The sequence below is a fragment of the Monomorium pharaonis genome, chromosome 1, assembly GCF_013373865.1.
Source record: "Monomorium pharaonis isolate MP-MQ-018 chromosome 1, ASM1337386v2, whole genome shotgun sequence".
Classification (NCBI taxonomy): domain Eukaryota; kingdom Metazoa; phylum Arthropoda; class Insecta; order Hymenoptera; family Formicidae; genus Monomorium; species Monomorium pharaonis.
In genome coordinates this window covers 34,266,264-34,389,083 of record NC_050467.1, presented here as the reverse complement: position 1 = coordinate 34,389,083, position 122,820 = coordinate 34,266,264, and the positions used below count along the sequence as shown (strand labels likewise).

At 33.3% G+C, this 122,820-nt stretch overlaps 3 protein-coding genes, 1 long non-coding RNA gene and 1 pseudogene across 9 annotated transcripts; 2 read left to right on the top strand and 3 right to left on the bottom strand.

Annotated features, from left to right (window-relative positions):
- The first annotated feature begins 3,250 nt into the window (after positions 1-3,250).
- LOC105837845 lies at positions 3,251-6,142 on the top strand. 3 transcript variants are annotated; one of them, XR_001139182.3, is made up of 3 exons: positions 3,251-3,473; positions 3,556-3,753; positions 3,854-3,997. It is a non-coding gene; the product is annotated as an uncharacterized LOC105837845 (long non-coding RNA). The 3 variants fall into 3 exon arrangements; XR_001139183.3 differs by lacking the exon at positions 3,854-3,997 and adding an exon at positions 5,695-6,142 and having other exon boundaries at positions 3,258-3,473; XR_001139184.3 differs by lacking the exon at positions 3,854-3,997 and adding an exon at positions 5,698-6,142 and having other exon boundaries at positions 3,260-3,473.
- An 8,549-nt stretch (positions 6,143-14,691) lies between these two features.
- LOC105834554 (sodium channel protein Nach) lies at positions 14,692-102,773 on the top strand. Of its 4 annotated transcripts, none has more exons than XM_036283933.1 (9): positions 14,692-15,416; positions 15,523-15,689; positions 20,714-20,920; positions 32,127-32,292; positions 54,610-54,758; positions 58,053-58,158; positions 58,414-58,720; positions 74,073-74,123; positions 101,836-102,773. In XM_036283933.1, the coding sequence occupies exons 1-9, from the start codon at positions 15,288-15,290 to the stop codon at positions 102,030-102,032; spliced, it is 1,479 nt and encodes a 492-aa protein (XP_036139826.1). In that variant the 5' UTR covers positions 14,692-15,287; the 3' UTR covers positions 102,033-102,773. The 4 variants fall into 4 exon arrangements, with proteins under 4 accessions (XP_036139826.1, XP_036139828.1, XP_036139833.1 ...); XM_036283935.1 differs by having other exon boundaries at positions 14,693-15,416; positions 74,073-74,133; positions 101,836-102,039; XM_036283940.1 differs by lacking the exon at positions 101,836-102,773 and adding an exon at positions 74,227-78,314 and having other exon boundaries at positions 14,694-15,416.
- LOC114254628 lies at positions 93,551-97,976 on the bottom strand. The gene is made up of 4 exons (XM_036283944.1): positions 97,797-97,976; positions 96,873-97,131; positions 96,524-96,715; positions 93,551-96,328 (listed from the first exon to the last, which is right to left on the bottom strand). The coding sequence occupies exons 2-4, from the start codon at positions 97,129-97,131 to the stop codon at positions 96,213-96,215; spliced, it is 567 nt and encodes a 188-aa protein (XP_036139837.1). The 5' UTR covers positions 97,797-97,976; the 3' UTR covers positions 93,551-96,212.
- A 14,035-nt stretch (positions 102,774-116,808) lies between the features above and the next one.
- Positions 116,809-117,504, bottom strand: LOC105839443 (annotated as a pseudogene).
- LOC118647217 lies at positions 117,415-118,774 on the bottom strand. Its single transcript, XM_036291639.1, has 2 exons — positions 118,580-118,774; positions 117,415-118,017 (listed from the first exon to the last, which is right to left on the bottom strand). Exons 1-2 carry the CDS (start codon positions 118,772-118,774, stop codon positions 117,505-117,507), a joined length of 708 nt encoding a protein of 235 aa, XP_036147532.1. The 3' UTR covers positions 117,415-117,504.
- Between the last annotated feature and the right edge of the window lie 4,046 nt (positions 118,775-122,820).

Below are 122,820 nucleotides of genomic sequence, written 5' to 3'. Positions count from 1 at the left end.
AAAGCCAAGTAATCACTATACACTGTAAAGACCACGGACAAATAAAGGAAAAGATTGAAAGAACGGGTAGAATAACGTTTAAAAATAGCTGTAAAATAGCGACGGAAAACGCTATAATAAAATCACTCAAGGCATCATATGAAACGCGAGTAGAAGCGTATCTACCGCAATATAACATCTCGTTAATACAAAAGTCTGACTCAACAAACGACACAGACATAGCGAGAAAAATAAAATTAAAAGAGGTTATACAAAACCCAACAGAACTAGAAAGCTATAAGCAAAAAATAGATGAAATAAATAACGAAATTGAAAAAAGACCAAACTCGATCTTTCAATCGCCACACTTTATTTTTCCAATGGCAACAAGCGGAACAACCATTGTAATAGTCACAATAGTGATAGTCATAGGGATTATCGTGATACGTAAGAAAATGCGCGGATCACGCTAATACAAATTAGAATAGTACGCGATTCTAAAATAATATATATGTATTTGTATAATGAATTGTAACAAGTTTCTCCCGACGGGGGAGGGGCGCATGGCAGTAACCAGCACGTCTCGAGTTAGCAAAACGTGACACACGATCACGTTACAGCAAATTGCCGGACTCTGGTAAGGAACGACACGTGCACCAACGGTGCACAGCTGACTTAGCTATGACCATATATGGTCCGATAATGGGCTTCTACCCCACCAAATACAAATTTTTGGAAAATTATAAAAACCACAGCAGAGCCGCGCGACAAGAAAACTCGTAAACCAACACGAGCCAAGTCGCGTCAGTCAAAAGTTCCTGTGAAAAAAAATCGCAAGTTCAACCAGAGGATTTCACAAGATGAAGATCCCGAAGGAAACAGAACAGCCAATTGATGGGGTGCGCCCAATTGACCACCCTACTCGCTACGAGCGATTTCTGAGGAGCATTTGCCTACGGCCAACCGAGAGGTGCCTCGTAGAAAACGAATTCGCCTGGAGGCGATGGTGCCGCAGGTGTTACCGGCCACACCGGGCCCAGTGCGAGGTACGAGAACCAACCTCCCACGGGTACCGCACACAGCTGGCGACAGACGAGACATGGGAAACCATCACCCAGTGTTTCCTATGTGACACCATCCTTATGGACGTCCGACCGGCAAGGGACTGCCTACGGTGCCTTGCAGTATTCCTAGAAGACGAGGACGCCATCCAGGAAGCCCTCGACCTGAATATCAGCTACGAGACGTTCCAAAACTGCCGACCCAGCAACCCCGCTAACTAAGGCTACCAATGTAGGTACTACAAAACCTGCGTTTTAAAAATAACCACGCTTATAGAAAAATTTGTACCATACTCTATTGCGTATAGTTATAATAACATATCAAAGCGGAATTTTAATCCGTGACCGATAACTCAGCCCCCTCGTTGTCTTCCTAATAAGGGGGAGGGATGTTGTGAGTGCATCACACTCACATGTCGCAAGCGATAGACGGTGTCGCATGACACCTCGCGCGCGGCCATCGCCCGGCCTACATACCGGGCGTCGCACCGGGAAACGTACCCGGTTGCCTAAGACTCAACACCCAAAATCATCTGATTTTGGGGTGGAATCCGCATGGCCAGCAATTGCTGGCTCAGCGAGTATCCTGTCCAAAGGCCTATGACCGCGGAAGTACCTTCCCTGGTCATACGCCTAAAAACGGTGTATATATACACCGTGCGACAGACAACGAGCGGGCTTTGTCACACCGTATACAGCGACTCACGTATGTCGCCGACTCGTTAATATTTGTTACGGTTCATCATAAGTGTTATCAAGTGTACTAACAATAAGAATATACATATATATCCTGATATCACAACTGGCTATATTCTCTCGAAGACCTGACCCGAGGAGCATCGGCAGACGATCCCTAATCCCTGTGACCCTTTATTAAAGAAGGGCCACAACACTGCACCATTGATAAATCTAATTGATGTTACAATATAATTTCAACTTTTTTGCTTACAATTTTGACATACTCGAAGAAGTAGCAGGCTTAGAATTTGACAGCTTTATTCGGCAAGAAATTGTTCTCTGGTAGTCCAGCTGTCAACATTCTACAATTGGCTAAGAAGCTGAAACAAAAAATTAATTCAAGAAAAGAATCGGTTCATCTACAAAAAGCACATATAGAATACATAATTTTTTATAAAGATATTAGCTACTTATCTGATATATATTTGTTTATTCTCCATTTATTTTTTTCCCTCTTCCTTCTTTATGTTTCTATTTTATTTTGCATAGATTTTGTTTCTCGGCTGACAATGATTTTAATATGGAAAACCAGATTTCAATCATAAATCTTATCTGTCAAGGCACATCAAAAAAATTGAAAATTATTATATTACTAATTAATTTAATATAATAAAAATATAATTTAGTATAGTTTATTAATATATTATATTAAAATTTCTTCTCTTACATGTAAATATATAAAACATTTGTTCACCTTGTTCATCTCTATGCACTATATTTTTAGTTATTTGTGTAATTTTTATTCATTTATTAAATCAAATGTCATAAATCATTTATATAACATTTATTGTTTGACATATACGCGCGCATACGTCAAAACCGACTCTGCAAACCTTGGATTTACTACTTTAACAGTGTTACTAACCTACAGAAATTGAAACGGTATTGCCTAGAGAATTTGGTTAGTACCAACATTTTCTCATCTAGTTTTCGGGAAAATGTCGTGTAACCTTTTTTACATTCGGCAAACTGCTTTAAAATGTATCTATTTATGGAGTCACAATATGGTTTTTATTATTGAGGAACTTTTGTAAAAAATTAGTCACGGTGCTTCGCATTTTATCCACCTTATTCAGAGCTATTTTGTGACAATTCGTTTTAAAGTTTTTTATAATATCTACCACATATCGCACACCGTCGTATTATTGTTGTTGTTTATTGGCAAACCGAATTTATCACCTAAACTAAGGAATTTTAAAACGTTATCAGGAATATCCTTGTTACAAATATTAATGACCCATTTTTTGTGGTCAAAATTTAAAGAACTATTCAATTGTGTATTATGTCTGCTTACTAAATTATTAAATTTATTAATTGAGTTCAATTTTTTGTGTGGATGTGCACAAAAAAATTTAACTCAATTAATAAATTCAATAATTTAGTAAGCAGACATAATACACGAATAATTTTTTGTTGATTGAATGTCAAGAACTCCGTGACCAAATCATGTGGTAAACTATTGTGAGATGCGGCGTCTAGATATAGTTCACGGCTAGTTAATAAGTTAAGCCAGCGCCGTAGGAGGGCGCTGAAAAGCGGAAGACACGCGCGGCGTGCAAAAAGAGAGCAGTGTGAGCTATGGCGGCGGTATGAGCGAGATTCACGAGGCACACAGCACAAATGTAAAAAGTGCAAAAGAAGATTGAAATCCTACACTATTGAATAAAAATTCTTTAATTTTTAGATTTTTTTTACGTAAATACATTAAACTCTAATTGATATCTTCATTTCAAAATTTAATAATGCGCGTTGGTTTTTTAAGATATGTTGTTTATAGATATGTTGACGACATCATTACTATTGTACCGGAAAATGAAATGGATAATGTTCTCAAGATCTTTAATAACTACCACCCCCGACTGAAATTTACACACGAGATGGCATTGGACGGATCTATTGCCTTTTTGGATAACTCTCGTTATGCGTGACAAAAACAAATTGATAACAAACTGGAATCAGAAATCTTCATTTTCTGGTAGATATATACTTTCTTTCATTGTAATTGACTCCACTTTTATAGTGCTAATGCACTGAGTGTTACGTTCTCTATTCTATTTTCTGTATGCTTGTTAAAGTAGGGAAATAGTCATTCCGCGAGTGCTAACCACCTTAGACGACAACTCAACGCACCTTAACACTTCGTGATGATCCATGAACACTTGATGCTTATGAATACATATTTGTTATAGATCGGTTTAATAAATGTCAGAAAGATGAAATTTGTAGTTAAATAATTTTTTTTTTCATATGGGCTAGTTTTCAATCATTATATTCTTTTACTTTTTAAAAAAATATGTTTATAAATAAATATAAATTTACAGTTTTTTTACTGATTTTTACGTATACGAGATAATATGTGGAATAACTTATAAAAACATGTTTTTGCTCTTTTTCTGATATACTTTCTGATGAAACAATATAATATAGAATATTAATAGAAAATAATAATTTGTGGTTATTTGTTTAAAAATTTCTACAAAAAATAATATTTATATAAAACAATAAAAAATCATACAAATTTTTACTTTTAGTAAATATTTTTACATATTCATAGAAATTTTTTCCGCCAGGATGTTATTCATAAAATTATAACATTAAATTAATAACAAAGTTAATAATGTAATATTGTTAATTATATAAACGTTGCAACACATAATGACAAAACACATGATAAATACATGATTAGTAGGTGATATTCAACAGACAAAACAGATTCCTAGACCGAAGATAAAGAACCAAATTCAAGAAAAGAATTAAAAAATATTGACATTTTGTAAAAAGCAGAATTTAAAAGATATTCAACTGAATATCTTCTGAATTATGCTTTTTTATTTTTTAAGCATTTAATTTATTTCAAATATTAACTCTCGCATTCAAAAGAATTCACTTAACTCTAAACATTCTTGGCATTCAATTGCAGTAAGAAGCATTCAAATAAATGGGAATCTTTACATTAAAAAGATTCACTTTTTTTACTAATTGTTATCGGATTCAGAGGCATATAAGATTTTATGGTTCTATTCTCAATATCGCACTAAAAAGTATTGGCCACGATCCAATCCGAGATTTTTGCAAAGCAGAATTCACGATAAAATATCGTGAATGCGAAACACTATTTTTGAATAAGATATTTTATGCATGGTCGGCAGTGCTGCCAACTTATTAAAGCGAAAAATTTGAACGCGCAAGTTAACGCCTTTTTCAACCGGCTTCCCAGTTGCGCTTGCTTCGTGTTGCAAGAGTAGCTGTCATTGTGATTGAATTTTGACAGTTGGCAGATTTGTATAGATGGTTATCTATACAATTATTATTGTAATTTATTTCTAAAAAGTACAAAATAAAAGGTTAAATAGCACGAGCGAGGTCTGTGTGTCTAGTAACATTTAAAAAACATTAATGAATATTTTTAAAATATTTTAATAATAATTAAACAGTTATATTATTAAATAACGTTTTAAAAATGTTTATGAAATATTAAGTTATAATATTAAGAAAATTTCTAAATTAAGATTTCAAAAACGTTGATCAATGTTTCTTGCTTATTGCGATGTTATTTTGGAAATATTACAGATGTAAGGCAATACAAGATATTTTTTAGCGTGTTATCTTCAGAAACGTTTTGGTTGAAGTCTATAATTAAATAATTAAATAATATGCCAATTATTGAAAGTTTGCTATGAAACAGTTATTTTATATTCTTGAATTGGTATCGCTGAAAATAGTTCGAAAGCATAACCATTTTTATAAAGTCTGTTTATGCAAAATCCAATGTTTTTTGCTAAAATATGGAAATAAACAACAAAATTACTTTATCTATCAGGCAATTTTATAATAGCTTTTTTTATATTACTATTAATCTATGTAAAAAAAAAACAAATTCTTTTCCTATAAAACAAAAAATATTTCCATTTTTCAGCAGAAGTTCAATTATACAGGTGCAATACGGGTGAATACATCATGCCAAAAAGACAATCATCATTTAAGTGACAATGATAAAGTTGTCACATTCTAATGAGCGTACACTCCAAGGATACTGGTTAAAATCAATTCGATAGCAGTTAACGAATTGTTAGCAGTGGAAGGGTGAATAGGAAGGATTTGCGGTCAACGCGTGGGGCTTGATAGGGGAACGTATAATACATTGTTACCCCATCCATCAGCGTTGCACTCCTTCCATGAGCAGTAATTTTCCTTACAAAACCGACATTGGGATGTGAACTATCTCATAATTAAAATTACTCTACTAATGAGTACTCTTAGTTTAACTTAAATCCATTGAATGCTGTGTTATTTATTTATTGGTTTATTTACTATGCATTGTGTAATACGTTTTAATATAATCAAATAAAATGATTTTCAAATAATTATTATATTATTTATATCATGTTTATAACTGTTATGGACAATTTTTTTGTATATAACATAAAATAATATTAGTTACATGTAATTACATGTACTATATTTTAAAATACTTATGATAACTATACTAATAATATTAATCAACAAAACTTTTGAAACAACTTCTACCTTCAACTTCAATTTTTATTTTCGAAAATAATTCTTAAAATTTATTTACACATACATTTATTATTTCTACATTGTTGATTTAATGCAATGTAAAAATTTTAATTGTAAATAATAAATTTTGCAATATTTTAATAATTCATTCAAATAATAACAATACAACATAAAGAAATCAAAAGTGTCAAACAAAATAAGATTTTTTTTTTTAATCATAGGTATATAAAATTTTTTAATTTGTGATATGTTCAAATTTTGCTGTTTTTAAATAGACGTACTGCAAGAATCAAAATTAAATAAATATTATTTAAATAATACGTTAAGGACATACGCACAAGACCCATCATTGTGGATATTCATATGTAAGAACTTTATTTAAAATGTTAACGCGTTGCAACGCAAACACAATCGAAAATGTAAGTACGTCGAATACGCAAACGTTTCGAATCACATTTCGAGTTCTCAGCGGAAAGTTATAAAAAAACGCAAAATTGTTTGTAGTCACAGTTTACATTAATATTATTAGTAAATATTATTTGATTAAAAAGTTATTTATTTGTATACTATAACTAAATATTTATTCGAAACAAATTAGTACATTTTTTTTAAATTAAAAGACATATTTTAACGCTAGAACATCATACCGGGGTAGTTTTGTAGTTCAATGCAAATTTGATATTATCTCCTAATTTAGCAGATGAAGAGATTGACTGGAGACATCTACCATAATTAAATTTAAAGCCTTAAGACTCGAAAGAGATACTAGTTACCATCGGAACGTCATTAGTTTCCGAGCAATACAGACATAAAGTGAAAATGGGGCACGTTTATATCCTAATCTGACAATTGTGTAGGCATTTTGTTCGCATATATAAAACACTGTTTTTTCGTGTTTGTATCCCTTCAAAGGGCAAACCACGGTTGTTTTCGGCAGCTCCGTATCTTTGTCGCCTGATTTAAGATGCCGCAAAATCTGTGGCCGATGCCGACGCCGTGAGATCTGTAGCAGATGCTGACGCCATTATTACAATTACTTTTACAAAAAATTGCCGCTTAGATCCTATATGTTTACATTTTGTTTGGACGGGTACTCGCTATAAAAAGATTGGTACGATGGCTGCGTTTGCGCGAGCTCCAACGTTCCTGTATGTGAGAACCACAGAACAATACAATGTAGCCAGTGCCCCTTTAAATCATGAAAATATTTTAATCACTTTTTACTTTAATAATTTATTCTATATTTAAAAAATAAACATTTTTTACAATTTTATAGCAAAATAAAAAATTATCTTTATTTATTTTTTTTAAACTATATTAAAAATAATTTTTGTTTCAAATTAATGAATGCATTTTATTAAATTTAATTTTTTTAAATTTAATTAAGAATGTATTTTATTTACACAAATATTTTATTAAGTTAAAAAAATAACTATTTGCACAAAAAAATATTTTTTTAAATAAATTACTTCATATTTTGATATTAAAGAACTGTTTACTTAAACGTATGAAATTATTTATTAAAATGGAAGAAACGTATTTTTTCAAAGAATACTTCTTTTAATTTGGGCATATTATCACACAAATATGCATATATACATTTAACTGATTGTGTATTTACATTTTAAGACATAATTGTAAAAAATAAAATAATAAAATAATATTTTATTTATGTAACATTCTTGTGACAACTGTTAAAATTCAACCGTAATGACACTAATGACAGTCACTGTCGCAGCACGAAGTGAGCCAAACGAGAAAGTGATCAGCATTGCAGAAAATAGTATGATACATAATTGATTCCGAACGTGCACTTCATACGGATTTTTTATAGATTATTATTATTAATTGTACGATTTACATATAGATATATTACTTGATATTTATTTATTTTTTATATTTTATATATTTCTCACAAAGCGACTAACTACATGAATGCGATTTATTATATTAGTATGCAGTATATATTAATCTTTATTATATTATATGCAGTATATATTAACATTTTATAAAAGACTGTTACAGATTAATCTTAAAAGCTATCTAGTGTTAAATTCACGTACTAAACAAGATTTTTAAGGGCGATGATGACGTATCTTAAATAAAAAATTTAAAATTCGAACTTTGCGCCGCGATATCTTCCTCGTAGGGCACGCAGAATAAACATAAAAAGTTTTTGTATGTAAATCAAAAGTAAGCTTTCAATTGAGCCTAGTTAGAACTCGATCGGTTCAATCGTTATTGAGATCTGATAATCTTAGATCACATACTCGCGTATAATACACGAGGCGGTCTCGCACTGCGTGTTCACTCAACATATTTTATTTATTTTTGTTTTGAAGCTCAATTTTGAGATTTATTTTTAAAATATTATTACCATTTCTTAATAACATAAAGAAGCTTATGTTGTTCTTTTTATTATATCTTATGTATTTTTTAATAATGAAAAATAAACTCTGATACATTTATTTGTGATCAATATTGCTTACAGCTCGTTCGATCTTAAGATTTAGTTACTTGAATAAAAAACTTATTTTAAATAAAAATATATTTTTTACTGCAAATTATTTATACTTACCAAACAATTTATTTAGATTTGACTTATTTTTTAAACAAATTATACGTTTTTATTTATAATTACAATTTTTATATGTAAACAAATTATTTCTTTTGAGAAAAATGTTTATTTCTATAATATTTTCAATTAAAAAAATCTTTTTAAATAAAAAATTTTTAATTGTAAAAAATTAACACTAATAACTAAAATTAAGATTAAATTTAAAGATAAAGATAAAATTATATATATTAAGTACTTATATCGGTTTATTAACGGATCTTGGTGTGTCAAAAAATCATTTTTGTGTAATTTTTATTATTCAGATCTAGGTTTGACTGAGATATTACTTTTGACAATAAATTATTTACTTTTCGGAAAAAGAGAATCTTATCTAGATGCTCCTAGGCATCAATACTACTGCTTGTTAATTTAATTTGTAAAATTCTGACTTGTGGCTTCATGTGTTCTGGTTTCATGTAGCAACTGTGTTTCAAGACCGACAAAATTATAACGCGCAGTTTATGCGAGATAGAGATAAGTAATAAAAATCACACATATATTATTATTATTCGACACCACGATCCATTATAGACCGATATAAGTTATTTTATACTTATTTTTATGTTAAAAAGGTTACTAATTTATTTAACAAAAAATTTTTATAATCTAACAAATATTTTTTTACTTAAAAAGAACACATTTAAAATAATATGTACATATATTTTGTTTTAATAAAATTTGTGTGTGTGTGTGTGTGTGTGTGTGTGGTGCGTGCGTGCGCGCGCGCGCGCACGCGCTCACGCATATTATATATATATATATATATATATATATATATATATATATATATATATATATATATATAAAATTTGATGTAAATTTTTGTGTTTATAATATATATATACATTATGATTTAATAGAACAAATATAATGTGCATTGACCTGTAGCACGACTTACAATTGGACTAGCTTTTCGTGACATTTCATTCTTCTCTAAATTGACTTTCAAATTTTTTTATATGCGACCTAACTACTTATCTCCGACATCCATTTGAAATAAAGTTGCACTCGCGAATGACACTCGACTCACCAGCATATTGAGAAATATTGGGAATGAAATAGTTGGATGGTATATCAAGATGAATGTACACTCAACAAGAAGCCTATGAGTAGCAGGACTCTGCGACTGGTCGATCAGAAGCGACTCTTCGTTCGCATAGATATTAAACTTTGAAGATGTCGCTCGTCGCCCCGCTGTCCGCATCTCGTGCTTTGTCGCCTGACTCAGCAAGTGTCATTAATAACTTCGAGAAGGTAAGATAAAGTGTTAAACACCACAGGCACGCTATGTGCTCGGGCACACATCATTACCCTGGATAAGATTCGATAAGAGCTCACTGATACAGTGTTTGCCGATGGTAATGGCGAGTTATTTTAAATAATTATACATATAGAGAAAGTAACTATACAATGCTGTGTTGTGAGAAATTTTCATTTATTAATTGCATTAAGAAAGATATCCTTGAATATGACACAATTTTAAATAAGACCTCTTCATTATTTTAAAATTTTGCTAGATATTCATTTCGTATTTATAAGTTCTTGATTTAAAATTATTTTCAAAGTTCATATTATTTAACATATAGCTTTAACAAGTATTTTTATTTTATTTAGTATATTTATTAAAATTAACTTGAAACTAATATATATATATATATAAATAATTTAAAAAAAATATATATAAGGAAAAAAGGGAAGGTTATGGAATACCATTTTTGTTTTTTTTAAATAATTAACAGTGGAATGTAATCAAGTATTCTCGAGTTTAGTAAGCTTTGAATATCTTAAAATATATAAGATATATTTAATATAAGATATATTTTTTATAAATACATTCCTCACATTAAGAGAATACATACTGAGAAAAAGAGATTTCAAAATTTATTTGTGATATATAAAATTTATTTTACAGGAATAAATCTCTTCTTTAAATATGGCGAAATAGAAGCTTATTTTTACCAAATAAACCATTCATTCTATGTTTAAAATAATTATTAGTAATCACAAATAAATGTGTATTTCTTGGAAAGAAGTAGCTTAGTTGAAAATATGACACTTATTTTAAAGTTTACGAATTGAGATATTTCTATCAAATAAATTTATTCTTTCTGTTCTAAATTTATCATGTGTAAAATACGTTTTACTTTGTTGTCCATTATTTTGTCAACTGGTTTTAAGCTTGCCACGTTCTGAAAATTCCCTCGCGATCAAGTTTGCACGTTACGATCGACGTGCGTGTCGCGATCAGTGGTATTGAACTCATTTAGGGCCGATTTCACCAACGACAGTTAGACGAATCGACGGTCAGAGTTATCAAGGCGGCCTATATAGATCTCTTGTCAGCCTTGACGTCAAAATATTGACATGATCGTCGGTTCGTCTAACTGTGGTTGATGAAATCGGCCCTAACTGTTCGCAATCATTAACAATTCACTATATACGATTCACTATGACGACGAACGCTAAAGAACTGTTTTTGTCGCTGCACTGCTGCACCGGTGCAATAAGTTAGAATAAAACAAATAAGATTTGTTCCTAAAAAATAAATTTAATTTCTGAAAATAAATGTTACTTAGCTAAAAACATTAATCGTGTTATAATAAAATATTATTTGTCGTAAGCAAACATACATTAGCTTCAAGTAAAATTAATTTTCCAGCAAAAATTAAACATAATGCTTTTCATTAATAATAAGAAAAACCAACTATATTTCACAGAATCAAATATTTTGTCATCACAATCATATTTTTATAAGTATCGAAGAAAATGTTACAAACAAACATTTGCTTCTAATATATCAATTATTTTTCTCAGTGTAAAATATTAAAAAGAAACGATTATTTTATTTCGAAGCAAATATCATTGAAACTGTAAAAACAATGTTTTAAATAAAAGATAAATAGTTTCAAGACTGTTTTTGAATACTATTATAAATTTGTGATTGTTTTTTATTTTTTAATGTACCTCCATCACTTAATATTTTTTTTATTTAAAATTATCTATGATCAAATTAAAAATTATTTTAATCCTTTAATATTTTTTATACCTTTTCCCCTAAATAATTTTATATGAAGACGGTCCTATGAGTTTTTAGAGGCGCTAATTCCAAATCAACTATCAAAATTGAAATTCGAAATGACGGATTCAAAATGATGGCTGCAAAATGCTAAAATATTGATATATTTATAATATGAGCGCGGATTAAAGTTATTTTCTGTTTACAGGGAGAAAATTTTACAGTAAGAATTAATGATAAACAGCAAACGCGAACCAACAAAGGAATTATAAAAATTTTTACCATCAAATTACCATAGTATTTATACTACCTATGGTATAATTTTTTGAAATTTCTCACGGTCCATAACTACTGTCATACATTAAAAAATTTTTTTTATATAAGTAGAATTCTCTATATTTTAGAAAATTTTGCTCTTATTTAAGTTTCAAAAAAATTTCCTTTCCAAAATCAAAAGAAAGATAGTATAAGCATATTTTTATAAATAGAGAAACTACTTATTATTTCTTTTGTTGTGCACGGAAGAGACCAGTTTACTTCAAATCAACATATTCTTTTTTTATATAAGACATTCTTCTTAATACAAGAGGAAAACAAAATAATATATCCAAGTCTTCAATGTTTCAATCCCGGCAATACATAAAATTAGTTAATGTGGTTTAGGAGTGTCAATAAAAAATATTGGATCACTCTAAAGAAAAAATGATAACTCTAATAGCATAATATATTGGCATTGACTAATATTGATTATATTGGGGGTGTTTTGGTCAGTGTTTCCTCAATGTAACACCAATATTGGTCATAAAATATTGATTCCAAATTAGGATGCAAGTGACTAATATAAAAAATTGAATAAGTATTTGAATGAATGATGGTCCCATTGAACCAATATTGCTATTAAATTTATCAGTTAAATAAGATTAAAAGTATCTACTTTACAATAGTAGACAATATTATATAGGAGACATTGTATATACATTATTTCCTAATATTGTGCCAATAATTGTTTTGTGCTATTAGAATAGTTTATTCTACAGAAAAATAAATTTTATACAAAACTAATTTTAAAACTATGTATATACATACATATATGACGCGCTGAGAGCAAAACTGAATTATAAATTTTATGTAAGTAAAAGTAAGATAGAAAAGTTTGAGAGAAAAAATAAAACTAACAAATTTGAGAGTCAAAATGCAAATAAAAGTTCCGGGCAAAAACGACATAAACGCTTAATTTATTTTTGCTCGGAACTTTTCGTAATTGCGTTTTTGCTCGGAACTAAGATTGTTCCATTTTTACTTTGCACAATGTTCTTAGTATCGTATGTCGGTTGAAACATCTAATATTTTTCCGTGTAGGATAAATTTAATATATTAATTGCTGCGGTCGTACCTATTACTGTGGTTTTTTTGTAATGCTAATAAAATTAATATAAATAAATTCTTGGCGCTGAAAATATTTTATACAATAAAATGAAAATATATTCTATCATTCTATTAACAAATGCTTTATTTTTTAAATTTTGTTTTAATATTTTAAGTCTACTTTAAATATACTTTAAAGTACAGAAGGCGTCAAAAATACCTTCCTACATGAAATAAGCTGCATTCGGGGTCAGTAACAACTAATAGGCGCATCACATCAAGCTATTCTTGTATTATGACTGTTGGTCTAAAAAGATATTATTTCTAAATTATGTGCACGCACGTTTTAGACAGCTGTAAATGCACTTTGCAAAATATTGTATTGTAATTAAAAGATAAATAATGATTTATGCTAATTTAGTATATATAACTTAAGTTGTATATATTATTAGAAATATAAATAGATTAAAATAATACAAATAGAAAAATACAATAATAAATTATATTATTAATATAATCTAGCTCTCTATAATATAATATATAAAATAAATACAATGTTTATGTATACGTTTATATATATATGTTTATATTTGGTTTTATATATATATATATATGATTATATACACTTGAGCATTTTTTTCTTATTTTTTATATTTAACTTTTAGTAAAAAAACAGTACAAAAATTATCTTTTTAATTGTTTTCCGCCATTTTAGTATAATTATTATTATATTTTCTACCAAATAAAAATTTTACAAAAAATAAATTAATATATATATATATATGAACATATTTCGTATATAATTACATATATTTATATATATTTTGTATAAATAATTTTTTATTGGATCTCTCTATAATTTATATCTTTATATTATTTTAATCTAGTTATTCTTTTAACAATATATACACTGCTTAGATTATACAAAATTAGCATGAATTATTATTTATCTTTTAACTACGTGATACAATATTTTGCAAAGTGCATTGAAAGCTGTCGAGAATGCGTGCACACCATTTGGAAATAATATCTTTCTAGCCAACAATCATAACACACGAATAGCTTACATGTATAGATGTATTATGACATAAATATTACCTATAATTTTGTTCCATTGTTTGTTATATTTACTTGATATTAAATACTTGATATTAATAAATAATTACTTGATATTAATATGTAAATTACTTGATATTATAGTATGTATTATGTTTTACGCTATATTATTATATAACTATGTTAGTCGTTTCATAAAAAATTCATTTTATTTCTTTTTCTATAATTTTGTATAGAACTTTGTAATAGAGTTTTTCATATAATTTAGAACAAGGTATGCTTTAATAAAATTGTTAAATTTATTCTGAGTCTTTTTATTCATTTCAGTAACTTTAAATTACAAAAATAATAGAATCGTTTGTTCTCGTTTTCTTATATTACAAAATAAATTTGACCAACAACAACCTTAAGTATATATTTTTTTTTAACTGAAAAGAAACTTATATTTGATAGTATTTTTACCACCAAATAAAAGCGTAACAACGAAATGTCCCGAGCAAAAGCGTAACAACGAAAAGTTCCGAGCAGAAATGACACAAACACTTAATTCGTCTTTGCTCGGAATCTTTCGTTGTTGAATTTTTGCTCGGAACTAGAGTTGTTCCATTCTTACTTTGCATAACGTATTTAGTATCATTTTTGCGCTCATGAAAATTTTATCCTTTTCTTGGTTGTCATTTCTTTATAATTCATTTTTGCTCTTAGCGCATCATATATTATGGTAACTTTTACTAGCTTTAAAGTATTCTATTTTTACTTTAAGGACATTGTGTTATCGCTAATATTTATTGATATAAAATATTTTGCTGTGATATGTAAATGGAACATTCTAATTTAAAAGAACATAATCACAAGTGGCACGAGAATCCATAATATACACATTAGTTGTGCTTTAACATTTTCATCGTTTAATAATTAATTACATGAAGATAAAATCATGACTAGGGAAGTTAAAATTATCATTCGTCAATCGGAAGGTCAAATAAATGTTTTATGCACGTCACATGTACTATTGTACTATATACTCTTGTTATTTATCTTATCATATGGTATACGACACGCTAACGTACGTGAAGAGAGAACGTTATAACATTTTTCCATTTGTTCTCCTACATATTGTTACTGTGCAATTAATAATTGGAAATTGTTGTGTTTAAAATTTGTTTTTGTAGGAATCGGTTTACATGAGAAGAAACAGGACACAAATTCGACAGAAAATGTTAATTGCGAATACGAAGTGTTGGAATATTGTGAAGAGACAAGCCACCGAATTTTGCTGCAATACCGGATTACATGGTTACAAATACATCAGTCATACTCAACGTTCTAAAACGGAGCGGTACGTATAAACTTTTTAATATGTCGTAATTTTGAATGCAACTTAAAGAATAAAATCCCAAAACACAGATAATTGATCAAAATAGTTTCTCTCTCTCTCTCTCTCTCTCTCTCTCTCTCTCTCTCTCTCTCTCTCTCTCATCAATTCTTTATAACTAAAAAGAACTATGTCTAATTCATGGACACAATAAACCGATACGCGTATTGTAAGAATCTGTATTACAGACCAAACCATGATACATATTTTTATGTATTTTGAACCACTGAACATAAATCTGGTATTAGAATTGTCCCATTACTTACCATTTTCCGCATACAGCAAAATTATTACGATTTTCAAGGTTTTTTAGGTCGTTTTTTCGATTAAAAAAGGTGGATAATGGAGCAATTCTGACACCGAATTCGTGTTTAGCGTCAAAATATACAGATATTAACTGGTAGGGTGCCAGGGACAAACCACTTTTTTTGTGTGTCTGTTAGTCAGAGTCAATGTGAATTGACTTATTGTCTGTTACCCATTTTTGACAAAAGTTAAATAAACAATAATATGAATTATCGAGATGATTAAAAATTTTTTGGAATGTTTATTCATTATTAATAATTTAATTAGTTTTAAATTATATATACAGTTATTTTTGTTACGATTGAGGAGGACTTTGTAAAGTTGAAACGTTCCGAAAGTTTGTTTAGTATACACTGTAAAAAATTTTCATGTAAAATTATAATTATTATAGTGGGTAATATTGAGACCATCTATTAAAAATATATATTTACATACATTAGTAAACTTACACCTTGTAAATAAAATTATTAAAATATACTGTAAATAAGCAGTTTGCACAAATAAATTTACATATTAAAAGTAAATTTTCAAACTACTTTTGAAATAATAAATTTTGTATATGTATTTATATAATTTCACATATAAATTTTACAACATGTGAATAAATGTACAGAAGTTTATGTGTAAAAATAATTTACATACTTGTAACAACATAAAATTAAAAAAAAAATTTTTTTTAAACATACAAAAAAAATAAAATTTACAATAATAATATAAAGCTACAAAATAATTTTATAGAGAAAAGGTTGCGAATTTGGAACACCACTTTGTTTCTGAACTATATTTCTTAAATAATGGTTAGAAAAACGCTTTTAAAAAGACTATATTGAATTAGAAAGTATCTTCTATTAAATTATATAGTAGTTTTTATAATACTGTTTCATATTTCTTAACAATTAATGTTTTCGTGATATATGTCAAAAAGAGCATTTGAAGAAATGGGTGTTTAATTTTGAAGCGGTATATGATCGAAGTATTAACCCATTAACGCCAAGCGGACACATTTTTAACATAATTTTCAGCAACTTTATTTGCAATGTTAAAGGTCTATAAAAAATTTGATAAGTGTTATTTTTCACGTAAAATTTTACACTCTTTTAGAATCTATCATCAAAATTTGTGTAAAATAAAGTTCAAAAAAGTTATGGCGACTATTAAGTAGAAAAATGCGAAAAAACATTTTTCAATATTTTTTTTTACATCGAAATAGTATAAAACTCTAACTCTTTTCGCAAACATCGGTGTACAAAATAGTTACGTGTATTTTAAGGGTATGTTTTTAAAATTTGTCAAAATTGTCATTTTCATTGAAAAATGGTGGTTAAATCGCAAAAATTTACGAATTGTATTTTTTCCAATAATTCATAAATTTCGGATAATTAACAGCTTATTATCATTGAAAATAATGAGATTGATATTCGCAGTTCATTTTCAATCAAATACAAAATTTTTAACATGATGGATTCAATATGGACTTGAAAACTGTTTTATGCACGAAATATTATTAGTTTATTTATTAGTATATATCAATGGACGTAAATTTAAAAAGTTATAAGACAGTATATAAATTTAAAATAGTAAAAATTGTTAGCTATTAATTCTTTGAAGCATACATTTTTTCTTATATGCGTTTTTTATGGAATTTTGTATACATTTGTTCTTGAGGTCGTTGATTTCGATTCTGGAGTCAGAATTGGAAAATTTTCCAAATTGAAGCTAACGGACCCAATGGACGAAATTAATCAATAATAGGCCAATTTATTACAATTTGAGTATCTGGGAGGTTTTGAAATCGTTGATTACAAATCTAAAATCAGAATTAACCCTTTGTAATTCAAGTTATTAATAATAATAAAAATATTGAAATTTGGGCAGGTTTTAATAGATAAGAAAACACGTATTTCGTGAAAAAATTTTTAATGTAGAGAAAATCATGTAACAACAAAGGGAGAGTAACATTATTGCAACATTGAGTTACATGTTACGTACGACTATTAGATAGTATGAAAAAATTTGAAATAGTTTTTTTGCCTATTATAGCAGAGGGCTACATTTTTCACACAAGATTTGTGAAATACTTTTGCATTGAAGGTATTTGCACCTTATCCTTTTTTCTGCCCAAATAGGCCAGTGTCCAATTTGGTCTTGACGTATTGCTATTGGCGGAACATGCTGAGCAGGTCCGTTATGTCTTTTGGCTCTTCGTTCAATTCCCTTACGAAAAAAACACCCAAGATTTTGGTGTTTACACCTAACTTTGAGTGTTTACACTCCATTTTTGGTATTAACGCCTAAATTTTTAGCGTTAACACCGACATTTAAGTATTGACACTCAAAATTTCGGTGTCGATACCCAATTTTTTGTGTCAACACCCAAAATTTGGGTGTCGACACTAAAACCGTGGGTGTCGACGCCAAAATTCCAGTGTCAATATCGAAACTTTGGGTGTCGACACCAAAATTTGAGTTCGACATTCAACTTTTGGTGTCGACACTCGGGTTTCAGTGTTGATGACACTCAATTATAAAACAAAAGGTAAAAATTATAAAATGCAATTTTAAAACTTTGACTTATTATGAGGCCACATTATACATAATTTTGAATTATATATATATGTATGTATGTAGATATACAGATTTATGTGTGTGTGTGTGTGTGTGTGTGTGTGTGTGTAAAATTCAAAGTTATATTATGTAGTTATATATGTAAAGTTATGGAAGAAGATAAATTTAACAATAAAATATTAATAAGTAAATAAATTAATGCTATTTATTTTTAATATGTTTTGCAAAATTTAATTGCATTTATAAAAAATAATATAATTGCGTCAGTTTATAACATATAGGTATATGTAGACAATAACAAGTATCCATATCGATAAGTCAAATTGGCGTAGCAGATAGAGTACAAGGTTTGTCATCCTAAGTCCCGGGTTCAAAACCTACCAAGTAAGAATAAAATAAAATAAAATAATTTAAATTTAATTAATTAATAAACATTTGTCCTAAATTTAGTATACACTTTTGATTAAAATAATTTTTTTTAAATGAAATTTTTATTTTATTTTTTATGTCTAGTTGCTTGTCAATTTCTACTCGGTTCAGTGTTATTGTGAATGTTAACACTATTTGGATATCTGAAACGCTATTACCTTTTAGTGTTTTTTCGGTGTCATTTTTGGTGTTTTTCTTGGCGTTAACGCTCAAATGGTGTGAACGCCATTTGGGTATCCGAAATTATGCTATTATATTTTGGTGTTTTTTTGGTGTTATTTAGGGTGTTTTTTTGTAAGGGTTGATCTTCTGTTCTTTATGTTTGGTTTTACACCAAGCTTGCACAATGTGATGCCAATCTCCAGATGAAAATTAGCTAACGATAATTGCTTGTCTCCTACATTCGTAACTTGACAAACCCTTCTGTATAAGAGTCTGATATTGGCCATAGTGACATCTAAAAAAGAATAAAACATATGGATTTGCCAACGTTTGCTTCACAGTTGTATTTTGTACCTGCCCATTATGCTATCAGGTTGATGCCTCTCATATATAATATTTAAAAAAATAGCAATAATTTCTATGATATTAAACTTAATTAATTTTTTTCAAAAATTAATTTTACCGTTACTTCTTTTTCAAATCATACAACTTTTATCTAAAACATTTTGTTGTATTTTTCATATTTTTTGAGATATTTAACAAGATATTAAAAATGGAATAGTACACTATTTATGTATAAAGACTAAAGAGAATATAAGAATAGATATACGAAATTTAAAAAATAGAAAAGCATTCTTGTATACAATACAATTTTACATATTCGTTTGCAACAGCTTCAATTTGAAAAAGCTATGTATATATTATATATTGGAAAATTATTAAATAATCGACAGTGCTGGCCTAAGTAATGTTTTATTAGTAAATGTTCATAACGTTTCGGCCTTAGTTTTGGCGCTTATTAAATGATAGTCTTGATTTGAAAACGCAGCTAAACTTTACTCATGTACATGCACCGAAGATTTTCCCAAAGAAACCAGCATGTGGTAGAATTTAATATGAGAATTTTCAATTGCATTGACTGTTATAACTAAATGTGTTACGTTTCACGATGAATTTGTCAAATTTTTTATATTGAAACATAATTAATAACGATAAAAAGAGTCTGCACACCTTATCTTGTTAAACGTGTCGGAGCGACTGAACGTTCAAACATACGAAATCAACAAACATTTGTCGCTCCGACACGTTTAACAAGATAAGGTGTGCAGACTCTTTTTTTCGTTATTAATTATGTTTCAATATAAAAAATTTGACAAACTCATCATGAAACGTAACGCATTTAGTTATAACAGTCAATGCAATTGAAAATTCTCATATTAAATTCTACCACATGCTACTATTGTCCAAACAATCCTATAACAAATATTATATAATAAATAAGTTTCTTTGGGAAAATCTTCGGTGCATGTACATGATTAAAGTTTAGCTGCGTTTTCAAATCAAGACTATTATTTAATAAGCGCCTAAACTAAGGCCGAAACGTTATGAACATTTACTAATAAAACATTACTTAGGCCAGTACTGTCCATTATTTAATAATTTTTCAATTTGTCATTGTTCACTGGCAGATTGAAAAAAAGTTTTATATTGATTATATATTATATGTTTATAATTATTTGTTATAGGATTGTTTGGGCAATAGTAGTATTTGTGTCACTAGGTTGCGCCATTTTTTTAATGAAAATGGCTTGGAATTATTACGCCATCCATCCTACTTTGACAGTTATCGAATCAACACATCGTGGAATATGGCATTATCCATTTCCTGCAATAACAGTGTGCAATATTAATCGGATATCTTACAATTTGACTAAAAAGTTTGTCGAAAATTTGTAAGTATTTAATATTTTAGTTTTGCATATATACATATAATACAATAGTGTTATACTGTTATAATAGTGTTAATGCAATTGTAGCTGAGTCAAGTTTGTCCCATTGGAAGTTTCATTTGACACTCTTTTGCATTTTAGCTCAGAATCTTTAATTTTTATGATTTTGTTCGCTTTTTTTATAAAGGAAAAGTACAAAACCCGGCACATTACTTTGTTTTCAGATGATATTTTCCACAGAGCACTAAGTCGACTATTAGTCGACTATCAGTCAGCAGAAAAGGCCTAAAGTCGATTTTAAAGTCAGACTAAATATCGACTTATAGTCGACGAAAATCCAATAAATTTTTCGATTGTAGTTGACTACAATCTGGCAACGAGTTAAAAATCAACTTTATGGCATCTAAAAGTCAACTTTTAACCAATGTTATCAATGGCTATTATAAATCGACTTTTATAGTCAGTTTTAAGTTATTTATAATAAATTATAATAAATTTATAATAAATTTTTATTTTAATAATGGTATTTTTGCAAAACTTTCTCAAAAACTCTTTCAAAAATTAATTTTATTTTAATTTAATTGTATAGTAATATGTAATATATACATATATATATATATACTCTATATATATATGCATACACATATATATATATATACCTATATATTGTGACGTGACAACCGCAGGCTGCTGTCCGTCACAAGGCCCTAAGGGCCCTTACGCATTAACATCACGCGGGTCCTGCGTCCTCCCGCTCGGGAGTGGATGCAAAAGCGTGTAGCACGAAAATTCGAGCACGAGTTCCAAAGTGCGAGATGAGGATATTTAGTAAATAAAGACATTTTGTGACTCAAGAGTCTTTAACGTATCGTTCACCCATCACGTTCCTCGAGGCTCCGGTCGGAACCGAGTTCCACCCACTACGCTACAAAAATTTAATGCTACTTTTCTAGGGGATTTCAAATGTGTTTTTTGAATACCTTCGAGAAGCATTTAAAAAAAATTAAGAACATCAAGTTTTTTTTTAAAAGTCACGATTTTTTTATGTAAAACTTTTTTAAAGTCGATTTTCTTTATTGTAACGGGTTTGAATTAGGATTGGAACTACATAAAGCGTGCACTTTTCGTTGTACTTAAAGACTATGTAGCGCAAAATTTTTTCATGGCAGATTTAATATGGCCGTCAAATGTCAGAATGGAAATCCCTATTTTTTACGATTTTTCAAGTTTCATTAAAATTGGAATTCTAATGCAATAAATAATTCGCATAGAATCCGTACAAAAAGTAAAATTTTGAAAAAAAAATTTTTTTTTTTAATAAACAGCATAATGTTGTGCTCCTGATTACGGGATACGGTATTGGGGATTGCTACCAGAAACTCCTCGGGGTCAGGTTCCAGAGAGATAATGCGGATAGTGGTTTAAACACTATATATTTACTTTTAATTGAATTACAAATCCTTTTACTTATAAACTCGTATCAAATGGTACAAAAAGGTGTTATGACGAGCGATACCCAGGTAGCAAGCTCACGTCATTTTGACGTCCCAAAATGGTCATTTATGACTATTCTTGACGTCACGAAATGACGCCTTTATGACGTTAAAATGACGGTCAAATGTCACAAATTCCTGACGTCATGAAATGTACCGTATTTTGACGTCATAGAATGACGTGAACAATATGTTGTCAAAAAGATCTCTAAAAGATATCCTGTTTCTGAAAATGATAACATAAAGAGACTTCTAAAAGATAACATATAATGTCAGAATGTTAACCAATGCGTCGTTTTTTGAGAACAGAAAGATATCATGAAACTAATATCTAAAAGATTTCTTAAATCGGATATCTTTAAAATGTAACTAGAGATTAAAAAATAAAATAAAAATTTAATTTTTTTTATTATTTTTATCAACAGTACGTACTAAATTTGGGACAAATTTTTATTAATTAATTAAATTTAAATTATATTATTTTATTTTATTCTTACTTGCCGCTGGTAGGTTTTGAATCCGGGACCTTAGGATTACAAACCTTGTACTCTATCTGCTACGCCAGTTTGAATCATCGATATGGGTACTTGTTATTGTCTACATATACCTATATGTTATAAACTGTCGCAATTATATTATTTTTTATAAAAGCAATTAAATTTTGCAAAACATATTAAAAATAAATAGCATTAACTTATTTACTTATTAATTTCATTGTTATATTTAACTTTTTCCATAACCTTTATAATTTGATGGAAATTGCGATCTATTTAGCACTAAGACTTTGAAGCGTTCAAATGATTAATTTGGCCATTTTGACATCATTTCCAAGATATCTAAATGTTTTCTTAAAAAAGTTCTCTTAAAGTTGAATATAATATGCTTATATAATATGCTTATGCCTTACGCCTTAAATCTCATTGTGTAGACACCGCTTTAGACCGTGTCTAAAATACGTCTTAATGACGTCTTTATGTTCCGATTTTGGATGCGTGCTGTCTGGAAAATAATCGTCAGATCATGACTGAAATATGACTTCGAAATGACGTCATCATGACGTCAATTTTAGGTCATGTAAAAAAATGGTCATTTTGACGACATATGACCAGATATGACCATTTTGGGACGTCAAAATGACGTGGGCTTGCTACCTGGGTACAGCTTCGCATCTGTACGATATACAATTAAGCTCACTTGTTATCTTTCCGCAGTGATTATATACATCGATTTTTGGCTTGTTAGCGGGGAGGATATTTCCGCGATCATTGGCCTTCGGTCAGTGCACTTGTTTAGCCAGCAATTGTTGGTTATGTACTTTCCACCAAAAATGAGGAGATTTAGTATGAGTGTATTAAAACCCTTAGATATTTGATATTTTCTTAGAATTGTCTTGTGCTAGGGTAAAAGGGTAAGAGTACAATCATCTGAGCCTGGTATGTCTCAGTCTGGTATACCTCTATTCTGTCTGACCTATTGTCCGCTCCCATGATGGCGAGATCTAGGGGGTATATACAAAGGGCTGTTTCCAGCGCCTCTGTTAGTATGTCTCCCACTATCATCTTCAGGTAGTTACCCTTACGAGATGCCCGTGATAAGAGGCCAAAATCCATAAAAATGGAAGGGATAATGTTGGCAATAATGCAAAATCTCTAGAATCCATAAATTTATTTCTAAGGTTGGCAACACTGTGGTGCATTTAGAAGTTAGGAGAGCATGTAGGACATGCGGTGCAGAACCGTGATTGTGACAGATGGTGCATTGGAAAATCAAAATAACCTCGCGGAAATGACAGGTCAGCAAGACGGAGGTTAGTGCTAAATATTAAGATAAATACGAAATAATATTATCACCGAAATATCAAGAATAGTATAGGCTGATTATTATTTCTTAAAAAATATATAAATGTAAATGTATAAATTCTTTTTTATAATGATTTAATAAATGATCATACAGACCCATCAAAAATAAAAGATTAATTAGTGATAGTGATTTAGATTTGTAATACTGTGTCAATTTAGAGATGATTAATAATGTAGAATTAATTAAAAATTAATCTGCATATTATATTTATTTATAAAATTTACATTGCTTCGAATTCGCTTAGAATATGAAAAGAAAATAAAAAAACAAGAAAAGGCAAAAGAAAAATATTTATTTAATTTTGTATGCATTCCAGCAAAAGCATTTAATTAATTAAAGTTTTTTATTTCAGGTCCAGAGGAATGAAAGCCAGTCTCTCCCACCTTGCAGTTGTATTTATCACTACAAAATGTGAGATCAGTCCTATCGCGTTTAATAATATCCATCTGTTTTTCTGCATGTTATTAAATTAAAATTAACATGACAAAATTTTGCTTTTATTATCATATTAAGAATATAATCTCATAGCGACAGATTGATATATTTGTTGAGAAACTGCATCCATTATACTTGTGTAAGGCTGTTTTCCTTTTAGGGAACACAATCGACACAAGTATCGTTCTATCTTTGTTACTCATTGAATATAAAAAAAGATAAAGGAAAGCAGTCTAAATCAGTTATCTAAGGCCTGTTCTTTGTCACTGCACTACTGAACTGGTGCAATTAGAATGGTGCAGTTAGAATAAGATAAATATATTTTTCTCACTCTAACTTATTGCACCAGTATAGCAGTGCAGCTACTAAGAACAAATCTCTATTTCTACCTATGTTTAAAATTTAATAAAACAATTATTATAATAATGTTTCTAATTAGTAACAAATAAAAAAAAATGAAAACGTCTTGTTAATTATTTATTATCAATGAGTTTAGATAATTTGTATAATATTATTAACAAATCAATATCATCTTCCTTGCTTTTCTCTATTTCATCCCAAATTTCATGCAGTTTCTTCTCTTTTTCTTTCAATGTTCTGTTTTCTCATCTTGTCCAAAATTGATGGTGCTCTATGGTGCTACGGATGGTCCTTTGATGTTGCGTAAGGTTTGCTGTAAGTAAATATAAATTTTAGAAACAAAATAAATACATTTAAAAGTTTTCAAAACAGCAAGAGATATTTTTAAATGTAGTTCTACAAATCATTTTCCAAATATATTGGAAATATATTTTCCAAAACCTTTGCAAAATGTTTAAATAGTAAATTACATTCTTTTTTTATTTACTAAAACAAACGTTAATAAATAAAAGGGAATAATCCATTCTAACTTTTTGTTAAATGTTCCCAAAATAATTTTAAAAAATTTTGTAAATATTTTCAAAAAATTGTTTGTTGATTGTGTTATTATAGTAAAGTGCTTATTATACGTAAAAATTGGTTCATTGTATAATGAGAGCCTAAAGATGCCTTAAGCTCTCTGTTATGCCTCTCGGTAATATTGTTTGTTCTATGTGATTTTTTAAATATGCAAAATGAAGCGGGCTTAAATCCAAGTTTTATTGTAGTATTCTAAAAATTTCTTTATCTTTTTATTCTTATCGACGTCAAATATAACATTTTTTATTAATTGTAAACCTTCTATGAATTTTTCTGGTAAAAACGCCAATGAAATTAATAATTTAATAAAATTCCATTCAATTTCATTTTCAGTTCTCTTGCGTTTAAAAATAATTTTCTGTTTTTCCGCATTGTGCACTAATGCCTGTTATTAAATTAAATAAAATTAACATGACAAAATAATTTTGTTTTTAACAATAATATATGTGCATTATTATTTATTACTTGGCTATAATGGAAGAAACAACTAGTTATTTTAATATTAATATTTTAATATTTACAAATCCAACTCTCTTGCACAGTGAAATCTTTTTGGGGTCCTTTGGAGTCGTTTCTCTAGGTCCGCTTTGAATTTACCCCAATTTGTGTGTCTAGGATTTCTAATCCAGATTTTTTTACTGTCAATCTGTCCCAGGGGGCTTATTTGAGATCTTCCAGTCCCTCACTTGATGCATCAACACTCCCCCCCCCCCCCGAAAGACCATGATATTGTTACGTTTGACAGACTCCACGATTTTCCTTCGTCAGAGAAACAAATAAGGTGACAAAAGAAATTCCGTTTCAACAACTCCGATCTACAATAATTTCTTCATACGCCTAGGATTAGTCTGTTAGAAACGTGACGCTATACATGGATGGACAAAACGACCAAGTTGATAATTTCAACTCCTTTTGAATATGCGGAGAGTCAGTCAAACACGCAGAGAGTCAGTTAAAATACTAAGAGTCAGATCATGGAGAGTCAAACAATCACTGAGAGTCAGTCAGAGTCAGTCACTAAGAGTAATCAATACGTATCAGTATATAGCATTGGTTATAGTAGAACATTATCATGTAGAATCAATGCATGAATAAACTTTAGTGCTATTCCATCCGGTCAAGGAATCTACTCGATTCAGACAGATTTGTTCGAGAACCAGTAAGGAATATGTCCTACGATCAAAATTTATTTTTTATTTTTTTTTCCCTTTACTCATCTATTCCTTTTCGTTTTTAATTCTTCAAAACACATTCTTGTTTTTAAATAATTCCCTTTTATTTCCAACCTTCGAGGATCCCACGTGCGATTCTCGATATCCTTTACCTTCTACTTTTTCTACCTCAACAATCGAGGATTCTAATTGAGTTCCTCCTTCGTTACAACTCGCGGATTCCAAGGATAACCCTCGAGAGTCCGAGTTCCTTCTTCGTTACAACTCGCGGATTTCAAGGGTAATCCTCGCGAGTCCGAGCATCCCTGTTTCCCTCACGTAATTATTTAGTAAACCCTTCGACTATTTCCTTGTTCCACGTTTACCGTTATAACTGTGAAATTAAAATGAAAAATTCTTTCTGTTTTCCTTTCTCCGCCCACCACACACTTGTGTATCTGTAAAATTAATTACATATTCACCATGTGTCTTAAATCTGTATATTTTACCGTCATTACAACTTTTTAAATCACGACTTCAGCAATTAAATTGTATTCCCAGTTAAAAAATGTTATTAAAATAAATATTTTGTTAATTTTAAGCAAAACCTTACCATTTATTTAAATTTTTTAACAACCTATCCTCTCTCGTCCCTAATCAAAGATTGCACCTGGTTCAGTCCCGAGTTAAAGTGATTAAATTCGCTGATTCGAAATTCGAACGAGTGCACGACTCGAAAAATAGGGTTATAACGGGCTCGTCGAGATGCTGACCCACATTTCCCAGTCACAAAAAGTGCGTTTGACCCAAGGCATCTACCCTCTCTTAAATTGGATGCCTACGGGAATTCTACGTTTCGTTATGTCCTTCTTTGCCTTATCTGCTTTCCCTGAAATATCCTTTCAATCAAATAAATAAAATTAAATCTTATAAGGCTGGACGTAACAATATCTATTACCTTATATCTTCTTGAATTCATGAAGGTAGGTTCTTTTCCTTTGTTTAGAATGTGCATCATCACTATCATTTGTTACATTCAGACTAAACTTATAAATTTTGACACTGATTGTTACGACCAATAAAGTCAAGCGATTTTGATTCATTCTCATTGCAGTATTCAATGAATTATCCATTTATAATTTGTATTTGCACTCTTCTTTTTCTTTTATTCAATATTATTTGTACGCGTTCGTAACTACATCTTGATTCCCAGGAATTGTTCGAAAACCAATGATCTTTCGAATACCCTGTTACCTTCACCACTGTAACCTTTTATTTCTCACACTCATACTGGTAAGAGATATTTTCAAACACGTTATAGCGAGAAATGATGTTCGAAAAGATGTTGAATCGACATCAATTTGATGATTTTTCGACGCATTCGATGTTTTCTTAAGCATAATTTCTCATTATGTGTGGATATTAATGACACTTCAAGTATCACTATATTTCAGTTTGCCTTTGTAATTAATATATAAATGATTTGTGTATAAGGTCATGAACGTAACATTTTATCTGCCCGCATTATTTGCACTTTTTGCATCAGCATCTTTACTTTCTCTTTTTTTTCAATGTTAGGTTTTTGATGTTATACGTTTTTCTCGTTTTAGTGTAACAATTTTTGAGGCAATTTGCAATGTGAACAGACCTATACAACATCGTTGTTGCCACAGATGAGTTTTATAACCTGTTCTTTTTAATTGCATTGCTGTACTGATGTAATAAGTTAAAATAAGATGAGTATATTTTTTTCATTGTAACTTATCTTACTGCACCAGTGCAGCAGTGCAATGAAAAAAAAAACCAATTATCAAACTTGTGATTTATCTTTATCAGAGACATATAGAGCGCGGGAACTAATTAACTTTTAAGGCGGCTTGGGGGTCTCCTGGTACCCCAAGCATTTTTTGAAGAAATATACCACGCCTCTGTAGGTGAAATAGATGCATGTGACGCCACGTAGTATTACTTAGACATACCTTCTTTACAGTGGAGCGGTTGGTAAGCGTCGGTTAAGCTCTAGCTTTCGTGAAAGCTACGTGAAAATTAGGTTGGCGAGTCAACAGACCCCGTATGCACTGAACGTTGAGTTTATTGAAAAAAATTTTTTTTTTCTGTTTGAGAGTTTTCTGTTTAAACTCTTGTTTAAAAAAGAGATATAAGTATAATAAAAAATATTGAAAAAAAAATTTTTAAGTGCTAATTTTATTATATATTGATAATTTCTAGATGACGTATAATTTACGTTCACGACCCATGCGAGAAGCTCTTTTAGACAATGACAATGACGAGGTTGTTGAAATATTTCAAACGAGGAAAGTGACCATGTATCAGAAGAGTCTGAAGATGATTCTGACGCATCAGAGAGAAGCGAGGGTAATTCCGATTTAGAAGATGCTCCTGTAGATAAAAGTATTTTTCGCGGTCGGCCTGTCACGAAGCTGAAAGGCAAAAATGATTTTGTGTGGCACCGAGAAGGAGATCTGATCGTTCAAATCTTCCACAAGATTTTAGTTACGGCAGGAGTTGTTATCAACTGCTCAAGTATGGAAGAGTTTTGGTATTTACTCTTTGATGATGAAATAATAAATATGATAGTGAAGCACACGAATGAAAAAATTGTGGATGTTATCGCGCTAATGATGGCAGAAAATAAGAATACAGAAATATACCACCACATAACTGGTGCCTCATATTGTTCAGGCGCCTGGAAGTCTTCTAAAGTTAATCTTAAAAATTTATGGGATAATGAAAATAGTCAAACAATTTATCGATGTGTTATGTCTCAGAAAAAATTTGTATTTTTCTCAAACTGCATTCGTTTTGATAAAAAGGAAACTCAAACTGTAACAAACCGTTTTGCACCTATTCGAGCGAAATTTTGACAAAAATTTCTTGCAAACTGTCAAGAATATTACACGCCAAGTTCGAAATGTACAGTGGACGAACAACTTCTCAGCTTTAGAGGACGCTGTCGTTTCCGTATGTACATTAAATCTAAGCCGGACAAGTACGGACTGAAAATCATTACTTTGAATGATGCTGAAACATCTTATTTAACCAATGGAATATCTTATTGGGAAAAACTTCAGTACGTGTGAGAGACGAGTCAATTTGTAAATTTTTTTCCGAGAAGTTACGATTCCGATTCATAGTAGTGGACGCACAGTGCGATAATTGGTTTACCACAGTATCTTTGGTTCAGCGCATGTTGGAGCCTCAGTATAATTTGACGATTACTGGTACGATACGAAAAAATAAAAAGGAAATTCTCAAAGAGATGAAAATAGTATCAAAAAATCCAGCTAATTCTAAATTTTGCTTCACAAATAAGATTACTCTAGTGAGTCACGCCTAAAAAAAACAAACAAACTTGTTTTACTGCTTCATACATAAATACTAACACTATTACAAATAATAAACCAGAAATAACATTGCACTACAACCATACCAAAGGAGGAACAGATTGTTTTGATCAAATTTGCCATTTGTATACCATCACGAGAAGAACGCTCCGCTGGCCAATGCGTATTTTTTTCGGCATGCTTGATCAAGCTGCAGTGAATTTAAGAATAATGTTGAATTGTGCCAATATCACAGAAAGAAAAAACAATAAGCGTAGAATCTTTGTATAAATATCTGATCTTTCCTTTTCTGAAAGAAAGATACATGAATCGAGCTCTACGGAAAGATATTGTAGTCTATATTGGCGTTATATTGAAGAAAGATAGACTTTCGGAACAGCAAGAAACAGAACGCATTGTTTTAGACAAAAGAGTGAGATGTGCCTTTTGCGAAAAAAGACAATAAAACAAAAGATATTTGTTTTATATGTAATCGTCCAATCTGTTTGAAACATCGTGCGTACACTTGTCCTGATTGTACCGGCATTGAATAATGTTTTTTGATTTCCTCTAAACTTTTTTTGTACTTATTTCATATTATTATTTACTTTATACTACTTATATTAATTTATTTGATCCTTAATATCGAAAATTTCAATTTTCAATTGAATAAATTAAAATAATGTGTGTAAAAAGCGTTTGTTATAAACATTAATTTTTTAAATAAAATTACACAATTCAGATTTTAAAATAAATACCTTTTTTGAAACATGCACTGTAATAATGTTTTTTTTAAGTACAACATTCCAGAGTATCAGGACGAAATTTTAGCTTAAAATATTAAAAATTAAAAAAGTTATGATGTTTTATATAAAAATAGTGATTTTTCTCGTTATTCAAACTTCATGATTTTTTCCAAACCAAGAAAGCTAATTTTTGGCCAATCTAACAATTGTTTTTTAAAGTTTTACTCTAAAACAGTATTCCAGAATTTTTCTAAGTAGAAATTTTAAGCCGTTCTTACTGCTATAAGCATTTTTTTCATGGGTGCTCCAAAGACTCTATATGTACCTTACGATATTCCGAGGTATGCGCGTTAAGGGTTAAAAAAGTATCAGGTGATCACAAAGAGATAAAATTAAATAATCTAGCTGTCATTGTCTGTTAGCGTATTTAATTTTGCGCAATAATTTTGATACATAGCAGCACAGCAGAGAGATCTTTGAAAAAAGTTTACTGCGCACGCGTTAACAGTAAGGGCAATCAGGTCCTTATTTTGTCTATTTATAATCGCCTGATATTTTTATTTACATGACTTTCTACGATTCTCAAGTTTTATAGTTAACTTCTCTTTGATTCTTACAGAGAAATGTGCCGCTTTACAAACATCAACGATATTATGTTTCATTATTTAGAGAAAAATACAAAAAAAAATTAATGAAATAATTTAGGAACTATAAATATGTAAAATGATTTAGCATCTAGTAATATTATCAATAATTTACTTATTATTGTTTAAACTATGCAATTTGCAAGAGAAAATCGCAATATGTATATATAAAATATAAAAAAAAGTTATTCTCATTTTTCAAGACTTTGTTTTTAGCAAATTTTATATAGAAAAAGATATGAATGTACTATCTTTCTTTAATTATCTAACTAGATCGTGAAGAATGTATTTCTAATGTTATTTATATATTACAATGTTTAGTTTCTGAGAAATAAAAGAATACCATTTTAAGAACTTGTGCCGGGATAGGTATTTTTCCACTATTCTGCATTAATTACTCTTCCAAAAAAAATAAGACGAGACGAAAGTGTCTCAACCGCTATTCTAAACTACAGCAATTCTAGTATTGAATCATAATTATTTAATTTTTCTTTACATTATTTCTTACATTATTTTCTTACATTATTTATAATGCATAATCCTATATATGAAAATAAGTTCTTCTCATTTTCACTACAGCATTTGCATTTTTTGCAGAAAAACACCACCTAATGTTTCGAAAGAATACTTAATTCAAGAAATACGTCTAATGAATGAACTAATAATACCAGGATTATTTGGATATGATATTCAGAAGAACCTTACTCATCTACAAGATATTATAGATGATAACCAATTATCTATACTTAATGTAATGAAATTGGTATGTACAAAAAACATTTGTCGTATGTATACACCTAGTCAAGGGTAAATATTCTTAAAATATTCATGAAATGTTTATAATGTCCCAAAGTAACACTTTAAAAATATTCCAGTATAATTTAAAAGATGTATATCTCATACAGCACAACATATTCCAATATTACAGTAAGAGAATCTTGATCGCAGTGCAATATTGCAAAAACATTGTAATATCATGAGTTTGCTCATTTTTAATAGCAATGTGTAACGAACCGTATTTCCTACGCGGACTTAGCTCGCCGGGATCGGGTGTAGGAAAGGTCCCTGAGACAATAGACTTCGTTTCGGTATATTATAAAAGCAATATATGTTAACTACACAGGCACATAAAAAAAAGTGGTTAGTCCGGCGGACTAGACTAGTCAATTCTTATGTATTTCGACCCGCTGAATCCGAATCCAAGGTCAGAATTGCAAAGTTAGCTCGCATTTTCTAACCTCAAACAAAATTTTTTTTTAACGTTGGTCCGGCAGACCAGACTAGTCTTTCCTTATGTATTTTGACCCGCTGAATTCAAATCCTAGGTCAGAATTTCTGAATTGGTTCATTTTTTCCTAACCTCAAAAAACAATTTTTTTATAATGTTAGTTCGGCGGACCCGAATAGTCTAACATCATGTATTTTGACCTGCTGAATCCAAATTCAATGTCAGAATTGCTGCATTGGATCTTTTTTTCTAACCTCAAAAAAATTTTTTTTTAAATCTTGGTCCGACGGACCAGACTAGTCTATTTTTATGTATTTTGACCCGCTGAATCCAAATTTAAAGTCAGAATTGCTGAATTAGCTCATTTTTTCTAACCTCAAAAAACAACTTGTAAAAGCAGTTTGGATCAGAAATGTATAATCCGGAACGTGCAGGCTTGCGTAACCACATTACCCGGGGAAAATTTTCTAGAAAATCACAAAAGTCAAGATTACAGAGAAAGGATGAGCAGAATGATGGAGAACTATAGAAAACTAGGTTGCCTAATGAATCTTAAGTTGTATTTCTTAGATTCTCATATCGACTACTTCCCAGAAAATCTAGGTGATTATAGGGAAGAACAGGCAGAAAGATTTCATCAGGACATCAAGGAGATGGAGTATCGATAGCAAGGCAAGTGGGATGTGAATATGATGACTGATTTCTGTTGGACGCTCAAACGTGATGTCTCTGTGAAAGGAAAGAAACGTAAGAGAAAGCCATTGCACAGAACCTTCGAGAATAAAAGAGATATAATAGAAAAAGGGAGTGAATTTTCTACGCTATTCACAGAAGCTCAAACTTGTCATACGTATTGAATTTTCCCCGGGTAATGTGGTTACGTAAGCCTGCACGTTCCGGATTATACATTTGTGATCCAAACTGCTTTTACAAAGTGTTTTTTGAGGTTAGAAAAAAATGAGCCAATTCAGCAATTCTAACCTTGAACTTAAATTCAGCGGGTCAAAATACATGATGTTAGACTATTTGGGTCCGCCGGACTAACATTATAAAAAAAAATTTTTTTTGAGGTTAGGAAAAAATGAGCCAATTCAGAAATTCTGACCTAGGATTTGAATTCAGCGGCTCAAAATACATAAGGATTGACTAGTCTGGCCCTCCGGACCAACATTTAAAAAAAAAATTTTTTTTGAGGTTAGAAAAGGCGAGCTAACTTTGCAATTCTGATCTTAGATTCGGATTCAGCGGGTCGAAATACATAAAGATTGACTAGTCTAGTCCGCCGGACCAACCACTTTTTTTTTGTGTGCCTGTGCTATCGTAAGGTATATACAGTATTTACAATATGATATATGTACAACGCGTCGTGAGCCGAAACAGCTGTTTTTCCCGGTCGCGTGGATAGCCTAGTGGGAGTCGCGGTGTACGGCGACGAGCCGGCGGGCAATGCCCTGGCGCGTGAAGCGAGGTTTCGTGACGCGGTGGGGTGAGCGGCGCGGAGCGCCTCGAGCTTGGCGGTACGCGACGTGAAGTGCGAGGTGTTTTGCCGCCCGATGATTTTGAAGCACGTGTGGTGATGGAGGAGACGCCGGTCTCGATCTCGAGATCTCTCGAGAGAGACGGAGAACACTCCACCCCCGTTGTGTTCGACCCGGATGATCGGGCGTTTTAAGGAAGATCCGTAGCCGAGAACTCTCGGCGAAGGCGGAGTACGCTCTATCCTCTGCTACGGATTCGAGACTAAAAGTTTTCGGATGCGAGCGGTACCGAGAGCTCTCGGTTAAGGCAGAGAACACTTTACCCTAATTACCGTGTCGCAGGAAGCTTCTCTGGATTGTACTCTGGTCGGGATCGGAATACCAGCGTACGGTCAGAGCGAGAAGTGTCGCAGCCTCCACCGGAGCGGCTTTTTATACCCGCTCGAGTGGAGGATCGGAGATTTTCGTGGACCTTTGCGTTTCTCCGCGCTCACTCCCCTCCCGTGGAGGTTAGAAGCGCGGGGAAATACGTGGAGCGGAGACGATGATCGTCTCGACGCTTTTTATGCGACAATTAGGACGGGCCGGTGCCCGTTGTTGCGGCCCGGCGGGTGTTCGGCCGGGCCGCGCGCGGTCGCTGACGCCGGCGGACGGGAGGTTCATTATAAATGTTACAGTAATGTTTTACAAACGTTGCAAAAATATTGTTATGCTATATTTTTTAATTATTATTAATTATATTATTATAAGGACTATAATAATAACAACAACATTAATAATAATAACAACAACAACAATAACAATGTAACCCGTGAATTTCGAATATAATTGGCTAACGGACAGTCGCGGGATTCAGGGTTCGGGCGGTGGGCTGGTTCAGTGACTAGACAATCAAGTATATGTACAACAGTGATGGTTTATTAATTATCTGTCATCAGTAGTGTCCTATGCTAATTATTTACAGTGTCCTTACGCTAATATTTACAAGAAGTATCGTCTCGCTTTGCGAGGTACGCAATGCTTGCTACTGGCGACATGTGTCGCGACGCGCGTGCGCGCGGAGCCTTTCGCAAAAATGCGGCGCTCAGATTGGTTGCGGCGATGCGCACGTTGCGTGCGCCGGTTGTTCGATGCATGGATTGGCGGTAGCGGTCGATCGCGGCGCTCGGGTTGGTCGCGGCGGTACGGTGCGGCGCGGCGTTTGTATTGACCATAGCAGTCGGTTGCGGTGCTCGGATTGGCGTTAGCGATGCGCAACTGCGCGGTGTGACGCGAAGCTCTAGTCGACTGTCACGGTGATTGGCTGTTGCGGCGATCAGCTGATAATCATCCTGCGAGGATGATCATCCGCGGTGTCGGTTTCCCCTCAGTACGGGGTCCCCGAGGACGGTATCGGGGTCGCTCAATACGCGAACCGGGAGTAGGGCAACGAGAGGAGCTCCACGTGTAGTGCCACTTACAAGGGAACCTTGCAAACCCGTAAATTCTGATTTTAATCTTGGCATAAATGTAGAGAGAGTGATTACATAAATTTAGAAATTTTTACCAGGTCTGTAACTTTAAAATGCGAGTTTTTTTCCAAGAAATTGAGCACAAAGCCTATAGATGCTGGTGTCATAACCAATATGTCATTTTGTAGCTATGACAGTAAGCTATCATAAGCCATATTTGTTTAAACGTTTAAGTGTTAGTAGCATTTTTTTTGGTGGTAAACATGTCGAGTTTTGAGCCGAAGAAACAAAGAGCATTTGCGGCACGTGCTGATTTTCTTATTCAATCAGAAGAAAAAAGCAGCGGAAGCACATCGAATACTTGTGGAAACATACGGTGCACATACTCTATCTGTCGATACTTGCGAACGGTGGTTTAAACGATTCAGAAGTGGTGATTTTGATGTCAGTGACAAAGAACGTGAAAATCGACCGAAAAAGTTTGAAGACATCGAATTGCAAGCTGAAACCTGGCAAAACAGTTAATACTGATCGCTACCGACAACAAATGATCAATTTGAATTATGCGTTGGTCGGAAAACGACCAGAATGGGCTCAAAGCATGGGAAAGGTGATTTTGCTACATGACAACGCACCCAGTCACACAGCAAAACCGGTTAAAGACACTCTGGCAGCACTTGGATGGAAAATATTACCTCATCCGCCGTACTCATCAGACCTTGCTCCTTCCGATTACCACCTGTTTTCATCCATGGGACACTTACTTGCCGAGCAGCATTTCCATTCTTATGAAGACGTCCAAAAATGGCTCGACGACTGGTTTGGCTCGCGCAACTTTCAATTCTTTTGGAATGACATCCATAATTTGCCTCTTTTGGAATGGCAAAAATTTGTAGAAAGCGAGGGCCGATATTTTGAATAAAATATATTTTTCCATTTTTTCTAAATTATTGCGTATTTTTATTGAAAAAACCCGCATTTTAAAGTTACAGACCTGGTAGTTGGTGCCCAAAAACGGTTTGAAGGGGTAAAACCACCCTTTAAAGTTGAGACATTTTTGTGGTTTTTCGATATATCTCGTAAACTAAACAAAATATTAAAAAATGTTTCATACAAAAGTTTTACAGCATAAATACCTCCATTTAACTACGCTATTTAATTTTCAAAAAAAAAAAATTTAATAAATAGCATAGTTAAATAAAGGTATTTATACCTGTAAAACTTTCGTATAAAACATTTTTTTATACACTCAGTCGAAAAAAAGCGGTACACCTAAAATTTGTCAAAAAATCACTAAACTTCCAACAACGATAACTACGCAAGTAATAAAGATAGGAAAGTTTCTAAAAAAAGAAATTAAAGCTTCAAATGTCTACTTTAAGAATCGATTCATTAAAATTTTGTGTAATAGATTTCTTCAAATCCAATCAACATTTAAAACACGCAAATGTTTAAAATTTAAATACTATTTTTGTAGATACCGAGGATAATAATAGAGATAGTCATACAGATAAAATTAAACGTGCTGAAATAAATATAGCTGCATTTTTGCCGAGCACAATATTACATTTAATTCCATGATACAAGATATATGTAAAGACCCTGAAATTGTGGCAGGCCTTTCATTGGCTCGACATAAGTGCAAAAACGTTGTTACTCATATAATCGCAAAACGCGAAGTTGACAAAATTATTGAAAATATAAAAAATGGGAGATTTTCGATTTTAATGGATGAAAAACAGATATTTCAGATTCAAAACTTGTATGTATTTTAGCTCAATATGTTTCTCCATTAACTAAAATGATAACAACACAGTTATTAGATTTATTAACTATAGGCGCAACAGATTGTTCCTCGAATAGAATTTTTGAAATATTTAAAACTATGTTAGAAAAAAAAAAATTCCATTAAAAAATATTGTCGGTATGACAAGTGACAATGCATCCATTATGATTGGATGCAATAATTCTTCCATGTTACGTTTAAAATTCTTTCATGTTACGTTTAAAATGAAAAATATCGGGTCTTGTTTCGTTAAATTATATTTGCCATTCTTCCGTGATTACAGCAAGTAAAGTTTTATTTAAAATCTATAATATAATCCTTTCCCTTTTCCTGTTATCCTTTTTTTATATATAATATATTAATTATTTATTATATAATTAAAAATAAAATAATTAAATTAGGTATTTATATTAAAATAAAGTATTTATATATATCATATATTTTATATACATTTCAAAAAAATTTTTAGATATTTTTCATATCTAAATGACAATGCCACTTTTCATATGTACTAAGCACTTCATTGACGCTGTATTGCCGCACATGCGCAAAACAGCATAGCCCCAATCGGAACACTGGGATAAAATTGAGAAGGCGAGAGAACTATTTCAAATGAATGAGGCCCGATTGCGCACATAAGCGATTGGACACAGTAGTATTTTTCAATTGCACACAGTTCCCATTGGACACAGTCCCAATTGGACACGGACTGAATTGAACACGATTCCGACTGGACACAGTCCCGATTGGACACAGACCCGATTGGACACAGACCCGATTGGACACAGTCCCGATTGGACACAGACCCGATTGGACACAGTCCCGATTGAAAATAGTTGCGATTGGTTACAGTCCCGATTGGACACAGTCCCGATTGCACACCGTTCTGATCGAACACAGACTCTATTAGACACAACAGCGATCGGATACATAAAGTTTGAATTGGACACCGAATTAATTGTACACGGAACCGATTGCGCACCGACCCGTTTGCACACAGACCCGATTGCACACGATCCCAGAATAATGCAAAAAATAACCTAGATAGCACAGAAAATTAACCATAAATTTTCAAAAATATTTTACAAATTTATTTTTAAAAAATATTTTTTAAAGATTATATAATTATTTATAAATGATACAAAAATTATTATTAACAATATATAAAATATATTACTAAAATATACTGAAAAATATGTATATATGGTTGTAACTGTGAATTTTTGATTTGATTGGCTACGGATAGCCGCGGGATTCAGGGTTCGGGCGGCGGGCTGGTTGAGTATATACTTAACCAGCCTGCCGCCCGAATCCCGAATCCCGTGGCTATTCGTAGCCAATCAAATAAAAAATTCACGGTTACAACCATATATTTTTTTAATGACAAGGCAGTGTATTATGCTTAAATACTAACGGTAATTTATATCCTAGCTAATATTTACATCGGTCCCTATGCCAATATGTACAGACAGTATTATTTCGCTGTGCGAGGTGCGTAAAACGCTGTGCTGGCGACATGTGTCGCGCCGCGCGTGCGCGCGTAGTATCTCAGTGCTCGGATTGGTTGCAGCGGGGCGCATGGTCGGTGCGTCGGTTGGTCGGCACGCTGATTGGCGGCAGCGGTTGGTCTCGGTATGCGGCGCTCGTATCGGTCGCAGCGGTATCCGGATTGGTCGCGGCGTTACGGTCATGGCTGCGCGGTGCGGCGCGGCGTTTGCATTAGCCGCGTTGGTCGGTCGCAGCGCTCGGATTGGTCGCGGCGGTGAGCGGCTGTGCGGTACGGCACGGAGCTCTGCTCGGTAGTCACGGCGATCAGCTGTTCCCGTCAGAAATCATCTCGCGTGGATAATCCTTCGCGTCGGTTTTCTCAGTAGAAGATCCCCGTGAACGGTGTCAGGAGCGATCATTCAGTGCGCGAACCGGGATCCAGGTGACGAGCGGGACGGTCAATTGCCACTCAGAGCGTGGCGCGAGAAAGCTCTCAGTGCGCGCTGTCAGAGGAAGTCGAGTTGAGGTTATGTGGCACTCAGTACATGCTCTAGAAGTCCCAGCTCACTTCGCTGAGAGGATTGGTCGGCTCAGTTCACTAGACCGGGGAGATCTGCTCTCTTATCACCGATGGAGGGCTTTGATAGCCCCCGTTCGGTGACAAGAGCGGGGACGTGCGAGGAGACAAGATAAGCGGAGGGGACTGCACGAGGTAGAGGGGCAACGGCCTCGTATCCGCTTGCTTTGATGACGATTTAGGAACGGCTCCTTACATGGTATATGAACTCAAAATATTTTTTATATTTTTTAATAATAATAACATTGTTCATGCATAGCTAAGAACATGAGCATGGCTTATGCGTCTTTAGCGAGGATAGCATTGCGAGTCGATGCGTGGCTCACAGGATGGAGCCACGCGTACTGAAGGCTGGACTTTGGAGGATTGAGATGTTCCGAAATTGACCTACTAAGGCGCGATCATTATCGAAATCTAAGCCAATGACAGACAGCGAAAAATGAAGTCATCTCGAATCATCGGGTTGTAGCGCGCAAGAAAAGACAGGGCTCGCTCTCTCCTAGTCCGACCAGGGTCATCAAACTCCCATTGTCTTAATTATGAAGACTAGAACTAGGAGACTGATCTCTGTAGTTTTGAGTGAAGCGAAAATCTGTTAGAAATTTAGTACCAAATAGTGGCACTGACAATGCTAATACACCGGAATATATTTCAACTCTAGATACAATTGTCTAGTTTAAGTTTATCGTAGTCAGCCGTGCTAGTGGTGCTAGGCTGTACGCTTGTTGTATGTATTGGTATAAGAAAACTGAGATAAGTACTCTAAACGTAAAATTGCTAAGATTTTTATTATAAATTTGCATTTATTGTCAAATGTTTGAGTTCTTACAATTATTCGTCGTTGTACTCCATATTGTTTCCGGTAAATCATTATCGCTAGCACCACCATTTGGTACTATATTTTTAACAGATTTTCGCCTTACTTTTGGAGGCGAAATTAGGCTTAGTTTGGTCTCCTGTTTCTAGTCTTCATAGTCTTAATGTAACCCACCGTTAGTAACGCCATCTAAAAGTTTGAAGAGAACGTGAGAAAATATGAACTACGTACCTAAAATTCAACATGGCGTCATACAGTAAGTGACAACTGATCACAACAATACGTATACACTGGTACACACGTATAGTAATAGTGAGTTATAGTAAGTGATTGCAAGTACCAGGCAGTACCAGGATTAATAAATTTATCAACACATTTTCAGTTGTGCTACAGTTCGAGTACATATTTGATAGGGCTGACATGAAAGCAGGTGATGGTTCTTGCTTATGAAATGGCTATTGCTAATAAGCAATCTGGTATCGACTGATACTACAACTTTATGGAACGATGCCCAAAATTATCACTTCGTAAGTCAGAAGAAAGTTTGACTTGAAGTACCAGTTGCAATCAACACGCAGTGAATCTCTTTTTCGATAACTTAGAAGAAGCTTACAGGCAACTTGGAAATAATTTATCGCCAGCTCGGATTTACAGTTTAGACGAAATTGGCTTGACAACAGTTTATAATCCACCTAAAATTGTTGTATCCAAAGAACAGAAACAAGTGGGGCAAGTTACTTCGGCAGAACGTGGCATCTTAGTCACAGCTTGTTGTTTCATTTCGGCCATTGGAAACACTGTTCCCTCCAATCTCATTTTTCCACGAGTATACTTCAAGCTTCACATGCTCAACGGTGCTCCGCATGGAGACGCAAAGAGAGCGTCCCGTTTGCCCACGTCAATATTGATCACAGTCCCGATTGGCCACGTCAATATTGGTCACTTAAATGTTGACCACGCGTCAATATTGCCCTTGTAAATAATGGCCACGCGTCAATATTGACCACGCGTCATTATTGACCACGTCATTATTGGCCACGTCAATATTGGCCACACGTCACATTGCCCACGCGTAATTATTGCTCACGCGTCACTATTGCCCACGCGTCACTATTGGCCACGTCATTACTGTACATGGGTTTGCGACTTGGATGGGGTGAGTGCGGGAGGGGGGATAGGCTCCCCTTGCACCTTCCTGTGCGTGCGTGCGTGCGTGCGTGCGTGCAAAGCATTTCTCTGCACATGGGTTTGCGACCTTCCACGCTAAAAAAAATTGATTAATATTGACGTGGGCAATATTGACGCGTGGGAAATAATGACGCGTGGCCAATAGTGACGCGTGGGCAATAATGACGCGTGGGAAATAATGACGCGTGGCCAATAATAACTCGTGGCCAATATTAACGCGTGGTCATTATTGATGTGGGCAATATTGACGTGTCAAATATTGACGCGTGGCCAATATTGACGTGGGCAAACGGTTGTCACTCGACGCAAGTCGTCCGTCTCGATGGATGAATGGGACAATCTTTATCGACGTGTTACGACATTTTCAGCGTCACGTCAAGGTATCTGTAGAAGATAAAGTCCTTTTCATACTTGATAATCACGAGTCGCACATAATGATCAATAGCTTAAAGTTTTGTAAGGACATTGGGATTGTGTTGCTCACTCTTCCACTTCACACGTCTTACAAACTGCAACCATTAGATAGTATCGTCTACGGCTCGCTGAAAACATTGTTTAATCAGGCTTGCAACAATTGGATGATCTTGCACCCAGGAAAACCGATAACGATTTACAATACATCTTCTCTTTTCGGGCAGGTATACGAATCGGTATACAACCTTTACGATGAAGAATATAAATCGAGGCTTTGAGGTAACAGGCATATGGCCTTTAAATGAAAATATCTTTGGCAAGGATGAATTTTTATGCTCTTTCTGACTGATCGGCCTCATGCTTCAACTTCATCTAACAACGAGCTTGGGATCAAAACTATTATTTCAGAAAATTTGAATAATGCAAGTGCAATTCAAGTGGTGGCCGAGCCAAAAACAACAGTAGAATTTGACATCTCGAATCTATTAGATTTTCCTGTCGATTTCGAAAATGCAACAGACGCTGATGCCATTGTCAAAATCGAAAGTTACTGGTAGAGATCCCTTGTGCTGAGCTCCTGAATATTTCTAGTTAGCCTAGCACATGTTCGATGGTAGACGTTCCAGTTACATTAAACGCAATAGATATTACGGCTTTCGATACTATGAAAATCGAGATTTCTAAGAAAAGCGCGCAGGTTGCTATTACAGCTAGTAACAAATTAAATGAAAATATTATTTTGCCGACAACAATCCGTCCATTATCGAAAGCTGGTGAGAGGCAAACAGTGGTCGACACAGAAGGCGCAAATGCAGTACGATACTCACAAACAGCCCGGTGATGAATGCACTCTGCCAAGAATTTTTGGCTAGTGCTGCAAAACGACAAGCAGGAAATTGCCGAACTGAGACGAGAAAAAAAAGAAAATTGTAACAATACTAAGAAGAAAGTTACACGTGAAAAAAGAATTTTAAAAAAGCCTAAGGAAACGGAGAATTCTTTGCTAAAGAAGGACGAACCAAAGAAACAAAAGTCTAAAAATAAAAAAATAAATGTCTAGAAAACAACAATACACACACTTATCAGAGTTCCTGTGATAATAAAGATACTGCAGATACTAAAAGATGTTAAAAAGATGTTAAAAGATATAACAGATATTAAAAGATATTCTAACAGATATTAAAAGATATTTATAAAAATAAAACATTAGTTCCTAGTTGGTTCATACTGTCTCATGTTTTGCTTTACTTGGCTCATTGTGCCCATCTATTTGACACATTGTATCCTACCGGTGGGGTACAATGTGCTTTTTCGCGATTTTTTTTCAATCGATTTGTTTAAATATCTCTGATCTTTTTGCAGTAATGATTGCAACTTTATTGTATACCCAAAAGTCTATAGAAATCGAATATGAATGGTATTTTTTCATTATACTATTCTGGTAAGAGTATTAATATATTTAAAAAAATGACACATTGTACCCCACTCTCCCCTATTTTGCGATTAATCGGACAAGAAGTACTGGATCACTAATCCGATCACGGAGGGAAGGTGGACGACACTGTCATGTTAGAAATGCGCAAAATGAAGAAGCTGTAGACTTGAGGCAGTCGAAGAAGATCCAACGAGGAGCATTCGAACTATCGCTAATATGCTCAATTTGTCAACAATGACAATTCACCGAATTATAAAACATAATAAGATGCATGCGTATCATTTTTCACGTGTGCAGAATTTAATTGCCTTTAGACTATGGTAATAGAGTAAACATCTGTACGTGAATTTTGGAACGCCATAGAGAAGATCCCAATTTTGTAAAAAAACATATTGTTCACCGACGAATCAATATGTACGAGGGAAGGAAGTTTTAATACGCATAACTTTCATTTCTACGCAGATGAAAATCCGTATGTGTATAACATTAGAAGTTATCAACACAAATTCAGCATTAACTTGTGGGCTGGCACATACAAGAATTGTATGGCAAGTATTATTTTTAATAATTACTGTACTTTATCTTTCAGTTTGTTATATTAGAAATTGAAGCATTTGATGCGTAATAAAATACGTACTTTAAATATTTTAACGCATTTAAAATAATGTAGCAATGCATGTTTTTACTTGCCTTCAATGGCTAGAATTTTTGTACATTTGATTTTTTTAAATATTTGAATACATCGTTATTTTATTTTAAAATTAAACTCGAATTAAGGAGATACTTCTCCCAAATTTAAATTACAATTTTAGTATACAAAAATCGATACAAATTATTTGATAAAATGCAGTTCAGAAATGTATTAAATTATCAGTTTGTTTCAAATCTTTAAATATGTATTGACATTTTGAGATTTTTCAAATTTAATTTTTTTAATTCGGAAATTTAAATTATTTATTGTTGTCGTAATTAATTTAACATCTGGACAAAATTGTTTGTAGTTAATGTATTGTTTGTCTACAAAATTATTTAGCCAATTTTGCTAAATGATTACAAAATAATTAGTGGCTATGTTAAAAAATAGTTAAATAACAATACAATATGTATGTAGAAGGAACCATTCAAACTTTCTGCGAGAGTTAATGGCGCAATTTATAGTGATTTTTTCGCCGAAAATTTTCCTGAATTACTTGAGGATATACCATTAGAGGAGCGACGGGTTATGTGGTATCATCATGATGGAGCACCTTCACACCATGCAAGGTGCACACGGGAAATTTTAAATAGAAAATATCGTAATAGATGGATTGTCCATGGAGGTCCTCGAGCGTGGCCAGCGAGGTCACCAGATCTAACTCCACTTGATTTTTTTCTTATGGGAAACAATAAAAGAATATGTGTATCGCATGCCTATAAATACTGTCTAGAAACTGAGTGATCGAATTGATGAGGCGCTTGCAACTATTACGCGTGACATGGTACAACGATCGAGAGAAAATTTGATTAGACGTGCTCAACTTTGTATTGAATATGGGTAGTGATCATTTCGAACACCTACTCTAAAAGTTTCAGAAATATTATTCAAAATGTAATTTATAGTAATAATACCTATTATTTATTTACGTCGATTCCTTCACAGTATTACTTCCTTTTCCTCTCATATCATAATTCGGAATTTCGTTTATTTCATTTTCAAAATATGAAATATTTATTTACATCAAATGCGAATTTCAAATGTAAATGTTTTCTAATATTGTTTGTGACAGAATTAAAAAAAAAAAAGTTTTGGAAATGTTTGTCGACTAATGTTTTTAATATTATTTGATTAAATAATTTAATTAATATTGATTTTATTTATTAATTTATTAATTAATTAATTTAAACATAAAACGTATTTCAGAAACACATATTTTTTATTGATATAAATAATGTTTTATCGAATTTGTAACTGATATTACTTTTTGTCAATTAAATTGGACTCGATTTAAGAATACAGCAATAGATGTTAATAGAGATTTCACAGATTTATACGGTGCTATACTGTGGTATACGGTGCTATACAATGGTTTGGTACCATACCGTTTAGCGGTACTCGTCAAAGCGCCCGGCCGGCCGTTTAATTGCGCCGCACCTGACAGCGCGAGCTTCCAACCTGTGGTTGGAAAATTTTAAAGGCTCATCATTTGACCCCTTAACATTTTGCTATTGACATTTTCGACTCAGTTTTTTAAGAGGAATATGTACATGCCGGCTCCTCTGGTTAATCTGGAACACCCTATATATATATATATATATATACCTGCGTGAACGTCTCTCATGATTCTCGACGACGAGTGAGACGCCCAAGTTCGCATAATACAGAAAATAAAATATAATTAGAATTTGCAAATAATATCTCTAACGTGGCCCGCCGAGAATCGCGATACGCTCCTGTAATTCCCGGCCGTTCTCTCGAGCGCGAGCTCGGGCCTTATGACAGCGGAGTGGAACTGCAACGTCACAAAGTATAGTAAAGATTAAAAAAAAAGATAGCACTTGTGAGCCCCAGATTGAGTATATATACATACATACATACGTACATACATACATACATACATACATACATACATACATACATACATACATACGTACGTACGTTGCATACCGTTTATTTGCACACCGTTCAGTTGCGCATCGTTTATTTGCACACCGTTCAGTTGGACACGAAAAGAAACGAACTTACACACAAACACACACACACACACACACACACACACACACACACACACACACACACACAAGAAGGTGCAAAGGGGACCTTTGGCCTCCCTCTTGCGCCCACCCCGTCGGTAGAGTGCCCTCGGCATATTTATTTTTCACTGTGTTCAAGTAAACAGTGTGCAACCAAACAGTGTGTAAATGAACGGTGCGCAAAATATCGTGTCGAAAAGCACCGTGTGCAAATGCACTGTGTTCATTTGAACCGTGTGCAAATGCACCGCTCCCAGTTCAAGAGCGTGTTCGTCGCGAGTTTCGGAAGCGAATCATGACGATCTAACTTTATGCGCGGTCAAGTAACAACGCGAGTTGCGTGAGGCTCCTGCGGTGTAAATTGGACGCCAGGTTGCGAACTGAGGGGGTCGAGCGGCGACTCTCGCACCGTCGGTCTAAGGTTTGTCTTGATTCTTGCGCGGGGTTCTGGTCCCTTCGTTATTTTTGATTCTGTCACACTCAGCACTCCGACCGACTGGTGCTGCGCGGTGTTGACGTAGAAATGCTCTGTGAAATTGCATCGTAGCAGGTGGAGCGAGATAAGGCGCGTATCGTCGGATTAGCGCACCCGCTTTGCGAGATGTATCTTGTTACTGTTACTTTTGCGTTTTCTTATTATTATTGTGATATCACGTTTTCTTATCCTTACTGTTAATGTTGCTCCTTATTTTTGTTACTTTCATGTTACCTTCTTATTTATGTTAGTTTCGCTTCTGCGTAGAACTTCCGTTAATTTCACCGTCTCTTACAATTTCGGTTAATCTCACTTTTTTTAAGATTTACGTCAATTTACCTTTTCTAATAAACACTAGACTTTGTTAAAAGCCTCAAGTGTCATTGCGGTAATTATGCAAAATAGGGGCGACCTCACCGATTTCAATGATTTTGATATATGTTGTCAAGATCATTATTCTGAATAACTTTTTCCTATACATGTTACTGCTGCTCGGCCTTAGTTTCCGAGTTATACACAAAAATTTATTAACAAAAAAAAGTTTAAGAAATACGATACGACACTTCTTCCATGTGGTCGCACACACACACATACACACATACACGCGCGCGCGCGCATGGAAAGGGGTTCGAAGGGGGCTTTTGGATTCCCTCCCGCACTCATCTCGTCGGGGTGTTTAAGGTAAAAATGTGCAAAAATATGGTGTGTATTTTGTTAAGAAATAACTCTCTGTGTGTGTGTGTGTGTGTGTGTGTGTGTGTGTGTGTGTGTGTGTGTGTGTGTGTGTGTGTGTGTATGTGACCAAAGCTCACATTTCGTTTAAAGCGGTTTCAGTATGTATTTATTTACATTCTTTGTAAGTTTGTATTTGTAAGTCACCATATATTTTTTTAGTTCCCTTTAGTCAGAGAACGTGTGGGCAAGGGAGGGGCTCCGCCCCTTGCCTGCACCGCCTCCCTTAATTTTTCCTAACTCTAATCCACCTTTTTATTTTATGTTGCTATTTGGTTAATGCGAAAACATTGGAAACGAACGGCGTGGAAAATCGCAAACCTTTGTGCTACAGTACAAGCGTCGACGTCGTTTACTTTACCTTTCATAAATACGATACATGATATCAGTGTTTTACGTAAAATGAATGACGTCTACGCTTATACAGTACTACATGGGTTTGCGACTTTCCACGTTCTTCCAATGTTTCCACATTAATCAAATAGCGGCATAAAATTGGTGTGTTAGAGTTAGGAAAAATTACGGTAAAGGAGTGCAGGGGGAAGGGCGGAGCCCCTCCCCCGCTTACGCGTTCTCTATGCCACGTAAGTTTTGACTTTCCACACAAAACGGAACTAAAACATTTTGAAACTTTTTACCCCTTTTTTACACCTTCCCCCTGCTTACAGAGTAAAACAAAGGGACGAAGCTTCTCCCCCTGCACTTCGTCCACGCGTTTTTCTGCACCTTACTCTCCTCTCTGTTTCAAAACTAATAAAATTGAAGCAAGAAATTAAAGAAACACGTTTGTGTATAACTCGGAAACTAAGGCCGAACGGCAGTAACATGTATAAAGAAAAATTTAGAATAATGACTCTGACAACATATTTTAAGATCATTGTAATTGGTGAGGTCACCCCTATTCTGCATTACCGTCATTGCTAACTTCTCTCGTTCTGTGCTATTTTGCATGCAACAAACGTTCGGCCGTAGCCTACCGCCCCGCTCTTATACCGGACAGCTTGGAGCTGCCGGCTAAATATATTATTCGATTGTGAAGCGAAATGTTAGAACTGGGAGATTAATTTCGTAGGTGATTCGATGCGACAGAAGCGCGCGTCTGGCGCTCAACTTTGGTGATACTTCTCGCGGATCGTTCGACAATAATTCGAGGGATCCGTGTTTGAGAGTCCATCCCCTCTTTCTCTTATATCGTTTTTGCTCCGCGTAACGTTTCCATAAGGCTGAATGTGATTAGTGACAACTTAAATAAATAATTGAAAATATTTAATATATTTTTTTGAATTTCAGAAATGGTTTCTATTTTAAATCTGACCCTCATTTTTTAATTTCGTATTTATCAAAAAATTACTGTTTTGGAAATGGGCGCAAAATAGCGCAAATCCCGGGCGTTTGCGCTCTCGCTAGCCGCAAGCCGATTGCCCGGCGTTTGGCGAATCAGAGGCGTCCGCGCCGTGCGCTCGTCCAGTGACGAGTCGCGCGAAATCGTTCGCGCGCATAAACATGTTTGTCGGAACCTCAGCCTTTTAGAAGAATCATGTTGATTTTCACTGATACTGGGCAAATATCTTATTGCCCGAATCTTTTAGAAGATCGAGGATACAAAGGATTTCCATTAACTACTCCGTTGCAAGCTAATCCGTTGCGAAATCTTGTCGTGTTCGGACCGCACGCTCCTCTCATCTAATTAAGCGCGCCTTTTTTCGTACTGTGTTACGCGATGATATTTGCGGCCTTCTTTGTCTTAGCTCACACCATTGTAAACTCTGTGTGATTAATTACACGACATTCTCCTCGATTTTCTCTTTATTTGTCTACTTTCCGCTCAGTTTTTCTGTGGAGTTCGCCTTGTGCCAGTTTATCATGAATTGGCACAATTACAAAAATCTCCAAAGCTTAGAAAGGGCATATTGAGTACAGGTACCTAATATATTTGGGATAAAGATCCGAAAAAATAAAACCATGGAAAAAGACTCCACGGTTACAGTTCCGAAAAGTCCCACCGACAAAATAACTATAGCAGAAAGACTTTAAATCACTTTAAAACAATATTAAAAATTCTGTCTATTAGATGCGCGATTTGGAGAAAATATACAGTTTACGTTTTGCCCTTCCTCCTACAATCCCGTAATAATATTTATAACATACCCTATCTCCGTGGTGCACAACAATGTGAAAACAAACAACGTGGATCTTGTTTGGCGTGGAAAGTCGCAAATCTATTTGGTGCAAAGAACACGTGGGCAAGGTGTGAGGAAAGGAGTTCCATGTTGTTAAATATAACCTAACTCAAATCACGTCTCAGTTGTAGAACGGATCTCATTTCGCGTGGACAAACGCAACTCCACATACACCAAAGTATATAACACTTCTATGCAATTTTACACATTCAACTACTAATATCACTCAGAAAATATCACTCGTAGAGCAAAAATGTATTAAACCAAAAATATATATTTTAGTAAGGTCTATAACTTTTGTTTAAGGGGTTACACCAACCTAGACGGTTGAAAAACAGGCCTAACTTTGATATTTTATTCCTGCTAAACGGGTAATGGAAATTAAATGAAATTTTGTGTAATTATTGATTTATATTTCTACAATATAAAAAAAATTTTTTATTAAACAATGGCGACGGAAAGCAGATATATGGCCGCCGACACACATCGAGGTTTGGAAAAACACATTTTGCGGTGACCACTGTCCTGTCTAAACGATCCATCTGAAACAAAAAAACAAAATGGTGTTTTCAAGCTAACAGTAGTGGTTTGTCGGTCGACGATCGCCGATTGTCGATTTTATCGTTTGTTACAAAATGGCGACGAATTAAAGTTAAAATTTAAAAATAACGAAAAATTTTCGTCCTTTTCATTTTTTTTAATTTTTAATGAAGATCGATTTAAAAAAATAGATCGTCACCGACAAAAGAATGTTTTTGAGAGTATTGTGTAAAAATTTAAAAACAATCCATCGATTAGTTTTTGAGATCTCGTGGTCAGCGTCTTTGAAAACCATGTTTCGAGAAAAACGCGTTTAAAGTTTCAAGTTTAGTTCTACTATCGTTAACTAACAGCTGAATTTTGCACTTTACCTCTAGTCTGCAATTCCGGGGCCATATGAGATTCCTTCCACCTCAATAGCAGCAATGCTCTGTGAAGACCTTTGTTGACGGCGAGCAATCCTTCCTTCGCGCGTTGCCTTCTGAGTACTTAGGCCACATTGATGCGCGCTCGGTCTTGATTTTCGCAATATGCAGCACAATTCTTTTATTATCATTAATAAATATGCGGCAGCACCTTCATTAAATGTGCATGCAGCAATATTGACAGCAATTTGCACAACGTGTGCACCGCTGTGCTGCACTTTTGGCGCTATGCGCCAAATCAGATTGTTCAAACTTTCGTTAACGTTTTGCGTAAATCTACCGACGTAAATCTCTCCAGTAAATTATCACTAGAAAGTTGTTCAAATATTGGACGAATGGCTTTAATCACATCATCGTCTAGTGGCAATTTATGTTGATATTGCTCCAAATCGAGCATTCGAACGCCCGTTTTACTCAACTCTTTGTAATTCCGCATTTTTGCAGATATTAACATAAAACTTTCAAGATATATTCTCGAAACTTGAAGCTTCAAGAAAATGTAATTAAAAAAAATCGATTTTTTTTACTCGCTAGGTTAGTGTAACCCCTTAAAATATTCTTCACGATTTTCTGAACAAGATATATGCAGAAAACCATGATTTGTATGGGTTATTTATGGACTTCATCATAGCAATCAAATTTGCAGGTATTTTGACCATAATTTTCGTAATCAGCGCATAAAAATTTATACAAGTATACATAGTTTCAAAAAATTAAAGGTATTCGCTTTTCGGAACTACATCCAGCCTCTGTGTGTGTGTGTGTGTGTGTGTGTGTGTGTGTGTGTGTGTGTGTGTGTGTGTGTGTACATACTCAGATAACAACATTAAACAACATCACGCTTTAGTTTGTACTCTTAACCGCTTGATCAGCAGGTATTGACATTTCCAACCTTAATTTAACCTTTCATAACTCGAAAACTGCCCATTTTCAGACCTAGCGTCTATGAGGATTTCTGATAAAGATGTCATGAACTACAACATATATCAGTTTCAGCCAATTTGACTGTACCCCCTTTTCTATTTGTTTTGTGTGGAATTCTTTGTTGTATTTTTAATAACAAATTAAGGCAATAAAATATGCAATAAAATATCGACACTTTAAATATGACATTTCTGCTTATACTTGCTTGATTGTTTATTCTTTACAGTTTTATTGTTTCATATTAGAGCTCTTTGTTACATCTAATCTTTATATTCGATATCTTTATATTCGATATTAAATACTTTACATAACTTCATATTTTATTTTTTATGGCACGTTTGTGTATTATTTGAAAGTCGAATGAATTGCATTAAATTTATATCCATAATTTATATATTGCGGTCGTGCTCGCGAGCACGGGAAACTTTGTTTCTCGTCCGTGCTGTCACTCACAATGAGTACCACCAATGAAATGATTTTGGCTGTGTTCCGACGGAACATGGTTTTTTCACTAGTTATTTATTTTATAGAGGACTTTGTACAAATCGAAACGTAATATTCTGAGAGTAATTGTTTTATTTTGTATAATGTCTATTAGACGAGTTTACTTTTACTCATTTATGTCTTTTTGATAAAATACAAACACTCTCATATTATTTAAGTTACCTTTCTTATATTATGATTTGCTTTGTATTACCGAGCCTCATTATCTTGATCAGTTAATTAACATGGCCATTTGTCTTATAACAAATAAAATAGGCTTCTTGTTTTGAAGATAAGCGCAAATAACGCGAAGTATCGGGCGCTCGCACTCTCGCTAGCGGCAAGCCGAGCCCTCAATATTTTGCTAGAATCGGCGGCCTCCGCGATTCGTGAATGTCACTGGCGAGCCGCGTGAGATCGATGGTACGCAGGAGCCTGTTGTCAACATCTCGACCTTCTGGAGGAGTCGTGTTCACTCCGTGTTACTTAGTCAGATATTTGTGTGATCGACTCCTCCGGAGGTTCGAGGACACAAGGCTCGTCCGTTGCTCGCGGAGCCAGTGACTCGCTAGACTGTCGTAGAGTACAGACCGCAATTCTGTCTCAGTGAGAAAAGCGCGCCTATTTTTTTCTCCTCTCGTAGCGCATGCTACGCGTCGACATTCGCGAGCTGCTACGTTCGCGAATATCCCCTTGTATTTTGCGAGTCAAAATTAAACGGAACTGTCTTAAAATAAAACCACAGTTTTTATTTTCTTCCGCTTGATACACGTTTTTTTCTCTCCTCTCATCCTTGCCTGAGTGAACGCCGCGGATCCGCGTTGTGTCCGATCTTTTTCCGGAACTCTTTTTGTGACATTTTTTGTCGTAACATATCGCTTCTCGTAACATATAGCATCTGGTAACAACGTGTACAAAAAATATATAATAACAATAAATATGTAATAGATATCCAATATTATTGTAATACATTTCATTACATAGCAGCATCCTTATAAAAAGATATCGACCCCGAGCATTATTGATCCAGACTCAGATAGAAAACTTTTGCAATAATTATTGCATATGTTGCAGTAGAAATCATATTGTTTTTGCTGCAAAGAAATTTTGTATTTACAATTTCTAATTCTTTGATAAATATTATATTCAGTTATTTATCAAATATTTAAAAATAATATTGGAATAGTATTATATTTCATGCATATTATTTGAAATAAAACAAGTTATGCCTTAAAAAGAAATTTAATAATAAGACAAACTGGGAGATGCATCTAGACGCAAAATATAGATGCTCATTATGTTGTAAAGGTTTTGGACCTGGATGAAACATTCAAAATAAAATAAATGTTAATACGTAAATATATATTTTATTTATTCTTTATAAGTCCATGATTTTATACATAATTTATGTAATCGCACATGCCAGCCCGTATTTAGAATGCGCTTCTAAAGATGTTAACGCGGTCTTTTGTTAGTCTACCTTGAACTATTGTGAACAGGCGGATAAAATTTTGGAAACTGGTAAAGCCATTGACATATAGAATAGACTGAGCATTGCGATGGGCAAGCGCGCGCCTGCTTTAGAGTGAGAAGTACTACATCTGAGGCCTATGTTTGTCCCTCTTGCAAGCTTCTGATTTGTTATTTCGTCCTGGAGGGGGACGAAATAACAAATCAGAAGCTTGCAAGAGGGACAAACATAGGCCTCAGATGTAGTACTTCTCACTCTAAAGCAGGCGCGCGCTTGCCCATCGCAATGCTCAGTCCATTCTATATGTCGATGGGTAAAGCGGTTCTTCCTCTTCGTGTTCATCAAATTTGATGCTTTGATATTTTCATTTTTTTCTGTATTAAAAGAGAGACATTAAGGGTGTTTATTTCACTATGGTATGATAAAGCGAAGAATGCAGTAAAATCGTGGATCGAAAAAAGAACGGAAAACCGCCGGAATTTTTTATTGACGGGATGAAAAAACTGATTTACCGTTGGAAGAAGTGCATAGCTTTAAATGGTTTTTTAACTATGTTCAAAAGTAAATGTAAATTCTTGTAATCAATAAAATGTGGTTTCCTTTTTTATTTTTTTTTTTTTTTGAACATTTCTGTTTATTTGCGAGTGCAGAGTAAGTGTGCATTACTTATCAGCTGCCCCGCGTAGTTTCATTTTAAATAGCTGCGTTAAAAGTGCGAAAATAACCGCGCAATTCGAACGGACTAGAATAACAAATTATGTAAGAATGGTGTAAAGTCAGCATTTGTGTATAAGTGCAAAAGGCCGTTACGCCCATGTTGCATATTTTTTGTTACCTGTGCGTTGATGTGTAGTTTCTTAAATGTCTTAGGTGTCTTGGCAAATTGACAGATGTTAGTCAAGATTTGCATAAGCAACGAAACGTCAGTCAACTCTACGAGAGTTATTATATGCGTGTTGCGAGATGACGCGCATATAAGTGCTGAAATGATCAAATGTGCTGAAAACGTCATACTGATATGTTTTCCGTCACAATTTATGCCATTTATTAGAGGACAAAAATTGTGCAATAATATTAAAGTACGGAAATCGACAACTCCGTAAAAAAGTGACATGAATAGTATTACTTTCAATGCACATGTAACAAAAAAATATATAAATTACACAAGAAGCACTAAGATCCGCTTTAACTATTTATATGTCTATTTCTATTTGAATTATTATACACATATTCTATATATATCACAATTTTCTTTTAGGTAACACAAAACTGCAGTACTTTATTGAAAATATGTAAATGGAAAGGCACAAATGACCAATGTGATAAATATTTCAAACAAATTTTAGCGCGAGATGGCTTGTGCTGCAGTTTTAATTATTATACTTTTCCAGACACAATACCGGACAAGTATAAATATAATTTTTCGGCAGAGCCGAAGAAAAATTCTTAAGCTTTACAAAAAAATTTTTAAGGTTTATACAAATAAAGAATTTCTTTGAATATAATAAATTAAGAAAGGGATTATTAAAGTTAAATATTTATAAAGTCGAGTATTATTTTACTAAAGATGTAATCCTTTGTTTGCCAGTGAGTATAAAAGACAACAATTGTAATTATTCAATTCGATCTGACTGGCCTCATACATATTTAATAAAGCGCTACGTTTTGACCATAAGTTTTGTCTTTTTCAAGTGCGTTGATACTGTTACGTCCAACCTTATGGGATTTTACTCTTTATTCGGTAGGAGGGATATTTCAGGGAGAACAGGTAAGGCAGGGAAGAACGTAACAGAACGTGTAGAATCCCATAGGCACACGATTTAAGAGAGGTAGGTGGCTCGGATCGAACGCACTTTTTATGACTCAAAAATATAGGTCAACCGATAGGCCCGTTATAACCCGTTTCGAGTCGTACGTCCGTTGGTCCAAATTTCGAGTCAACGAATTGAATCGCTTTAACTCGGGATCGGACCAGGTGCAGTCTTTGTTCGGGAGAGGCGAGGTCGTTGAAATTTAAATAAATGATGAAGTTGGTGTAAAATTAACAAAAGTATTTATTCTAATAACAAATAAAAATAAAAATAAAAGAAAATACAAATAAGCGCTGAAGTCGTGATTTGACAATTTGTAATAACGGTATTATCGAATTTAAAATGCATAGTGAGTATGTATATAATTGTACAAATATTAAATAAGTATGTGGTGGGCGGAAAAAGGGAAACAAGAGATTTTTTTTTTTTTATTCTATAGTATTAACGGTAAACGCGGAGCAAAGAAATAGACGAAGAGTTTATTAAATGGTTACATGGAGCAAACAGAGATGCTTGAAGTTGTAAGAGGATAAAGAATAACGTAGGAGAGAGTGGGGATGGAACATCTTCGAGTTTTGGGGAACTGATCGGAGAGTATGATGGAAAAGCATGAGGGGAGAGAGAGCGAGCTTGAGATCCGCATATTGGTTCGCGTGAATGTGTATAAACTTGAGATTCGCACACGGGAGCCTCAGATTCGTGTGAATGTGTATGAACTTGAGATTCGCACACGGGAGCCTCAGGTTCGTGTGAGTGTGAGGGAATTATTTATAAATAATAGAAGGATGTCTTAAAGAATTAAAACGGAAGGGAGTAGATGAGTAACGTAAAAACAAAAAAAGAAATTGTGATAGTGGGACTTACTCATTACTGGTTGTCGAACAAATTCGTCGGAATCGAAGGGTTTTCTTGACCGGATGGAACGGCACTAAAGTTTACTTGCGCACTGATTCTACATGATTACTAACTAACTGACTAACTCTCTTACTCGTTACCGCGAATAGAACTGCGAACTCTGAACTGTACTGCACTCACAACTGATGATACTCATTGACCAACTAACTAACTACTGACGTAACTCTAAAAACTCTAAAACGTAACTAAACTCTTCTTCAAGATTTGATATTATATATACACAGTTCTACAGAAGGAGGATCCAGATGTGGGTGGTTCAAATATTCTAACTGGTAGGACTCTTTCAAGATTGTGTGGTGGGTGAATTCTAAGTTTTCTTATTGGAGAAATAGTTTTTCTTCTTTGCCCAATCATACGTTGAATAATTCGTCGAAAGTTTCTCTGTTTCCTCCCACATTCCTTTAATTTTATCGAAGGGATCTGACCTATCGCATAGGTTATCTTCCCTTTGGGTTTAAGAGATAAATAATTTTTTTCTATCGTGCTAGACGTACTACAGTATGGGTTGCAGATGGAGGAAACGATTATTTATTTTTTGCTTATGTTTAGATACTTTATTGCTCTTTCAGAATTTATTATTTGTTGACTCAATATTCAAAAGGAGTCGGAATTATCTACTTGGTCGTTTCGTCCATCCATGTTTGTCATTACGTTTCTAACAGACTAATCCTAGACGCATAAAAAATTATCGGAGACCGTTGAAATGGAATTTCTTTTGTAAATTATTTATTTTTCTGACGAAGGAAAATCGTGGAGTCTGCCGGACGTAACAATACATAATGTAATGGTTTGCCTTTCCCGAACATCTCGGACAGTTTTGCAGGGTATCAGGTTTCGGGAGAACGGGGGAAACCAACTTGCGTACACCGAGATTAACTTAATATCACTTTATTTTACTCCTTTACATTACAAGAGATCCTTAGACTAGCGCGGTCTTAACAAAGTATATACACTATTTAAGCTACGTGTGATACGTCGGTCGAGCGGAAGTGCGCGTAATGCTCAGCACCTTGGATTGCAAATCGCGGCGCGGAGCGTGACGGCCGTCGGGGTACCGAGGACTGGCCAGGAATCGGACCATGTCGCGGAGAGGCCAGAACCTGCTCTATCGGCGGAGTCGAGAAAAGGGTTTCAAGACGGGACTGGTACCTGGTCCTGATCGCACCCGGCTTATATACCTGCCGGGGCGATCCTCACGCGCTCCTAACGACGTGGTGGAGACGGTTTTTCGTAGAGGAAGTGTAGACTCTTGGGGAGGACGTCCGAAGACGCCAAGTCCCTTGTAGTGGGATGGTCGGTTCCGGGACTAGTGACATTCGTCACAATAAGATTCAGTTATACATATTTAAAATTAATCGAATATCAGATCTCGATGTAAACGGACTCACTATGTTTTATTTTATAACCTATTACACTATATATTTTTGACCACACATATTATTTGTAAGTAGCATTATTCATACACTTTTTACTTTTTTACTTTTTTTACTTCCTTTATAATACTTTGATATATATGTTCGTTGTCTTGTCTTTTAGACGATATATCTGGGCACATATCATAATTCTAAATGTGAATCTTATCAACGCACTTGAAAAAGACCGAAACCTACGGTCAAAACGTAGTGCTTTATTAAATATATATGAGGCCAGTCAGGTTAATTTGAATAATCACAATTGCTGCTTATTTTACTATTTTAAGTAATATCTTAAGATATTACTAGTTAGTTAATATAGTTTTGTGATTGATTGATAATATCTTAAAACAGTACGATAGTCTCGAAATAAAATCGACTATGACATAAAAAATTTTAATTTAATTTGCTATAAAAGGTATCAAATTTTACTTTTCTTATGTATTAGATTCTAATAATTAAAATAAAAAATGTAAAAACTTATGAATCAAACTTCGACTCTGCATTCTATAAATAATCATATTATTATCATTTATAATTAATATAAACTTTTATTATTAAAGTGTGGAAAGATCTGCTGCTTGTGGATTTGAAACCGGTATGACCATAATAGTAGATTCTGAACCAAATGATTATCATGCTACAATTGTCGGAGCATATGGATTGAAGGTAAATTAATCAGTTTTCTCCTTCTTTACTCTTCCTTACACTTAATGAGTAAACTTTAATTGAAAACAGCACAAATTATTACTAACTTGATATTAAATATTTTTTATTTTATTTAGTTAAAATCCAATGGTACAATTACAATAGTAAAAAATTATTAAATTGGATTATGAACTTCATACCTAGAATATCTGTATATGTATTTATATATCTTCGATTATTTCTTAGAATCTTAATAATTAAATGTATTATATATAGGTCTTGATACACAATTCATTTGATTACCCAGACTTTAATACTGAACTTCAATTAGTACAATTAAATAGTCAACATTTTGTGAGCATCAATCCTGAAGAAATGTATTCAAAACCCGAAGTAAAGGATTTAGCAATTTCTACGCGCAGATGTATATTTAGCGATGAGGCTAATAAAGTGCTGTATAAAAATGTCAAAGAGAGGAATTTAACTTTTACGGCATATTCATATCACAATTGTCTTGCAGAATGTCGAGCTAGCATTACAAGAGCAAAATGCGGTTGCATTCCTTATTTCTTTCCACAAAATAGTAAGTTTCAACTTGTTTTCAATTTATCCTTTTTAGTTATCCTCCTCGTATTTTTTCTTGTTCTCAACTTATCCTCTTTTTCTCATTTTTTCTCATCATATACCCCAATGTTCTCTCTATTACCACCATTCACTTCATATATATACACATGAGTCACTTCACGGAATCCACATATGAAATTTGAGATCATAGTCAGCGATTTTGTTTAAATTGCAGAAAAATATTATTCAAAATGAGTTAAAACAACCTGAATTTTTTTAGATTTTTAAACCCACGGGATTAGTAGGGGCGCTGCTGTCATTTCTTTGACATGTCGCGTTCCGACAACGCTTTGAAGTAAATTTTCACCAATTTCTTCTTTTCTGTTTTTTTTCAAACGTGTACATTTTTATGTAAAATTTCCTCTTCTTTCCAACAAAAATATTTCCAATTCCCTCAAAATTAAAGAAAGTATTAAAAATGATTTTTGAGAAAAATTCTGTTTTTTTATATCTTCCCCAAAGTTTATTTTAAAATGAATATTTTCACTGGAAAGAGCGGATTTTTTTACATAATATATGTAGTTTATAGCTTTTGCTCTCAATGATTAGAATCAAAATTAAATAAATAAACAAATTATATTTACTATTTCTAATTATATTTTCGTCTTTAATAATTATTTTTTATTAAGTCGTACAGCCATCAATTTATTTTTATTTTTATAAAGTTCAAAGATGATAAAATTACTTTTGCATGAGCATATCCTACCATGTCATTCAGAGAAATTATTGCGTGATAACTTTGATACTGTTTTGATTGTAGCATATCATGGCTCTAAAAATATTTTTGTTTGCTTTGCTTACGACTTGAATCCAAATTGAAATGATGGAAACATTTTTTTAGTTTCTTTTTGTGAGTACTTTGATGCCATTTCAAGACGAAAGAGATGCAAAAAAAGTTATTAAAAGTTATGCTCTCTATCGATATACTTTAACGATTCTTACGTGAAGCACTCGGCACATTTGATGGCAGCATGCTCTATTGATTCGTAACGCCAACTCCAAAAACGTACCCATAGACAACAGAAGTTGAAGAAAACAATATATTTTATATTTAAATAAAGTAATATTATCTTACAAAACTTGTAAGCAAATAAAAATATTTTTAGAATAACGGTGTGTTACACACAATACAGTGAGAGGAACTCAAGAGTTATCATGCAATAATTCCTCTGAATTATATGGTATGATATGCTTATGCAAGTGTAATTTCAACATCTTTGAACTTTATAAGAATAAAAATGGATTGATGGCTGTACAACGACTTAATAAAAAATCATTAATAAGAACGAAAATATAATTAAAAATAGTAAAAAATTTGTTTATTTATTTAATTTTGATTCTAACCATTGAGAGCAATAGTTATAAACTACATATATTATGTAAAAAAATTCGCTCTTTCCAATGAAAATATTCATTTTAAAATAAACTTTAGGGAAGATATAAAAAAACAGAATTTTTCTTAAAAATCATCATTTTTAATGCTTTCTTTAATTTTGAGAGAATTAAAAATATTTTTATTGAAAAGAAGATAAAATTTTACATAAAAATGTATACGTTTGAAAAAAAAACAGAAAAGAAGAAATTGGTGAAAATTTACTTCAAAACGTTGTCGGAACGCGACATGTCAAAGAAATGACAGCAGCGCCCTCATTAATCCCGTGGGTTTAAAAATCTAAAAAAATTCAAGTTGTTTTAACTCATCTTGGCGAATATTTTTCTGCAGTTTAAACGAAATCGGTGACTATAATCTCAAATTTCATATACAGATTCCGTGAAATGATATACATATATATATATATATATATATATATATATACACAGGGTGTCCCAAAGCACGTGGGTCAATTCTCGTAAAAAAATAAAAGGGATCGAGATGAACATAAAAGTTTATATATTGTCTTGGGTTAGGTCTGCAAATAATCAAGATATTAACATGTAGAATTCTCAAATAATCTAATTAATTTCTATCGTAATTGTGAACAGTAAATAATAAAAGCTTATCAAACATTCATAATAAAATTTTTTTCCGTTTTATGGCTCAAGCGGATTGAGCTCTTCCTTGAGCGCGTTCTCATTCGCATAATTTGAAAAATTAATACCTTGATTATTGGTGGACTTAACCAGAGGCTTAACCCAAGATCTAACCCAAGACAATATTAGACTTTTATGTTCATCTCGATCCCTTTTACCCTTTTACGAGCATTGACCCATGTGCGTTGGGACACCCTATATACATGTCTTGTAGTCTTTCCATCCTCTCTCATTCCATCCTCTATTCATTCTGATATCTTCGCTCTAAATCCAATTACATTCCTTATCAGCCAATCAAATAGATTTCTCTTCCTCCAATTTCTTTCAAATCTTAACTTCTTTATTTCCCATACCTGCTTCATTACTCCCATTATATTCTTCATTTTCTCCTCTACCTAATCTTCCTGTCTCCTAGTGCATGTAAATCTTTAATCTAAATACTTAATTTCTTCCATTTTTTTTAGTTTTTTTTCTTTTCACCATCACTTTACTTTTTTCTCAACTTTTTCAATACCCTTTTAGTCTTTTTCTATTTTAACTTCTTTATTTTTTTAACAAAATTGAAATAACTTATTGTCACCAGTAATTAAAGCCAAAAAATTGAGTAGATTAAAATACAATAAAATATTGCCAGTCAACAAATTGGCAATATTTTATTGTATTTTACAATCTCACAACGTTTCGACCATGGGATTTGGTCCTTTTCAAGTGAATTATTCGGTTATATATAATACGCAAGACAACTATTCATAAACGCGTGCCAACGGATTCATAAAAATTCTACAATTTTACAAGGGGAAAGGGAATTATTAGAAATGTATAATAGTGGTAACAACTTGATAATGAATCCATGAACTTATGTGTCTCCTTGTCAAAAACCGAAAAATATATACTAGGCTACAAGCCATTCAAGTCAGTATAATTTTAAGCAACGTCTCAACATAATTTAAAAAATAGTGTGAAGCACAGTCAACGGTAGCAAAAAGAATGAATATATTTTTCGTTAGGACGGTAAGAATGCCATAGAGAAAGAAAACGTTAAGTGGCCTTGATTACATTGTGGTAAATAGTATTTAGATTTTCAGTGTCTTTCTGCAGATTGATAGCATTTATATTTTTTTTTTATAAAGAACATTTCAGCAATTTCCCTTTTCCTTCTATTCTTTTTGCAATGTAAGATACGGGGAGACTGCCAATTGAAATCATGCTTTTCAATCATGCGGTGCTTGCTAACTACAGAAAGGCCACTTTCATGTTTTTTTATATCATTTTTGTGTCCTTTCAAGCGCGTTTCTAAGTGTCTTTTCGTTTGCCCAATATAGGACGCATCGCATGTGGTACAATTTATGCAATATACTACATCAATTCTCTTTGACAAGTCCGTTTTGTCTTCGCCCTTTTTTATGATACAATCAAGTTATTTCGGGACGGAGAAAAATGTATTGAGTACAAACTTATTCAAACGGTGGCTAATACCCTTGCTCACGCCTTTTATATAAGGTAATAAAATGCATTTTTTGGTATCGAAACCACAGCCTTCATTTGTCATGCTATTTATTTCATTATTAGTGCGATTTCTCTAACGCGTCTGTTCACAAATTTGTTGATTAAGTCATCAGGGAAGCAGTTATTTTTTAAGATATTTTTTACTAAAGTTGGTGCTGTGAAATTCATTGTCCGATAATAAAACTGCTCTGTCCACTAAATTTATTATGGTGTTTGTTGGGTGACCTCCTTTTGGACACGTAACGATTGGACACCGCTCGATTGGACACGCACGATTGGACACGGCTCGATTGGACACCGCACGATTGGACACCGCACGATTGGACACCGCACGATTGGACACCGCACGATTGGACACCGCACGATTGGACACCGTATTATTGGACACCGCATTATTGGACACCGCACGATTGCACACCGCATTATTGGACACCGCACGATTGGACACCGCATTATTGGACACCGCATGATTGGACACCGCAGTCTTCTAGTGAATAACATTTATATATCATATGACAGATTATCTAACCTTAGAAACATCTGGCAGAAAAAAGCTTCGATTTGCCAGAAAAAAATTGAATTTTAAATGTCTATATACGTATTTTTAGGAGCATCTCGTTTTGCGTGGAAAGTTTCAAACCCATGTGGTGCAGAAAATGCTTGCACGCACACACACACGCACGCACGCACGCACACACACACGCACGCACGCACGCACGCACGCACACACACACACACACACACACACACACACACACACACACACACACACGGGGGCGGTGCAAGGGGGGCCTTGGCCCCTCTCCCGCACCCACCCCGTCCAAGTCGCTAACCCATGTAAACGGTATTAGAAATCTGCATACACACACGTGAATGTGTGTGTGTCCAATTGTACGGTGTCCAATAATGCGGTATCCAATAATGCGGTGTCCAATAATGCGGTGTCCAATCGTGCGGTGTCTAATCGTGCAGTGTCCAATAATGCGGTGTCCAATCGTGCGGTGTCCAATAATGCGGTGTCCAATAATGCGGTGTTCAATAATGCGGTGTCCAATCATGCGGTGTCCAATCGTGCTGTGTCCAATCGTGCGGTGTCCAATCGTTACGTGTCCAAACGGGATACTCCCGTGTTTGTTTTGTAACGTAACGGATGACTCGAGAAAAAAATTCATATAATGGTCTGAAAACGTAGGCTTCCGATAGTTCATTATTAATTTGTTATTAAGCCACCGTTTGAATAAATTTGTACTCAATACATTGCTCTCCGTCCCGAAAAAACTTTATTGTATCATAAAAAAGGGCAAAGACAAAATGGACTTGTCAAAGAGAATTGATGTAGTATATTGCATAAATTGTACCACATGCGATGCGTCCTACATTGGGCAAACGAAAAGACACTTAGAAACGCGCTTGAAAGGACACAAAAATGATATAAAAAATCACAACAAGATTGATTATTAGTTTCGACCTGACTGGCCACATGTATATTTAACAATGCACAACGTTTCGACCGTAGGTTTTGGTCCTTATCAAGCGGTTATACATGTAATTTGGATGATTTTCGCAAAGTTGCACTTTGAAGTTTGCCTAAAAGTCGGTCAAAATTTTTGTCTCGTTTTTTTGCGCCAGTGTACATTTCTAATAATTTCCTTTTCCTTGGTAAAATTGTAGAATTTTTATGAATCCGTTGTTTACACGAGTTTATGAACAGTTGTTATCTTGCGTATTATATATAACCGAATATTCACTTAAAAGGGACCAAATCCCATGGTCAAAACGTTATGAGATTGTAAAATAGAATAAAATATTGCCAGTTTGTCGACTTTTAATCTACTCCATTTTTTCTTTTCTTTTTTCTTCTTTCTCTCTTAACTTCTTTCTATCTCCCTCCTTTCTGTTATTATCTCCATCTTTACTCTGCTTTCAATCTCCCTCCTTCCAATATTTTTTAGAAATATATCAAATATTCCTCCCTGTTTCTATCTTCCTCTTCTACTATTTCTTTATTACCTTTTTTACCTGCTTTTGTCGGCCTCTTTGCTTGTTTCATTAAATCTTTATTCTTTTCTTTCTTTTTCTTTTCGTACAACCCCGCATACTCCATTTCTTTTTTCCTATATTGTCCTGTAATTGCTTATAAGCTTTATTCACTCTCCCTTTTCTCCACTTCTGTAGCAACTTCCCGTTTTCTTTTTTCTTCTTTCTACATTACCTATGTCAACACTCATTATACAAATTCACTCTTCCTTTACATTTAATTTACGCTCCATAATTAGTGAAGCTTCCTAACCAGGAGTTAAATATTTTTTTAAAATAATATTTTAAACTTTTTAAATGTGAAATAATTATTATATAAACATTAAATAAAGTTACGTAAATATTATTTTAAACGATTGTAACAAACCTCCCGTCCGCCGGCATCCACCAACCGCGTACGACCTGGCCGAACACCCGTCGGACCGCGATACGGGCATCGGTCTATCATAAAAGTTTCCACAGCGTTGGGATGAAAATTGTGTCAACGTCCCGCGCGCTTTCCCTCGCCGCTCTTCCGACCATCAAGGGGGGATTGAGTGCGGAGGAAGATTTACGAGAATGCCCGAACCTCCATCTGGACGGGTATAAAAGGCCGTTCCGATCAGAGAGAAGATAAAACAGAGCGCGGGAGCTAGCTAAAAAAGCATCAGGCAATTAGAAAGAGACAAAAATCGAAGAGATCTGGCTGTCCTTGTCTTAGCGCATGCGTAGAGAAGAGTCTATAGATAGTTATATGAGTGTGGAGTTATATGTTCAAAAAAATGAATACAGATTTTAAAAATCTAATAAATGTTTTGTTATTAGTAAAAACATAATATATATATTAAAAATTATATATTAAAAATTGAAAATGCATATTATGCACATTCGAACCATATTGTATAATAGAATTTCATCTTCTCTCTGTGGCTGTGTTCCAAAATTTGACAGCTGTCACTGAAGTGACAAATGTAACCAAAACAATTGCATAACTAAATATCAAAAACTGAGGGATGCGCGAATAGATAATGACAGCCAGGTTACTTGAATTTCTGTCTTTTTTTAATAGTCTGATGTTTCCACTTACATGATTACCTATGGCTCCCGCGCTCTATTCTATCTTCTCTCTGGTTCCGATAGAGTACGAATCACTTCTCGATCCGACTGTATTCTGGCACTTCATTTCCGCCCGATACGACCGAGAAGCCTCCTGCGATCCGAAGACTAGGGTAAAGTGTTCTTTGTCTTAGCCGAGTGTTCTCGACTCTATTCGCGTCTAACTTCTTAGCCTAAGCCTGCAAGCTGAGGGTAGAGCGTTTCTGCCTTTGCCGAGGAATTTCGGCCACGGGCTCCCTCTGCTCCTAACTACACGGCCCGGTATCTAGAGATCGAACGTTCTTCGTTTCCTCCGAGGATTTTCGGGGCTGCCGCTTCAAAAAATCACCTAAAATGGTGAACGAATAAAGACAGGAAAACAACCTCGCCTCGTACAGCGCGTCACCAAACTGGACCACAGGGCAATTACCGCCCGCCACGTCGCGCTCCCACCAAGCCTCGAAGCGCGAACGCCTCACCGCGGGACATAACTCGTCGCAGCACCGCAGATCCCGCGACGACTACCAAGCGCCGCACACGACTCAGCGAACAGCTGATCGGCACAAAACACGAGTCTCTTTGTAAATAACTTTGTATATATGAATCTACAAAATAGCTACATTAAATATATTATAATTTTACCCCCGAAATTGATCTGTTGTCTCAGTGGCCCTTTCCTACACCCTAGATTCCGGCGAGCTACGTCCAAGTGGGAAAAACGGTCCTTACACGATTTAATAAAATGTTAAGTTAATATTATAAAAACATCAATATTATATAAATATTTGTCCTAAATCTTTATTTTAAATGATTAATTATTGTAACATAAATATTAAATCGATATTAAATAAATATTTTTTAGACTTAAAATATTGTTTTAAACAATTTTTTAAATCTAAAATAAATATTACATAAATATTAAATAAATATTACATAAATATTAAATAAATATTATACTTAAATAATTTTCTTAAATCATTATTTTTAATAAAAAATCATTTTTAATAATTTATAAATATTAAATAAACGTTAAATAAACGTTTTATAAATATTTTTTTTAAATTCATTATTTGAAATAAATAATTAATGTCAGCTGGGGCAAGTGCATACCCAAAAATGCAAAGTTATTGTTTACTCTCCTTTCACAAGCTCCCAACTTTTTATGCAACATTGAAACTTTGGCAATATGACATTCAAACTGTACTTTATAAATGCATAAAATTATTAAAAAAAAAAGAAAAAGAATTAAGAGAAAAAAATCACACTTTAGAAAGTTTTTGTCTTGATAGGGCACTTGCCCCAGTTTTGGGGCAAATGCGATCTCGGTTATTATTGCCACTATGCATAATATGACAATCTTTTTGGTGCAGGTGTGGACAGTTTTAATTAAGTAATACCTTTTCATTGCTTTTTTCAGATCTTTTTTGTTACTTAATTTGTAAGCACTTAAAAAAGCAATACTAAAATACTAAAAATGGAATTTTAACAAAAAAAAGCTCGACTTTCAGGGTGATTTAACCTTTATTAGACAACTTTTTAACTTTTTTTAAGTAAATAATGAACAGTTTACTTTTAATAAAAAAATTTATTTATGAACAAGAATACACAACGAATGATTGCTTAGTTTTTTTTCATCGCTTTTAACATTAACTTCTTTTTCATTTCTTAGTTTGCACTTCAAAAGTCTTTTTGATTTTGCTTTCATTTTTCAAGTTCTTTTCTCCTTTTTTTGCTTTCTTTCCTTTTTTCTTGTTTTTTTTTAATTTTCTGCTTCTCTATTCTTTTACGTAGTTCCGTACCATTTTCTTCAATAAAACTGGACAAAAGAAACAGTTTTTGATAAGTGAAGAGATTAAAGGTGATGAAAAATTTCTAAAACCAAAACAAAAAAACAAAAAGAAGCTTAACGCAAACAGAAATGAACGATAAATTCACGGTCGTACTTGCTCCATAGTTTGAATCGCACTTGTCTCGGATGGGAGTTTAAAGAATCAACAATAAACAAATCGACAAATCCACTGTAGTCAAAGATTAAAAGAAAAAAACAAATTGGATTGTTAATTACAGATATAATACTAACTATAAAAAGTACTTACAAGTTTTATTCTTTTACGTTAACTGATGGCGAATATATGGTAAATAACAAAACATTCACAACTTGACATTAAAGTTCTTCTTTAGTGTCGATTGTTTACTATTGTACCAAGGTTACTGATTAACAATGGCGAGCGTTTTAGCGGTGAAAATTTGTACAATTGCATCTACTCAACATACGGCTATAGCGCACTCTACGTCATTTACCCTGCAACGTTACATAAACTGATGGCGCACTTACCCCGAAGCCGCACTTGCCCCAGCTGACTTTAATAATAGTAGTAGTAGTAAAATAATTTATTTCCAATTCTGAGAAATTACAAAATGGCATTTTGTAAGGACGTATCCAACCCTTTACAAAAACACCACCTTCCAATTGATCTGGTCGTAAGCGACATTTAACATACTCATCCTCCCTTCCCTTTGCGAAGACTTGGTTGGTCTTTCGTACAATGAATTCCTTGAACACGCATCACTCCCATCACTCCTCCAACTTAACCTAACTTAACTCTCTATCCTACACCATTCTAAGCTCCTCTTCTGCCCCTATCCTTTTTCCTCTTCACATCTTCCCTCCCTAAGCCAGCAATTGTCTACATTCGTTTCCCTTTCACCTAATATGTCCTCTATCTCCATGTTACTGATACTTTTCTATACGCACCGCTCCAACAAATGTTCCAACGTATACTTTTCCTGCCACACATATTACAGCTTTTTTCCTCCTCCTGCAACCAGTACCTATTCCTTGACTCCTCATTACCACATCTAACCCTTGCCCTCCTCTTATGAGGAGGGCAAGGGTTAGATGTGGTAATGACTACCTCTCTCTCCTACCCTTCTCAGGTATTCTGGAAGCCCCACTACCTTGATACTCCTGTATCTCTTATTGTATCTGGCCCCTCAATTAATGTCTCTTGCTCTTCCATTTGACGCTTTCTATCCCACCTGATTAGCTCCTCCGCCACACACCTCCCCTGCTCTCTTCATTGTTCTAGATCCGCCTCTTGTACTCTGCATCTTTTCAAGTATACCTCTCTCTCCGATATCCCTCTTGTTAGCACCCTTTTTTCTTCTTTTTCCCTAATACATTTCTCCATCCATCTTCTTCGTCCATGCCCAGCTCTTGCCTTTTCTTCGAAGTTCATCGTCAGGTTGGCAAATATTAATAAATATTTAAAAAATATTGTGTGGTCTTTGGATAATTATTTTATAAAGTCTAAGGAATTTTGGTCTAACTTTGAATCTAGGTGATCAATTATATAACTTTTTAAACTTTTCACTTTTCGTTATATCTGTTCCGCATAATTTTTTCATTATTCACGCAATTACATAAAAAGTACAAATCCGTAAATATGATTAGTATAAAATAAAAACAGATATAATTATTATTAAATCAGTATTAAATGAAAACGAATATTAATTGAAATAGTAAATATTAACCCTAATCTAAAAAATTAACTCCCAATAACCTTGACCTTGAAATATTTTGTCATTCTCCTAAATAACCTTCAAAAAATTTAAACCGTCGCTTGTGCTTTATTAAAAAGTTGTAAGCAGAAAAAGTTTGATAAGTACGATATATATTTTTAACAAAAGTTTTATATAAAAAATCAAAGACTTATGTGAAGCAGAATAATTATACATTTTGTTGCGGGCTGTAAGCATCTGGAGGATGTTAGTGAATTATGTTTCGTATGAAATTCATGTTACGATTTCACATTTGAAATTGTGACTAAATTGCGTTTAAAACTAGGTAAAGTTAGATTTCAGCATACAAGGAGAGGGATGGAACCCTTCTCCTATATTTATACTATTCTACGTAAAACAAAATGTAAGGACAGTAGATTCCCAAACCCACATAACCCAGGGGAAAAAGAGAAGGTAGTAAGAGATAGTGAGTCGCAGATGCGCACAATAATAAACGGACCCAGCAGGTTAAGTGAAACGGACACAGTAACAAACGGACACAGCACGAAACGGACAGAGTAACAAACGGACACAGTGTGCAACGGACACAGTAACAAACGGATACATTGTGAAACGGATACAGTGCAAAACGGACACAGACCAAGCGGACACAATAATAAACGGACACAGTCGCAAACCTATGTAATGCAGAGAATACTTTGCACGCACACACGCACACATGTGGGGGCTTCACTCCCTCTCTCGCACCCACCCCATCGGTAAGGGTGTCCTGAAATGACGCAACCCATGTGGTAAGTCCATTTGTTACTGTGTCATTTGACATGATATGTTACATGTGTAAAGCAACACCTAAAGATTTAAAACAATTTAATTTATCGAATCACCACATAGATGAATATGCTTTATCATTTGGTATCTCTCCACTCCATTGCTTGATAAAATATTTCAAGTGTCTGATTCATATTAGATACAGAATGACACTAAAAAAATGGCACATCACGGGAATAAAATAAAACTTGAAAAACAAAAAAACCTTATTCAAAATTTCGATAGCAACTGGGATTGCTCATAGATATGCCAAAGCAAGAAAGTGGAAACACAAATGACAACAGTGCCCGCAGATTCTTTGAAAATCACCGACAGTGTCCAGTCAAACCGGAATTGACAAAAATCTTATTATTCGATTTTGTACTTTACTGAAAACCATTTCTTCTGGTTTTGACATTGATGACATTAAATTTGGCAAATATTGCAAAGAAACTGCAAATCTCTCCAGGAAAATTTATAACTGGTACTCAATGCCTCCAACTCTACATAAGTCATTGAATCATGGTGAGACAGTCGTATCAACAAGCATTCTCTCACTTGGACTTTTATCTAAAGAAGCTCAAGAGTCAAGAAATAAAGATTGTCGATACTTCAAAGAGCACAATACAAGAAAATGGTCACGAATAGCAACAAATACGGATTTGATTAAAAAATTGCTTGTTTTATCCGACCCTTACATTACATTTCTCAGAAAAATGCTTCGTAGAAAGAGTAGTAATCTTTCTGCAGATGTTTTAAACCTCCTGAAATATCGTTAATCAGGAAGATGAATCTGATGATGATAATGATGACAATAATTAAAATTAAATTAGCTTAATAAAACAAAGCTGCGTAAATATCTTTATAATAAAAATATAATTAAATAAAAAAAGAAAAAAAAAACAAAAAATAAAAAAACAAAAAATAACAAAATAAAAATTCTAATTTAATTTCAGTCAATTTGATTAGAGTTAAATAGTCTTTTTTGTCTGAAGTCAAGCGTTTTTTTTTTTTATATAAGAGCCTTTTAATATTCTAAGTTCTTTTTTTCTGAATTCTGACTTCAGATTCGTCATCAGCGATCTTGAAAATTCGAAAATGCCCAATTTTCTTTTCAGTTAAGTTTGATATTTTTTGAACATATCTTTCCGCTATTTCCAATCCGCCATTTTGTTTTTTTAAATTTTAATTTTAAATTCGTAATCAGCGATCTCAAAGATTTCAGAATCCTCAATTTCATATAAATTTACAAATGATTTTATATTTTGACCGCGTTTTTTGGGATTTGTGACAACTGTGCGTCCTCCGGCCTCATTTTTTTGTCACGTTTCTTTTTCTCTCCCTTTTTTCTTCTGTGGCCACAATCATCCCAGCTAGCCAGGCCTGTTAAAATCGAGTGAGTCCCAGATGCGCACAGTAATAAACGGACACAGTAAGCTGAGTGAAACGGACACAGTAACAAACGGACACAGACCAAACGGACACAGACCAAACGGACACAGTAATAAACAGACACAGTGCGAAACGGACACAGACCAAACGGGCACAGTAATAAACAGACACAGTGCGAAACGGACACAGTAACAAACGGACACAGTGCGAAACGGACACAGTAACAAACGGACACAGACCAAATGCGCACAGAGCGAAACGGACACAGACCAAATGCGCACACTGCACATGCGCACGGACCAAATGCATACACGGAAAGTCGCAAACCCATGTGATGCAGTGAATGCTTTGCACACACACACACACACACACACACGGGGGGGTGCAAGGGGGGCCTTCGGCCCCCCTCCCGCACCCACCCCGTCCAAGTCGCTAACCTATGTAACCTCTGCTTGCAATGTACATAGATTGCATTTGGTCCGTGTGCATTTGGTCCATGCGCATTTGGTCTGTGTCCGTTTCGCACTGTGTCCGTTTCGCTCTGTGCGCATTTGGTCTGTGTCCGTTTGTTACTGTGTCCGTTTGGTCTGTGTCCGTTTGTTACTGTGCCCGTTTCACTCAGCCTGCTGTGTCCGTTTATTACTGTGCGCATCTGGGACGCTCCCTTAAAATCACATATCGTGAAAGCTTTACAGAAAGGATTGTTTTAATTTTGACAACAATTTTATGACAAGTAAGTGTCTGTTACTTTGTCTTCTAAAAGTTTCGAGCAAATTTATGGCAAAAGTTTTCATCACACGATACTGCAAATAACAGAGAAAGACTTGTACATAAATTTTACGTAGAGAAATTACAAGATTTGCTCCGACATGATAACATGCAAAATTTAAGCAAATAACAAGGCAAACTTTGCTACACGACATAACAATTTTATGGCAGGAACAAGAAATTTTGTTAAGCACAGAATAACGGCAAATTAGTAGCAAGAACAAAATAAAACTTGCCAAGCACACTTTTGCAACAAAATTGTGGTAAGGTGTTCGTAAAGAGCTTAGTTTCTGCTTGCAAGGCTTGTCGCAAATAGTATAACGCACATTTTATGCAAATAACAGGGTTGCATTATCGGAATTCAAACTTTATTTCTGGGTGACTTTACTATCTATCTCGATGGCGCATTTCTCGTGAAAAAGATTTACCTACTGGATTAATAAAAGGGGCTCGTTGAGAACAGAAAACCAAGTACGATTGCACCATTCACATATGATATTGGACTAATCAGTCCAATATCCCATTTTTGTTGATTTTAATTTCGACAAGATTTGTCCTATTCTTGTCACAAATTTGCTATTATATTGTGCATGGCAAGGTTTGCCTTGTTTTTGCTACAAATTGTTATCATGCTATGTACAACAAGATTTTCTCTATTCTTGGCACAAATTTGCTATTATATTACGTACAGCAAGGTTTGCCTTGTTTTTGCTGCAAATTTGTTGTTATGCTTTATTAGCAAATTTTACCCTGTTATTTGCATAAAATATGCGTCATACTATTTACAACAAACCTTGCCAGTAAAAGCTAAGCTTAATGCAGACACACCTTGTCGTAATTTTGCTGCAAAGGTTTGCTCGAGTTTGCGGCAAACTTCGCGCAAACTTGCTGCAAAAATTTGCTCGAGTTTGCGTCATTTTGCTAGCTGAGATCTTTCTATCTCAAGTTCTCTTTTTTTAGTCTCAGTCTCTCTTTCGCCTTCACCTACACCCTTTTCTCTTTCTCTCTCTCCCCTTTTATCCTCTCCCTCCGTTCTCTTTTGAGTCTCTGCTTTCGCTTTCCTTTCTTTTTCTCTCACTCTACTTACTTCCTTGCACAATCTTCTTAGCAGAGTCACCACCTCCTCCTCTCCTCCAAACATCTTCTCATTTTCTTCATCTCTCTTCTCAGCTCCTCCATTCCCTCCATCTCCTCTTATCTCCTTTCTTATCCTTCTTCGCTTTATTCATCTTCTCAATCAACTCAAATCTTGCTTCTGCTCTCTGTTCCACTTTCACTTTCCTGTTTCCTAACCTTCTTTCCACGTGCTCGAATCCACTTATCGATCCTTCCGCCTCAATATGATCAATCGATATCTCGATACCGACCCATTTCCAATGAGCACGCTCGCCGTCATACGTCGCTGTCTCCTCTCTTTTTTTTCTTCCTCCGGTCAGCCAATCGGTCTTCTCATCCTCCTTCACCCATGCGCACAACTCAATCTCTCGCTGCGTATACACTCCGCTTCACTCCTCGAATCTCGTACATTGATCTATTGATGCCACAGCCGCCATTCACCACTCACTTTTTCCGACCACCCAAATTTTCCATCGGTGCTCTCTCTGCAGACCTATCTCACACTTCATCACTGTACGCGCCTTCCATTTTTCCACTCCACCGCCATCTACCACTATTTTACCTCCTCAACTCCTTCCTCTCTCACTCCTTTTATTTTTGCCTTCAAGCGCCCTCTCCGTAAATCGCTTCTTTTTCGTCTTCTCCACGCAATTCCTTCTTCTCACCACTCTTCTTTTTTTCTCTACTCCATATTTTTTCAATCTCATCTGACTCTCACCCTTCAGCCTCTTCCTTTTCTCCAATGTCCGGCCTTCCTCTCACCATCTGCTTTCACTCAAACCACTTTTCTTTTCACCTCGGTTATTGTCTCACCGAAAACTTCCGAGACCGACAGTCCCACTGTTACTCCCTGGCCATCTTTCTTCCAAATGATGGCGTATTTATCCAGATTACGTAAAGTGTCTCAGAGACAGAGCCTACCTTTATGATGTTAAATACATGTTTGTATTATTTGAAGGATAAAAAAAGAATACAATTGGCAGTTCATATTTCTATAGTTAAAGATAAATAAAACAATCTTTTCATCAAGATAAATAATAAAGTTATTATTACTTCAGGTACCAGGATATGCAACCTTAAGGATATTGAGTGCTTAAAGAAATATAAGTGTAAGTGTGCGTAAGTACATGTGTAAATCTACACTTAAATCTACATTTAAATTTACATTAAAATTTTTATGTATTTTGAATTCTAAAATTTTTTTAATTTTAGCCTTAAAAACTACTTTTGAAGCTTAAAAATAATACCTAACTGTGAAATTTTTTTAAAGAAAAATAATTGACTTAATCAAAATTTTGTTTTTGAAGGTTTTATTATATAATTTTTTTATGTAAAAAAATTTGTTTTATTTTTTCCAAAATAGTGATGTTTGACCCTATCGTTGAATCTCCCTTTTTGATACATACTCAGCCGGTATACATAATTGACACCAACAACTGATTTGATTTAGGGTAAAATATAAAAGATTTTCACACTATCTATGTGTGAAAAACTACAAAATAGACATTCAAAATATTAACTTTTGTAAATAATAAATGTTTGAAAAAAGTGCAATTTTTGCAGGAAAATTTTTGTTTAAAGATATTAATTTAAATAAAAGAGAATGTTAAAAAAGGACCTTAATTTTGGCTCTCAAAAATGTAAGTATAGGTATGAACATAGATAAATAGCGATTGAAGAAACCAAAACGTAATCCAATTCTCTGGCACTTAGAGTAGTCCTTCTATTTGTACTTCGAGATAGTGTAAAGATTTAAAGAAGATTAAAGCTGAATAAGATAAAATCGTCTTAAATAATACCTTAAGATGATAATATGGCTTTATGATTGATCCATGACATCTTCAAATTGTATTTAACAAGGAGATGCCGCATTTGCTAACTTTTGAATAAGCCATTGAATAAGCCATAGTGCATTCAAAAGGGGAGGTGAAAAGCAAAAACCGTGTTTTGGATTTGAGTGAATGGGCTTTAGTTTTTGGGGAAATTGCATCTAAATGTATGCATTTTCGGTCGGTAAAGTAAGTACAATGAAAAGCCACTTCTTGGCATGAAGCGCGGTGGCCGCAGCTGCCGCGGGTGCTAAGTACGCGCTTACTATTTTGTTGCCATCCGTGTGAGCTGGATTCGAGACTAGTTGTAACAATTTAAAAAAAATCTGTATCTCAATTAAATTTATTTTCTTTATTCTTCAAAATAAAAACTTTTTGTGATTTTAATAAATTTCTATAATGTTATTAAATATAATAAAACATAATACATTTACATTTATTTCTTATGAAATGTATTCTGACATTCTTGTACAATATTGTGTGTGAAAATTTACATACAAGTATTGGACACATTTTTCGCACCATGAACATATTATAAATGCAACTCGCGTGTTGCAAATATATTTTTTGTTACGTACGTCAGGTGGAAAACACAATTTTTTTAAAAGCAAAAAATATCATAACTAAAAATATGCAAAATAATTGCTTGGTGCCTGTTAAAGTTAAAAGATAAACGCGACATTATACAAGAATGTTAAAATTTTATAATAAATAAAAAATGTATTGTTATTTCTTAATATATTTAATAATATGAAAATTTACTAAAACTGCAAGAAACAGTTTTTATTAAGGGGTTATACTACTCAGCAAAAAATTTTTTTTCCGTTTTTTTTTATTGACTTAAATAATGCATAAACTATCTAAAAATGATATTCCAGCATAATTATAAGTGGGAAACATTTAAAAAAATTTTTACAACTTATTTTCCGAAGCGCCGCCAAGCGCTTTGAAATGTTTAAAAATGCCACTCCGTCACGCGTAGCATTTTGAAGCGTTGTAGTCAAGTCGGTATTTTTATATAGGTAGAAGTAAGTTATACTTTCTCAAATTAAGTGTTAATTAAATGCGAATGAAAGTTTAAACGCCGTCGTTTGGATAGTAGCGCCGAAATCGGTATCAAGCAGCAAAACTATTATTGATATAGAGACTAACGTTGCTGCAATCCTTTATAATGATGGTTTTCAAGGATTACTTGCTATAATGAGTATACTTAAACTGAAGATTAGCCACGAATTTTACAATTATTGTATAGAAATCGATGAACGGCGCGTTCAAGCTGCAAACCGCTCAGCATCAATAAATAGAAAAAATGCGCGGAAGGATCTTACATCGCTTAGAAAAGAAGCTGAAGAGCAATATTTAGGTTTGGAAGAAATGTTTTACGGTCCTGGGATAGCAGAGTGAAGGTAAAAAAATCAGCAAGCCGATATTTTCAATTTTTCATGTAGTAAACATGTTTTGAAACTTTAAACGCGATTATCTCAAAACCATGTTTTTCAAATTGGCATGCAGCATAACTCGGGCAATTTATATTCGATTGACTTGAAATTTGAACTGTAGCTTCTTAGATAGATTATCTATCGAAGTACCAATGATTTTTACGATTAATAAATAATTATATTTTTTATAAACGATTTAAAATCAATTTTTCATCGAAAAAAGTAATTTTTCTTTTAAATGCATGCCAAATTTGTAAAAATCAATATTTTTTAATAATCGTTGGTACTTCCAAAGAAACACTAATATAGAATATAAAAAAATTTTTTTTATCCCTGTAGATGCTGTATGAACATTGCTACCCTGCACGCCGTTTATCTCTTCGAAAAAAAAGCGTTCTTAAGTAACTTATTGCCACGACGCCATTTTGTACTTTAAATAAAACAAAATTTTTTTTGTATATCTTAAAACTTATATAATAAACTCTGTAAACTTTAGTTTGATTGCTTTATTAGTAGTGGACAAAAAAAATTCATAAAAAAGCCTCATTTTTCAGCACGCCTGGGTAGTATAACCCCTTAAAAAAAAAAAAAAAAAAAAAAAAAAAGAAAGAAAGACAGAGTAAAAAATTTGTCACAACTGGTCTCGAGCGCAGCTCACGGATAGCAACAAAACAGTAGGCACGCAGTCAGTACCTGTGGCCATTGTGTTTCATGCTAAGAAGTGGCTTTCCATTGTACTTATCTTACCGAAAATGCATACATTTAGATGCAACTTTCTTAGAAACTAAGGCTCATTCACCCAAAAGCCAAAACACGGTTTTTGCTTTTTACCTCCCCTTTCGAATACACTATGGCTCATTCGAAAGTAGAATTAGTAGATGGCGGCATTTCCTTGTAAAACAATCTTAAATTAAGAACTATAAATACCGGCCAATCTCTATATACGAGATATGAAACTTATAATCTATCACTTACGATTCCATTGCTCTTACATGGAACTATACAACATTCTAAAGTACAAGTAAAAAAAAGTAATAGTGATAAAATTATTACAAAATTCATAGGGAACAAAATTTGGGGAACACCTTGAAAATTGAGTAAGAATATGGTGTATTTATAGAAATTTAGATGATGTATGGAACCACAAAACACATTTGTGTTTTGAGAAGGGAAGGGAAAAAAAGAAAAATGGAGAGGGGATGTTTTCAGTTCCTTTAAAATTCATATGATGGAAGTAATTTTTCTGGTTTGCATGATATGTATTTATATGCGTTTATATAAATATGAGTAAGTTTCCACCGAGAGTTCAAATTGGGTTAGAGTCGGGCCAATTAGCCAATAGTTATGATGGTACAACGGAAGTAACCTAATTTCCGTTGTGACCAGCATAGCCATTGGCTAATTGGCCCGACTCTGACGCTTACTCAATGATATGTAGAGGAAACCGAGGCAGAATGGGATAGCGGAGTAGAATGGGACAATTATTTTCATTCCATGATGCCGCAACAGTGCGGAAAATTCGTGAACTGCTTCAACAGGTCGCGATAAGATTGAGGCAACTTTGTTGATTGTAACTAAAGGTCATTTCTAAGTGAATGAGAGTTGTGAAGTAACTCGGGTCGATTTGAAAAGCGAATTTATAAATTTCATATGACAGTTGATTGAGGTAAGCTAATTTATCGTTACATACATAATTTTAAATACTATAATCGCTAAAAGTATTTATAATTAGATGTTGTTTTCCAAAACAATTTTTTTAAAGATTTTTTCTAAAAGTTACATGAATTTTTTTATCTTATGTGTGATCGTGGGGCAGAACGGGATTCTATCGCATGGGATAGAATGGAATAGTATCTCGTTCTATTCCACACTTTTTTTTCTCACAATTATTTATTAAACAATTTAAGATGATGCAAAAATACGTCGCAAAAACAGATAGACAACAATGGGATAAATATTCGATGGCATTGGCAGTGCAACTAGTTATATCGAAGGAAATAGAAAATAAAAAAAGAGTATAAAAAACCAGGAAGAATGAAAAATTAGAAGACGCTAAAAATCATCTAGTAATGATGACGAACCAGTTTTAGTATCCAATTATTGTCAAAAGATTTTTTTTGTTAAAATTAAAATATCTCATTCTACCTCGCGTATTTGGTAGAACGGAAAAAAGATATTTATATTTAATTACATAAAAGTTGTATTAATTATAATTTTTGTATTTGTTTCGTTTACATATTATTATACAATTTATAAACTTTTGATTGACACTAAAACTGAGGCTTAGTTTATTCTACAAAATTATATATAATCAATTTAAAGATCGTATCCCGTTCTGCCCCGAGTTCCTCTATTTATATAAACTGATGATATCTCTACCTTTTCTTATTGATATTGATGATTTCAGGAGCGTAAAAGTCGATTGTTATAATATTTTTAGTAGAAAAGAAGGGGATGACATTTATATTTTTTCTAATAATTTTATCTAATAATTGTTATGCTTTTCAATACAATAAGTTATTATTCGAGATTCGATCTTGCCTTAAGATTTAGGATGTAAGGAAGGATAAGCAGTGTGACGCGGATAATTGTGACGCGGCACGACACATATGTGTACTACTATAGTAAATAAAGTATTGGAGTGCTAACTATTCTATTATATTTATATTTATCTGTGGATCAGTGTCTCAACCTCGCTATAGTCTTTCCTTTCTTGGGTCCTAACCCTCAAGGCTACATCAAATTCTAAATAATTACTGATTGTGTCGAGTGGCAAATAATTGCATTTTTCCAATTTTATGTAATTTATCTGGTATACTATTATACTATTATACTAGTATACTGGTTTTCTCTCCTCGTACTCATTTATTTACATGTTTTTTATAGACACATAAAATATATTTTATCCTTACTTTTTTTTCCTAAAAAAAGACACATGGACGTGTTTTGTAATTTCATAAATTTGAATTTCTATAAATATTATATATCATGTTCTTACCTAATTCTTAAAGTGTTCTTTATATAAATTTTTAAATAATTTTTCTATCGCACATTTAAAATGTCAAAATCTAAAGAAACACTATTCGTTTTTTCTTTCACCTTTAACTTTTATGAAAATATAATATTGAGCAGTATTTAATTGGCCAGTAATTATTACTTATTTTAAGTATTAAAAGTAATAATAGTGGTTTTAATACTTAAAATAAATATTAATTACTGGTCAAATAATTTAATACTGCCCAGTATTACATTTTTATAAGGTGTTGCGTATTCGCTGCGAGCAGGCTCACGCGCTTGGCACCGAGCTTGCTCCCGCAGGTGTCTTGCCGGCGTAAATTCTCGGTAGACGGTGCGGTCAGGACAATGAATCCTTGCTCTGGTTTTTATATCTTTATTCCTCTTCTTTTACAATGTGGTTTCACTTAACCTAATACTCTCTAATGAGCACGCACTGCTGAATCGCTCGGGTTAATGGTTAACAATACCGCGTGTCAGTAAGATGTGCACTGCACGGGGAGAAAAACGCTTCTGCCGGAAAGGATGGCGAGGACTCGAGAGAGGGCCGACGGGGGACGAAGGTTGCCGATGCCGGCCGATTGCGTAAGGCCGCGGGTTGCCGCGTGGAAGGGGAGTCGGGCCTAGGAACGTAGACACGAGTCAATGTTAAAATTACAGCAAAGAGGCGATATAAGGAAAGGGCTAAAATCGATAACATCTTTTTTTTAACACCTGCTTTTAAAAATACACAGTCAAATTTATATTTTTTGTACGCCCAATTTATATTTAACGTAATAATTTTATATTTACAAGTGTGAAATGTATAAAGCTTGAAATGTATAAAGCTACAAGAATCATCCAGACTCCAAAGGATTATCTAACCATTATTTAACCTAGAAAACACAATGTCACAATGATAACAAAATCGGGACATAAGACGTCTTAAAAACATCTTTAACCCTTTGATTACCGAATTAGAGTTTTTCAGTAGATTTTCTAGAAACTCTGCATATGTACATTTTTTGAATCACTGATTACGAATCTAAATTCAAATTTTGCAAATTTAATATGGCGAATCAAATATGGCCGCCAACAGCTAGTAAATTAATGAAAATCTGGATATTTTTGCAGTAAATCGATTTTTCAAGATTCTGTTACAATTCTAAGATTGAATGATAAGTTTGAATGAAAAAATACCAAAATTTATATTGACAGATACAATATGGCTGCTTACATATTGTATAATATCTTTAGCAACCTTCAACATTCATGAATTTTTATTTCAAAACCGATACATCTAAGTGAAATATTACAAAAAACCATTTATTTCGTAAAGGGCATAACGGAATAAGCAGGTGAAATCTGCCTCCGCACTAATCGAGCTCAAATCACAGAACTTATACTAATGGAAAGGGAAAAGAACCCGTACTAGTGTGTCCAAGAAGTGAGACAGAAACTAGTTCTGTCTCATACTTACAAGTAGGCCGCTCATGCGCATTATGAGGAAAAGTTATAAAATGAGACAGAAAACTAGTTCTGTCTCATTTCATCTCAAGTCATGTTCTACCTATCCTTGTCGCACAGATGTTGGACACAGTTTCGGCATACGGACGGTATACGCTATTCCGCTTCCATTAGTATAACTTCTATTTATTTATCATTTGGGTGCTTTTTTAATGTGAGTCCCCTCGCCAAAAAGATAATGTGAGAGGCGAGGGGACTCACATTAAAAAAGCACCCCGATGATAAATAATGTGAGAGGCGAGGAGACTCACTTTAAAAAAGCACCCCGATGATAAATAGATGATGTGAGAGGCGAGGGGACTCACATTAAAAAAGCACCCCGAATATATTGAATTTAAAAACGTACTGCAATCTCCTCATGGTAAACTGCGGAAATGATAAGTTTTATAGACTAACTGTAGACGTATTTCCTGGAAATATTATATGTATTATTATATTTTATATTATTATATCATAATTTTTCTTGACAACTAAACATTGCAACACTGCAACTAGTATGTAAGTTCAACATGACAACAATTGTTGTACGCCACGGCGCACAGTGGGGCCAAAGCGGAAAAAATCCAAAATAAAGTATTTATTGAAGAATATTAGATATCTAAACTTAATAAAAAATATCTAAATACTTATTATTTAGTATAATTTATTATTTCTATGTGCTTTAATATAATATATTTATTGTAAATTATTTTGAATAAACGTGCCATTAAAAATCTGGAATTTTATACTTTTATTCAGTACATTCTTATAACTATTAAAAAATTCTACTATCAAAAATCTTATGTACTATTCAAAATAACAAAAGAACTTTCTAAAAATGTTTTATTTTTATTTATGAGTTAACTATTTATATATGGAAAGAATGGAATAAAATTGAGAAATTGAATGAACTTACTGTGAAGTTCGATTACAATTATGCTGTCTTGTCCGGATGGATGTATTGCGCATGGCGCACACGCCGCGTATGTCGCGCTCGCGCTTACGTATCCAGGGTCCTTCATTGTTTTCCTGTTGTGGGATTCCTCAACATCTATTTTTTATACTCTCACAGTTTTATTAAGTTATTAATTCCTAGGATGGAAAAGTCTTCTCATAATAGTAGGAAGAGGAGGTGGTCATTCTCCGGTGATTGTATTTCGAGCCTGAAGAAAAAATTATCCCGTCTATTGATGTTTTATCTCATAAGGAGAATAGAGCGTCAATCTGCCCTCCCCCTCAATGTTCTTCCGCATCTCTGTTGCATCGGACTGAGCTGACGTCACCGTTAATAACCGATCGAGATCCGGATCGGAGGGCAATTTTCTGGCAGCGCCTGCGAGTCAGGAAGGGCCAGTGGATCCGCATATTACAGGTGTGTACGTGATTGCTGGGTCTGTATTTGCGGAATACAGGCGGTATAACGACACAGCCTTTTTTTTTTTGATTGAGCATATCAGGGTATTTTTCTGATGCGGTAAGTAATCAGGCGGAGGAGGTGTCTTCTACGTCCTCTCGAGCTAATATTGTTACTCTAGTGGATTATCCATTTCCTACTCTTGAGAAGGACAATGCGGATGCCTTTACAAAAGAATTGTGCAGTTCTAAACGGAAAGGAGCAGAGGATACAGCTTGGAAAGACTTAGTCACTCTTAAGTGACAGGATCTTACCCGCAAAGGTCTTTTGGCAAAACAACGAGACCCGCTTTTAAGAAAATTCTCTTCCTCCGATGCGATTTCCTTTCTTAGAGCCTCCAAGTTCAATCCGGAATGCAGAGCGGCCTTGAGGAACAACTCGATAGTTAAGCGAGACGATTTTAACTGCAAGGATCAGATGGGCATTGCGCTATGCGCTTTCGGCGGAGCAATCTCGGATTTTCTGAAATCGGAAGTTCAAGGCACTCTTAGTCCCGAGGCGCGTTTAGCGGTAGCAAAGGTCAATGATGGTGCGAAAATCCTAGCAGGCCTTTTTTATCGTTTCTCCATTTCCAGAAGGGCGCAGATCCTACCTGCCTTAAATCTGATCGCCAAAAATATTGCCGATGCTATCGCTGCAGATATTTTCCTCTTTGGTGCCTTATTTGGTGGCGAATAAAAGAGGCAACTTCGATGGAAAGATCTTCGAAGGACATCGTAAAAACCCCCTTGATCGTTGCGCGAAAGGTTCAACAACCTATTAAGCAGCCAATCATCTTCTATGAAGTCGGGAAACTTCCGAGCCCCTACAACAGTCGAAGTCGTCATATCGCCACAGATCTCACTCCAGGAGGAGGTAGACGAACAAGAGGTACATTCGGCTGGCAGACTTTTTATTTATTTATTTCTCGCTAGAGAGAAATTACTTCTGATCCAGTAATTTTAGAATCCGTTGCGGGGTATAGGCTACCTTTTAGTCACCATCCGCCTCTTCAGCTTACAGAACCTTCTTTCTTATCTCGGTCTGAAGTACAGATTTGCTCTCAAGAAATTTCAAGGTTGTGTAATAAGGGAGCAATCGAGCCGGTCTCTGACTGTGAAGGTTAATTCTTGTAAAAAAAAAAAAAAATTTGGGCGGCTGGAGAATTATTTTAAACTTGAAACGTTTAAATAAATTTATTATCGCTCCGCATTTTAGACTGAAGGATTGAAAGACAGTTATCCGCCTTATTTTTCCAGGCGATTTTCTCGCGTCTATCGACTTAGAGAACGCTTATTTACTGTTTCCAATTCACCAAGAAGATAGAAAGTTCTTACGATTTTGATTTAAAGGTCAACTTTTTGAATTTAAATCTTTACCCTTTGGATTAGCATCTGCCCTTATATTTTTACGAAAATTTTGAAACCAGTTTTTTACTCTTTTAGAAAAAAAGGGCTTTCTGTCATTTTCTTACTTAGATGATTTTCTTACTATAGCACCATCTTACGATCTATTAAAAAAAAAAAAAAGTATCTTTTTCACACAAGACTTATTTTTACCTTTAGGTTTTAAAATCAACGAGCGAAAGAGCATGCTTATCCCAACGAAGTCCTGTCGATATCTTGGTTTTATATTTGATACAGAATCATTCTCGATTTCGATACCATCGGACAGACGAAATAAACCTCTCCAGGCGAAGCTTACTTTTTTAGGTATGATATCTTGCAAAATTCGATTTTTTGCCAGTTACATTGGTTCTTTAACATCTGTTTGCCCAGCAGTACAGTATGTTGCATATCAAGATCCTGGAGAGAGAGAAAAATTTCTAGCTCTCGTAGTTGCGGACGAGAATTTTGATGCTCAAATATCTTTTCCATTTTCGATTAGAGAAGACCTTCTCTGGTGGAAATCTGTTTTTGCGAACTCACCGCATCGCAACTTTATTAGATCAGGCGTTTTCAGTCTTGAAATTTTTACGGACGCATCCTTAATAGGCTGGGGTGCCGTTTGTGGTGATGTTCGGACTCACGGTTTCTGGTCCGTAGAAGAAAAACTATACTACATTAACCGCCCTTTCATACATCATCCGCATAGGCTCGATCAAGTTTCTACATCTCTCTAATCTCGGTAGTAGAATCTGGTCTTGATGTGCAGATCGAGATTTATTCTTATATGCCGTATGTATCCCTTCAGCTCAAAACTTTGAAGCAGACGCTGAATCTCAGATTGTCTCTGTAGATTCTGAATGGTCTTTAGGTTAGGGCTACTTGAGGCTAGGAAGCAGTGATGCCTTTTTTCTTAAACTGGAGTGGTTTTTATTTTTATGCTTGCCTTCCATTCAATTTGATCTTAAGAATTTTACGCAAGATCATCACTGACAGAGCAGAGAGAGTGATGATAGTTCCTTGGTGGCCGGCCCAGCCTTGGTTCCCTTTTACCGTCTTCTTTCTTTCTGTCCTCCGATTCATTTTGTCCCTGACATTAACATGTTATCATCTCCTTTCAGAGATTTTCACCCGGCATGGAGCAGAATTTCCTTGGCAGCCGCGAGTTTAACCGCCAAGCCTTTTTAAATCAAAGATACTCCTGTATCGGCGTTGGAGGCTACGCTAGTCTCGATTCCAGATTCGACAGTTGTTCAATATGCCAAACCTTTTAAGTTATGGTGGCAATTTTGTCTGCAGAGACGGTTCAGCTGCTTCTCTTCTCCAATTTTATTATTCCTTGATTTTTTATCCAATTCTCTATCCCAAGTGGGATCATATTCCACGCGAATACACCCTTAGAAAAAGGCTTAAATTACTTTAGATAAACTTTTTACATACCTTAAATTACTTAAAAATTACCTTAAAATTTCTTCAGTAAACTTTTAGATTTGTAAGGTAATTTTGAAAACTTTAACCTCATTTAAAGTAAATTTTCCTAAGGGCATACACAAATACATACAGATCAGTTGTTTCTCTGCTCTCCTTTGACGAGGTTGGATCTCACCCTTTAGTGAAGTTATACCCTCATGAAAGTCTTTCGCTCGAAGTCGTGTCTAAAAAATTAGTAACGCTTTTGGCTCTTACTACCGCGCAGAGGTTTCAGACTCTCGCATCCATGCAGCTTTCTAATGTCTCTATTTCGAATTCGTTAATTATTAAAGTTCCAGCGAAACTTAAGACTTCCGGGATCAGAAAATCTCAGCCGTTACTTATTTTTAAGCCATTTGTTGCTAAGCCAGAACTATGCGTTTTTACCTTATCGAAATACTACGTCGAGCTCACTCGAGAGCTTCGACAAGATAGTTGACTCATTTTTTATTTCTTTTTGTTCCCCCTATAACGCAGTTTCTGCTCAAACTTTAGGTCGTTGGGTAAAGCTGAACCTCAATTTTTTTAGCTCATTCTGGCACGCCTCGACATCTCTCGCGGCTAGTAGGGGTGTTAGTTTAGATGAAATTCGGCGTACGGCCGGTTGGAGTAGGTCTTCTGAAGTTCTCGCGCGATTCTATAATCGGCCAATAGTCGAAGCCTCTTCTTTTCAACTTACAATTCTCAATATAGTTTATGTTGTTTAACACAATTTGCTATTGTTGATTATCGGATTATTGTTGATTAACGATATTTATAAAAATTACGATGATTTAATATCCTTAAATAGAGGAAAGTCATTATAAGTGAAACAACAATTAAATTATGTAATTTGCAAGAAAAAATTAATGTAAATTTTATTTTTGTTTTTGAGAAATTTATTTTTAGCAGATTTTATGTACAAAAAAGCCATAAATGTATGAATTAAGGATTTCTATTTTTTAATTACCTAAAAATATGATATTTTTATTGTGCAAATCAGTGTTGGGTAATAATTAATTAAACGTTAATAAAATTAAAAAGTTAATAATTTTTAACTTAATTTAATTTTAAATAGTTTACTTTTTAACTTTAACTTATTGATAATTAGTAACTTTAACTATAAACATATGAACTTTAACTTATTAACTTTTTTATTAAATTAAAAATTTTATTTTATTATGATTGAGGTAACATTTTTCGCAATAAATAATTTACAGTTTTTAAGGTTAAAGGGAGATCTTAAAGATGCTTTTAACCATTGATATTTAACTCAGTAACTGTGTTTCAAAATTGACAAAATTCTCGGAGCACAGTTTATATGAGCTAAGAATATTAAATTACTAGAAAAATTATATTCAGCATTAAAATCTGGTGCGGATTAAATAGGCAATCTTAACTTTATCTATATGTTTAACGAGACAAAATAGAATAAATACATATTTGTTCACATCCTTGCTTAAAAAAATCGATAGAATTGTATGAAGAAAAATCTATAGAATTCTATTGATTATTGATTCGTAAATATCAGATTAATTATCTTTTCTTCTTTAATATATAATACATAATTTATTTGACTATGTTATGTTAAAATTGAGCTGCATCAGAAAAACCTCCAAAATTCAAAGCTGCCTCCGATTAAACTATAGACTTATATTCACAGACTTTTATACACTTTTATTTTACTAACAAAATAAACCTAGTGTTACGTCCGGTACAGAAAATTTCTTTTCTTTTCTGGCCGCCCGTGAAATTCTCCTCCCCCGTCGCGCCACTCGGGCAGCGTGTAAGAAGAAGATGAACCACAAGAAAACTTAACATCCACCTGACAACCGCGCTGTGCGCATACGAAAAATTAGAGACACTAAATTCATTTCGCGATCAGCTGATCAAGCGCGCGCGCTCAATCACGCGCTCGTCGCGGTCCGCACATCGTCCACGCGGCGCAAGCGTGACGCGCTCACATGTTCAAAATCAATCTAGCATTATTAATATTATAAATTGATTGTAATCACGCGGATTAAGAGGACATCAGAAAAAGGGATAAATCCTGGAGTCGAATTTATTCACACAATTGCTATCAAAATACAATTCTGAATAAAACACATGTAAAAATCTAAACAACGATAAAGTATCAACTAAACAATAGATTAAATTAGTTAAACCTTTTCTTTACTTAATAATGGTCAAAATAAGATATGCTTCAAAATACAGTTCGCCTTTTTCCTAATCTTAATATTAATAAACGAAATCTCGCGATTTAGGCACAACTTCATTCATACTATTAATCACGCGGAACCAGCATGCGCTACGGAAAGTCTTATAAATCTCTATAGTGAAAAAAGGGCGGATTAATAATTCCTAAATTAATAAAGATAGGAACAAGGCGACAAAAGAATATTGATAGCAAGTTAAAATAACGTATTACAGATGATTTCTTTAAATAATAGTATTAACGATTTCGGAAATAATCAACAAATTACTCCACGATTTACCACCTTAATTTCCCCGAATTTTGCTATCCCCTCGCCGCACCACCACCAATCTAATAATATATAAGCGAGCGAAATTTGGTGAAATTTGACTAGTCTTAATCCGATAGTCTGGCAGAAGTTACTCTGACTAAACAGATCACACAGAAAGATTCTACAGCGAAATCATATACAGCGTTGTAAGTATAACTGTAAGAAGGATCAAAAATTATACTCGACTTCGGCAAGATCTCTGGAAATTCTCATTTCTTCTCCATATCACTCTCCCATCTTTCATTTACGGTGCCGTGCTTGGCCTGTCGGAGGCACGCTAGCAAAAAAAATTATAAAAAAAGGGGAGGAACCAATTCTTCCATTCTCATTCCTTATTGAACAGTACACCGCTTGACCTAACGGAGCCGCCCTACTATTATAAGATTTCTTACTTATAGTAACGTGCTTGGCCTGTCTGAGGCACGTTACTATCACAAAATCTTCCGTTCTTTCGCCATTCAGTATCGCGCTTGGCCTGTCTGAGGCGCGTTACTGTTGTAATTCCTTACCCCCCCCCCTTTCATCGGCACCGTGCACGGTCGATCTAAGCCACCTTACTGTTCACGCAGCCCTATTCCCTTCCCCCCTTAAAAATTTCCTCGCCTTACATCGAAACTTTTTACAGCTAAAAATCATTATAAAAATAACCTTACTCACATTAAGATAACTTCCCTACCGCGATCCATCAAGGAAATTAACATGGCTACCGCATTTTTAGAAAGATCATGGGCAAAAATAAAGGCGGATGGAGGGCGTATCTAAAACGCCTAAAAAAAGAGTATTACTCTTTCGGGGAGTTCGACCCGTCGATCTTCGATCGAACTCCGTTTCCGGACGCTGCAAACACAATCTACGGGGACCCTCCTTCACCGGGCCCATTCACGCTACCCCCTCCAAAAAAGGTTACAAAAACCTCCCAAAGACAACCCGCGAAACCGCGAGCTTCCGACATCGCTCCGACGAGGATTTGGACGCGACCAGTACCCGTTCGGTGCCAAGTAAAACCTCTCCAAGCACTCGCCACTAGACCCAAGTGCCAGATATCGCGAAACGAACCCCTTCGCGGGATCGTGCATCTATTGTTCTCCCCCCCCCCCCCTCGGATATACTGTAGCCCATAAGCCTTCACCAGAAAGGCAAGCCTGGAAGCTGTGTACGGTGAAGATAGGCTCCAGAATAAATAAAATGTACATAAGTTAACATCAAATTTTTTTTTCTCTCTTATTCCCTCTTGCAGGGTAAAATCAACATCATCTATCTCGTCCCTTACCATCCATCCACACCGAAATATCGAATGTAACACCTAGCTTCTTTATTTAATTTATAAATTTTTTTATATGTTTTATTTCTGAGAGTATTTATAAAGGGATCAGAAGACACAAGCATCATGTGCATTGTTTGGGCTCTAACGAGTATATTGACGCGCCTGGAAAGGCCAGCGCCGATGTGGCGATCACTCTTATTATTATATTTACTTGTATTTTCGACAACGACCTGTGAGTCAGTCGGCATCTACGTTTTGAGAGGCAAGCACGCAATAAAAAGCACATTTTAGTAAGATACTGTGATAAATAATTTTGGCGGCATTTCCTTAACGGAACGGCTGCATTAATCCTGTCTTTCCACTCGATATAATTTATTATATTTTATTAATTTTTAAACAACGACGGGATAAACCATATGGTCCTTCGAGCCGGATGTGTTAAATAATTTTAACGGATTTTAATTCTTGGAACACACGTAATGGAAAGTGCTGGATGTGCGTGATTGCAGCGGCATAATGCGAATGTAATAAATACGGACAAGAGATATTGTGGATGCCGACTCATCAGTGTTTTAATTAGTATAAGTGAGTATTATTTAAACGACGCAAATTTGTTGAGATATTCATTGTAGATAGCGGTTGCTAAGACTCGAACTAAGGCTAATCGGAGTTAAATTATAAAAATATTGTAACCATCGTGATGGCTGAAGAAATCAGGATTCTTGTACAAAAACGGTCAGTCATCAAAGCTAAATTAACAAGATTTAGGACATATCTCGCTTCGTATACAGCTAGACCCGATATACAGCAGTTGAGAGAGCGTTTAGCCAAGGTCAGAGAATTATGGGATAAGTTCGATGACATACAGACGGATATAGAGCTACTTGAGCCTGACGGTGAGTTTGAGGAAAGAAGTGAGTTCGAGCAATATTATTTTGAACTTGTATCCAAGGCCGAACAACATTGTGTTTCGTCGACTGTTACACGACCGACAAACAATGATAATATAGATACGAACGTACGTAGATCGGAACGCACCGTAAAGTTATCGACGATTAATCTGCCTAATTTTGATGGTGACTATAACGCGTGGTTATGCTTCTATGATAATTTTAAATCAACTATACATGACAATTTTGATCTTAAGCCTGTGCAGAAGCTACAATATTTGAAATCGTGTTTGAAGGGCGATGCTGCACAAATCATAGTCACTCGCGACATCAGCCGAAAATTACGAGATTGCTTGGAATCTGGTCGTGGAACGGTTCGACAATAAGCGTATAATAATACAGAATCATGTAAGGCCTTTATTTGAATTACCAAACATAGCCAAAGAGTCCTTGACAGGTTTGCGAGCGTTAATGGACGGTGCGTTGAGGCACTTGCGAGCACTCAAAACTTTAGGTTTGCAGACCGAACATTGGGATGCGATGCTGATCCAGTTAATAATTTTTAAGGTAGACAGGAATACGCACAAGGAGTGGGAGCGTTCAATTGATGGAACTGAAATGCCCTCCTTGGAGGATTTATGGAAATTTCTAAAGAACAAATGCTATGTACTAGAAAATGTCGACGCTGGATTTGCATCGCAGTCCAAGGTTAGTGGAAGACTGCCATTGATGCGGGATGCAAGAAATAGTAATGTTAGACAATCGCAAAATTGCATGACCGTCCAGAAGAGGCAGCAGTGCCCGATATGTAATGGATCGCATAATGTATATAAGTGTGAGCAATTGTTGCGTGCAAATTGTGACGAAAGAATATCATTAGTAAAAACAGCGCGTTTATGCTTTAATTGTTTGCGTCCTAATCATTCGGCGAACTTCTGTAGATTTAGACCTTGCTCAAGGTGCAGACGCCGTCATAATGATTTGTTACATCGCAGTGAAATTCAAGCGATTTCGAACTCAGAAGAGAAACATGAAAACGATATTGCATCACAAAAGAGTCTGCAGGCAGTAGTTGCTTCACACGTACTTTTATCTACTGCATTAGTAAAAATATTTGACAAGTTTGGCAATGCGTATAATTGTAGAATTTTATTGGACTCTGGTTCGCAATCTAATTTTATTGTAAATTCTTTAGTAGAGAAACTAAAACTGACAAAACGAAAAATTAATGTGTCGGTGTCGGGGTTTGGTCAAGCTCTTACGCATATTGAGCATGCAGTAGATGCAGAGATACAGTCTAGCGATGGTCGTCTTAATTTAAATTTGACTTTTCTCGCGATAGATGAGATAACGGAATATTTGCCAGCCAAGTATATTGATAAAAGCAAACTAGAGATACCGCGTAACATAAGGCTAGCTGATCCTGAATTTTGTAAACCATCGAGAATAGATGCGCTTATTGGAGCAGAGACTTTCTTTCATCTGTTGTGCGTGGGGCAAATAAGGCTCAGCGGAGGCTCTATCGTATTACAGAAAACTAAATTTGGTTGGATTATTGGAGGTAGAATTTATGATAGAGTACGAGACGATAAAGAAACGGTTTGTAATATATCGATTGATAAGACGTCATTACAAGTAGCTAAATTTTGGGAGATAGAGGAATTAAGTGATATTAAACATTTATCAGAGGAAGAAAGGAACTGCGAAGCGCATTTCAGAAAGTTTACCGTTAGAGATGAAGAGGGTAGATATTGTGTCAGATTACCCTTTAAAGGAAATGTAAATAAATTAGGCGATTCGTATAAAATGGCGGAGAAAAGATTATTCTCGATGGAGCGACGATTATTGTCAAACGAAGCTCAGCGTGCGGAATATTCACGTTTTTTACGCGAGTATTGTGAATTGGGACACATGATTGAGGTAACGAATTGTAATGCAGAGAAGTTGACAGATGGTTATTTCTTGCCTCATCATGCTGTGTTAAAAACTGATAGTCTTACGACAAAATTGAGAGTAGTGTTTGACGCTTCAGCCAGGTCAACCACTGGCGTTGCTTTAAACGACGTGCTTATGTCGGGTCCGGTATTGCAGGAGGATGTATTCTCTATTGTCACGCGATTTCGTTCATATTCATATGTATTAACTGCGGACATCGAAAAGATGTTTCGACAGGTGCGTCTTCATCAGGAAGATACCAAATATCAAAGGATATTATGGCGAGAAAATCCTATGGAATCGATCAGGATGTATAGTCTTCAAACTGTAACCTACGGCACGAGACCGGGAAATTACCTAGCAGTTAGATGTCTACATCAATTGGCAATGGATGAAGAAGATGATTTTCCCCTAGCATCGGAAGTTTTGAAGAGAGATTTCTATGTGGATGACCTTCTCACGGGAGCAGATAATTACGAGAGGGCCTTGCAAATTCGTAACGAATTGATTCAACTGCTTCGTAGAGGTGGATTTCATCTGAGGCAGTGGGCTTCAAATACTAGCAGCTTGATTGATGATCTGGGTGAGCGATCGGACATTGAACATCTTTGTTTGGGAGGTGAAGACAGCATTAAAACCTTAGGCATACAGTGGAGATGCAAGGACGATACCATTATATATATCATGAACACTCGAATAAATGGTAACGAGCGCCTCACTAAGCGAACATTGCTATCACAGATCGCGGCAATCTTTGATCCACTTGGACTGTTGGGACCAATCATTGTTAAAGCCAAGATTGTTATGCAACTGCTCTGGCAGCTGAAGCTTGAATGGGATGAGACAGTGCCCATGGATATATTTACATTATGGAACGAATATAAGACACAACTTAATTCCATAAATGGTTTTAGTTTTCCGAGAAGAATAATGCTTGGTGATTCCGACCTACAACTACATGGATTCTGCGATGCAAGTGAGAAGGCCTTTGGCGCATGCATATATCTGCGTTCAACCAGTCAAACGGGAGATCGAATGGTGAGGCTAGTGTGTGCCAAATCTAGAGTGGCTCCTTTAAAAAAGGTCTCTCTGCCGAGGTTGGAGTTGTGTGCCGCAGTCTTACTCGCTAATTTATATAAGGTTACCAGTGGCTCACTGAAACGAGATTTCAGGAGTATACATTTTTGGTCGGATTCCACCATTGCGATTCATTGGATACATTCATCGCCTCACAGACTAAAGACGTTTGTGGCAAATAGAGTAGCACAAATACAGACTACTACGGAGAAGTCATATTGGAGGTATGTTCCGTCTCAACAGAATCCTGCTGATCCATTGTCACGTGGACAAATGCCTGAAGCATTTGCGCAGAACCAACTGTGGAAAAATGGACCGGATTGGTTGATGGCGGATGAAGATGGCCCGCAAACTTGGTTGAAGAAATCGTAGTGCCGGAGCAGCGATCAACTATTAACTTGCAAACTGCCATATCGGCTGATTTTGTTGAGAGATTTTCATCAGTATTCCTATTAACAAGAGTAATAGCATATTGCCTGCGCTTCGTACACAACTGTCGCAAGAAAGAGAAACGAACAGGATCTATCACAACAGAAGAACTGCGGGAAGCAACGAATTGCGTGATTCTGGCGGTACAAGCGAACGCTTTCGCTAATGAATTGTATAATTTGCGTCACGGCAGACCTCTGCACTCAAAAAGTAGAATTTTGGCATTGAATCCGTTTATAGATAACGTGGGAATATTGCGAGTGGGCGGAAGACTTCAAAATGCTGATATGAGATATGCTCGGAAGCATCCCATATTACTTCCCAATAATAATCATTTTACTAAATTAATTTTTAAATATGTCCATATTAGTAATTATCATTGTGGTGTTCAAGCTACATTATACGCTGTTAGACAGAATTATTGGGCAGTTAGAGGAAAGGACATTGCTAAGTATACTGTTCGTACTTGTATGAGATGCTTTCGATTTGCAGCACCCGCACCAAAGTATCAAATGGGAAATTTACCGATGGATAGAGTAGTGAGCGATCGCCCGTTCGAGAAGGTTGGTGTCGACTATTGTGGCCCTTTTTATATAAAGGAAAAGCGTTATAGAAATAAGAATAAAATCAAGGTTTATGTGGCCGTATATATTTGCTTTGCTACGAAGGCTGTTCATTTGGAGGTCGTTTCTGATTTAAATACAGAAGCGTTTATTGCCAGTTTGCGACGATTTTTTGCCAGGCGTGGGAAGGCCGGAATAATTTATTCTGATAATGCGACTAACTTTACCGGAGCAAATAATGAACTAAAAGATTTGCATAAATTATACAATTTAAAGGAACATATTGATAACCTTCAGCGGTTTTGTGTCGACAGGGGAGTCAAATGGAATTTTATACCGCCACGTTCACCGCATTTTGGCGGATTATGGGAGGCCGCGGTGAAGGGATTTAAGCATCACATGCGTCGAACACTCGGTGAAACATTATTTACATTTGAAGAATTTAACACATTTGTAATTGAAATAGAAGGTGTATTGAATTCGCGACCGCTCACTGCTCTGTCCTCGGATCCAAATGATTGCTTGGCTTTGACGCTTGCACATTTTTTGATAGGAACGTCGTTGTCAGATATTCCTGAAGTCGATCTCACGGATGTGCCCACTAACAGATTGTCTATATGGAAACACATACAAAAAATTAAGCAAAACTTTTGGCGTCGCTGGAGCAAGGAGTATTTAAACGAGCTGCAACAGCGAACCAAGTGGTTGAATTCACACGCTTCATGTATTAAACCAGGAATCTTGGTTCTTATTAAAGATGACAACACTGCTCCTTTGCAATGATCGATGGGCAGGATAGTGGCTGTGCATCCGGGAGACGATAACATTGTGAGAGTGGTTACCGTAGAGACTCAGAATGGTACATATAAGCGAAATGTAAGAGCTCTTGCCCCGCTACCCATTGAATAAATCGTGCAGTTATTAATTGTAAATTAAAATTTTATCATTAAATTATCACATTGTTGAGAAAATCTCAAGGGGGGCAGGATGTTCGGGCTCTAACGAGTATATTGACGCGCCTGGAAAGGCCAGCGACGATGTGGCGATCACTCTTATTATTATATTTACTTGTATTTTCGACAACGACCTGTGAGTCAGTCGGCATCTACGTTTTGAGAGGCAAGCACGCAATAAAGAGCACATTTTAGTAAGATACTGTGATAAATAATTTTGGCGGCATTTCCTTAACGGAACGGCTGCATTAATCCTGTCTTTCCACTCGATATAATTTATTATATTTTATTAATTTTTAAACAACGACGGGATAAACCATGCATAATATCTTCATTCGTAAGGACATGGCTGCATTTTCTAGTATGATTGCGTCGATATCGCTTGTAGTCTTTATTCCTAGCCTCTTGGGTTTCTTCTGATAATGCTCCAATGGGTAATCCTGCATTTTCTATAATTTCTTTACCTAGTTTGAACAAATTTAAAAAATTGGCAAATTTAAATTTAAAATACAAAATTTTTTTACTTTAAAAGTCGTTCTTTATATAAAATTTTATTAAAGTGCAATTTTTAACGTTGCGAAAATTCTATGTTATAATTTATTTATCTATTTATCTATCTATTTATTTATTTCTCTTACCATGTAAGAGGATTTTATGGCATGTTACTGGCATGAAATACCAACAATATTTTTTGACAAATATTTCTGCTGTTCTGTAAGCATATGAATCAAATTTCATTGGATCTATGTTTGCTTCACAATTGATTACTTGCAATATTATACAAAATCTTTCAATCAATTCGTCGTCAACTCCAGTTATTTCTGCTGTAATTTTTGGATCAGCAAAAAATCATCGTGAATTATTTCCGTCATTGGATGATCCGAAACCTTGTTTGACAATATCTACTCTCAATCCAAGTTGATTGTAGAATGCAGCTTGTATTCTTTTTTTTTGCCTTTTCTTTTTGAATGCGCGTTTCCGAGGTTACTGACCATTTCTTAATAAAAGATTATAGGCAATGTGTAATATACACTCCATAAACTTAATTCGTACATGTAAAGGTGACATCCCGAACTTCAGAGATTTTTCTTTGTTCGATCTTAGCCTAATTTCGAATAAGTTATTCATTTCAGATGGTTTGGAATCGCAGATGAAACATATAGCTGAAGAACCCGTGTCTGTTACAAATTGAACTATTTTACTATCTATCATAGTAAACATTTCGTGTTTTACTTTAAATATAATTCCGAATATGTTTATTTCTGTTTGACGTAGTTGAACAATTTTAATATTCATATTCATATACTTCATTTTTTACTTTCTCCGCAGTTTCTTTATTATATTCAAATTTTATATGCAAATTTTATTGCGACAGTATCTTGTTGAAGAAGTTCGATTATTATTCCAAATTAAAATGTTTTTATTGTAAGTTGAAACGAGACTTAAAGGTACCATTGAGATCATAAACATACATCCATCAGAAATTTTGCCATCTTGTGTTAAATATTGCTTATATTGCTTATATTTTTTTCAATTCCTGTCGACAGATACTCTGTATATATCTCAATTATACCTTGAGAATTTGTATTCTTTGATGTGAGCACGTTACTCTGCAGTCTCTGCTGTTTTTATTTGTTACATTATCTTTAACACAGGTTTCAGTATCATTTTCAATTGATGAATCTATAAAAAATAAAATAATGTAACGCATGTTTGTATGTGGGGTGTGCGTGCGTGCGTGCGTGCGTGCGTGCGAATGCGACTTTATCTTTTTCTGTTGTATTATATATCATGTACACGTTTAATTTTCAATCACGTCGTTTATATAGCATACATAAATAGAGATATCTGACAAAACAAACTGTGAAATTGTATTACCACTAGACGAAAAACTTCTGCATATAGTCAAATTGCCTTTCATCTCCTGTACTGGAGGTAAAATGTAATTGTGGTTTGCTACACTGTATATGTTCGCATTTTCAGTATTTCTATTTTCTTCTGTATCTGTAGTATATACATATTCCTCATTTTTTAATTTTTCTATTATGGATAACGCTTCTGAATAAGTACCTATGATAAACATAAGTATTAGTGCTATGAATTCTTGAATAGTACGATTAATACAGATATTTTTTTAAACTAATTCATAATTGATACTACACAAATTAGTTACATAGGCTACAAGTAATATTACTGTCCAAATTTCTTTAATAACAATAAACTATACCTGCGCTTTTTATTAAATTTATACGGTAACTTGGCCATGTGCTTAGTGGGTCTACATTTTTTTGTACCATCTTATGCAGGACATTACATTTTTTAGACGAATAAAGGGGTGGCATAAATTTTGTTTTTATTTGACGTATCTCTTCATCAAAAAATATCCATAATGATGGTACACAATCGATAGACTTCTTCTCATTTTCATTGTCATTATCAATAAATTGTACTATGTCAAAAATTTTTCTCCTCTTTGGTACTGACATCTAAAAAATAAAATTCCAAATAGTGTAGGAACTGATGTATAATTAAAGTAATTTTTTATATTTTAATTACAGGAAACAAAATAACAAAAAATAGAAAAATTAAAAATAACTCGTGACATCTCTAAATTATATATGTATATATTGCGTTCGGCAATGCAAATCAGAGGCGTCAGGCTCTGCTAGCTTGCATCTAAGATTTTCAGTGCCGAACGCAGCAATAGAATGGGGAAGCCCCGTACAGCACAAATAGGCTAATTGGCAGAGAATGAGACTTTGTCGTAATTGTGGACGTAAGATAAGACACGAAAAACATAATCGTGAAAATATGGTCATGGATATAGTTACGTATACGTTTTCCCTTACTTTATTATTTATGTGTACAACTATAATACAAGCGAACTGCTTACATCTCGTTCTTTGCCATCAGCCATAACCTCACAGAACACCGGACACACTTACACCATTACAGTCTATTTATATTATAAGTAATATAAAGAATGATATTACGTGTCTTTTAGAAATGTGCATAGTTACTTATTGCTTAAAGTATCCAAGCAAACACCAAGTTACAGTAACATTATAATAATTGTTTGCTGGAGATTTACTGGGATGTTTCTTAATATATGTTATTAATTTATACTATTAATTTTTTTAACAGTATGTACCTTTCACAGAAAATACAAAACCACAATATTAATAATGTCATACAATCGTTCACAACTAATCACACTAATTCACGAAAAAGATATAGAGTCCTAGTGAACAGCTTCCGTTCCGTAATTTGTTAGGTTAATACAAATATGTAATACAAATACCGGTGCGTTCATACTAACACGCGCGCGAAACAAACAGGTCAAAAAAAATTTTATTTTAGGTGCATTCGGAGAGACTCTAATTAGCGCTATCAGCATCAGTCTATCCTTGTTCTACTTTTAATGAGTAATGAAGATTAGACTGATGCTAGTATTACATAATAGCGTCTCCCCGAACGCACCATTTATATATGATTTTTCTCTTATTTAGATTAAATATTTATGTTATTAGATGAATACTAAATAATTAAATTTATCAGTGTACATGTTTAATACTTTTTTTAGCGATACGTAAAAATAAATGATTTCTTATATCACATCAGTTTTTGTTACGTAAAGAATTAAGCTAGGAAATAAACTTTTTACTTAAATTATTTACATATATATATATATATATATATATATATATATATATACTGTTTATATATATGTATATATATATATATATATATATATATATTCAATATATATAAGTAATAAATAATTTGATACATTTTATAATGGCGCTATATTAACTATATATCTAAAATAAAATGCCTTTCTTAACGAACGTGGCAGTAGAGTAGGACGTAAAGTGCACAACTTCACAGGCTAGAGGTCCCAGGTTCAAGTCCCCATCATATCATGGTAAGAAATTTTTACAAATAAAAATGAATATAATTAATTCACCTATGAAATCGTAATTTCGAAGTTTTCATTTGCAGGCATACACCCTTTGTATAAAAGTTATAAAAACAAGGATGAAAAGAAACTATCTAGGCATGACGCATTCCTGACGTAAAAATCCTTCTACAGGAGGAGTTAATTTTTATTTTTTTTTGATCTATTTTCTGTCTAGTGCAGACTAGGTAGCTGCTACGTAATATTATTATCTACTATGTAGACTATTTTATTTAGACATTCACTAGGAAGACTAAGCGGTATATTACTGGGTGGAAACCAGATATAATTTCTTATATCAGAACTGTATCCTTTTGGTTGTCTAGCAATTAGCATATTTTTCTCATATAGCCACTAGAAGTGAGCGTTACATTACGATATCGTCAAACAAGGTTTCGGATCATCCAATGACGGAAATAATTCACGACTATTTTTTACTGATCCAAAAATTACAGCAGAAATAACTGGAGTTGACGAAGAATTGATTGAAGATTTTGTATAATATTGCAAGTAATCAATTGTGAAGCATAGATCCAATGAAATTTGATTCATATGCTTACAGAACAGCAGAAATATTTGTTGAAAAATATTGTTGGTATTTCATGCCAGTAACATGCCATAAAATCCTCCTACGTGGTAAGAGAAATAAATAAATAGATAAATAAATAGATAAATAAATTATAACATAGAATTTTCGCAACGTTAAAAATTGCACTTTAATAAAATTTTATATAAAGAACGACTTTTAAAGTAAAAAAGTTTTGTATTTTAAATTTAAATTTGCCGATTTTTTAAATTTGTTCAAACTAGGTAAAGAAATTATAGAAAATGCAGGATTACCCATTGGAGCATTATCAGAAGAAGCTCAAGAGGCTAGGAATAAAGACTACAAGCGATATCGACGCAATCATACTAGAAAATGCAGCCGTGTCCTTACGAATGAAGATATTATGCACATGATGCTTGTGTCTTCTGATCCCTTTATAAATAGTCTCAGAAATGAAATATATAAAAAAAATTATAAATTAAATAAAGAAGCCTAATATTTACTTTGTTAATAAAATAAAAGTGTTATTTATTAATCATATTTAAATTTCAAACAAAATTCCTTTTAAATTATATTACACGATTTTACGTTAATGAAATGTATTTGTGTTTTTGTACATTCCATAATTATATATTTTATAAAAACAACTTATACATGCGTGTATACATACATTAACTTTATTATTATTTTTCCCGTTTTAGATCATACAATTTTTAGATAAAATTTTTTTTTCTTAAATATCTTGTTTTTAAGATATTTTATCTATGTCACATTTTTTGGCTCACCTTGTGTATGTAAATTTAAAGTTTTTTAATTATTACATACATATCAAATACGTATTATAAACAAACATTGCACAATTAACGAGTTATATAATTTTTTCCGCAATTTCCTTATACATGGCACCACCGTGCGGCGCGGTCGCCCAGCCAGCGCGGCGCGGCACGACGGCACGGCGGCGCGGTGTAAATTATTATTTTTAATCATGTTTTACCACTCCGATTGATTTGAAAAAAATATGTGTTAAAGTAGAAAATCTAGAGATGTTTTTGTAAAAATATAAAAGTGATATCTCTGAACTATCACCCCCTAAAAAATTCATAAAATATAAAAAAATTTTTTCATCAGGTTTTTTTTATCACAAAAATTTATTTTTTTCATCACTTGAAATTTTCTTAAACTTGCCTAAACGATGTTTACAACATATATTTTTTTCATTAAAATCGGTCCAACCATTTTCGAGAAAAACCACTTTTTTAGATATCAATTTGAGCTCGATTAGTGCGGGGGCAGATTTCACCTGCTTATTCCGCTATGCCCTTTAGTGTAGAATACTGCTATATTTTTTTAAACTTAAAATTTTCAGTTTGTAATATTTCCATCCACCATGTTGGATCCATTTTTAATTTGTCAGATTTGATCTCAGACTTGTAGTCAGCGACTCCAAAAATTCCTTTATACCCGAAAATGGTCAAATTTTATGTACAATTTTAGGAGAAATCGATTCTTTCTGAAAAAAGTGATTTTTTTCACATTTAAATTTTTATAAATAATCACTAAAGGACAATTAGATGCAAAAACTTTGGAAACGTGTAAATAAAGTATTTCTGTACCGGAACAGTGAATCATCATAAGTATCTCAAAGCAACAGTTTTTATAACATAAAAATGAAAGAAAAATAATGGGAAGGCAATAAAAGGATAGACGTCTTATATCAAATTTTTTTAAAATGTTTAAAATGTCTTATGTTCCGGTTTTGGACATTGTGTTGTCTGGGTAAATTATAAAATACGAATTTGTTATAAATTTTATCCTACTCTTTATTAATTTTTAATAAAAGTTAGTATCTTATTATATATTTTTTCTAGATTTATATCTTCTAAATACAATACAATTATTTAAAAATTTATGAAGAAATCATGTATCATGTCATTACTAGAAGATGACAATACAGAATTACCAATATTAAATAATCTTTCAAAGGATGCACTGTTTGGTAAAGCTATATTAAATTTAATAAATACCTTTTTTAATTTTACTTATAATTAATAATTCCACATCAAGTAACTTATTAATGACTGAATATAAATTACATATGTTATAAATATGAAATTCAATTCAAACTACAAAAAGTAATGATAAAAGTAACTGTTAAATTCGCTACAGTTACAGAAAAAGAGAAATAACGCTGTTACCAGTCCGTTATCAAAAAAAGTAACTGTAACGATAGCGCATTACTTCCCAATCTTGCATACAAAAGATTTTAATATAAATAATACATATACAAAGAAAAATTATATCGCCACACGTAAACAAAGAAATAAAAAGAGTGAACGGCGCAAAAGAAAAAAATGAACAATAAGTTTGTAGGTTTGCCAACATAGATAGGCAAGAAGATATGATTAGATACAGTTCTCATTAGGGCATTAATGGCGGGAATTAAAAAAAAAAACACGAAAATAAAAAAATATATAGCAACAGAATTAATGATTGCTATTTTTAATTTTTGGATTAGAATCAATTTTAGATATTTAATCTAATCAAACAAAAATCCTAATATTTGGATATTTTATATAAAACAGATATATATATAAAAAAAAATAAAATAAAATAAAATAAAACGATCTTAATTAATGTAAAGTATGAATACTTATTTTATTTTATATGTATTTTTACTTTTTACAGCATTTTTAGATACCGCATGGCCAGAGATGAACTACACACAGAAAAATCTACCGAAAACAACAGATGATATAAAAAAAGCACCTTGCGGATGCATACCAGATTGTTCCTTGTACTACTACCCTATTGAAAGCTCCTTAGGATTGCTTGATAAAACACTTTATTATAGTGATGGCAGTTTCTCAAAGGATTCTCGGTAAAATTTAGACAAATGTATAAAGCGTTAAATTACACATCTTTTTTTTAGATACGTTTTTTATCAAGTTTTGATATCTTACTTTCTCATAAAGGTAATGTGTTATCATTATCATTACATTTTGAAAAAATACCTCGTTATCATCATTATTCAGAAAGTAACAATTCGTTAATCTTTAAAATTTTTTCAGAAATTTTTTTTTAGAGGTATTCAATTGTATTGCTATTTGATCTGTTTATACAAAATATATAATAGTTGATTAATCGTAACAAAGTACTTTCACAAATATATTATATGTTTATAAAGTAAGAATAAAAGTAACGATAAAATACATTCTCTAAAAATATAACAATTTTACCGTTACAATTACTGACAGAAAACGTAACAATCTACAACTAAACATATTTCAGTATATGTCTACATAGTAACGAAATTAGAATTAGTAAATTGAAAGTAATAGAATATATGCCCGGGTCAAGCTGGCTTTCTCACTATGCAAAAATAAAAAAGAATAACGCCAAATTTTGAGCTACTTATAAGCTTTTACATGCCACAAATTGAAATTTTTTAGTTCATTGATGTGAGTAGGAATTTAACATTTTTTGTGGGCAGACTGAGTCAACCCCACTTAAAAATTAAGATATCGAATCGATCGTTGCGGGAGATATTTATGAGCTGATATAGTTGCAATTTTTGAACTCATTTTTTTAACCCCCCAAACAATCTCCTGACAAATGCAACTCAAGAAAAATGTTAGAAAAAATAATAAAACCTATTAAAAATCATCTTAGAAATGTAGCGTACAAAATTCCAAAAATTAACTCTTAAAATGCATACATTCCGAATTGCAACCTTTTACGAGAAAATCACCTCAAACCTTTTCAGCGCAAGAGAGAACTGTACTTAAATTCAGGCTGACTGTACATTTCACAACTAAATATCGTTTGTCGATTTACAAGCTCGCAAAATATGTGCATCTCGATTTTTGAGCAGCAGCTCCTTTATGAGAAAATTATTCGAAACCTCCCTAGCACAAGAGAGAACTGTACTTAAATTCAGGTAGATTAATTATGTCACATCTAAATATCGTTTGTCGATTTACGAGCCCGCAAAATATGTGCATTTAGATTTCACATCATGTGATTAGATTTCACACAATCGATCACATTGTTTTATTTCGGCTGGTAATGCATTATACATTAACATTCGTAAAACAACGCCGGCATATTTTTTAGGCATATTTTTCTTAAAAATAAATATGCACATATTGTAGTATAACCTTTGTCTTATGGTCATGAATTGCAGCGCTTGGAGTATACATTTGACTTTGGTGACGTGTGTCACATTATGACTCTTATAGCCCTATTTTGCGCTTTTTGTAGCCTACTTAGCTGGGTATCTCCCATATCAATTTATTTCCCATATTAATTTATTAGCAGCGTCGCACAATACTTAAAGTGAGGTACTATGATTGTCTTATATACAGTATATCTAGTATATGTCGATATATAATTTCCTATTCTATTTAGAAAACTTATTTTCTTACCTATCTTCTTTAGCATATAATCACAATGACCGTTGAATCTAAGTCTCAGAGACTTGGATCTATGCATACGACCCGGAAACAACCAACCAATCGAGCTAATATCGTGCAAAAGGTGAACCAAGGTGAACAAAATCAGACATAGTAAAAATCGACATAGAAAAACTCACTTTGTATGTTTACAAAAACACGTGTAGCTCTGCACCAATTGAATATATTGACATAAAACCCTGCATAGATGTCAAAGATAGTACTACCAACCCACAAGAAAATGATTTCATGATTTTATAGTACGAAGAGTACGCGAAGATTAAATGAAAAATTCACCTTATTTTTTAATCACAGTAGTAAACGATTCTAGAATTGTTCCTGTAATACCGTACTGATATAATTTCTCTAATAACCCCCCTCTATCAATTGTCTCGAATGCCCACTGAATGTCTACAAAAACAACTCCTACTATTTGTCTCTCACTAATTATCAATTTCTATTCATCTATGATTGCTCGAATTGCTGTTTCACACGAATAATTTTTCCTGAAGCCTAACTGATGTTTCGTTATGATATTATAACTTTCTACAATTCAATTTGTTTTTTAACTAATATCTTTAATACCTTCTCATATATTGGTAGTATATTAATAGACCTTTAATTAATTGCCCTTTTAGGTTTTTCTACTTTTGGTATTGAAATTATTGTGGATGTTTTTCATTTTTTCAAAAAATGACCCTCACTCAATGACTTATTTATTATATCACAATATTCTTTTCTTATTACACGAAACATTTTTAATATATCGCTAGTTATTTCTTCTTTTGTACCTTTTTTATGAGGTAACTCCTTAATAATTACTTCTAACCATTTTGTCGTAATTGATTCAAATTTTTCCAACTCTCTCTTCATTTCAGTACAATAAATAGTTCTCGTACCCATGCTCGTTATATAATTCCTATCTATAGATTTTATTATGTCTTTAATAATATATAAATTAAATTTATCAACTGCACTCTATATTATTGTTTAATATCTCAAAATCTATATTTTCTACAATTTTCGCGCCTATTAGTCCTCCTCTAATAACTTCTTTCAATGTTTTCCACGTGATTGTAGAATTGTTACTATTATGATCAATCATGCTTTCATAATACTCTTTCTTCTTTGTTCTAATTAATTTAACTACTGCATTTCTTTCAATTTTAAATTATTGCCAGTTTTGTTCCGTGTTATCGTACAATGGTTTTCTATATGGTTCATCTCTTTTAGTCACTAACTCTTCTATTTCCTTTGAATACTATTTTTTCCCTCCCCATATTTTCGGTGTTCTAAAAATTGTCTTAGATGCCGAGATATCTAGCGCATTCATTATACTATTGATAAGTTTTCTCGCTCTTACATTAATATCTAAAGCTTGTCCTTTTTCTAAGTTATTCTCCACTGTTTTAACAAATGAATCCGCGTTAAATCTACTATAATCTTTGCCACTAAATTCTTTATATTTATTTACAATCTTGCTCATACCCAGTGAACACAGTAATATAGCAGCAGTGTAACAGCAATGTAACCGAATATAACAGGTTACGTTACTCTGAAATTACTTACATGTAAGTTACAATTTCCGACTCAGCAATATAACATGTTATAATTACATGTTATCTAACCGTTACACAACAGTTACAAAGAAAAATAAAATAAAATAAAAATTTTATTTTTTAAAAATTATTTTTATCAACAGCACATACTACATTTAGAATAAATTTTTATTAATTAATTAAATTTAAATTATGTAATTTTTTATTTTATTTTTACTTGTCGCTGCTAGGTTTGAACCCGGGACCTTAGGATGACGAACCTTGTACTCTACCTGCTACGCCAATTTGACTCATCGATATGGGTACTTGTTATTGTCTACATATACTTATATGTTATAAACTGACGCAACTATATTATTTTTTATAAAAGCAATTAAATTTTGCAAAACATATTAAAAATAAATAGCATTAATTTATTTACTTATTAATTTCATTGTTAAATTTATCTTTTTCCATAACCTTAATAATTTGATGGAAATTGCGATCTATTTAGCACTAATCTTTGAAGCGTTCAAATGATTAATTAGATGATTAACTATATAGATTGTAATTCTAAGAAAAATTGAATAGTATACATTTATTATTCTGTTTTTGTTCAGCACATAATGAATTTCGATTTTGTGCATTTTTTGTGCGCAGTAATTGTAAACAAACTGTTATTTTTGAAAACATTATCTTTATAATAATTTTTTTTATTATCAAATAGATCTATCATTCAGGATGTTGTAATGTTGTCTGATTTCTGAGTCAACTACGACGCATCGTTCCGTAATAACATTGATACGAACGTGTTATGTTACGATTATACAATTTTTGTTGAATAACTGTAACGCAAAAACGATGTATAACAGCTATATCACTTGCGTATAACAAATATTACGTAACAGGTTATTTCCATGTCATATAGCACCTACATATCACAAGAATAACAATGTTAAATTACATGTAACTTCCATGTTATATTGCCACTATAAAATGTGTTCATTGGGTATTTATCACGACTTTTATCCACGCATAATATGTTATCTTAGGTTCATAATTTACTTGTACATTTAGTTTCTTATTTGCCAAAACTAGATCTATAATTGTTTTACTATTTTCAGTTAACTCTCGCTAGTTTATCAACATATTATTTCATACCTAAACATTGCATAGTCGTTAGTAGTTTATTTGAATAAAAAGAATCTATCAAACAATCTATATTAAAGTCTCCTGATATTATACTGTCGTCCAGGACTGGATTAAGGTATTTTGAGGCCCGAGACTATTGACTCTATGGAGGCCCTTTGACGAAAATGAAAAATATTCTTGAATAGCTCGGGTGAGACCCTCTAACAAACGAGGCCTGGGGTTATAGTCCCCCTTAGTCCTCCCCTCCTTAATCCAGGCCTGCCGTCTTCTTTTATCATTAATTCTTCTATTATCTTCTCTAAAAATCCTATAAACTCTTCATGTGGCACACTCGGTGAATGATATATTACCATTAACACTCCTTTATACAACTTTTTTACTTCTATTGCAACGCACCAAACAATCCTTTTTAATTTTTTCGACAATACTATCTCGTACTATCGTCTCTTACATACAAAGCTGCAACATCTTTACGAGAAAATCACTCTAAATCTTCCCAGCACAAGAGTGAACTGTACTTAAATTCACGCAGACTATTTCACAACTATATATTATTTGTCGATTTATGAGCTTGCAAAATGTGTGCGTTTCGATTTTTGCGCTACAACCCTTTTACGAGAAAATCATCCCAAATCTCCGCAGTAAAAGAGAGAACTATGTTTAAAATAAAAGAAGATATTTGTTTTATAACTAAATATCATTCGTCGATTTGCAAGCTCAGAAAGTATACGTATTTTGGTTATTAAGTTGTAACTTTATTTAAATATTATCGTATTCTGTTCTTGTTGTATGACAAAAATTATAAATTATAATTATGATATAACTTGTTAACTTGTATAATATTTATATACAAAAACTTATTGTAATACTTAAAAAAAAGTTTCATAAATACGGTACATAATAATTAAGTATAGGAAAGGTAGCTTCGATGACCTTGACTGTAATATATGTTGTCAAGGTCACTCTTCTGAATGACCTTGAAAAGATTTTAGCTTCTTATTTTTATGTTTGCATAGTTTCAAAACGAAGCGAAACCTACCTATCCGAGGTCCTGCCCCCTACTTATAGAGCGAAACGACATTCACTCTTGTACTGTACCATATGTTTTTGATTTTCTACGCGAAGCAAGGTTTACATTGTCTGCTTCTACATGTACTATCTGTGCGACGGAGATAGGATGTTATAAATATTAACACGGAGAAGTAGGGGGAGGGGCGAAGGGGCCCTGAACTGCGGGTTCCAGACAATCTTAGATTAATGACTTCTCTTAACCCATTAATGCCAATTTTTTCGATGATATTTTATATCCCGATCCCTTCATTAGGTTTTTAATTTTTTCTTCGACTTTTCTTTTGAAATTTCCTCGAGATTCTTTGTGAGGGTTTATTCTAGATTACACTTACAAGAGCATTACATCTTTTGATTCCACGGTTATTGGTAACCAGTTTGATTTTGACTATGGCTTGGAGGAATCGTTTAAACTGTTATGTTTGCAATAGAGCCTTCATGCCTGCTCAAATGAGTCGGATAGATAGAGATGAAAATGTAGATAAACGGGAGATCGCTATTCTAAGACGCGATGCAATTGATAGACCAGCTCTCCTTGTAACGAATCTAACAAGAATCTGCATCAATTGCAATCAGTCCATTAGTGACGAAATTGCGGCGCTAGAAAAAGGTCCCACTTGCCTGCGACTCAATGTATTAACGCAGACTGCAGGTCGGTCTTGCGTGATTGTAATGACAATATTGAGGTTCATAGACTGTCGCTGGAATGTAGAATAAACGTCTTTGTACTGAGAGATATTTATATTCCAGAAAATGTAAGATCATGTCCAGGGTTCTAAATAATGCATTACTTTTTGTAATGCATTACGGTTTCATTAAAAAATACTTTTTTAATAACTAATGCGAAGATCCTTAATTACGCATTACTTTCTTAATAAGTAATGCGATTTTTTTCATTACGCATTACTTTTTTAATAAGTAATGCGATTTTTTTTATTACAAATTACTTTTTTAATAAGTAATGCGATTTTTTTCATTACGCATTACTTTTTTAATGAGTAATGCGATTTTTTTCATTACGCATTACTTTTTTAATAAGTAATGCGATTTTTTTCATTACGCATTACTTTTTTAATGAGTAATGCGATTTTTTTCATTACGCATTACTTTTTTAATAAGTAATGCGATTTTTTTCATTACGCATTACTTTTTTAATAAGTAATGCGATTTTTTTCATTACACATTATTTTTGAAACAAGTAATGCGATTTTTTTATTACGCATTACTTTTGAAATAAGTAATGCAATTTTTTTCATTACTTTTGAAATAATTAATGCGATTGTTCCTATTACGCATTATTTTTTAAATAATTAATTTGGTATTAAAATATTTTGCAGTCCGAGTTCAATTAGATTGAATTATAATTAACAATGATGCTAACCGTAAAAAACAACATTTTCGGATATTTTTCATACATTTATTCAATATGAAATAATGAGCATGCACTTGACTTAAACCGAATCAAAAATAAAATGTAACATAAAATTCAAATTATGTGGTCACGAATTGACAGGGTTCTAAATAATGCATTACTTTGTATATATGCTTGAAGTAATAAAGATTAATTAAAGTAATGCATTACTTTTTGTAATGCATTACTATTTCATTAAAAAATATTTTTTCAATAACTAATGCGAAGATCCTTAATTACGCATTACTTTCTTAATAATTAATGCGATTTTTTTCATTACGCATTACTTTTAAAATAAGTAATGCGATTTTTTTCATTACGCATTACTTTTTTAATAAGTAATGCAATTTTTTTCATTACACATTACTTTTTTAATAAGTAATACAATTTTTTTTATTACGCATTACTGTTTTAATAAGTAATGCGATTGTTTTTATTACGCATTACTTTTTTAATAAGTAATGCGATTTTTTTCATTACGCATTACTTTTTTAATAAGTAATGTGATTTTTTTCATTACGCATTACTTTTTTAATAAGTAATGCAATATTTTTCATTACGCATTACTTTTGAAATAAGTAATGCGATTTTTTTTATTACGCATTACTTTTTTAATAATTAATGAGTAAAGAAATAATTATTTATTAAAAAAATAATAAGTAATGCATTATTTTTTAATTTGCATTTTCATTACCCTGATCATGTCAACATCACCTGGATGATCGAGGTTTTTTCCTTAAACCACTTTTACTCGATTTACAATTTGTTAATAGACCTTACGTAATCAAAGGACCACAACTTCATGCATTTCTTCAGGGGCTTCGCATTGTAGCAACAGATCAAAGAAATTTTAGCGATGAGGACTCTCTAACAGATATCGAGTTTGAGTCCTTTTGTCCTGTGACAAAGTAGCAATTCCAGGAATTGTTTGATTATTGTGATAGATTACCTCGTCCAGGTGGCTTTAGATATATTTTAAAGAAGGACCTCTTGATGTTTTTGTGCAAACTGCGACAAGGTCTCTCTGACAATTTTCTTAAAGTTATCTTTGACCAGACAAGCAACGAGTCTGGCTATTTCTACTGCTCGACAGTCATTAATGCAACGTTTCGTTCCTACTAACATAGGTTTTCTCACGGCTCTTGCATCTTCCATTTACCATACATGATTTCTATTTTTGATCTTGTTACAATTGTACAAAAACTTCTTTAAGGACGAATCTTTAATTTTTGCGAAAAGTTTGCTATATCTGATCTCAAATTGTAATAATCATATTTGTAAAGACAAATGTAGGTAACAAGTCTTGTTTGCTAAAAAATGAAAAATATACATCAGTCAAAAGACTACATGACAGGGTGATATAATAAATATCGAATATATTTGTTAAAAATGTCGACAAAGGATAACGGTAAACATCGATCTTACAAATCTGTTCTCATCAATTTGTCATCTTATTGCTACAGTGACAGATATTTGACTACTCTGATATTTAACGTTACGATGTGATTTCAACGTTTGCTTACTAGGACGCACTCAAGGATAATAGCCTCAGAATTTGACAATCTTATTTCTCAAAGAATTGTTCTCCAGTTGTTAATATTCTGTGAGTCATGGCTAGCTGGGAAGCTGAAAAGAAATTAAAGAAAAGAATCGATTCAACAACAATACAATCACCAAAACACATATATATTTTATCTTTATTCCATTTTAAATAAATATTAATTACTTATTTGATATATTTACATTTGATATATTTGTTTATTCTCGAAAGGACTCCTCTAGTCCCTGCCTCGGCATTTGCCCTTCGCCCCACGAGAAAACCACGGCTCAAAAACCGTGGGTGAGGCAGTCTTCATTTAGTCACAAGAAATTTTCTTGTGGGAAAAGAAAAGAAACTGATCCCACGTCGAAAGGATTTCGCTCACTTTCCAGGAAAGCTCGTAAAGCATCTCTCGTTTTGTAATTTTTTTCTTTTCCTGAAAAGAAAATAAAACAACAAGCAACAAACTTCTCCGATTAAAAAAAAAAAACAATTCTATTTTTGTCAACGTCTTGTTTCCTTTTATTACTTTCTATTCCGGGCTCCGACTCACCTAACGCACCAATTTCCTCTCATAGAAAGGAACTAACCTATCTGAATGAACTATCTTTCTTTTATGTTTCGGAGTTTTCTGAATACAATAAACTACTTCGCTCAATTTCCCAACAATAGAATAAGGTCCCTCCCAATCACTTTGTAATTTAGGAGCCTTCCCCTTAACCCTTCGGGGATTGAAGAACCAGACCTTCTTTCCCCCAAAATGTTACACGCACTCCCGATCGAAATAAATTGTTACACCACTGAGAACTCACACGGCTCTTTAATGCAACACAAATACAAGAACACAGTAATTGAATGCCAAGAAATACGTCCGAACAGTTTGACAGCTCGGAATCTAGTCGCAAAGGCACTTGTTTGTAAACAGCAGCCCGTCGTCAAGGAACGCCACGCGGCCTACTCAGTAATCGTCCAGCAGCGCGGGCATAACACTATATATATATAGTGCACGTATACGTAATGCATGTATTAGATATAAAATACATTAACACATATATAGAAATTTAAATATTATTGATTTTGAAAAAGCGTTAATTTATTATTTTTTATTCTTACTCTTTGAATAGAACTTGTAAGTTTTGTACTTTCATATTTTAGACGTGTGTTAAAAAACGTTTCCAAAATTAATTTTATGATTTGACTTCGATGATCAAATAATGGAGACTGATCATAAATATGATCATTCATATTAAATATGTACGAAAGAAGTGAGTTTAAAGATTCACATATCAAAACATTTAATATATTTTTAGTTTTAAATAATTTGTCTTCATTATGTCTTAAAGTTTTTTCTACATTCTTACATGTTATAATAACATCAGTTGACACGTTTGACTCTTTTTGTGCTTCGCTTAAAGAGAGCAATTGTTTACAAAAGGAGCAATCTATTTTTTTCGTAACAATTCTGGCAACGTAACCAGATATATACGTAATAACTTCAGCAGCATATTCAGTTAAGCACCAGCTGTTCTGTTTATAATAATTGTGATCCATAAGAATAACATGTATATTTTGTTGTGAATAAATATCTGCTTTTTGTTGTACACTATGTTTAATAATGTCTTCCTTATTTGTGATAAACTCATTAGATACTTGAAGTAAAACAGTGTCGTCTTGTGGAACGCAATTTGCACTCAAAGGAACAGATACATTTGCTAAATGCAGTACTTTTCTATAAGATGCTCTAAACTGTTTGGCACTTGGATTATTGTTCCAACCGTTCATTCTTTGAATTAAAGAAAAAAAGGTTTCCAGATGATCTTGGGATAGCTTATATATATATATATATATATATATATATATATGTAAGCAAAAACTGTTATATTTTTATTAAACAACTGTTCTGCTAAAGCTATACTGTTACGTAGATCAATTAGTAATCCAATAAAGCCTGTTTTTCGAGTGCTCTGAAGCACAGGAGTGTTTTTTATTTTTATAGATTTTATATATAAAATAAACTTATCAATCTTATCTCTTAGAATAGATATCTTATTTTTAGTTATTGCTCCTTTTGTTTCTGTTTTATTATCTAAATTTTTAGAATTTAACAAATTAAATATGTCATTGAACATCTTACAAAACATCGCAGTTGCTGAAGCTGCACGAAAATCAGATAATTGTAAGTCACGTTCTAAAAACGTTAATGCATCACTTACTGAAATACTAAGAACTTGTACCGCTAAATTTACCTTCATCTTTTCATTTTGAAAGTGCACATGTCTACTTGTAATTTTAGTTGCAAGATGTAATTTTTGTGTATCTTGTAATGAAACTAATTGCTGAATGTATTTCTAACTAATTATCTGATTTTCGCAACTTAAATCCTCTTTACTGATAATATTTCTAACAAGCTTAATCATATGACACGCGTCATAAAATATATATATACGTTTAGATTCATCAGAAGGATGGACAAAATGTGGTACAAGTTTTTCAATTTCAATTGATTTCAAACGTGCACCTAATTCTTCGCACATAGATATATGCGAATATGCCCCATCAAATGTAATGCTAACAATATCTATATTTTTTTTATAACATGTACATAAAATAGCCTTCAATAACTTTGCTTTTTCAGATCCATTCAATTTATTAGTAAAATAATATGCAATTGGAAGTTTAAAATTGTGATTTACAGCAACTAACATAAAAACGAGAACTTCGCTAGCAAGCGGCAAATTATCAGTAACACGAGCACCAATATCAACAAAACCATGTAATTTTTGTCCATCCCAATCTTTTTCTTAATACTCGTTTCATCTAAAGTTAAATTAAACACTATCCTTTTATTTTTTCTCGAGCTTGGATAATTGATTCTAATACAATTGTTAATGCCTGGTCAGATATACCAGGATTACAACAAACATTTTGCATCCACTTTCGGAAAGTCGCTGGATGAGGAAGACTTTTTAAGAACATTTTTCTTACAAATGAATACGCCGCAGGGGAATGAAAATGAAGCGTAGAAGCAAACTTTCTTAAACTTTGCGTTTTTTTTTTTTAAGTAAGAAGTTTTTGTAAAAACTCTTGTACAGGATACGGCACTGCATCCTATAAAACATTACATTACATTTATTGTTTTATTTGTTATAAATAATTAAATTTTTTTTTTTTTCATGTATACTTTTCAATATATTCATTTTCCAGTCGTTTTTCATTAGTTTTCCATTAGACTAAAAAAATTATATTGTTTTATTATTAATATTTTCGCTTTATATTTACACTTTATTCTTACATTTACATTCTACTCTGTGTGTGTACATATACGGGAGCGTCCCAGATGCGCACAGATCGAAACGGACACCAATCAGATTGCTAAGTTAAAGTTAAGACAAATTTATGGATAAATTTGATTGGTAATGTCCGTTTTAATCTGTGCGCATCTGGGACTCACTCCATACACAATACATTTACTAATTATGCAATATTGCAAGTTTATGTATAATAAACAAATATATATACTAAAAAAAGAGTTGCTGAATTAACTGGAAATCTGGTTGATGTGAACAGTTTAGTTGAACATACTAGATTTTCAGTTCAATTCAACAAGACTTTTTTAAGTGTACAAATGAGCAATAAGTATTATTAATTAATTAATTAAGTAATTACCTGTATAGTATTTATGTCAGTTTTTACTATTTTAGGTGGGATCATTTTCTTTTGTATGCGTAAATTTCGCGCCATGTCAAGTTTATGTAGATATCTATTGTAATTAACATATTTTATAAATGTTAACCAAGCTCTATCACTATTAAAGTCCGTTTTATTTATACATTCTCTATTATATTTTCCAGTTTTTAGAATAACTTTTTTTAGATTTGTAATGTCACGTTTTCTGAAACGAAGAAGTTTTTTTATAATACTCATCAATAAAAATAAATTATGTTTATTTTTTATTTTACTTTTTTCGAAAAGTATCGTTTTTCTTAACAATTGCTTCTTGAACATCCATTGTGGAAACAGGTGGAATTGCGCTTGGTTCTTGAACATCCATTGTGGAAACAGACGGAGTTGCACATAATTCTTGAATATCCGTTGTAAAAATAGATGGAATTGCTATCTTCTTTAATCTTTTGTGTTCACTAATTAGCATGTCAGGATAGTAATAATCTTCTGTAAAATAGTCACTACAAATTCTTACATTCTCATAATTATGAACAGTATGACCAATGCTCTTAAACCACTCGTCTCGTCTTTTTGCATCTTTTGGAAATCTAAACATATAATTATATAAGTTTCAACTAAAGCTAAAGAATATTAATATATATAAATATAGAGTTTTAAGCGTAACCATGTCATAAATTTGTATGTTACCTGTGAAAATATTGTGAGAGAGCGATCCGTTCTTTTCTGCATATATAACATTGAACCATTGTCAATTGTAATCACACTTCTGTAATACAATAACTGTAGATAATTATCATTTTTTAATAAAGTATATGATTAGGATAATCAGTTGTCCCGATTTATCATATTGTATTATAAAAATTATATTAGTAAAGTGTTAATTTTTGAATATTACTGAAATATATATAAATCTTAAATGAAATAGCGATAAAATAAAGATTATAATTATTTATGCTTACTTATTGAACAATAGCTTTGATTGCAATTGAGAAAAATGTTGGTAAGATTCAATATCTACGTTAGGCGTTGGATATATACTAATTTATCTCTTTTCTTTTTCTAGATATATCCTTTTTTCTTTTATCTGTCGACACTCTGTCGATAACTATTTTGCTAAAGATAAGAAATAAGAAAAAAATGAAGAATTATTTTAATTAATATAGACTATAACCTAATCTAACCTAATCTAATCAAGCTATACTCACTATTATGTACTCACTATATATACGTGCTCTCTTTCGTCCGCGTAGATCGAATCGTTCTGTACATATGTTTCTTCTCCTTAAGGGGTTAAACCACTCTAGAGCGTCGAAAAGTAACCTAATTTTAAGAATTTTTTCCGGGAAAACAATAACAAAAATGAAAAATATGTTTATGGGTCTTTACCCAGATAGCACAAGGACATCCAATGTATGTCCAATGAATATCCGCTTCTGGACATTTGGACGTCCATTAAGAGTCCAAATAAGGTCCGTCGGACATTCGATGGACGTCCATAGGATATACGTTTGGCACAACTTTGTACGTTCATAGAAAGTCCTTTAATGGACGTCCATGAGATATACGTTTGTCACAATTTCGGACATTCATAGAAAGTCCAAAATAAACCAAATTTTGGACCTATTATGGTTTGATTATTTCTTTTGGGCCTTTTTCAATTAAAGAGCTTGCTGCAATAGTGGGTTAATCTAAATTTTGTAAAAATCATCGACATAAAGCATGGACTGCGCATTTCCTGCAAAAAGCTCTTGAAAAGGGGTCCGGCAGAAAGACAAAGAGGAGACATGGTCCGGGTCAATTTCTTTCTCTGTCTAGCACCCATTATGCTACTGGTTAGACAGAGCCCTAATTTACACCGAGCACTGGTACGCGTATCAAGTAGTGAATTTAAGCTGATCAGCCAATGATTAAACACATTCACTAGTTATTTACTATTTGATACGCGTACCAAGTGCTCGGTGTAAACTAGGTCAGAGACAGCGCTTGACTCAAACCAATTGCTGTATCCCTCTTTTGATCGGAAAAAGAAACGAAAAAAAAAAACGAAAAAGAAAAAAAAGAAAAAGAAACGAAAATAAAAAAAATGATAAAAAACGAAAAAGAAACAATATATTATAACAAACATTAAAAAAATACCAATAATTATTAATGTTAATAATAAATAAAAAAATAATATATATTATTTCATATTACATATTTCATATTAAATCTAAAAGTAGAACAATTAAAATAAACCTTTTGAAAATTAAAAATAATATAATTTATTATTATTTATAAATTAATGTTAATTAGAAATATTGTAAATAATATATATATATATACAATTTACAATATTTATTTTAGATTACATAATAAAAATAATAAAGATAAATTATATAAAAGTAAGATCCAAGTGCGGACATAAATCAGATATCGAGCATAGGACGTTCTGAATAGAACATCCGTTTTAGTTCCAATAATGGATATCCTATGAAAGTTCAGTTTATGTCCATGGACATGCGGACCTGAATTGGACTTAAAATGGACGTTCTTGGAACATCCAGTGCTATTTGGGTATTGCCTATACATCAAAGTGTGAGAATAAATTTTTATGAGGCAATTAAAAACAAAATACCGGTTGTGCAGCTGGTTGACGGCAACGCTCACCGACACGAAGTGCTCCGCGGCCGGAAAAGTTTCTCCTCCAATTTTGAACTTAGAACAAAAATTAAAAGTTTTTTTAGTTTTACATATAAAAAGCTCAAGAAAGACGTACAAATTTTTTTTATATCACTTTTTGCAAAAATGGTGGACATTTGAAAAAAAGTCGAATTTTCGCCTAAAAAAATAGGCACTTAATTGTTTATAACTAAAGAAATATGCATCATTTAAAAAAATCTGTACGTCTTTTTCTAGATAATGTTGTTTAGAATGTACAGTAAAAATTTAAAGCAAATTGGTAAAGAATTGAGCGAGTTATGTTTCCGGCCGGCTCAAAAAAAGTAGTTTTGAGAAAAACGCGTTTAAAGTTTTACTTATGAGAAAATCATGGAAATTTTTGATATACTTTCAATCTGCCCCGTATAATTGACCTTCCAAATTGGCATTCTTCTGTTCTTCTTCTTTTCTGGTTGCTTTTGCGGACTGCCTAGCCGATTTTGCTGCGTCAGACAGTGATGTTTCAGCCAGTGACACGCGGCGTTCGTCGGCTTCGATGCAGAAATTATAGCAATTTGTTCCGATTTTGATTCCCAAAGTTTGCATAATTTCCGTTATTGGTGTCATTCCATCATTGTATACGCAAACAGCAATATGTGTCACGATATCGAGAATTGTCTTGCCACTTGAAGTTGTTTTAGGAGCCATCGCCCACACTGTTGAAACTCTCGTTGTTATTTTGTGTATAGCCACCTATACATCGAGTGAGAAGATCGTCACTGCTTAAATCTTCGTATATTGGCTTTATGGCTTTGAATACATCTTGGGAAAGAGTTGGTTTATGATGATGTTTTCCCAAGATATTAGCGGCATTCATTCGCTGCCACGAGCATCACGAATCTTCACCGGACGGACATCTTCGTGCTGCGGCTCTTCGTCCGTAGACATTTTGTGATAAAGCGTTGCCCATATGTCATTCCGCATTTTTTCGACTGAATCGCAATTTCGACGTATTGCCAGACCGTAATAAATCCATAATTCGTCGATTAATTTTCCGGTTAATTTTCCTTTTCCTCCGAGGCCCTTTGTAACTTTTTTCAAATTATGTAGACGAGTTCCTATACGCTTTTGCACATGATCTACGCATTCTTTTTTGGAAACAGTAAAATTTTCATACTCAGAATCTAAAATGCCTTTGAATGTTTTGGAATCGCCATCTCCAATGTAATTAGCATATTTCACTTGATATAATTCTTCAGAGCGCTGAAACATTTCAATGACTGCGTCGACTTCCATTTTACCGGCAGATCCCTCATGATTTGCATCGCACTCGTTTGCGTGATTTTCAAGCCATTCTGCATATTCTGTAGTGCCCTGCCTTTTTTCCTAATATTCACACTGCTTACAGTACTTGGATTTTACTGCAATATCAATTACTTTTCCGCTATACCAGCCAATCAGAGAAACTAAACCGAATAACGAAGAAAATCCGCGTTTTCGCCACGTTCCGTCACCAGATATAGTTATTCCGTGTTTTTGTCCTTTTTCAATGGATGTTTTTCTTTTCTTTTTCAGCTGCATTTTTCATACTTTTATCACAAACAGCTTTTGTTGCGATAGAAATCGTATGAACTATCTTGTCGTAAAATGACTGAAAAATTGGCCGTGGTAAATCCATAAACGCGCAAAACTTTATTATTCCATGCAGACCAACGCCAAGCAACCGCATTGCAAGAACAATTGTGCGATTAATTTCGTAGCTTTTGTCAACATATGGGCAATTTGGCACCTCCGTTTTATCGCAGTTAGCACAAGAAATAACGATTTTAAAGCCTAAGCCGCGTTTTCCATTTTCTGTAAATGTAACATTTGATTTGCACTGTTTACACACAACAACATTCAAAATAGCACTGAAAACTGTAATAAAGTTTATTAAGCGGTAGCTAACAGAAGCATCTACTTCAATGTTGTATTCTTCAGCAGATTCTTTCAATTTTTTTGCAGATGTACTAACATTTGTATCGTCCGGCGTTTCCAATTCAAAACGGTTCAACGGTCGTTTACTTGATGATTTTGATCTTTTTTCATGTCCACTGCTTTGTTTAGTTCCTTTTCGATTACGATTCACTTTGTTTTTACTCATGATGTAAATTTGTATTATTACATTTAAAAAATACTGACAAAAAACCACAAAATTTAATGAAATTCGTTTTAACGAATTCTGGATTGTTGCTTAATGTAATTAAATTAGTATGTATATACATATATTATTTTTACTACGCAACCGTATCTTTTTGCGGTATGTGAACTACTAATGTTATTTATGCGTCGTATATAAGTTGGCAGATAATTAATGTATTTCAATATGTATTGTAATAATATAGTTTAATAAAAAATATGTATTAATTGTACATAGTAAATCTTTTATTATGTTTATAATTTATAATAATAAATTTGGATTGCTTAGAAAAGAATGATATAAACATTAATCAGTGAGCCAGCCTTCTGAGAAAAATTCACAGTTTCCTCAGAAAAATTGTAGCGAGTAACAATACCAATAACAAAAAGGATAATGCAAAATCGCAAATGTAGACTACAAAATATTAAGATTTGGACAACAGAGAAATGTAAAAAAATTCTATATCACTCTATCAAAGAAAAGATTATTAAAATAATAAATTAGTCATAAAAAAACATAATTTATATTTTTTTAAATATCTGATATATACATTGTATACAATTTTCATTATGCGTTCTAACACTGTCGTATTTTGTAGAAAAGATTTGTCTGTCAAAAACATTATATTTCATCACATCATTATTCTTTATATTACTGAATAAAGAATTTGTATTTCAGACCTTTGTTTTTATAAAAGAAGTTTAAGTGAATTTTTTAATGAAAATTTAAAGCATGAGAAAAAAAGTAAACATTTGCTACTAATCACTATCCTATATTTAAAGTTAAAAAATCTGTTATATCAACAAGAACCTAAAATACACAAAAACATCTCGATAAAGATTTAGTTTGTCCCGTTCATTTTAGATGTTGATAAGATCACTATCATTTGATGTGTTTTATATAAGTACAATTATGTAAAAGGTAAAAAACCGCGTAATTAACAAAATTAATAATATGGTAAAAAATGACACTTTCGAAGGTTAGGTTTCGAAATCTGCGGTTTCTATGAAATACAGCGATAATGATATTTGCATGTAAATAGAAATTCCATGCAATGTACATGTAATATGTTAGAAACATAAATTATGTTTGATGTTTTATTTTAATAAACTTCCCTCTAGTTATTTAAGAATGTTATGTAAACCCTTTCTTTTCCTTTATAACCTTAATTTCTTAAGTTTTTAGTTTCTGCATTTTTTTATATTACTGGTATTGTGGCTCGTTACAATTTGTATTTAGCAGAGTGTGAATCTATTTTACTTGTACTTGTAAATAACTTGTACTTCTCTAAATTTTTCAGGGTGACTCAAACTTGTAAATAAAATGAGGAATTTACCCAATATACAATTCATGCATATTTAACGATAATGTAATATTGAAATATATTATGTATAGCTTTAAGTAGATAATTATTAACTTTCTATACTGTAATTAGATATGTAATACTCATTCTAAATTCATTACGTCTAAACCTATTTTGTAGGTTGGTTAGAGGATAATGCAAATTTAAAATATGTTCAAATAAGGATAAAGTATCTTTGGCATAAAAGAATTTAAATATATAATTACATATTTAATTACAAATAAAGGGGTGTTAACTAAAGTTGGCAAGTAATGTACATAATGGCAAGTAATGCACATACAAATAATATAGGTATTTTATTTAAAACATGAATGTAATAATTCAAAGAAAGTTATTATAAACCTATTCCTTCAGTTTATAATTTATAATATATAACAGTAAACTGAAAAACCACGTTCAGAGTATTAATAATACAGTAATTTTTGAATAATAACATACTAGACATATGCACATTTGCATACTTAATAATTGAGAAAAAATACACTTGAGTTATAAGAGAATCGAATGCAATAGTATAAGGAAACAAATATATAATAAATTAATCACAATTTCTTAAGTAATGCCTAAGCTAGCAGATTTTAAAACTTGAAGTGACACAACGTTTTTGCTAGATACTTTCTAGACCTTATGAAGTGTATTTAGAAATTGACAAAGGACTCATAAGTCCTTTGTAAATTTCTAGATACACTTGATAAGGTCTAAAAAGCATCTAGCCAAAACGTTGTGTCACTTTAATTTCTAATAATGAAATCTGCCAGATTCGTGATTACTTAAGAAATTGTAATTATTTTTTTTAATTACAACATAAAATAGTCTGTCTTTTGGATATAATAAAATAATTGAATGGTTATTTAATTTTCCTAGTTTTCTTAAGTTGGTTATGCAACCATGTTTTAATTTGTGGAGATGATCTATGTCTTAAGCAGGAATTTTGTCTTATAACTTTGTGAATTGCCCTTAAGGATGGTAATTTGCCAATTTTTATGTCTTTATTGAATGCTGTTAGCACTACTGATTTTTCGTTTTGATTCCACCGTTTTCGCTTTGTGTGACCATACAGAGAACCTATAAAAAATTATTGGTCATAGTGTTATTAAAATTTTTGTACAATATTAAATGTATAAATTGAGGTAAATTTTTACACAAGATGTTTTCGAATTTAAATGTCAAAACTTTGGATGTTTGTTTGTCGGTTTTACTTTGTTTATAGTCTTATAAAAAACTAAATGCTTACTTTCTTGTAAAATTGCGAAATTAAAAAATGTTACAACATTATTTAGTTTTTGTTTCCAAAACTTTAATTAAATAAATTAAAACACGATTATAGATTTTTAAAATTTATAACCATTACTTTTAAAATATATTCTAACTTTTAATTGTCATATATTTAAAACAATGTTAAGATCAACTAGTTTCTTAGAGAAGGATCCAATTGTGATTAAAACATTAATATAATACTTACTGGAACGTCTCTTGATTTTTGGTTTATTTGTAATTTCTGACTTATTGTTAAATGTTATATCATCATTAAATAAACTTGTTTCTGTAATTAAAATGAGTATTACATTAATAAATGTAGTGTAGTTAACCTCTTAATTACCAAAGTCATAAATTTTAGTGTCAAAGGTTCTCAATTTTTTGGCAATTTAGGCCATGACCGAAAAAACAAAAATATTTGACGCTAACAGTTAAGGGGTTAATAAATACATTTTAATAGATTTTATATCTTTGTGAATTTCAGAAAGATTCATATAAATGACTACAATGTTCTAATAAATATTGACTAATAATAAAATGATTAATAATAATGACGTTAACATAAATTAAAGTTATTAATTAAATAATAGTTTATTTGTACCTTTATTTATAGATTCTTCTGTATTTTCTTCACTAATATTATTTATAGATTCTTCTGTATTTTCTTCACTAATACAATCATTTTCAGTAAAATTTTCCTCTATACTTTCCTCTTCTAAATTATATCCATGAGCAGCTTCTAAATGTTGTGTAATATTTAAAATATCACGATCAATAATGGGTTGTCTGTACATTTTTCTCTGTGTATCTTTTCAGCGTGCCCTAGTGAAGTTTGCAAGATCAGAAATTTGAGTGTCAGCGCCCAGCAAACACAAAGTTACATGTAACGTGCTTGTTAGTTGTAATTTCCCACTCAATAACATAATTGCAATATAACACACGTGTTATATTACAATTACATTGTTGAGTGGGAAATTACAACTAACAGGTACGTTACATGTAACTTGGTGTTTGGTGGGCGAGTTCCATACTTGCACAAAACGTGGCAATGTGCTTTCTTAACTTAGTGCCACGTAATAAATGTGCAACTTTTGCATTACAATCTTGAGAAAATTGTCTCATAAGGTCACATGCTCTTAAATATTTAAAACGTTTTTGATTATAACTTGGAAGACCAAAAACGTATGGATTTTTTGCAGGAACATTAGCGTTTTTGCGATACAGTAGTATTAATTTTACACATTCTAATAAATTGCAGTTTAATATTACAGGTACTGATCGACCCAGTTTGCCTCTAATTTCAAATCGTACATAATTTTTGCTGCTTCTTGTGCCTTTGATGAAATTTTTTTGAAGAGTTCATCAATTTTGTCTGGATTAATACCTTTGT

Bases quoted from the DNA above. Each gene is read 5' to 3' on its own strand.
- LOC105834554 (XM_036283933.1), top strand. From the start codon at position 15,288: ATGACTAGGGAAGTTAAAATTATCATTCGTCAATCGGAAGGTCAAATA. The intron at 15,417-15,522 runs GTACGTGAAGAG...TTGTTTTTGTAG, and splicing joins ATGGTATACGACACGCTAAC to GAATCGGTTTACATGAGAAG. The intron at 58,159-58,413 runs GTAAATTAATCA...TATTATATATAG, and splicing joins TCGGAGCATATGGATTGAAG to GTCTTGATACACAATTCATT.
- LOC114254628 (XM_036283944.1), bottom strand. From the start codon at position 97,131: ATGTCAGTACCAAAGAGGAGAAAAATTTTTGACATAGTACAATTTATT. The intron at 96,716-96,872 runs GTATAGTTTATT...TGTTTATCATAG, and splicing joins AAATTTAATAAAAAGCGCAG to GTACTTATTCAGAAGCGTTA. The intron at 96,329-96,523 runs GTAATACAATTT...TATTTTTTATAG, and splicing joins CAGAAGTTTTTCGTCTAGTG to ATTCATCAATTGAAAATGAT.
- LOC118647217 (XM_036291639.1), bottom strand. From the start codon at position 118,774: ATGAGTAAAAACAAAGTGAATCGTAATCGAAAAGGAACTAAACAAAGC. The intron at 118,018-118,579 runs GTTAGCTACCGC...TGTGAATATTAG, and splicing joins ACATTGAAGTAGATGCTTCT to GAAAAAAGGCAGGGCACTAC.